The sequence below is a fragment of the Arvicanthis niloticus genome, chromosome 4 (genome assembly GCF_011762505.2).
Source record: "Arvicanthis niloticus isolate mArvNil1 chromosome 4, mArvNil1.pat.X, whole genome shotgun sequence".
NCBI lineage: Eukaryota > Metazoa > Chordata > Mammalia > Rodentia > Muridae > Arvicanthis > Arvicanthis niloticus.
The window spans coordinates 67,291,174-67,431,133 of NC_047661.1; the positions used below are offsets into that span (position 1 = coordinate 67,291,174).

The window sequence follows — 139,960 nt, forward strand, 5'->3', positions numbered from 1 at the left end:
TGGGCTACTTAGAAATACTCTCTAAAACAGAATAAAGCAAAACCAAAAGAGACTGGGCTCTCCCAGTCCTGGCTCCAAGTCACCTCACTAGAGAGGAGAATGATCTGCTTGTTTGCCCACCCCCGGCCCCCATAACCACTTTGTAGGTTCTTCTTAAAATACAGTTCAAACTTTTTTTGTATCTCTTTTTATGAGGACAAAAGCTCAATCGTTCCTACTAAGGACAAAGGATATTTTGTTACAATTTGTGATGTGTGGCCAAGATCATAAGCCATACAGTGTTCATGAATTGGCTGGAATTACAACTGTCCTCACATACATAGCTGAGAAATGGCTATGAGAGTCTTTAGTCGTTAGGCTGGTGTGTGTGTGTGTGTGTGTGTGTGTGTGTGTGTGTGTGTGTGTGTCAGAGCTTGGAGATCCCCCAGCACTGGGAACGGGGTCTTCAGCCCATTCCAGAATGCCACAGAACATGTGGGTCCAGATGCCTGTGGAACTCAGAGTTGGAACCTGTTGGATGTGGAACTGCCCCTCAGCCGCACCCAGGAGCCAGGTGTGACCCTAGCCCCCCTTAAGCCCTGGACACAGTATGCCGTGTTTGTGCGGGCCATCACACTGACCACCGCTGAGGACAGCCCCCACCAGGGAGCCCAGAGCCCGATTGTCTACCTGCGAACATTGCCTGCCGGTGAGCTGAAGGCTCTAGAATGAGATGCCTAAATCTTGTAGTGAGGAAGAGCACACAGCAAGGCGGGGCAACCTAGAGAACAGGGATTCTTTCACAATACAGAGTTGGGACATTTACTGAGCCTCGGGGGAGGCTGGGATTGAACTCAGAGGTCTATGAAGGATTTAGAATACTGAATGTTGAGCTTCTTATAATAATATTGTCTCCCCAGGTCCAGGCTCAGTTGAGAGAGTGTTGAGAGAGGGGGAGAGGGAAGGGGAGAGAGAGAGGGAGAGAGGGAGAGGGGGGGACAGGAGAGAGCGAGAGAGAGCGAGAGAGAGAGAGAGCTAGACAAAGAGACCTCATTATCACACCGTATTAGTAAGGGTTCCATCCCTGAGCGGTACCCTTTTCACAATCACAGCCCCCACGGTGCCCCAAGATGTCATCTCCACCTCCAACTCCTCTTCACACCTTCTGGTGCGCTGGAAGCCGCCGGTCCAGCGCAATGGAAACATCACCTACTACCTGGTGCTGTGGCAGCGGCTAGCGGAGGATGGTGACCTCTACATCAATGACTACTGCCACCGCGGTGGGCAGGGGGCGCCTCAGGCCGGAAGCGCTCAGTAGTGACGGGTGGAACACTGTTCTCACTTCTCTCCTCTGCACCATGGCCACAGGTCTGCGGCTGCCCACCAGCAGCCACGACACACGCTTCGACCGTGAAGACCAGACGCTGGAGGCTGAGCCGGAGCAAGGCTGCTGTCCTTGCCAACACACACCTCCTGGGCAGTCCCTGCCTGCACTGGAGGCGCAAGAGGTCACCTTCCAGAAAAAGTTTGAGAACTTCCTACACCATGCCATCACCATCCCCAAGTGCGACCTGGTTGGGAGGGCCTGAGGGGCGGTACCTTGGAGAGGGTGGGACTTGGTGGGAGGGGCCTATTATGGTATGTGCCTGGCCTTGGTGTGCTGGGCGAAGCGATAGAGCGCCCGGAAGCTAAGAGGGTCCCCTGGCCTCCACAGGGCCCCATGGAAAGTGACATCGATCAACAAGAACCCCCAAAGGTGAGCTGGGACAGGTGTGGGGATGGCGGGAGGGGCTCTGAGAACAGGCTTTGTGTCTTTGACCCATCCCATTTCCAGGGATTTGGAGAGGCACCGCAGGGAAGCTGGGCTTCTCAGACTAGGGAAAAACAACTCGGATTTTGAAATTCAAGAGGACAAGGTTCCCCGGGAGCGAGCGGTACTGAGCGGCTTGCGGCACTTCACAGAATACAGGATTGACATCCATGCCTGCAACCACGCGGCACACTCTGTGGGCTGCAGCGCTGCCACCTTCGTCTTTGCACGCACCATGCCACATAGTAGGTGCCCCTTCATGCCAGTCAGTGCTCTGTAACCAGCAGGTTTGTCCTCCCATTAGTCTCAGAGTCTTGCTCTGTTCACCCTTCCCGGTTCCCATGATTGTGGAACTTCTCCAGACTTCCCAGTTTGGCTCAGTTTAGCCTGGGTTTAAGCATGAACAAGAGAAACTGCTTGTGGCCTATTTGCCAGATGACCCCTCCTACAGGAGAGGCGGATGGCATCCCAGGGAAAGTGGCCTGGAAGGCAGCTGGCAAGAGCAGTGTCATCTTGCATTGGCTTGAGCCACCTGACCCCAATGGGCTCATCCTCAAGTATGAAATCAAGTACCGCCGCCTGGGAGAGGTAGGTACCCAGCCACCCCATCCCACACTGGGTCTGCACCTCCACCTACTTCCCAGCCTGCTGTCTGTGCCGCCCACAGGAGGCCACAGTACTTTGTGTGTCCCGTCTTCGATATGCCAAAGTTGGTGGGGTCCACCTGGCTCTGCTGCCCCCTGGAAACTATTCTGCTAAAGTTCGGGCCACCTCATTGGCTGGCAATGGTTCCTGGACTGACGGTGTTGCCTTCTACATCACCGGTCCAGGTGAGGCAGGCCTGCTTCCCAATCCAGTGTCCATTCAGCATCAGCCCCACCCATCACCACTCGCCAGTGTTGCCTGAGAAGCAGCTTCCATCCTGACCTGTCAATTCTCCCCACCCCCCACCACCAGAGGAAGAGGACACCGGGGGACTGCGCATCCTCCTCACTGTCACCCCCGTGGGGTTCATGCTGCTCGTGATGTTTGCTGCCCTCGCTTTCTTCTACAGCAAGAAGAGGTGATGACAAGTCCTACCCATTTCTGCCCCATTCTCTCCCTTAGCCATTTCATAGGGACAGCATAGTCAGAGGGTCATAGTTTAGACAACAGAAAGGACTTCCATAAAGACAGTAACTCTTTCCCTGGAAGGCATGAAGGAGACATACCTCTTAGGTGGGGTGACAACTCCTCTTTTTTAACATGGAAATGTCTTGTATCCTGAGAAACTCCTTGGTGTAGGCATGGGGGTGGGGGGACGACTATTGGTTCCTATCCCCTCAGCTCAAGCAAGCAGGTTCTGCTGTCACAAGAGGAAGATAGAAGCCCCAGATGCACTTGTACAGATGTCATCACATGCCCCTGGGATGAGCACAAGAAGGCCTAAAGAGAGAGAACCCCCTCTTTCCACCCCTGGCTTTACCTATTCCTGGCCTATTTGATCCCAAGTCTAGTATCATGGACAGCTTGGCAATGCTTGGGACTCCCCAGAGGTCATGCTGGCCAGAGCAGTTGTGGTCAACATCGTCCTGTGGGTTCATTTTTCCCGTGATCCATTGCCTCCTGTTGCAGAAACAGCATGCTGTACACATCCGTGAACCCGGAGTATTTCAGCGCATCCCATAGTAAGTCCAGGGGAACAGGGGGTGTGGGAAAGGTGGGAGCAGAAGAGCAGGGCTCCAGAGAGCCTTCTTGGAGAAGGTGACCATGGGATCAGAGCCCTTCAAACGAGAAGTCAAAGGGAGTCCTTGTTTGTGTAAAGTGCACCTGAAGAGACATTGTAGCCTTTGGTGAAGAAACAGCTCCCTAATGTGATAGTCTGGGCTGATGGCTAATGAGAGGGCTCAGGGAAAGTGTTCACTCTGCAAGCATGAGTACCTGAGTCTGAATACCAGCATCTACATAAACACTTGACACGGTTGTGCATGCCTGCAACCCCAGCACAGGTTGTTGAGACAGGCAAGGATCCCTCAGAGCTTGTTGCCCCCACCCTCCAGCCAAGTCAAAACATGGAGCTTCCAGGTCCATGGGAGATTTTGCATCAATGGAATAAGTCAGCAGGTGCACCTGCACACCTATGTACAACACACACTCCACCACCACCACCACCACCTCCAACAACAACAACAACAACAACACACACACACACACACACACACACACACACACACACACAAAGTACTGGCCTAATTTGAAACTAACAGTTCATTGTTTTCTGTACCAAGGAAGCCAACATAAAACTGGCAGAGACGCCTTTGTCCAGCCTTTGAGTGAACCTGTAGTTACCAAAATCTTAAGGGATGTAGGATCTTTAGTAAAGCACTCCATTTTTCACACTAAAGTTGGATAATGGCTTTAAGAAAGGGGAAAAAATCAAGAGGCAGATGAAGGCATGTGGAGAGATGCACCTCTGCCTCCCGACACACACCCTTTCTCAGTGTATGTCCCCGACGAGTGGGAGGTGCCTCGGGAGCAGATAGCCATCATCCGGGAGCTGGGCCAAGGCTCTTTTGGAATGGTGTATGAGGGACTGGCCCGAGGACTTGAGGCTGGAGAGGAGTCTACGCCTGTAGCCCTGAAGACAGTTAATGAGCTGGCCAGTGCGAGGGAACGCGTTGAATTCCTCAAGGAAGCATCTGTCATGAAGGCATTCAAGTGTCACCATGTGGTAAGAGGGAAAGGATCTGAAATGAGGTCAGGGCATTGTCCAGGTCAGGGTTGGACTGTGGTTAAAATCCTGGTAGGAACAGAGTCATCTCGAGAGCTGAGATACACATGATCAGGGTACAGCACTGGCTGTCCAGAGAGCTCTTAGTGTCTTGATTGGAATCAAGGTCAGAGGTGGGCCAAGTAGTGATTATGGTGGTATCAGATATGATCAGGGTTAAGAGTTAAGGTCAGTGGAGCTGTTAGGTCAGGGTTAGGATTACACTCGAGTGTGGGTCAGGGTGGGCATCTGAGTCGGGTTATAATCACAGCAGGCTGAGGTTTTGTCCCCATGAATCAAAGAGATTCGTGGGAGGAACTACAGCAGAGTTCTTTGTCATCCCAGGTTCGTCTCCTGGGTGTGGTGTCTCAGGGCCAGCCAACTCTGGTCATCATGGAGTTAATGACCCGTGGGGACCTCAAGAGCCATCTCCGATCTCTGAGACCTGAGGCAGAGGTTGGAATGAGAAAGACCCTGAGCCTTATGAGGCTGGGGAGTTGAGAAGAGTTGGCACAGTGTGGGTGCAGGGCAGTCCTTCACCAGCCCCTCTCTCGCCTGTAGAACAACCCTGGCCTTCCACAGCCTGCACTCAGTGACATGATTCAGATGGCTGGGGAGATTGCAGATGGCATGGCCTACCTTGCTGCTAAGAAGTTTGTGCACCGGGACCTGGCAGCCCGCAACTGCATGGTGTCCCAGGATTTCACCGTCAAAATTGGTGGTAAAATTGGTCAAAACCAGGTGGATGAGAGAAGGTAGAGAATCTCCCTAAGCTAGCCGTAGGAAACCAGGCCTGGCTCACAGGCTTGACAGGCAAGTCCCCAAGCCCAAGAAGGGATGACCTCTGAGCTCCTTTGAGCTCACACATTCCGGAATACTTAGAGACTAGAGGTAGAAAGGTTTGGGGACTGTCTTCCAGGGAAACTAACTTGTGACTCTCATGCCCTGAAATTCTTACTTTCTAGACTTTGGAATGACTCGGGATGTGTACGAGACAGACTATTACCGCAAGGGTGGAAAGGGGCTACTGCCAGTGCGCTGGATGGCCCCCGAGTCCCTCAAAGATGGAATCTTCACCACGCACTCAGATGTCTGGTAGGGGCTGGTGAGAGCAGAGGGCTGCAGGGATGTGTGGTGGCATCTGGGAAGGGCCTGGACTGCTTCTTCACGAGGGGTACAGAGTAGACTGAAGGGTGCTGGATTCAGGCCATCCTTCATGTGCTCCAGGTCCTTCGGTGTGGTGCTCTGGGAGATTGTGACCCTGGCTGAACAGCCATACCAGGGTCTATCAAATGAGCAGGTGCTGAAATTTGTCATGGATGGTGGAGTTCTAGAGGAGCTGGAGGGTTGTCCGATTCAGCTGTGAGTCATCTCACTGTCTGCCCTTCCCTCCTTCATCCCTGCACTGTGCTCACTACCCTCCTTCATCCCTGCACTGTGCTCACTACCCTCCTTCATCCCTGCACTGTGCTCACTACCCTCCTTCATCCCTGCACTGTGCTCACTACCCTCCTTCATCCCTGCACTGTGCTCACTACCCTCCTTCATCCCTGCACTGTGCTCACTACCCTCCTTCATCCCTGCACTGTGCTCACTACCCTCCTTCATCCCTGCACTGTGCTCACTACCCTCCTTCATCCCTGCACTGTGCTCACTACCCTCCTTCATCCCTGCACTGTGCTCACTACTCTCCTTCATCCCTGCACTGTGCTCACTACCCTCCTTCATCCCTGCACTGTGCTCACTACCCTCCTTCATCCCTGCACTGTGCTCACTACCCTCCTTCATCCCTGCACTGTGCTCACTACTCTCCTTCATCCCTGCACTGTGCTCACTACCCTCCTTCATCCCTGCACTGTGCTCACTACCCTCCTTCATCCCTGCACTGTGCTCACTACCCTCCTTCATCCCTGCACTGTGCTCACTACCCTCCTTCATCCCTGCACTGTGCTCACTACTCTCCTTCATCCCTGCACTGTGCTCACTACCCTCCTTCATCCCTGCACTGTGCTCACTACCCTCCTTCATCCCTGCACTGTGCTCACTACCCTCCTTCATCCCTGCACTGTGCTCACTACCCTCCTTCATCCCTGCACTGTGCTCACTACCCTCCTTCATCCCTGCACTGTGCTCACTACCCTCCTTCATCCCTGCACTGTGCTCACTACCCTCCTTCATCCCTGCACTGTGCTCACTACCCTCCTTCATCCCTGCACTGTGCTCACTACCCTCCTTCATCCCTGCACTGTGCTCACTACCCTCCTTCATCCCTGCACTGTGCTCACTACCCTCCTTCATCCCTGCACTGTGCTCACTACTCTCCTTCATCCCTGCACTGTGCTCACTACTCTCCTTCATCCCTGCACTGTGCTCACTACCCTCCTTCATCCCTGCACTGTGCTCACTACCCTCCTTCATCCCTGCACTGTGCTCACTACTCTCCTTCATCCCTGCACTGTGCTCACTACCCTTGGTTCTGACCTAACTCCTCCAAAGCATCTACATCACTGACTCCCAATTCTTTGTCTGTTTGGTTTGGGGTTGTTTGTTTTTGTCTTTTAACACAGGTTCTCTGTGTAACTCTGGCTGTTCTGGAACGCACTCTGTAAACCAGGCAGACCTTGAATTCACAGAGATCCACCTGCCTCTCCCTCCTGAGTCCTGGGATTAAATGCATATGCCATAGCCAAGCTACTCCTGGTTCTTAACTTACCTACTTTCCTCATTTCTCCCTCTCCGGCCCCTTCCTGCCACCAGCTGATACTGTGATGTAGGAGGCAGGGGTCTGTCTGGCATCCCTTTAACCCCACCTCACCCCACCAGACAGGAGCTGATGAGACGCTGCTGGCAGCACAGTCCACGCCTGCGCCCGACTTTCGTCCACATCCTGGACCGCATACAGGATGAGCTTCGGCCTTCTTTCCGGCTCTGCTCCTTCTACTACAGCCCAGAGTGCCAGCGGAGCCAGGCCTCCTTGCTGCCTGCTGAGGCAGAGCCTGACTCCCCACCAACCTTAAATAGAGCTTCAAACTATAGTCCCCCAAATGGGAACCCAGGACACTGAGGGGCCAACCTTTCCCCACTTGACTGGCCCCCCATGGGCAAAGAAGGCAGAACCCAACCTTTATGGCCAGCAGTCCCCTCTCACCTGAGTCCCTCTCAGATGGGTCAAGAATTAGCTCAGCACTAGGCATCTGAACTCACAAGTGATAGCCGCAGACTCACAGAGACAGCCTGTGGGAAAGCATGAGAGGCTGCAGCAGCGGGGACTCCAGGCCACAGGGCAGGAGAGAAACACTGGTCAGGCAGAGAAAGCTAGTCCCCTGGAGGCAGGATCCAGAGACACGCCCCCTCCAGAGACACGCCCCCTCCAACTTCCAGTGGTCAACAGCTTGAAAGCGAATGAGTGACCAGAGGCAGGCCTGGAGAACTCTCCACTCATGTTGGGGCCTGGAGAGAAGCATTCATAGAAAGTTCCTTCTTTCCCTGTGGTCGGCTCCTCCCCTCCGACCCACATACCAGGACAAAGCAGGAACCCTAGGACCCTGAGCAAGTGGGTCCCAAATATGGCCCTCACTTCTCTCCCCCTGCTCTACCCAGGGACCTCAAGCTTGGTGCTCCTCCTTCTTTTGCCTCAAGGGCATCCCTTACTGCACAGTCTCCCCTTTTCCAGCTGTCCCCTGGATTGCTTGCCCTGGATGCTAGGGCTGTGAGAGCCTTGTCTCCCTCTCTCCCATCTCCCACGCAGCCTCTCCGGGGAAGACTGGAGAAGACACAATAAATACCGAGGTCTGTTTGTATCTGGTCCCAGACTACCCATTATCTCTCCATCTACAGTGTTGAGACTGGATAGATTTCCTCTCTCTTTTCTAAAACAGCAATATAAAAAATAAAAACTATAAAATATTGCCTCCATAAGGACCCCCAGAAGCCAGAATTGCCATAACAGTGACACAGAGCAATCTTGTCATTATGGCACCAATGGCTGGAAGTGGCTGAGGCCCACAAGGGACCTCTGTATCTGGCCCCTCAACAGAACCAACCCATCATCCTCCATCCTTCACCTGTATTTTGTCCATTGCTGAAGTTGACCAGTGGATAGGCATTACCTTCCAGAAAATCACAGGACAGACTTTGAGTGGCCAGAACATGGAGTGGAGGAGGCCTTACTCCTCTCCTACTAGTGCCCTAGCCAAGGCAGGGGCACATGCCAGAGCAGGGTCTGTGTCAGAATCAGGGTCTATGTGTTTATTCTAGGAGACTGGGATCTCCACTTCTGTCTCATATGCCTTTGAAGGGCTCTGTGGTTGCACAGAGAGTCAGTCCAGGCTTTTATGTCAAAACCAGGGCCTCAAAGCTTTTTAGCACCCTGCACCCAGGCTGATGCTGCGGCACCACCATCCACTGTGCAGACTTACACACTGCACAGTCCTGCGGCAGCTGGGGAAGCCACAGAACCATCAGGACAAGACCTGAGTCGGGCAGGCGTTGAGCTGTGTGAAGCAATATTTAGTTCCAAAGCGATCCTGTTTCCCTGACTCTGGGTGGGCGGCAGGGTGCTGTCTCCCAAGTCTTGCCTGTCATTGTGACTAATGCAACCCTGACCCCTAATGGTTGCTACTAGAACTGCAGCTATGGAAGAGTGGGTTTGATGAGCTCCGGTCCAAGTTAATAGCCTGAACCTGGAACCTGACCACTCACACAACACAGTATTAAGATGAGCCCCTCCCACCCAACTCACAACCTCCTGTGCTGGACATCACATGCTCAGGATGCCATGGCAATTTGGAAGTGGGGAGCTACAGGAAAGGTTTAAGAGTTGAAAAACGGATGCTTATCTGCAATTTTGGGCTCCACCTCAGAGTTCTATTGCCATCGGCTTCCTGAAAAGCAGTGGATTTAAAGAGATAGGAAGAAAGCTGATGGTTGGATTCCAGTGGGGATTTTCCAATTTTACAGGAAGGTTTGTGGAGGGAAAATGTCTTTTTTTTTTTCCTCAGAGACAACAGATCTGATAGGTTGGCTTTGGAGGGAAGGATAGACATCTACCAGAGAAAGAGGAGTAAATGGGTCTAACGAGAATAAAAATGCAACTTCTTGGCCCTCTATACTAGCTTCCAAATTCAGACAACTCACAAATAAGTGGCCAACCACTAGCCAGCCAAAAGGTAGCAGACCTGGCGGAGATGACAGCATATGGCATGACAGCATGCTTAGTCATCCTCTCTGGACCATCTCCATTGCCTTGTCATGGGTCCCCAATCTGGCTGCAAGTGTGCTGGCCATATGTCTTTGTAGGGATAGGGAAAACAGACTAGAGTTCTCAAGGGATTAAACCCAGGGCCCCAAAGAAGCAGAAGAGGTGCTTGAGTGGTCCTCGGAGAATTGAACCTTGGTGGAAGGGGAAACAAGACGTTCCCTGGTGCAGGCAAGATGAGAGGTACCAGAGTGTTTAAGGAAGCAAGCTAGGTCATTAGGATACTTCTCAGTGTAGGTCTAGCCTTCAGTGCTGCCCGTTAGCAAGAACATGAGACTTTCTGTTTACTCATTTCCAGAAACAAAGCATTCCTTCCTAAGAGAGCCAGAGCCCATCCAGGCCTGTCCTCTCAGGTGTGTTAGATCTGTGTCCTCAAGCAAAACTGGAGCAGTGGAAGGTCAGTTAGAGCTGAAGGCAGAAAGAGAAGAGGGATGGCTGAGACTTAAAAGACTAGGGTGACAGGTGAGAAGAAATCAAGGAGCTCCAGGCTAGAGAGATAACTCCAGAGGGCCCAGGTTCAATTCCCAGCACCCACATCTGGCAACTCATAACCTGTAATTCTAGTGCTAGGGAATCCGACATCATCTTCTGGCTTTTAACTGAGAGAGTTTGCTTTTAACTTCAGGTACCTGCATACACATGGTGCACTTACACACACACACACACACACATCGTGTGCACTAAAGAAATAAAATCTCAAAAAAAAAAAAATACTTAGCTGGGCGGTGGTGGTGCACGCCTTTAATCCCAGCACTTGGAAGGCAGAGGCAGGCGGATTTCTGAGCTTGAAGCCAGCCTTGTATATAGAGTGAGTTCCAGGACAGCCAAGGATACACAGAGAAACCTTGTCTTAAAAAAAAAAAAAAATAAAGAAAGAAAGAAAGAAAGAAAGCAAGAAACACAGAAACAAAAGAAAAGAAAAAGAAAGAAAGTAAGAAAGAAAATCTTTTATTTTTTTCAAGTCCAGAAGCTATGAATAAAAGTCCAGAAAGGATTGAGACAAAAAGAAGAGCTGAGCACACACCGGGGTCAGTCAGGAAATGAAGTTGCTGAGCTGACCATTCATGGGGTCAGACAGGAAGTGAGGCTGGTATGGGTTTCAACCTCCAAAAGTCAATCTGAGAGGGCATCAGCTGCTCTGGAAACAGCAGGGCTGAGGCAGCACTGTGGAGATTTTACAGGGTGGGAAGCCCAGGCCTGAGATGAGACCATAGTGACACATGCTTTGTAAGCTCTGGGGCACTACTGTCACCATTCGTTAACTGTGGCGTCGTTTGAAAAGATGCTGCAGACGTGCACAGAGAGGCGTGAAGGATGGCCACAGTGAGCTGCAAAATCAGTTTTCTGCATTTATGGGTGCACGCTCAGAAAGCACTGTGCGTGTGAATGTGTGCCTGCATGACAGGACTATCCATGAATTACATCCTCCTTCTGCTCCCCTGCATTTTCTCTTTATTCTTAAAAGAATAGCCATCATTTATATAATGAAAAGCAGAGAGTTTGCTTTTAACCAAATAATCTCCAGAGGCTCACGTGGGCGACGGTAGGGCTGCTGGACCCGTTCTGTTCTTCACCTGCTTTCGTACTGTGGACCATAGGGTCTCTCACACACTTCCTCCAAGGACATTTTTCTTCCTACAATGTGGGAGAAGTGGATTCTCTTGGATTCAGGGGCAGCAGTGTGACTTTGTAACCCTCTGACATCTTCCAGCTGGGGAGAAAAAGACAGGCGGAGGCAGAGCAAAGCAGCCATTTGATAGGGGTTCCCAGCAGTGGCCAGATAGTTCCTTGCTTAAAGCATCTTTGAAGGTCACAGGTAGTGGGGGAGGGTGTCCCCAGTGCTATGGGATCAGCTTTTGTCTATAGTGGCAGCCAGAGTCTAGTCTTCTTTCCCATTCCTTCCATGGCCTCTGCTCACCTCTCCTCACATGTATGAAAGGACCTCTCCTCACAGGTATGAAAGGACCTCTCCTCACATGTATGAATGGACCTCTCCTCACATGTATGAAAGGATCTCTCCTCACATGTATGAAAGGACCTCTCACATGTATGAAAGGACCTCTCCTCACATGTATGAATGCACATTACATTTCTTGAAGCTTCAGTCCAAACTCTTCCCACTGTGATTCACTCAGAACCACAGCCCTAACTGCTCCTCTCTACCTACCCACAGTATCTTACACTAGCAAACAGCATTCTACATCCAAGGTGTATTTGTTTACACCTGTTTTCAGAAGGACTGCACCAATGGTCAGAACGTGCCTGAGGTCATACAGCAGATGATGGCCCAGCCCACCCTGCTGAGAACTGAGAGGTAGCAGCAATACCCTCCTGGCTCTCTCACTCCCCGGCCTTGCCTCTAACTTGTCGCTCCCTGGCTTCTAGGCAACAGCATTGAAGCCTCCCGGTTTACACCCCAATGGTCTCTTCCAGAGTAATGAGATACCCTGCTTCACACACATGCTGCCTTCAATCCAGCCAAGAGCTTCCCTGTCTCCATTTTGTACAGCGCTAGCCATCACCAGGCCTGGCTTGCATCCTGTGAGACTTCCTCCAGGTTGACCCTTCCCTCCCCAGGGTTGGTCTTCAATATAGCTCTGAAACAACCCCAGGGTCGTCCCTACTGCTATGCGGTGTCATGTTAATTGTGGGGTGTCCCCTTAGGCAAACAGAAGCCATTCCAGGTGTTTCCTCAGACTGCACTGACTATGAAGGATTGGCGTTACTCTGTGACAGCTGAAAGCAAAATGCTTAACCAGTCATAAACAGTGGCAGGAAGAAGCTTCTAGCCCAGGCTGGGTCTTGGGAGTAGAGGTGGGACTGTCAGGGAAGGGGAGGGGTAGCTCACAGGTGCTGGGACAGGAAGGAAGTAGCTGGAAGCAAGCCCTCGCCATCCTGCTACAGCCACCTTCTCATGTTGTTACCAACACTTTACAGATGGAAAACTGGGCCTTAGGGAAGTGAAACAAACTTGCTCAGAGACCCACAGCCGACATTAATAAGTGGCAGAGCTGAGGTTCAAAGTTAAGTCTGATGACACTTGTCCCACCCCATCACCCTGACTTTTAGGTGCCGGCAGGAAGCTGTGAGGACAGGGGTGGGGGGTTGACTTCCATCCCTCTAGTAACTTCATGCCTGGACAGAGGACCACTCCTTGGACCTTTTGACCTTCACCCAAGCTTCTAGCTCAGCTGTCAGCCTGAAGCTTCTGTATTTATTGACCTGTGTGCACATAGGTCCTTCGCCCTCATGTGTCTCCTGTATCTTTTATCCCTCATGACCAGGACATATAAGTACTCAGTGAATTTATGGGGGTGGGGAGGGGAACCAAACCATCCAAACAAATAAACTAACTAAAAAAATAGCTGGGGCCAGTTTCAGCCGACAGCAGAGTACAGAGCAGTTTGTGGTAACTTACTATACCGTTTACCACAACTTTCCATTGAAAGTCTACATCACAACTCACAGAGTGACATCAAGATGACCCAAGTCATCTTCAGGACTTCCTGGGGGCATTGTGAGGTAGTGCTCAAACTGGATCCAAAGACTTCAGCCCCTGGGCTGCAGCAAGGAATCTGCAGTGTGACTGTTAACAACAGCTTGAACCAAAGTCAACACCAGTGGTTCTCAACCTACCTATGGGTTGAGACCCCCCAGATGATCACATATCAGATATCTTGTTTATCAGATATTTACATTACAATTTATAACATAGCAAGATTACAGTTATGAGGTATCAATGAAATGATTTTATGGTTGGGGTCTACAATGTAAGGAACTATATTAAAGGGTCCCAGCCATGAGCAAAATTGAGAATTGCTGGTCTACACTGAGCCAGGCTAGACAAAAAGTAGTTGCCCTGGAGTCCCTCATCCTCCTGGCTTTCTAGCCTTATCTCCATCTCTCTAATACTGCCTGCTCTGACCCCGAGATCCTTCTGTGGACTTAGCATCACAGAGTCCCTCAAGGTATGTGGAAGTTCTTTGGATTCTCTGAGGAACCTGCCAGGATCTTCTATATGTCTCCACTGGTCCCCCATCACCTTCACCTCACACTCAAGTAACAAAGAATCCATTACTCTCTCCAAACTCAGAATCCTTGGATCTCTTATTGATCCCTCTCCACCTCTCCAGACACTCCTGGCTCCAGCACCATCCGACCTGGCTACCAGCCACAGGCGGGCTCCTGCCTCTTGCAGCAGCACCGCCCCACCCCCACCTCCAGCCCGACCCTGTTCCTACCTTCCTGTGGGCTTTCTGCAATTATCTCCAACAGCAAATCAGGTCTCTTGGAATTTCCAGAAGCAAAACATCTCGGAAGGGAAGGAAGAGAAGTCAGTGCTCGACAGATGGCTCAGCAGTTAGAAGCGCTGACTTCTCTTCCTTCCAGAGGACCTGTCTTCAATTCCCAGCACCCACATGGCAGCTCACAACTGTCTGTAGCTCCACTTTCAGGGGATATGACTCACACACAGAGACATACATGCAGTCAAAACACCAATTCACAAAAAATAAAAATAAGTATTTTTAAAAAAATACAAAAGGGAAAAGGAGCGGAAGGGCCCGTGTGCTCTGGTAGTAGAGGGAAGAGACCACCTGACTTCTGGTCACCAGGGCCCGTGCCATTACTGAGCCACGCCATTTCTGCCTATGGGTTCTTTGTTTCATTTTTCCAGACAGGTCTCACTGTGTAACCCTGGCTGACCTGGAATAGATTTTCCTGGACCCTGTGTTGATCCACCTGCATCAGCCTCCCTAGTACCAGGATGACAACCATGGCACTAATTGTGACTGCAAACTTGACTCCATCTGAAATCAGCTAAAGCAGAAGCAGCCGAGCAGTCCCAGGAGTGATTTTTCTTGGCGGAAACATTTGAGGCGGCAGATCCACCCTAATTCCAGATCATCTGAGGTGAGAAGACCCTCTCTGAATCTGGGCCATTCTTTCTGGTGGCAAGCTGTGTAAAGGACACGGAAGAAGGAAGGCTTTGTTTTTTGCTTGCTTGCTTATGCTCTTACCAGCCAACTCATCTAATCTGCTGCTGAGGCATCCCTATGCTGGCATTAGAACCCATTTCTTTCTTTGGGATTCTGTCGTATGCTGAAGACCAGCTGAGACATTCAGCCTTGTGGACTGAACAACTCTTGGTGTTTCTGTCAGGACAGCCATTGTCGGACTAGACGCATCACAGCCTGTGTACACCCACATCCCCACACCCTTCTTTGTGCAGACAGCCCTGTAGGTGAAAATTGGCCATTCTTAAAACTACGGGAGCCTTGGTAGCCATGCCCAGGCTTCCCAGAAAGAAAGGTTGTCATCTTTTTTAAAGGTAAAAGTACCCCAATTGTGTGCATGAGGTGGACGTTTCGAGAAGCAGGCTATGTAGTGCAGCACTCTAGCCTGTCCTCAGGGCAGAGCAGAGGCTGTGCCGGGGCTCCCTGCTGCCTGGTGAGGAATGTTTGGATTACTGGCTCCAGTGGTCACAACCAGACATCTGGAGTGTAAAAAGCAGACTTGCTCTTCTCTTTTTACAGATGGAAAACAACCGTGGGTTTGAGGGGTGAGTGGGAGGTGGATGCTGAAGACCGAGCAGTCTTAGTCCCAAGTCCTAACGTGAGGCAGGCCAGCTGGGGTTGTGGAGTTGCTGAGGCCCTGATCTACATCTCTCCCCTCCTCAGGCTTTCCCTGCCACAGTCCAGCTTGCCCTGTGCCTGGCTGCCTGCAGGAGGCTAAGAGAGAAACCAGGGCTGGCAGAGCCACTCGAGGCCCCAGGTGGCTCTCAGACTGGGGAGATGGAGGACTGCAGTGCTCTAGGCCATAGTTCCCAGAACCTTAGAGGCTAGCTGTCACTCACCTGGCCTCCTCCTCACCCTCCCCATCATTACTAATGCCATGAAAGTACCGTCCTGTTTCATTCCTAGATTTCCTCTATATCCCAGAAAGAAGGCTCACAGAGAGGATATTGCACACCTGACCTGAGATGGACACCCTGCCCCACCTATGCACTCATCCCCACCTGCCCCTCTCGGGGAAGGCCTACCTGTGCTGCATATTGGATGAGAGGCTGGCACAGGCTTCCATTTCTTAGTATATGCTGACATCATGATGTAAAGACAATACCAGCCCCACCCACTGGGAGTACTGCAGCCTCGGGGCGTAGCAGAGCCTTGCATTGAGTCATTCATGTTCAGCTCCTTCACATGCTGACTTATACAGCTTGTTCCCTTTTACAGAGGTGGACATTGTGACTCAGGGCCACAGCATGGGCCTAGGCCACAGGGCTATACTGATATACTAGTAGCAGTTCATCAGATCCCAACTCGTTATCTCTCTCTCTCTCTCTCTCTCTCTCTCTCTCTCTCTCTCACACACACACACACACACACACACATACACACACACAGAGTTCCTTCTTCCTTGCTATCTATGACTATGTGACATATGAAACCTCAGAGGTGGCCTCTGAAGGACAAACCTAAAGGGGAGGGTGGAAGTCACTATAAGTCCACTATTTATTAAAATTAACTCTTCTTTCTTTAGAATGTCAATGCGAAGTTGAGCATGTCCTATATGCCCGCAGTATGCCAATGCTGGGAATTCCAGAGAAATCAGAGAAAATTTTTACATCAAGCAGAACTCAGAAAGCTCAGGCAGGCAGATCTCAAGTGCTACCCATCTCCAAAATTAGTAAATAAATGACCTGACCCATGCGAGAAAGGGTTTTTTCCTTATTTATCAAAGAAGTTGAATGTTTAATGATGACAGACAGTTAATGCGGTCTTTCCCAACTCCTAAAAGCACTAAAACTGACTAATGAAAGAGCAGAACAGGACAGGAACCCAGGAGACACCTTCAGGGGTTCATTAACGGGTCATCTAATCATAGTTGCTGTCACTGCAGTGAGAAGGACCAGAGTCCCTTCTGTGATTCACTGGCTAAACAGCCCAGCTGAGATAACAATGATGCAGCAGGAAATCCCAAATGAGAGACATGCTACATTCAAATTTTTTTAAGACAAGGAGTCTGGGGTTAGAGACATGGCTCAGCAGTTAAGAGCACTGACTGCTCTTCCAGAAGTCCTGAGTTCAATTCCCAGCATCCACATGGTGTCTCACAACCATCTGTAATGGAATCCAATTCCCCCTTTTGGTTTGTCTGAAGACAGCAACAGTGTACTCAAATAAAATAAATAAATCTTTTTTGAAAATTAAGACAAGGAATCCAAAAAGACTGAGGAGTATTCCATTTCTTTCGAATTCTGAATGTCACATCGTCGTCATGTGGAAGGTTCCAACTTGCAGAAAATGTTAAAGCAATCAGAGATGACAGCATACGCTACCAACTTCAAGTGGATTAGAGGGGAAAGATTTTGTATTAGAGTTTGGAACTTGTCTATGACCTAAGAAAGACTGTTCTCTAAACGTTATAGGTGAAATTTTAAGAGAAAAAGAAAGAAATGAGACAATGTCTCAGGGGGTAAACTTGTCTGAGCTTGAGGATTCAAGTTCGATCCCCAGGACCCACAGAAAAAGCCAGGCCAGCACTGGGAAGTGGAGACAGAAGGATTCCAGGAACTTGCTGGCCAAACTAGTCATCAGTGTCATGTGAAGTCCAGGTTCAGTAAGAGATACTATCTTAAAAAATAAAGTGACAGAGGAGGACAGCTGGCGGTGATTTCTGGTCTCCACACAAGCACTTTCACTCACACACATGCAAATAAATATGCAAAAACCAAAACATTTTAAAAGCAGAAAAGTTGGGCTGGTTTGGTTGGAGACTCAGTTGTGTCATGTGATGTTTTTCTGGAACCTGTCTTATGAGAGGATGTTTTGCTGAAGCAGATACAGTGAGAGGATGTTTTGCTGAGAACAGACACGTGATGTTCTTCTGGAAGCTGTCTGGTAAAAGGGCATGTGGTGTTTTGCTGGAGCAGACACTTGAGAGGACAGGTGATATTTGAAAAGAGTATAAGTATAACCCAACAGATAGTAGATGATGCTCTGGCATTGGTTCACCTTGCTTTCTTCTCTGATCTTTGCTTGCTGTGATTTCATAGAAAGAAATGCACCAAAGAACTTAAGGAGGTGTTTCATCTCTTTCTTGCCATGCCAACAGACTCATGCCAATCAGTGGAGTTTCATGTTTTTTTGTTTGTTTGGTTGGTTTTTTCGAGACAAGGTTTCTCTGTGTAGTCCAGGCTATCCTGGAACTCACTCTGTAGACCAGGCTGGCCTCAAACTCAGAAATCCGCCTGCCTGTGCCTCCCAAGAGCTGGGATTAAAGGCGTGCGCCACCACTGCCCAGCGCCCCCTAGTCCTGTTAGCCATCTTCCTTTCTTACCTCTGGTGGATGGTAGGCTAGAAGGGAGGTTGAACATTAAGAACCTTCTTATCGTAGGTTTTGAAAAATCTAAACCTACAGGAGGTGGTGATGAACATCTTTAATCCCAGCACTTAGGAGGCAGAGGCAGGTGGATCTCTCCAAGTTTAGGGTCAGGATGATCTACTTAGTGAGTTCCAGCCAAGCCAGGGCTACATAGTAAGACCCTGTCTCAAGACAAAAACACCATAAAAAGAGAAAAAAATGGGGAATTTCTCTGTGAAGAAAGAACTACAAATTACACTTATAATTACAACTCTAAAGAAATAAAAATCTGTTTGATAGCACTATGACAATTGAAAGATAATGAAACACTGATGGTAGCTACAGAAGTAGCTAAAGTAGTATCTACCTACATTTTTCTGCACAGCCTTTATCTTTACATACTCATGGCAAAGGGATTGTGCATTGTGGCCAGCCTGGGCAACAATGTCTCAAAATAGTTAAATAGGTTTTGGAGAGATGGTTCATCAGTTAAAAGCACTTGTTCTTGCAGAGGACCTAGGTTAGATTCCCAGCATAAATGCCCGTAATTCCAGCACCAGGGTCAAGTCCTCTCTGACCACCTCGAGCATCGAACATACACACTGCACATACATACACACACAAGCAGGATACACACAAAATAAAATACATCTAGTCTTTAAATTTGTAATAAAATATATTTAGGTTCATATGGAGCAATAAAATTTGGAAAATATAAATAAAAAAAAATACCACAAAAGCAATACTTAGTACCACCGGACTATTAATGCCAATTCGGGTATTAGTTAAGCACCTGGAATTTGAAACCTTTGAAGAAATAAACTCTTAACACAGATTTCCATTTGCAAAAGCCACTTAAAACTAGTCCAGATGTTGAGAGAGACTCATTTTCTTCAGGGGTGTAGCCCACTGGTAAGCGCTCACAGTCTGCTGTTCATACCCAAGCCCATACAGGCAACCCTATTTAAACTTAGTGAGTCAAAAAATAGAGGTTATAAACTGGGCAGTGGTGGCACATGCCTTTAATCCCAGCACTTGGGAGGCAGAGGCAGGCAGATTTCTGAGTTCGAGGCCAGCCTGGTCTACAGAGTGAGTTTCAGGACAGCCAGGGCTATACAGAGAAACCCTGTCTCAAAAAAAAAAAAAAAAAAATAATAGAGATTATGGCTCAGTGATGGCACTTGCTACAAAGCCCAAAAACCTGAGTTCAAGCCCTGGAACCCACACAATGGTGGGAGGGGACCAACTCCCGCAAGTTGTCCACTGATCTCCACACACCCAACTGGGCAGAAGGGAGGCAGATAAGAGAGGTTAATAGAGGTTGAAAATGGCCAGAATACTTTATATTCCTACTTACAACTGTCAAAAATAAAAAAATATTAAAAGTCTGGATGCCACAAAATTTTATATGGACTTTTATCATTGCTGCAGAGTCTTTCACATAACACAAAATTATTTTCAGAGGCTGGGGAGATGGCTCAGTGGATACAGTTACTAGCTACACAAGTCTGACAGCCTAAGTTTGACCCTGGGACCCATGCAGAAAGTTAAAAATGGCAAGAATCCATAGGAGCAGGTACTCCTGCAGTGAGATGGGGTGGGATGGATTGCCTGACAGCTTGTAGGCCAGCTGGTCTGGAAGACACAGGACAGTAGAAGAAACAAAAAGAGAAACAGTGCATCAAGACCTTCTCCAACTTCTGAAAGCTGCTTCTCCCTCTCCCTCTCCCTCTCCCTCTCCCTCTCCCTCTCCCTCTCCCTCTCCCTCTCCCTCTCCCTCTCCCTCTCCCTCTCCCTCTCCCTCTCCCTCTCTGTCCTCTGCTCCCTTCCCTTCCCCTCCCCTCCCCCTCTCTCCGTGAATAGATAAATAAATAATTTAAAATTTTTTTCAATACAATTTTCAAGTCATAATAGGAAACAAAATAGCATAGTAACATTGTATTAGTTATTTCAGTTATTTCTGTGGCTCTGGTAAAAAAGTATCTTACAAAAAGAAAAAGGACTTTTTAAAATGTGTAGGTAGGGGTGTGTGTGTGTATGTGTGTGTGTGTCCTATGAACCCGCAGAAGGTGCTAATCCCCGGGAGCTTCAGTTCCGGGCAGTTGCAGCTGCCAGACACAGGTGCTGAGAACCAAACCTGGGTCCTTCAGAAGAGAAAAAAAGTGCTCTTACTTGCGGTCAATCTGTGCAGCTCCAGGAAGGCATGGGGTCAGGAGCAGGAGGAAGCTGGTTACATTGTTTCCACTCATGGGGGTGGAGGGGTTACTCCATTTCTTTCCTTTAGGACTCCAACCAGGATAATGAATGAGAGAGTAGTATTCACATTTAGGTTGGGATTTTCTGCTCAGTTAAACGTTTCTAGAAAACCATGGTGATCCTAAACCACACCCTATCAACAAACATTTGGATGAAGGCCTCTGGGTAGATGGGAAATGATTGCACATGACATAAACGAAGCAGTAGCAGGCCTGCACTGGGCTCTGCAAGGTGGGACTGTGTACATCAGTGGTGTGTGGGAATCAGTCAGCAGCTTGGCCTTGCCATGTTCACTGCGGGCACACATGCAAAATGGCGGCTGAAGGACTACGTGCCTTGGGTTCCGCTCATGGAGAGAGCCTAGAGTAAGGAAATGCTCTCACCTGAATGCAATGGGTGGACAGTGTCACCCTGCTGAGAGCGGGCTAAGCCCTACTCCAAGTTGCTGTATAAAACACTGACTTTTCAGCCTGTACTGTCCTAGGAGACTACAATCAGTTTTTGGCTCCCATTTTGAGGGAGAAGGATGACATCAGGCCTTGGGTGAGCCCAGAAATTCTACCATGCATCAGCTACCTCCTATCCAAAAGAGACAGACAGATGACTTATTTCCACGATTAGAAAAAGGGTCACCCTATAAATTTATTAGGGAGTGTAAGGGGAGGCGCTGATACTAAGGTCTAGTTCCCTAATTGGTTCTTGTCAATAAAGAAGGTCGGGGAGCCAATTACTAGACGAAAGGTCCCAAGAAGAAAAGGCACTGGGGAAAGGGAGAGGGGCTTTTCGGCCAGGCTTTGGAATGTGAAGCACCCTGTAAGATCTTGGGGCAGCCAGAGCCTGCAGCTCTGCTGCAGGTGGGTTGCTGGAGACGTTTGGCAGGGGCTGGTTGGAACAGCCCACTGAATTTGAGGTGGAAGTAGAGAAGGAGATGGTGGTTTTCCTAAGGGCACACGTTTCCAGGTGGGAAGTATCTGTGTCCAGCAATTGTGTCACGAAAGGCAAGCTGTAAAGTGAAAGGGGGGGTGGGGGGAGCGCGGAAGAGCCACTGTAAATCTGGGCCATACTTTCTGGAGTCAGGCTACGTAACAAGACACAGAAGAAACACACTTTTGCTTTCTGCCTGCTTGCTTTCACTCTCTCTGGCAAGCTCACCATCTGTCCTACCTGATGAATTCCTATGCTGGTGTCAGAACTTCAGGATTCCAACTCATACCTGTAAGAAATATCAAACATGCTGGCGAGTGATGGCGCACCCCTTTAATCCCAGCACTTGGGAGGCAGAGGCAGGCGGACTTCTGAGTTTGAGGCCAGCCTGGTCTACAGAGTGAGTTCCAGGACAGCCAGGGATACACAGAGAAACCCTGCCTCGAGAAGAAAAAAAAAAAAAAAAAAAAGGGAAAAGGGAAACAGAAAAAAAGAAGAAATATCAAACATGAGTCTTATCCTTTAAATAGTATAAAAGCTATGTTTAGGACAAGGAATTTTTTTTTTTTTTTTTTTTTTTTTTTTTTTTTTTTTTTTTTTTTTTTTTTTGGTTTTTAGAGACAGGGTGACCGATTCTTTACAGACTAGCCAACTGAATAAGACTGTGAAGAAGTGACCCAAGCCAATGGAAAAAAAGACAGGGCCACCACTTGAGTTAGATGCACTTCCTATTTGGAAGCTTTTCTGAACTCACCCTCCTGACCAAGAGAAAATTTGTTTTGTCCAGATACTTCAGTTAGAATGGCAGTCTCTTTCTTTGCAATCCTGAACTTATTTCTAACAAACCAAAGACCAGCTGAGACATCCAGCCTCCTGTACTGAACTACTCCTGGATTCTTGGCCTTTCCATTGGTCAACAGACATTGTTGGACTGGCTGGACCACAGCCTATGAGCCACTCTAACAAATCCTCTTTTAATATAGATCAATTCATCAGTTCTATTCCTCCAGAGAATCCTGACTAACACAGACTGTGTCCAAGGAGTGGTTCTAGAGAGACAGAAGTATAAGAATGGATTTTTTAAAAAAGTATCCGGAATAGGCTAATTTGCTGACACTCACAGTGACTGAAGCCTCTTCTAGAGAGCACTAAAATGCCATGGTGTGAATTATTTAATCAATTTATGAAATAAATGCATTTGATTATCCTGATTTACCTAGGGTGAGGAGTAAGGAATTCAGTGAAACAGTGAAGTGGCTGATTGCTCTTACCATCATCACTGGGTACACGGATAAAGGAAGATAATGACCTCCATGATGAAACTGACCAGCTCTAGATTCATATATACACTATAAAGGTTTCTGTGTCCTGGAAGAGAATTATCCCTCTACCAGCCATAGAGCTCAAGTCACAGAAAATCAAATAGAAGCCCTGACTTTAAGATCAGCTGAATTATGATGAACATTTCAGTCCCAGTGGTAGATAGTGTTGGCTGTTAGAGTAAGGGACTAGGAAACACTGGGACCCTGTAACTTGGGGTGGAAGTGTGTGCGAGTGTCCCAGTGAGGCTGAGGATTCTGAACACTTGAATTCTAGAGAAGTCTCTCCTCCCTTAGCAAAAGATGCCCCTCTAATCCCTACCTCCTGCAGGATGATCTTCTTCACCTTTGCCTGGGGGAGTTAATTCTTCACTGTTTACTGAACCAGAAATAACCTTCTCTGAAGGAGATGCCAGGCAAGACAATACTGGTGTCCCACAGGACCCACCAATAGTTGCCTCTAGACCTATAACCAGACTCAAGGCTCTAAGCAAGCTCCTGGAGGAGAGGTTTAAAGTGGAGACTACTGAAGTGGAAACTTCTGGTTTCTTTGTAAAGTCAGTGATGTCAAACGATGCTTTGCTGAGGCGCACAGGCGAGAGGATGTTTTGCTAGAGCAGACATGTGAAAAGGACACATGATGTTTAGAAGGAATATAAATATGACCCCACAGACAGTGGAAGCTTGAGCATTGGTTCACTTTGCTCCACCTCACTGGTCTTCACTGACAACACACATGTATTGGTTCACCTTACATTGCACTACTGAGCTTCACTTGCGGTGACTTCATAGAGAAAAACTTGACAAAAAACTTCTCGTGAAGTTCTTGCGGTTTCTTGCCGCTTCTGCAGACTCAGGCAGATTGGTTAATTTCTTCTGGATTGAACTGTCTTTGCTCATTCCTGTGTGGTGTCTGCTGAGTAGACCGGACTGCAGCTGCTGATTCATGTTTGGTGTTTGCTAGTGAACTGGACTGAAAACAACGAAGATTGGAATTGTCCCCAAGGAACTATTTCTAAACAGGTCCACTTCCCCTGTATCCTAATAACCTTTCTTTTCCACCATCTCTGTTGGCTAGAAGGGAGGCGGAACCCTTATTAAAGTAGGCTGAGTAAAATATATGCCTACACACTACCTACTAAATAGCTTAAAGAGTTTGCTAATTCACTCAAGCAGAAATCTGAGGAATATGTGTAGGGTAATGGTGGAAGAAACATAAACTGGGTCAGGCCGAGGTTATTGACATGGGCCCACTGAGGGGAAAGCCTAGTTTTAACATGAAAGCTCAAATAGTTCTTTTTTTTTTTTTTTTTTTTTTTTAAGTGTGTTAAAGAGTTTGAGGGCTGGAAAGATAGCTCATCAGTTAAAAGCACTGACTGCTCTTCCAGAGGACCTGAGTTCAATTCCCAGCACCCACATGGTGGCTCACAACCATCTGTAATGGGATCCGATGCCCTCTTCCGGTGTGTCTGATGACAGTGTCTGTGTACATACAAATAAAACAAATAAATAAATCTTTTTTTTAAAGTTTGTTTGAATGGTTGGTTGACTGAAGCATTTTTCAAAAGATGGCCTACAGAAAAGAATCTTGAGAAGCCTGATGGCCCTTGGCTTAGTGTTCATTTTGGGGGAAATTACAGTGTCAGAGTGAGTACGCTGTGTAAAACCTAATCCTCCACAATAGGAAGGCCCTGAAGACATGTCCTTCAGTAAAATCTCATAAGGTACAAAATGGTGATGGGGCACCAGCACATTTGAAAAGCTTTGTTGTTGTTGTTTCTTTGTGTCAGACCTTAGGATCAAAGCCACTCAGCTGGATTCATTAAACGTGGTAGGTTAACTGGGTCCAGAGTAGCAGGAGCCAGGTGGCAGCACTGAGTCATCAGAGGCAAGGTGATCGAGTTATAATGGGCGGCGTGAGAAAAAAAACCCCACCCATAATGCTCTGGTCCACAGTGGGAAGCAAAAGCAAAGTGACTTTTATCATGGCATGAGTCATATGGACCTTTGGGATTTACTAGCCAGTCATGGTATGTATTAGAGCTTTCTAGAGTAACAAAGCTTAGAGACAGAGAGAGAGACAGAGACAGAAAGAAAGAGAGAGTGATTGTGTGTGTGTGACAGAGAGAGAGAGAGAGAGAGAGAGAGAGAGAGAGAGGGAGAGAATGATTTACAGATAATCCAACAATGGCTAGCTATGAACAGAAAGTCCAAGAAAACAGTAATCATGAGGCTAGATGTCTCAGGTGTTCTTCAGTATATTCTAATACCCAAAGAAGTGGGCTCTAATGCCAGTGAAGGAATGGACTTGCTAGCAAGCAGAGAGCAAGAAAGCAAAGAGCCAACTTTCCTTCCCTGCTCCCAGCAGAAGGTATGGCCCAGTACAAAAACAAACAAACAACATATCTTGTGTTTCACGCATCAGTTAACAAGAACAGTTATCCAGAAGCAGAACTACAGACACCAAAAAGCAAGTTAGTCCACCTAAACGTACCTTCCCCAACTACGGACTCTGACCAACTAGTCCTTTGGTTTGTTTTCACAGGTGGTGCTGTCTACATGCTGATTTTAACAGCCCCAATGATACTGGGTAGGCAGAATGCTTTTGTGAACTATGTAAAGTGTATCCTTGTGTTATTCAAATACTGATTTCTGTGCCCTCCTGTCTTGTTTCAATCCTGACAGGTATTGTAATGCTTATGTCAAAAATCTCCTCTCTGGGGCTGGAGAGATGGCTCAGTGGTTAAGAGCACTGACTGCTTTTCTAGAGGTCCTGAGTTCAATTCCCAGCAACCACATGGTGGCTCAAAACCATCTGTATTGGGATCTGATGCCCTCTTCTGGTATGTCTGAAGATAGTTACAGTGTACTCATACATAAAATAAATAAATAATTTTTTTTAAAAAAAGAATCTTTTATCTCTGGGTTGGAGAGGTGGCTCAGCAGTTAATGGCACTGTCTGCTCTTCCAGAGTTCCTAAATTCAATCCGCAGCCAACCATAGTGGCTCACAACCATCTATAATGTGACCTGATGCCCTCTTCTGGCATGCAGGTATACATGCAGATAGAGCACTCACACATAAAATAAATAAATAAATAAATCTTAAAAACAAAAAATTTCTTGTCTCAAGTTTGTGTAAATAATGCTCTGCCTTGTCAATAAAAGCCGATCACCCAATAGATGGACAGAGAAGAGAACAGGGTGGGACTTCTGCCAGCAAGGGGTGGGAGAGAGAGACCATATGATCCAGAAGACCCGATGGTACTTGAAGTGGCAGTGGCAGTGCTATTTGGAGCTTTTAGCCTTTCTAAATGAATCATAGAGGAGACCTTTGGGATTTTGGAGCAAGGCTCTACCATCATCTATAGACAACTATTCTCACTCTGAAAGACAGCTCTTGGCCGGCTGTAGGGCCTCAGTGGAAACATTTGACAATGAACCATCATATTAAATGTATATGTCATTGGGCCAAAGCAGGTCCAGAAGGCACAAGCCTTCCCAAATGCCTAGAGTTTCTACTCCTGTTACAATACCATCTGCTACCAAGCATGCACATGTAGATTTATGGGGTGTTGCCTATGATTGGTTAACAGAGGAGAACAAGACTAGAGCCTGATTTACTTACAGTTCTGCACTTTACAGGCCTTACCCAGAAGTGGACAGTTGCAACATTATAACTCCTTTCTGGAACAACTCTGGAAGACACTAGAGAAAGAAAATCTTTACAGTGGGAAGAACTTCAGGCAATACACATGATACTACAATTTGTTTGAAGGAGAATTGGCCAGATGTGTATCTTAGTTAAGATTTCTAGGCTGCAATAAAATACCATGACCAAAAAGCAAGTTGGGAAAGAAAGGGTTTATTCGGCTTACACTTCCATATTGGTGTTCATCACCAAAGGAAGTCAGGACAGGCGCTCAAACAGGGCAGGAACCTGGAGGCAGGAGCTGATGCAGAGGCCATGGAGGGCTGCTGCTTACTGGCTTGCTCAGCCTGCTCTCTTATAGAATCCAGGACCACCAGCCCAGGGCTGGCTGTAGGCATAAATTTTTTGCAGCCTACTTTTAATGAAGGTTCAACCTCTCCTCTAGCCCACTACCCAGCAGAGGTAGTGGGAAAGTTACTAGGCTATGGGGTATGTGGACCTATTCAGCAATAGTTCTTTGGAGGTGAGCTCAATCTTCTTTGGCAGTAGTTCAGTCTAGTAGCAAACACCAAACATGATTCAGCAGCTGCAGAGCAGTCCTCTAAGCAGGCAGACACCAGGCACGAACCAGCAGCTACAATCCAATCCCTTCAGCAAGCAGACACCAGGCAGCTGTCTTTCAATCCTGAAGAAACCACCAGGCTCACCAACTGGCCTGAGGTGAGGTCACAGAATTGGCAAGTTGCCCCAGGAACCTCGAGAGCAGTTCCTGGGTGAGTTTCTCTCAAAGGCAGTGTTAATCACAAGTTGAGCTCATCAACACTATGTAAGGTGAACCAATACATGCATGTTGTTAGTCAAGAGTAGGGAGGCAGAGCAAACCAAACCAAAGCTCAGTGCTCGTCTCCCACTGTCTATGGGGTCATAGTTATACTCCTTCATCAAGAGTCCTTTCACGTGTTTGCTAGATCAGAACATCCTTTCACCTGTGTGCCCCAGCAAAACACTATTTGTCAGAACTAACTTTCCAAAAGCTAAAAGTTTCCACTTCAGATGGCACCACCTACAATGGACTGGGCCCTCCCCCATTGATCACCAATTGAGAAAATGCCTTAGAACTGGATCTCATGGAGGCATTTCCCCAACTGAGTTTCCCTTCTCTTTGATGACTCTAGCTTATGTCAAGTTGACACACACACACAAAAAAAAAAAAAATCACCCAGTCCACTCTGCCTGCAGTTGTTCACTGATCCTTGGGCCGTAGCCAGTGAATTGGCTGGGTGGTCAGGGACTTGGGAAGAGCATGATGGAAAAGCTGGTGACAAAGACACCAGGGGAAGAAGTGTGTACATCTCTCCAAATGGGCAAAAGAAGTGAAGGTACATGTGTCCCATGTAAATGCTCATCAAAAGATGGCGTCAGCAGGAGAGGAGTTCAGTAAGCAAATCGATTGTATGATTTGTTCTGCAGACAGCCTCTTTCCCTATCCATCCCTGTCATTGCCCAGTGGGTTCATGAACAAAGTGGCCATGGTTGCAGAGATGGGGTTATGCATGGACTAGACAATGGACTTCCACTCACCAAGGCTGGCCTGGCTACAGATGCTGCTGGGTGCCAGATCTGCCAACAGCAGAGACCATTACTGAGCCTCAGATATGGCACCATTCCCTAAGGTGACCAGCCAGCAACCTGGTGGCAGGTTGACTACATTGGACCACTTCCTTCATGGAAAGGACAATGTTTTGTTCTTACTGGAGTAGAAACTTACTCTGGTAATAGATTTTCCTTTCCTGCATGTAATGCTTCTGCCAAAACTACAGTCCATGGACTTACAGAATGCCTTACCCACCATCCTGGTATCCCACACAGTATTGCTTCTGACTAAGAAACTCACTTCACAGCCAGAAAAGTGTGACAGTGGGCCCACTGTCATGGAATCCACTGGCCTTACCATGTTCTCCACCATTCTAAAGCAGCTGGCCTAATAGAAAGATGGAATAGCCTTTTGAAGACATAGTTACAGCACCAATTAGGTGGCAACAGCCTGGAGGGCTGGGCTGGGTTCTCCAGAAGGCAGTATATGCTTTGAATCAGCATCTGATATATAATACAGTTTCTCCCAGAGCCAGGATCCACAGGTCCAAGGGGTGGAGAAGGAATCAAGTGGTTCTACTGCTGTAGTTACCACTACAATCCAGGTATAGAGAAGATACGTGGGAGAGGTAGTCTGCTTCGTTTGAAGACAGTGAGTCCACTTCTAGTCCTGACCTTTGAGGTAGGAAGTCATACCTCTGATCCAGATCTTGAGGCAGGAAGACACATCTTTAATCTGGGCTACACCTTATGCTGAAAGCCTATATAAGGACATGGTCTAAGGAAGGTTTAGCTCTTTTCCTGCTTGCCCTCGCCTTGCTAGCACATCCATTCCTTCACTGGCACTGAACCCTACTTCTTCAGGATCACAGCAGATACAGAAGACCAGCTGACACATCCAGCCTTGTGAGCCTGAGCAACTACTGGATTCTTGGACTTTCCCTTCACAGCCAGCCATTGTTGGGTTAGTTGGACTGAAGCCTATAAGTCATTCCAATAAATTCCACAGATAGATAGTTAGATAGATAGATAGATAGATAGATAGATAGACAGATAGACGATAGATGATAGATATTCATTCCATAACTTCAGTGACTTCAGAAAATCCTGACTAATACAGCCTGCTATTGGGTCTTAGTAGAAACTGAATGTTTGACAATGGGCCTCACCAAGTGTCCTGTGACCTGAGCTATTCATCATGAACTGGATATTATTTGTCTGAGTCATAAAGTAGGACATGCACAGCAGCAATCCATTATCAAATGGGAGATAGACAGACAGACGATAGATACATAGATAGATAGATAGATAGATAGATAGATAGATAGATAGATAGAAACAGATGTGTGTGTGTGTGTGTGTGTATTCATATGAATTATATGAGTGATATGAATGATCAGGGCCTGACTAATAATGAGTCCTTTGGCCTCTATCTATATGAACACAGACATAAACAAGAAGGCCTAGAACACAATAAGTAGAGATTAATAGGCAATTCTGGTGGCAACTCAGAAAACCAAAATGGCTGAAGGGTGCCTGTGGCTCCTCACAGGGACAAGGGCTCTATTGGGAATTGAATTAGAGCCCATTCATGTTACATTATAGCAGAAAGCAGGGTTATATTTTTTCAAAGCCCTGAAATTTTGTGCTAGGCTATTTAAAAGTGACATGTAGAGAGTCTCTTTATAAGCATCACCTGTCAATAAAAAAGCTTATGACCAATGGGCTGAGGTAGGAAATAGAAGGTGGGACATCCAGCAGGAATAAAGAGAATTCTGGGAATGGGTCAGAGACAGGCATAAAAAAAGACAAGGAGAAGAAACCAGCCACAGAGCTGAACCCAGGTTAAAATGAAAGGGATGATAAGTTAAGAGCAAGTCAGAGAACAAGCCAGAGCTTATGGCCCAGGCACTTATTAACAAATGATTAGTCTCAGAGTTGTTATTTAAGGGAATTAAGTGGATTGGAGGAAGAACTTGATTATTTTTACAGCGATAGAATAATTAATGTGGCAGAGACCATTTCAAGACACCCTGCATTCAGGAAGCAGGATGACTGTCCCTGGCTACTTTTAACAAAATTACAGTCAGCATAGAAGCCAGAAGCAAAGCAGAAAGGTTTGAAAACATTGCAATCTGGGCAGAAAAGCCCACGTAAGTTTGAGGCCAACGAATGCATGAAGAGATTATCAATGTTTAAAAGGAAACCAAGTGACAGGCACGTGCCATGCTTTAACCTTAGCACTCTTCAGGACGAAACGACAGCCAGATCTCCATAAGTTTGAGGCCAGCTTGATCTACAGAAATTCCAGGCCAGATAGAGCTACTCTGTCTCAAAAAAACAAATGAAAGAAAGAAAGAGAGAGAGAGAAAGAAAGGAAGAAAGAAAGAAAAGAGAAGTCAAGAACCATGAGCCAGAACAATAGGAAAGATGTCTTGAAGACATCTCAGAAATCATCAGACTCCAGAGAGTAAGGGATAAAGGTGTCAACTAAGACTTCCTCTTAAGGAGAGAGCCCTGCCCTGTGCTCCAGGGATTCATCTCTCAAGGATCAGCCATGCAGCTGAAAGGCAAGGGTGTCTGGCTACAGCGCCTCCTAGCGGTAGCGCTTTGTATTGTCCACAGGTGTTGATGGCATGCAGAATGCCAGGCAGTGGCCAGTGGCGGCGCATGCCTTTAGTCCCAGCACTTGGGAGGTAGAGGCAGGTGGATTTCTGAGTTCGAGGCCAGCCTGGTCTACTGGCCAGAGTGAGTTCCAGGACAGCCAGGGCTACACAGAGAAACCCTGTCTCTAAAAACAAAACAAAACAAAAAACAAAAAACAAAAAACAAAAAACAAAAACAAACAAACAAAAGAATTAAAAGATGATGGAGCTTCCAATTGGGAGGAAACCCTGGGATGCCAGACAGCGTATATAGAAGGAGCCGATTTTCTGGGAGCAGCCATGAGAAGGTCATATGTGAAGTGTAAGGGATTCCCTGCCAAACCAAGAAGGGTAGAAATGCCAGGAACCGGCTGCAGGCAGTGAGCAGAGCTAGCTTGAGAGAGGGGCCACCTGGATTGGAAACAGCAAGGCCACAGAAAGGATGCTATATGTCCAAATGTCAGACATGGAGTTACAGGGTTTTAAATGTTCTGTGTGGGTTTTTGGTCTTGCTTTGGTCACATTCCTCCATATCCCTGTTCTCCTTGGAAACGAGAAGGTTTGCTCTGTTATGTTTTGGAAGTGTGTGACTCTATTTTGCATCTACAGGGACCTGGAGCTAAGAGTTTGCCTTGCATCTCAGCAGACACTTTGAATTTGGACTTTTGAACAACGTTAGCCGACTGGATACTGCTGGAAATGGAGATGGACAGAATGCATCTTGCTGGGGGGAGGGGGGACACATGAATGCAGGTGTCAGGTTGCCAATGAATAGACTTGTGATTTTAATCATAATTGTCAACTTGATGGGATTGATAGAGGCATAGATTACTAAAGGACTCTTCAGGACTGGTCTGAGAGGGTGCTCTCAAAGAGAGCTAAATAAAGGACGAAGGCTTTCCCTGAACATGGATTACACCATAGAATAGACCAAGGCCCTGGAGAAATGGAAGAAAGCCAGCCAGCACAAGGGAGCTCTCTGCTTCCTGGCTGCTCTGCTGTGTCATGCCCTTCCCAGCACAATGGACTGAGATCCGAAACTTGAAGCTAAAATAAGTCTTTGTCCCCTTTGGATATTTTGAAGCAGAACTAGAGGGACATGGGTAGATTAGGGAAACTTAAGTCAGTTCCCTGAGATGAGTGCTTCCTGCTCTTAGAAAACATGGCAAGGAGAAGTGGGGAAGGACGGGGCTTGGATCCAAACGGGACAATCAGGACAAAGAGGAAAACCCAGAGCCTATAAAATACCCGAAGCCAGCAGCTATTTAATGGACTTCTGGACTTGGCTTCTCCTATCCCAGATGTACAAAACTGTTACTTTTCTTCTCTCTGCTATTGGGGTGGCTACTAAACAGTGAGCAGGAGGACAGTGTTCTACGGGCAAGGGACTCCCTGAGGCATCTGTTCATACTGCCACATCAACTGATGACTTAACAAATGACTCTGTTAAGCAACGGGGACAGGGCAGCTTTGGATGTAGACACTTGGGAAATAAAAGCTTCAGATTCTCTTACTGGAAACAGCTCAGACCTAAGTGCTGCTGGAGACGGGTGGTGAGAAGGAACAGGATGACCGTCAGTTACAGCTTCTGGACAAGTCACATCCAGGAGCCTGCAGCTTTGTTCACTAATTCTTCTGCATGACTCTCTAAGAAAACTTTCATAGCCATCCTTTGAAAGGGAACTTTGTTACTGCCCAGGTCTCTAGCTCTGAGAAGTGGGGTAAGGAGTAAGGATTATCTTTAAAAGCAAAAAAAAAAAAAAAAAAAAAAAGAAAAGAAAGAAAAGAAAACTAAGATATCATGGGTGCTAGCTAGGCACACTACCAACTGAGCCCACATCCACAGCCCCTCAATATAGTTTGACTCATCATTTCCAAAGAGAATACCTGGTCCTGGACTCTGCCAAACTGATCAGAGCCTCCCTCCTCACTCTGTTTTGTTTGGTTGATTTTGTAGCCACAACTTCACAAACGGAAGTCTTCAAAATGACAGTCTTCACACTCCATGTGTGAAGAAGCTGATTTCTGTGTCACCTTTTCTTTCTTTTTCTCTTTCTTTCTTTCTTTCTCTCTTTCTTTCTTTCTCTCTTTCTTTCTTTCTTTCTTTCCTTCTTTCTTTCTTTCTTTCTTTCTTTCTCTCTTTCCTCCTTCCTCCTCCTCCTCCTCGTCTTCCTTCTTCTTCTTCTTCTTCTTCTTCTTCTTCTTCTTCTTCTTCTTCTTCTTCTTCTTCTCTCTCTCTCTCTCTCTCTCTCTCTCTCTCTCTCTCTCTCTTTCTCTCTGTGTTTAGTGTGGTTTGGTTTAGTTTTGTCTTGGTGTTTGAGACAAGGTTTCTCTGTGTAGCACTGGCTGTCCTGGAATTTACTCTATGGAAGACCAGGCTGGCCTCAAATCAGAGATCTGCCTGTCTCTTCCTTCCAAATGCTGCGATTAAAGGCATGCATCACCATGCCTGGCTCAGTTTTCCTTTTTTTTTTTTTTTTTTTTTTTAATTAAAATCATTATATAGTAATGAACTCACAAACAAAAATATCACACTGCTAAATTAAAGTAACCACTCAAATAAACACTTGCCCAATCCCAAACGCTATAAACCAGGTATAAATTCCATCTCATGGAGTGAACCTTAAATCCAATCAGAAAGCAACTGGCTACTCCCGTAACACTTGTGGCATGAGTCCACCAGTATATCTTGCAGACGGGTTTCTATTGAGGTCCTGCAGATAGATCTTCTACGCAATTAGAATGGCCATTCTGAAACTGTGGAGCTTTGCTCATGATTTTAAACATTGGCTGTCAATTACACTTTTGTGTACTTAATCACTACAAAAAACACCAATATCTCTGCAGGCAGGTCACTACTGAAGGTCACAGGGTTTGTAGCTGGTTGATACTAATGACGGCCTTTTTCCTCCACTAGCATGCAGAGTATATTCTAGTATTGTGCCCGAAAGTCAATAGGGGTACAGTTTCTGCTTGGCATCCAATCAGCTTCTCCATGTTTAATGCCAGAGATAAGTGTTGTCTTCAGTTACAGAGCCTTACCATCAATTGGTAGAGAACAACCAATAGATTTACCAATAATCTGTGATGTTTGGGGGTGTCTTAGTTAGGGTTTTACTGCTATGAACAGGCACCATGACTAAAGCAATTCTTATAAGGGCAACATTTAATTGGGGCTGGCTTACAGGTTCAGAGGTTCAGTCCATTATCATCAAGGCAGGAACATGGCAGCATCCAGGCAGGCATGGTGCAGGAGGAGCTGAGAGTTCTATATCTTGTTTTGAAGGCAAACAGGAGAAGACTGACTGACTTCCAGGCAGCTAGGATGAGGGTATCAAAACCCATGCCCTCAGTGACACACCTACTCCAAGACCACACCTCCAAATAGTGCCACTCCCTGGGCCAAGCATATACAGGCCATCATAGGGGGTTTCCATGGGGCTCCATTGGGCAACATTTGTCACCTTTATAAATGCTACAGCGTACCCACAGTTGCAGCTGTTACTTACATATGTATGCATCATAGTCATATGAGAACATACTGATTTTCTTTCCTCACTTAACATTGTATATTCTAAGTCCATCTAACTTCCTAAAAATTCCTAAAAATTTCATCTTTCTTTGTCACTGAATAATATTACATTTTATATGCATAGAAGATTTTCATTACCCATTCATCTGCTGGTAGACAGCTTGGTCATCCCGTTTCCTTGCTACAGTGAAGAAAGCAGCAATAATCACGAGGACGCTAATCTCTTAATAGCAGGGTATGGCACCCTCTGGGTGTGTGCCCAGGAGTAAAATAACCAAGTCATATGGGAGTTCTGTTTTCAATTTTGTGAGGACTCTCCAAACTGATTCCCACAATGACTGTATTAATTTGTAGTCCTACCAACAGTGAGTAAGCGTTCCTTTCTCTTCACGCCCTCGCCAACATTTGTTGCCTGAGTTCTTGATGATGACCATTCTGACTAGGGCCAGGAGATATCTCAGAGTAGTTTTAAATTGCAATTCCCTGATGACTAGGGATGTTGAATACCTTTAAAAACAGTTATTGTCCATTGTATTTCTTCTGAAAACTCTCTAGTCAACTTACTGCCCATTTGTTGACTGGTAATTTTCTTTCCTTGATATTTAATTTCTGCACTTGATTGTGAATCTAGATATACAAGTCCCTTTGGGTTTTTTGTTTTGTTTTGTTTTGATTTTTGTTTTGAGTTTTTGAGACAAGGTCTCTAAATGTAAACCAGGATGGCCTTGAACTCATCGAGATCTGTGTGCTCCTCGAGGGCTGGGTTCGGCCATGCCCAGCTTCTGGTAATTCCTTTTACCGTATAGAAACTTGTATTTTTGTGTTGTGCCATCTTTAATACTCAGAACTAGTTCCTGTAACCTTGGTATTCTGTTCAGAAAGTTCTTGCCTACCCCAATGTCTTGCAGAGTATTCCTTCTGTTTTCTTCTAGAAGTTTCCATCTTTAAATTAAGGTCTTGGATCCAATTTGAATTGATTTTTGTTCAAAAGGAGAGACGTACATCTAATTTTATTATTTTGCACGTGGATATCTAATTTTGCCAGCACATTTGTTGCACAGGATTCTTTTCACTGCATGCTTTTAAAGTGGAAACTTCTGGTTTCTTTGGAAAGTCAGTGACGTCAAACAATGCTTTGCTCGGGCACAGAGGTGAAAGGATTTTTTGCTAAACAAACACGTGAAAGAATGTTTTGCTGAGGCAGACACAAGTGAAAGGATTTTTTTTGCTATAGCAGACACGTGAAAGGATGAGTGATGAAGGGATATAAATATGACCCCACACTCGGTAGTGGCTCGAGCATTGGCTCGCTTTGCTCTGCCTCGCTATTCTTTGCTGACAACATGCAGGGAGCTCTGCGATGGTGACTTCATAGAGAAAAGCTCGCCAAAGAGCTTGCTGTGAGGTTCCCACAGCTTCTTGCCGTTTCTTCAGCCTCAGGAAGTTTGGCGATCCTTACAAATCCTTCGGGATTGAACTTCAGTTGCTGATTCAGGAGTGGTGATGGCTGAGTGGACTGGACTGCAGCTGCTGATTCGTCTTTGGTGTTTGCTACTGGACTGGATTGCTGATATCCTCACAATGAAGACTGGAATCACCCACAAAGACCTATTTCTAAACAGGTCCACTTTCCCCCGCGTCCTAATAACTTTTCTTTTCTGTTACCTCTGGCGGGTGGTAGGCTACAGGGGAAGTTGAACGCTTATTAAAGTGGGTTGAGAAAAATTTATGCCTACATGCTTTTGTCACCTTTGTCAAAAATTAAGGGCACACAGCTCTGTGGGCTTGTATGCTCTCTTGCACTGGCCTAACCTCTCCTTTCATGCTAGCACCGGGATGTCTTTATCACCATGGCTATGCTCAACGTTAGCTATTGTGATATTCCAGCTGTGGTCTTGTTTGTTGTTTGTTCCTTTGTTTGTTTTCCCAAGAAATGTTTTTTTTCTTATGTAGCCCTACCTGTGCTAGAACTCGATCTGTATACCAGGCTGCCCTCAAACACAGAGATCCCTCTGCCTCTGCCTTCTGAGTGCTGGGCCTGGGATAAAAAGATATGCTGTATTTTACATTTCTAAGCAATGTTAAATACAATGACGTGGGTCATAGAATCTGGTTTCCTGGGTAGATGACAAAAGATGCAGCAGATGCCGCCTGCCCAGTGTACCCTGCCTCTGGCACACAAGCTCTACCTCTTACAAGCCCCACAGCCTCCCAAGACAGCAACTATTTGCTTGGAAGCACACAACAGACAAAGATGTAAGATGGCTCAGAATGGATCACAACAGGCAATCCTGCCATTTCTAGCAGTGACTTGGTTAGTTAGAGAATCCCCTAAGGTTGCTTAGTGTTGTCCTAATCTGACTCCATCATCTGCTGAAAAACAGACATCAGGCCCTTCCTCTCTAACTCGGGGTCCCATAGGTCCCACATAGCTAAAACAGTCCGCCAGCAGCTGGAGCAATGGCTCCATGGGCAAAGTTCATGCTGTACAAGCTGGGAGCCTTCGAATGCACCTAAAAACCAGGCACATGTCTGTGGCCCCAGCGCTGGCTTAAGAGGAGATAGGTGAATCCCGGGGTCAGCTGACCTGCCGGTCTAGCTGAAATTATAAGCCCAAGGCTCAGTGAAAGACCCTGTCTCAATAAGGAGGAGAATGGTGGGGGAAGCCACTCGTCTCAACCTTTAGTTTCCTTGTTAGACACATAGGCAAGTGCGCCTGCGGTATGACACATATGTTGAACAAGCACAGACACATATACATATATACACAAAAGCCCTTCCAGAGGTCTAACCCACATCCTTCCTGTTGCAGCTCCGCTCCACTCTTCCTCATGTATCTCCTCAAAGCAAACTTCTGAGTATGAGTCTCTGAGAATCCTTAAAACGCTTTTGGAGAGGGGACAAAGGTCAGATAACAAGAACACCTCACACCTAACAGAGTAACCCACCACCACTACCCCAGGTGCCTGGCTTCTAGAGGTGAGACTGTTGTCTTACTGTACTTTCCATGACGTGGGTCCTGATCGAGACAAAGGCGGTGGGTAAAGCGACATTTCCTGTCGCTGGGGGAAGGAGGGAGAGGAGAGATGAGCCGCTGCCAAGTGCACACATCTCTCGAGAGCACACACACCTGCTTCTATGGAGTTCTGCTTGGCCCAGACATGCCCTCAAGGTACGTGCAAAGTTCTCTCCCTACTCCCCTCCTGAGCCTGAGTTCCCACTTTGAAGTTAAGCAGTTGACTCAAGCCAGAGCTGCCATACTGTCCACTTCTCCATCTCTGGCGCTCTGCGTCTCTGCATCCCTGAGGGCAGGATCCCGAGAGCGAGAGGGTTGAAAGATGGCAGGTGAAAGAGTCCCGATTAAGGGGAGGCCTGGCCTGAGGGACATACCTCTCTATAGGGCTTCCAGGCCTCAGAGGTTCAGCCTAGTCCCCAGGGTTCTTGTTTTATTGACAACCCTTCTGTTGCCACCAGTCTCTTTGAAATGCCTTGACTCCTATTCCTATCCCTGGGATCCCCACCCGCTATCCCCTGGTCACACTTGCTGTCTCCCATCCTCATGACTGTCCCTGTTGAGACAGCTCCTTCAGAGATGTTTAAGAGCCTGAGGTCTAGAAGGGAGGGAGAAGGAAAGGGAGAAGAAGAGGTGATCTGTCTCTGGAAAACCCCAGCAACCTCCCTTGTGCCAACAGGGAATCATGAAGCCACCTCCTCAACCTTCAGCACCTTCCAACCCATGAACCTGACCCAAAGGAGATGCCAGGACTTGGGTTGTGGGGGCAAGCCCAGCATGCAGGCTCTGAAGGAACAGGAGGTTCAGCTCAGCCCCAGGGCCACCCACACAGTGGTGAGTAGAAACCTGGGTGGGAACAGCTGCCTCATCCACAGCCGTCCTCTTGAGGATGAGGGTATGCACATGAACCCATGTCAAAACGAAAGCCCGCAGGAATAAATGGCTAGCTAGGGACAGGAAGCAGGAAGTAGGGAGTGCCTTCCTCCCATGCACAGCTACCCACTTGCCCTCAGTTTCTCTGGCCCTGAAAATCTCAGGCCCAGACATTAGGGGACTGGGATACCATACACTGACACCAAATGCAGCTGTCTGCATGCAGTGTCAGCACCTCCATTTTCCCAGAGCATTCCAGATCTTATTTCAGTCCCTTTTCCTCCTACCCACTAGCTAGCTTAGTCTCCTTTACTAGAGAGGAAGCCACCCTACCTTGGCTTGGAGTGACTTCCTGTACCATCTCCTGCCCTCTTGGGCCAGTATAGAAGATACAGAAGGAATTTAAGACAGTGGCCTTGGAAAGGATTTTTCTGGACTCTCACCCAGAAGGGATGGGCTCAGGTGAAGATAAAAAGGAGGCAGCCTGGGGTCAGGAGAAGTCCTCTAATTATGGCTGCTTCTGTCCCTGACTTCTCTCATGCCCAGGCCTCTGCCTCAGCCCCAGGAGCTGCCTGGGTCCTAGGGAATGCGGACAGGGCAGAAGAAGTGCCTGGGAAAGGTGACCTGTCATTGCAAGCTGAGACCAGAGCATGGGTCCAGAAGACCCAGGCCCACTGGCTCTTGCTCAAGACTGCCCCTCTTTGGTTTCATGGCTTCATCACCAGAAGGTGAGTTGCAGAGGAAGAAGCCCCCAGGGGGTCCTGAGTAGGGGGTCCTGAGTCAGTCAGGGAAACCTTGACAGCTTCCCAGGCCTCATTAGGTTTATTTATTTAAACACACCAGAAGAGGGCATCAGATCCCATTGCAGATGGTTGTGATGCTGGGAATTGAACTCAGGACCTCTGGAAGAGCAATCAGTGCCCTTAACCGCTGAGCCATCTCTCCATCCGGATTTTCCATTTCTCAATCCTCTTCTCTTTCATTATCTCCAGCTTTCGACTTCTAAACTCTGTTACTATAACTACTATGTCTGTTGCTGCTGTGACTCCCCCTCCATGCTACCCAGTAGATGAAGCCCAGGGTCTTTTGAGCAGGATCCCTGTCCCCTCATCTCCTCTTAGTCTTGGTATGCTTGCTTGGGGTGGAGGTGAGGAAAGGAGACAGAAATGAGGTTACAAGAGTCAGAACCGGCTCCACACTTCTCTCCAGGGAAGCTGAGAGGCTGCTGCACCCCCAGCCTCTAGGATGCTATCTGGTGCGCTTCAGCGAGAGCACTGTGACCTTCGTGCTGTCTTACAGGTGAGGGGCGGTCGTCCTTGACCAGCTGGGGGCAGGGCTTCCTGCTAACTAAGGGGCAAGCCCCTGTGCTGACCGCTCTCTAGAAGGAGAGCTCAGGGTTCTTCCCTCAGCCTGGCGGGGGAAGAAATGGCAAGTCTGACTCAAAGTGGCCCCTCCAGGAGCCGAACCTGCTGCCGTCACTTCCTCCTTGCTCAGCTAGGAGACGGGCGCCATGTAGTGCTGGGTGAAGACAGTGCCCATGCTCAGCTTCAGGACCTGCTTCAACACTACACGGAGTGCCCCCTCAGCCCCTACGGGGAGATGCTCACCCAACCCCTTGCTCGCCAGGTGAGCCCTTACCCAAATCCCATAAGTGAATGTTGTCGCCACCGCCACCCCCAGCATCCACACCAGGTTACTGGCCTCTGCCTTTCTTATCCCAATCCATGACCAGCCACACTGGCTTACCCACACCTCTTCCAAAAAGGTGTCCTTTCACGACCAGACCAGCCACAAACAGCAGGCTAAGGAGAGGCAGAGAGGCAATCAAGTTAAATTAAGCAAAGTTTAACTGAGTCTCCAGAGCAGGGGTGAGAGGTCCTGCAAATAGACCTGTGGCCAAGACAGACGGGTATATCGCTCACAAACTTTACTACAGTAGCAATGACAGACAATCCAGTGGTGGCATCATGTGTGGTGGCTGTGATAGATGCCACTTAGCTTGTCAGAAGTTGTCAGGGAGCCCCCACCTTCGAAAAGTGCAGATGCTTCAGACCACTGTGTGTTGAGAGAGAGGTTAAACACCAAGGAAATAAACAGTGACAAATTATTTCTATCTCCTGGCCTTCATGAGGCATCTATCCTAGGACAAGGCAGATACCATAAGTGATACAGAGAACCCACTGATAACAAAAGGGATGAGTGCTAGGAAGAAAGCCAAGCAGAGATGGAGAGCAACAGGGTAGGCAATATATCACACTGGCACAGCAGAGAAGGTGGAGGACATCTGAACAGAAGCCTGAATGGTGTAAGAGGGAGCCGTGCAGGCAGCTGGAGGGAAAGCATTCGGGATGGAAGTAACAACGGAGCAAAGGCCCTGAAGCAGAGGATGTTTGATGTGTCTGAAGACTGAGCAGTGAAGAAGCAGCCTCACTGTGAGCAGAAGTGAGGATCAGGATGAGTGATGGATGGAGAGGTCGGAAGTGAGGTCAAAAGGGTAACGTAAGGGGGCCCTGTGGCTGTCACAAGGCTCTAAAGTTTTATTCTGAGTAAGATTTGATTACATTGGGAGCTAGAAAGGGTCAGACAAGACCACAGGAGGTGAAGACGGCTACAATGTTTCAGAGGGTGATGGGGCCGGCTAGGATCAAACAAGGCCACTGGAGATGGAGACTGCGGCTGCTTCAGTGTTGGGCAAGTTGATGAGGCTGCCTAGCACAGGGGAGGTTGAAGGAGTAAGAGAGGGCCTGCTGGCTGTTTAGAATGTGGAGCTGACAGTCTTTGCAGAACAAATGAAGACTGGGAAGATGTTTGGGTGAAGACCAGGGAAGGAGCCTGTCTGAGCCAGGTGTGGAGACATTTGTAGTCTGTCAAGTAGGAAGCTGGGGGCTCGGAAGTGTAGCTGGAGGGGCGTGTCTAGCTCTAGGGGCGTGTCTAGTTTCGGCCCCCAGATTCATAGGAGAAAATGGGAAAAGGCAACTGGAATTGACAGGACTGGATCTAGTCTAGAACAAAGGTCAGAACGGGAACTAGGACCAACACAATCAAGCTTGAAGGTCTGGATCCTTCTAGATCAGGAAGCCCTGGCATGAGCTAGAGAGACTGGGCAAAGAGGCTTCAGAATAGTGAGAGTGGGAACCTGTGGGGGGTTACGTGCACCTGAATGGTGGTGTGGGCTGTGTGTGGGCTTAGAGAAGATGTGAGACACTGGACAGGGCTTGTGTCGGGTTTGACGGAGGAGGGTGAGGTAGTGAAGCTGACCTTCCTGCTGTTTGGGCAGCAGGGTGAGCCTACTGCTTTCTCAAGGAAAGGTGGAGAAGTACAGGGCGGACACAGGAGGAAGAACTCTCACTTGGATCTGGGAAACCTTGAGTGGACTGTAGGCCTCCTACAGAGGGCACATGGAGCCCTGCTCGAGGCTAGTCTTAATGCTGAGCTAAAAACATAACTACCACGGGGTAGTTAGAAGGGAAGATTCATCACTCCTAAGGTGGTCTCTGGCCCTAAACATGTAGCTTCTATCTTCATATATTAAGCTTCTTGAGCCTGAAGAAATAAGGCCCAGCAGTCATGGAGGTTGGTCCCCAGACTGATTGCTTTAAGGGCAAAGACTCGTAAAGCCTAAAGCCTCCTAGGTTTGCAACTGTAAATACAAATGAGACTGAGTTGGCCCTGAATTCCAGATAGTTCATTGTTAGACACACCTGTGAACAGTGTTCATTTCTGCCCACAGTCCACAGGCCTCCTCAACACCTCCACCCCCTCCCCCTCTCACACAGAGAGCGTGGCCCATAGCACACTTCTCTCCCGGTCTCTCCCATGCTCTCAGACCTAATTGCTTCTCCTGGATCACCTGATGCCCCCACCCAGCCCCATCTCTTCAGACCTCCTCTTTTTCCTGTAGACAGCTGAGCCTGCTGGACTTTCCCTAAGGGCTGAATCAGACTCTGGAACCAAAAGACAGGACCCAGACACCCAGCACAGCCTGCTCATCCAACAGGGGCAGGCCCAGGCCCAGGCCCCAGTACACAAAGAGAAAGTGTGGGCCTCCCAACAGAAGGAGGTACTGTATTGGTCAAGTCAGCCTGGGGGATGGGGGTGTCAGGGCCTGGAGGGGACACAGGACAGAGGGAAAGGCCAGGAAAGAAGGGCTTTCTTGAGTAGAGGCTCAGGCTGAGATAGGCCTGGGCTTAGACCCTGTCTCCATGGTTCTCATTAATTCTCTTCCCTGGCCTTGCCTTTTTTTCCATAGACTTCCCAGGCATCCAGACCCAGGCCCCCCATCCCTGCCAAGCCTCAGCTTCCTCTTGAAGTCTATACAAGTCCTACTTCACGTCCTCATGAGGCCCTACCCATTAACCCCGTCTACCAGGAGCCTGATGAACCCATAGCCTTCTATGCCATGGGGCGGGGCAGCCCTGGAGACGCTCCTAGTAATATCTATGCTGAGGTGGATGGGCCATTGGGAATGGCACCTACTGGGCACCCCATCCTCCAGCAGTGTTGGTCCAGACCTATCTATCTCAGGAAGCCAGGTAAAGGGGATACAGGGAAAGAAAAGCTCAAGAAGGCCAGCAGGAAGAGGGAGCCCTCCTGAATAGTGGGCAAGGTGAAGGTCAGTGAGCTGAAGCAAGATGCAAAGTTCCATGCTGCTGAAAACCTTTGCCCAGCTCCAGGCCTGAGGCCGTTTCTAGACACCCACATGGACTTTGTCAAGCCCTACCTGCCTCCACTTCAGAGAAAAATTAAAGAGGACAAATTTCTTTCAACCTTTCTCCATCCCAGGCTGCCTCTTGTCGGACAGGCCTTCCTCAGACACATGTGGCACTGATCCCTGGAGAAGAGCACCTGGGAGCCTATGTGTCACCGCCTGTGGGCTCAGAGGAGGAGGCCACCGCTCTGTGCTCGCCCTCACAATTTCCCCTCAGAAAGTTTCAGTCATATCTGAATGTGGTATTACTATAAAATGAGTCAGACTCTTTCCCCTGTACCTGCCTCAGATCCTTCCTCAGGCTTCTTCTCTGCTGCCACCAAAGGTCCCTGCTCAGCCTTCACCAGCTCAGCTCACCTGTACCCTGCCAGCTACTGCCTTCTTAGCCCTGGGTCCATCCAGGCTCTGCCAGGGTTCCAAAGCCACTCCAACATCAATTGAACCAATCTCACTCCCACCCTACACACACACACACACACACACACACACACACACACACACGCACGCACACATGCACAATGTCTGTCTGTGTTCCACCCGCTGACTAACTCCCAGCACCCAGCTATCCAGCCTGAAATGTGGGGTCCCTAAACATCTTCACCCTCTTTGCTTCATTCTCTGTAAGTCAATAACGTCTACCCTCTCCCCCAACCACATTCTCCCTGCCATCTTCTCATCAAGACTTTTCTAAGAACTATGTTTTTTGTTGTTTTTGAGACAGGGTTTCACTGTGTGGCCCCGTTGTCCTACAAGTCACTATGATGTAGACAAGGCTGGTTTAGCACTTTATCTGCTTGTGTCGGCCTTCCAAAGAATGATGGAGAGCTGGGTATGCATCAACACACCCAGCTCTACGTTTCCCTTCAAGGCATGGTCTCTTGTAGCCCAGGCTGGCTCCCACCTTACTATGAAGCCGATGAACCTCTGGCCCTATTGCCTCTACCTCCTGAGTTCTGGGATTACAAGTAGGTACCCCCAGGCAGCTCATATAGTGTCTGGGATCAAACTTGGGACTTGGGACTTGCTAGGCAGGCAGTCTATTGTCTGAGCCACACCCCGATTTCACCAGGAGTGGCTTAACTGCTCTCCTAGTACCGGGCTTGTCAGTTCTGACCCATTCTTCTCCGAGGAAGCCAGAATGGGCTTTCTGAGGCAGCTGCCTGGCCCTCCTGCCCTTCCATACTGAGGTGAGGTCCCACTTCGTTATCCCCACTTCAAGCACCCCCATCACATTTCTCCAAACTCCTCAAGGGCTACCCAGCTTTTACTTTACTCACCTCAGTCCTGCCTACAGCAATCGCTACAAGCTCATCCCCTGCTGCCTGGCAACCCTTAACCCGCTCAAGACCACTTGTCCTTTCCTTGCAAAGCCTTCCTTCCCTGGCCTGACCTCCTGACACACCCTTGCCAGGCCACTGGTCAGCAGAGACTCCATTACTCCTTTTTCCTTCTGTCTCCCCTTCCTACTGAGTATGACTCACTGGAGGCAGCCCTGGGGGATACTCAGCTATCTCCGAAGTACTGGCCAATGCTTGGCATGAAGCAACTGCCTCAGGAAGGGAGGGGGAAGGGAGAAGATGAGAGGCAGAGGGATGGATGGGAGCCAAAGGGTTAAGACCATATACCTTCTCCTAGAGACCGTCGATCTTCCAAAGAGGCAGAGGGTATAACCCAGGGCTGTCCTTCTGTCTGCAGAGGACAGATGATCCAGAGCTGCATTCTGAGGAGTGTGTGGCAGAGTAAGGCCCTCTCCTTCCTCATCAGCCCCCTGCCCCTAGAGGCATGCCCTTCCTAGACAGGTGCTTCAGGACAGAGAATATGCATGGCTCCCCCTCGGGTCTCCTTAGGTGGTAAGTCTGATCTGGGAGGGTAGCTTGGGGCATTTTGTGTGCCGAGACCTTCACACACCCGTGGGTCCTTTCTTAGGGAAGGCAGGTGGGATAGGTGAGCAAAGCTCCTTCATTTGCTACACGGATGGCAAGGAGGTGTCATCCCGAATGCCAACTCCAATCCATTGGTCTCGGCTGCCTAGGGTGCAGCATTGGAAGGATATTAAGGTCAGATCTCAGCTCAGCAGAAAAGAGCAGGGTGACGGATGAGTGGCGGCGGCCGCTGTGGGTGCGGGAAGGACCAGCAGCATTTCTTCCTCCCCTATCAATTAAGTCCAGTTCTCTCATTATGCAAATAATGAAACAAGCCAGAGAAGGAGAATGTCTGGGCCAAGGTCAAGGATTAAAACCCCTGTTCGGTGTTCCCTATCCATATTCTGAATCCTCTCTTCTCCACAAGGGACAGAGAGATTTCTTCAGTTAAGATGCTGGTTGCTTTCCAGAATTCTGCTCTGGGACCTCCCTGCACCCCAGCTTTCCCTGTCCCCTTAACAAATCTGCCTTCCTTGCTCCAAAGCAGCCTGGAGGTCAGAGGAACAAATGTGGGATCTGCTTCCTCATAACAAAACACAAACAAACACACACACACACACACACACGCATACACACATACACACACACACACACACAATGCTTCCTTCTGAGAGTGGTTAGGAACCAAGGCAAGGAACTGCATGTACTGGGGAAGCCATCCTGCCTCCTGTGCCCTGGTTTTTCCTCCTAAAGAAACTGGACTTTAGGAAGCCTTGGCCCTCTGAGCCTTTGCATCTGGGCCCTGGTCCAACTGCTGCTGTTGTCTGAAGAATGGTTTGGTGAGAACAGATGTTAGAATTTGTTTGTTGGTTCTTGTCTGGCTAATAAATCATTAGCAACGACCTCCCTCCTCGGGAGTCTAAGTCCTTCCAGCTCCTCCCCAACCCTTTTCTCTCCCACTCTGGTTCATAGGGATCTAGAGGCTCAAAGACACTTAGGCAAAGTTATTGATCTTTTGGCTGAAAGTTGAAAAACATGAGGACAAGGACACGGGTTCCCTCTGCCAAGTGCTTCTCCTTCAGCTGGGGTAGCTGGATGGGCAGCCCAGGGCACAGGAGTGGGTACCTATAGAGACTGGCGATTCAGGACTCCGGAGAAGGGTGCCTTGGCGGTCTGCGAGCATTGGAGGACACACATTCCTGGAACAGCTCCATGTCTCTCGTGGGACTTCCTTACCTCACTCAGGAGCCCGTTCCCCCTCCCTGCCCCATCCTACAGAGTTTTCTCCCTTCTCTGCCCAGACTCACTTCTAGACTGGCTTCCTGCCCTAAACTCCTCTGGAGTCCTGGCTGGAGAGCAAGCTGAGCAATCTGCCCTAGGTCCCACTTTCATCTCACACTGGGGGCTCTCTGAGGCTGGCCATGCATGGTCCTACTGGCTCCAGACAAAGTCACCTGAGTCTCTGGAAGTAGCCTTTGCCACTGTTCCTCTCTCTGTGCAGCTCCCCACCCAGCTGTTACCCCAATTCTGCTAAGGCTCATTTAAGGTATCATGTGCTCTTTGGGTCCTGCCTTCTTCCAAGGGCTTCGGCCCCTAGCTGAGGCACAGCAGTCTGACAGGCTCTTCCCTTCAGTTTTGTTGCAGACAGCTGGGTACTGCCATGACTGCCCCTCCCCCAGCCTGGCACCAGCATCAACTCCAGTGACTAGCCAGTTCTTTCTTTTCCACTCCAGTGCTAATCAGCTGGAGAACCATTGGGTTCTGCATCAACAGTTCCATGTCTGCTGAAGAGCCCTCCTAAGCATGTGGGAGATGGGAGTGAGGAGCATGTGACACCCACCCACCCACCCCTGAATCAGAGGAAAGAGGCTGAAAACACAAGATGGATGTCATGGGAAACTTGGGTAGTCACTTCAGGGTAGGTTCTGGGCAGGCAAAAAGAGTGAATGTTGGAGCAGGAGATGAATGCAGGAAGTCCAGGCAGAACAGTGGGCACCCCAGCCTCCTTAGGGATCCTACTGTTGAACAGTGCCGACTTTAAACTTAGATCAAAGTAGGCCCCACAGAAAGTGGGACTGGAGCCTCACCTGCAGAGATGTGTTACACATGAGCAGCTTAGACTAGTATGACAACTGGGGCCAGCAGGGGCTGTGGAGATCTGTTGTGACACCTAAAGAGAGTCCGGGGTCAGAAAGGGAGGTGCCAGAAAGCTAGTAAGACAGTAAGACAGCAAGACAGAGCCCTGACCCTGTCATCCTAGCCCAGTCTTGATACTAAGAGACCCCCAGAAGGATAAGGTCCCTGACCTGCCAAAGCTTGAAAAAGTTAGCCCAGCCCTGAAGCTGAAGGAGTTGGAGTAGGAGTAACTCAGAAGTAGGCTACTTGCCTACATAAGGCCCTGGGCTCAGTTTCCAGAGCATACAGAACTAAAACTCAAGGTTGTGATCCTCCCAACCCTGCTCTGCCCTGCTGGCTTCACTACAGACCTCAGGCCAAGGCTACCGTGAGGCCTCAAGGTGATAAGTTGAATCATTTGAAGAGAGAAAGGGAGCCAGCTCCTCAACTTCCCAGCCATCCCCTTACATGGGGGGTGGGGATCAACTCAGACTTTTCCAGGCATTTCATTTGTGACGCCTGATGTCAACTGGACGGGATCTGAAAGCACCCAGAGGCAAGCCTCCTAGCACACCTGTGCTGTGGCAGCAGTATCCAGACTAAGGCTAGCTTCTGAGGATGCTTCTGAGGGACTCTGTTAATTAATGTGGGAAGATGCACCTTACTTATGGATGGAACCACTTTCGGGGCTAGGAGACCCTGGACTGTATCAGTGGAGAAAGCTAAGCAGCATTCATTCATTGCTGCTTCCTGGAAACGTTGAAGCAATCAGCTGCCTCAAGCTCCTTGTTATGGTTTGTAAATGCTAAGCCCAGGGAATGGCACTATTGTTGAGGTGTGGCCTGGTTGGAGTGGTTGTGTCACTGGGTGTGGGCTTTAAGACCCTCATCCTGCTGCCTGGAAGCCAATATTCTGCTAGCAGCCTTCACACAAAGATGTAGAACTCTCAGCTCTTCCTGCACCATGCCTGCCTAGATGCTGCCATGTTCCCACCTTGATGACAATGGCCTGACCCTCTGAACCTGTAAGCCAGCCCTAATTAAATGTTGTCCTTTTAACAGTTGCTTTGGTCATGGTGTCTGTTCATAGCAGTAAAACCCTAAGACACTCCTGTTGCCTTGACTTCCCTGCTGTGCATGACATGCTTAAAGTGTGAGCCAGAAAAAAAAAAAAACCTCTTCTCCCATCTGATGCTTTTGTCAGAATATTTTATCACATCACCAGGAAAAGAAATTGGCTGGGCAGTGGTGGCGCACGCCTTTAATCACAACGCTTGGGAGGCAGAGGCAGGCAGATTTCTGAGTTCGAGGCCAGCCTGGTCTACAGAGTGAGTTACAGGACAGCCAGGGCTACACAGAGAAACCGTCTCAAGAAAAAAAAGAAAAGAAAAAAGAAAAAACAGGAAAAGAAATTAAGATAGCACCCCTTTGCCTGGTCCAGGCACTCTGGTCTAGCCTGCTTTCATGTCTGCCAACAGTCAGGCAGTTCCCACTGCAGATCCAGCTGTCCTCCGGACCTAGCCTTTTGCCATAGTAACTGATCCTCATGACTGCCATTCCTGTTCCTTCAGCGAATATAGTAGAAAGTTTCAGTAATGCCACTTGTGGCTGTCTCAAGGACGAGATTGGAAAGCAGTGAGCCCTCCACAGATGTACTCAAGAGGGCTGATCATCCTATGCTACCTCTAGATAGTCCTCCCCAAATGCAAGCTAAAACCAAAATCCAACCACTTTCCAGGGCCCTGTGCCATGTCAGCCAACAGCAGCAAGCTGCACTGGGTAGATGAAAGCCCTCCCAGCAAGTTCTCGGTCTTTCTACAGTTTGAGTCAGATCTCCAAACACCTCCGTCTCCTCCACTCGTCCGGGCCAATGACAGTACACCTTTATCTTCGAGGATACTGATGGTTTGTTTTGAGGAAGGGTCTCCCTCTGAAACCCAAGCTGGCCTTAAACCCATAAACCTCCACCCTCTGCCTTCCAAGGGCTAAGACAGGGTACTTGTGTGGCCAAGGCTTCTTACCTTTTCTCCCTTGACCATTGCCGTTAGGCCAATTTTAGGCACACATCCTTTCTACTGCTTCTATCTCTCTGATCCATCTTCTGTCTTCTCTTCCTGTTAACCAGAGGAGGCCTATTTTCTTCTCTTTTCTTGACTCCCCCATACCTTTAAGAAAGGGTCTCACTATGTAGCCCTACACAGCCTAGAAATCAGCCATCCACCTGCCTTCCAGAGTGTTGAAATTAGAGTGTGCAACCATACCTGGCCTACCTCTCGAATTCTGAGACTAAGTCTCACACTGTAGGCCTTAAACTTATGGTAATCCTTCTGCCTCTACCTTTAAAGTTCAGAAATAATAGATGTGAACTAACACATATGCAGCATTTCTCTTGGTGACTAAGAAATTCCAACCACCAAATAAAATGTCATCTTTGGTAGGACTAAAGACTTTTTTTTTTTTTTTTTTTTTTTTTGGTTTTTCGAGACAGGGTTTCTCTGTATAGCCTTGGCTGTCCTGGAACTCACTCTGTAGACCAGGCTGGCCTCGAACTCAGAAATCCGCCTGCCTCTGCCTCCCAAGTGCTGGGATTAAAGGCGTGCGCCACCACTGCCCGGCTTAAGAGTGACTTTTAAAAATTGTGGCTGGGAGCTGGTGAGATGGCTTAGCAGATAAGATCACTTGCCCTTGCAGAGGACCTGGGGTTTGGTTCCTAGGACCCACACATGGTCCAGTTCCAGGGATCTTGATGCCCTATTCTGACTTCCGTGGGCACCTGGCATGCATGTGGTGCACATACACGCAGCCAGTGCTCTTTTAACCTCTGAGTCATCTCTACAGTCTGACAAATTTTAAAAAATGTTTTTTCTAGAGTGGGGCATAGTGGTACATACCTGTCATCCTAGCTCTTAGGATACAAGATTAAGGTTTGGTCAGCCTCAGCTAGATAGTGAATTCCAGACGGATTGCTGTAGTGACCATCTCTAAGAAAGGGAGATGTAGACCTCTTGAGAACTAAAAGTAAAAGCCCATCTCCTGCAGCCCAGCAACGTAGAGCTCTTCCTACTACATCACAGTACAGATTTGAAGAGAAGCTACTGAACGAAGGGTGGTAACAACACAGATGGGAGAGCTGCACCTCGAGTATGCCAGGCCTACAGAGCACTTGGCACAAAGGGATCTCGACTTCCTGGCCCTACTGAGCCCACCATTATCTAAGACCCCCACCAGGAGGCGGACCTCGGCCCTGAAGCTCAGTGGACAGCGGAGTACAGCTGGAGCTGTCGCTTCCTGCTGAGAATGGCTGGATGCACACATCCAAACAACTACAGTCCCTGTGGGACTCAGAGCCCTGTCTGGCTCCAACCCGAAGTAGGTCAGATTTCAGATAAGCTGGTAGTTTTCCTGTAAGTGATGAAACCCTACGATGTACTTAATGAGAAACAGACGCCTCAACTTACCTCCACACACAGAACCAGAAACTGAAATGTCTCAGTCTACTGGACCCTAGTCCCAGCATAACCTCTTCAAACTGTTCCTCTGGCCACAGGCTTGCCTGTTGAGGAACGCTGAACACTATTAAACCCCACTCAGCATTTCCCATTAGCAGTGGGGCAAAGCACGTGCCCTGCACAAGCATCTGCCTGGCACCGACAGGCTGAGTCTTTTTCACTCCGTTCCTGCAGAGCAGGTAGGGCTCTCAGATCCCTGGCCGCTGACTCATGCCTGCTGTGGCCTTTGTGAACATTCCTATTTGAGCACTGCCTGAGCTGAAAGGAAGATACTGCACTGCATGCTGTTCCTGGTGTGCACATAGTACCCTACAGCTCCTAAGTCTGTATTCCCTTCCATATCCCTTCCTCAAAACAGAGATTTTCAGGTCTCCATGGAGATCCCTCTAGCCTCCACCTCCAACTTCAATGCCTAGCTTGCAAATTAACCTAGAGTGTGCCATGTGGTAAACACAACTTACTCCAAACCAGTGCATGCCCTTGACCTCAGTGTAAATTTGATTCACCCTGGGAATGGGTATTTTTGCCACAACCTGCTGGGTGTCACTTTTTATCTACTGCTTCTTTTTCTTTGTATTTTAAAGGTACGGTCCGGTAACTCAGGTTGGCCTTGAACTCACAATTCTTTGACTTGAACATCCTGAATGTTGAGATCACAGGCATATCGCACCACACCCACAATGACAAGTCCATCTCGAGCCACCTGAGACCAGCAATACTCTCCACATTTGGGATCACTCGCCTGATAGTCATCCTGTCCCAGGTGAAACACCAAAGCTCCTGGGTGGTCCGTAGATAGGTGGGCAAAGGGGAAAGCATAACACTGAGAAGGCACGCAGGTGCGTGGCAGGGGCACTTTGCACAAGCTCAACTCTGAGGTCCAGACACAGTGTAGGCAGCATCTGTCACACTCAATGTTTTATTTCAACAGACATCCCTGTTTAAAAAAAAAAAAAAATGGTGGGAGTGTTCACATCTCATCACACCCGACAAGGAGCAGAGCTCCCAACCAAGGTCGTAGATCCTTGGGGGCAGCGCTCAAGTCTTTCCAGCCCCAGCACAGAAAGGAGCTGGATTTTCTAACTTGTTAAGAAAAATCTATCAAATATGTTCCTTTTCCCAGAGGTGAGGGCTGAGTCCTCGGGGTAGCGGTCCTGGACTTAGAGCAGCTGGGGTCCTGGAGGTAAAGCTGGGCTGGGCCAACTGTGCCAACAGGAGATCCTGGGCCCTCAGTTCCTGGGCCCTAGAATCCGTACTTGGCTTGGGTCTGCCGGCGACTGAGCTTGTTTTCTGACCAGGTGTTCTTCAACTCCAGCTCCCGCTCCTTAGCCTAGAACACAAAGAGGGGTTGGGAGAGTCACGGTGGGCAGACTGACTAGGAATCACACCCGCAGCCTTTGGACATGCTAAGCTCACACTGCACCACTGTACATCCCAGACCCAGCTTTTTTTTTTTTTTTTCTTTTACTTTATTTTTTTAAAAAAAAATAAAACAGATAAAGTTGCTATTGAAAAAGCCTTCTGGACTAGCAAGATGGCTCAGTGAGTCGAGTTGCCAGCCACCAAGCATGATAGCTGAGTTCAACCCCTGGAACCTGCATGATGAACAGAAACAACAACAATAAAACAGTGAAATTTGTCCTGACCTCTATACTCATATTGTGGCACACATCTAAGTAAATACAGACACACAAACAATAAATAAAACATACTAATCAACTTTAATAGAGAGGATGAAGCTCAGGTGGCAGAGTTCTTACAGGAAGCACTCAGTTCTATCCCCAGCACCTTAGAAACCAGAGAGGCACACACCCATAAATCTCAGCACTTAAGGGGCAGAACCAAGGGAATCAGAAGTTCAAAGTTGTCCTAGGCTATAGCCCGGAATGCTTGAAACCCTGCCTCAAAAAACCCAAAAGAACCCTATAATAAACTTCCCTCTTACATAGCATGTTTCACTAAGCACCTGAACCAGACTCCTGTGAACCAGAGACAAAGTGGAACCATATTAAGAACACGGGCTCCACCTAGTGGCCACATGGAGAACAGGTGCGTATGCCTACCAAAAGGGTACCTGGCACCCACTCCCATCCCCAAGTTTAATGAAATCCTGTGAGCCCTGAACATGCTCACCTGATGAATCAGATATGTGATCTGGTGTTTCCTCCGCTGCTGGCCAGTTGGCTGCTCACCTTTCTTCTACAAGAGAAAGCAAAACAAAAACCAAAAAGCGGTTCTTAATTCACAGATGGAAAGACATTTCTCATATGCCTGGACAGTGTAAAGCCGACAAACTGAGACATTAGACATACAGCCCAAATCTTTAGGGAGAACAAGTGAACTTGGAGTTGTTTTTGTGTCTGTATACTTATAAAGCTAACATTTTATTAGAGCCATTATGAAAAACAAATCTAAAGTGAGAATGCTTGCTAGAAGCAGCCTGTTAATCCCCAACAGACTGGCTATTCTTTGAGGTCAGGGCAGGAATTACTTTGTCTCTCCCTCTAGCCCAAGCTCCAGGCTCTGCCTATGGACACTGGCTTATAGTAAGTCTAGGACAGCTTTTATGCCATGGGCATGTGATCTGCTGACCTCCATCCAGATATCCTATCCACATGCCTCTTAAACCTTCTTCATTTCTGTTCCCTTCTCTCCAGCCTGGCCAGATGTCTGGTCTGGCTCCTACCTACCACTTACCAAACCCTTTGTCTATCACCTTTGGCTGAAACTGTCCTGTCCTGTCCTAGGACATGTCAACCACTTCCCTGGGACAACAAAGTTCACAAGCTCATTCTTCCTCGATCTATCTTCCGACCTCCACCCGTAACTACATTCAACTGCAAACCACACTTTGATGTAAACGATTTACTGTCAAGATCTATACTGGTCTGAGCTTTCACTGTGTGGTTTTTCTGTCCTCTGCCAGAGCTGTCTTGGGCTAGAAGCTTTCTTGCCAGCCCCACCCAACTCTCAGAACTCCTCCCCAGAGTCTCCTCAGCACTTATGTAATCAATTTGCACTGTAATCATTTACACTCAAGTGTCCTTAAATCTCTTCCCAACTCTGCTGTCAACTTCTTGGGGAGAGAGGGGACTCTATCCTTTCTTCTCTTAAAAAGCAAGCTCAACAAAATGAAATGGGACAACACCCTAGAGCTGGGAAAAGACCGGATTCTAGTGCTGCTTCTCAATGCACTACAACTGTAACTGTAGCGTTACAACTGAAGGTGATGCAGACGTTCAGTGCCTCCCACTGTAAGCACACACCAGCAGCTGCCTGTGACGAGGCCTCTCAAGCCCAAGCTAGCAAAAGCCCTTTCTCCTAAGTGGTTTTTCCAGTAAACAGCGATAGATCTATGCTGCTCTAACCACAATCCTTTGCTCTATCCTTTATGACCGCCAACATTCAGTTTAAAAAAAATGATGGAGGCCTGGAAGGCCATCTGTGACCAAAGAACAAAGAAAAACCAAATTGGGGGGGGGGGGGGGGAGTTTGACATAAAATCCTCGACCTTGGTGTTGCTGGCACACAGCTCATATAAGTATCCATACTACTCAGTCAGTGAAGAGACATTCAGCATACTGTCTGAAGAAAATGAGCACAGGAAAGGCCCTTGGTGTGGGAAACAAGAACAACCAGAGACAGCAGTTAGCTACAACTATGAAAACAACAGCAAAAGAAGAGCAGCATGCCTGGGAGCCAGAGCCTAGAACCTCTGAAGATCTGCTGTACCCACTCCCCAAAGATAGGCTGAGCCAGCTCCCAGATTAGTAGCATGGAGACTGGTGTGATTAGAGAGAGCAGCTGTAGATTCTGATCAGTAGGAAGAGACACACACACAGCAGCTGGGAAGCTGATCCAATCATTCATTCTCAACAACCAGACTGCAGCAGCAGCTGTTAAAATTCTGTACAGTTCTGAAAGGCAAGAGTTCCCATGAAGCTTGTGTATACTTCATTCCCATGGGCAACAGGATCTGCTAAATATACATAGGTATCTTTAGATAACAACAGGTCAGATGAGGTGCTGGTCAAGGACATCTTGTGGCCTTCCAAGTAGGCCACCCAAATGGTCTTTCACACTTACTTTGCTGAAGGACTTCATGGTTTTCTCTTCTGTCAGTGACTTGGTCATCCACTGCTGAGCCCCACTGAGTTGGTCATCACCTTTGATCTCCACAAAGTTGATTTCCTCTCTCCCTCGGTTCCTCTTGCCCTGCAGCCGCTTAAACTGAAAAAGAAATGACATGAAGACAGAAGTGCAGGTGTCTGGGAATCGGGCAAGGAGGGCAGGAGACACTGCTAAGACCCGCCTCTGTTCTAGAGCAGTGCTGGAGCTCTGTGTCCAGACACAGTACGCTTGGCTTCTCTTTATGAAATACTTCCCTTCACCCCAACGTCTACCAGCTTCCAGGGTGCCAGGTTAGAGGCTGTTTTTCAGAGTCAGAGCCAGAATGGCCAAGAGTATTTGTGGAGATCCATAAGTGCAAACCAGAAAACTGTGCCTGCCTGAAAGGTCTATTAAATGTTCTTCATTTTTGTTTTTGGACACAACCATGATGCCCTCAAACTCAAAATCTTCCTGCCTCAGTCTCCTGTAATTCTCAGGACTAGAATTACAATCTTCAAATTAAAAAATGAGGGTTTGGCAGGGGATGGTGGTTCATGCCTTTAACCAACAGAAGCAGATGGACCTCTGTGATTTTGAGGCCAGCCTGGTCTACAAAGCAAGTTCCAGGACATCCAGGGATATACACAGAGAATCTCTGTCTTGAAAACAAAACAAACTTATTGAGAGTAAGGGGCTAGAGACATGGCTCAGCAGTTAAAGAGCAATGGCTGCAGGCTCAATTCCCAGCACCCATGTGATGGCTTAGAACTATCTGACTCCAGTTCCAGGTAAACAAAGCCCTCTTCTGGTCTCCATGTACACTTGCCTGCATATGGTACACAGACATACAGGCAAAACACCTAAAACACATAAAATAAAAATAAAATCAACCCTGGGCAGTGGTGGCGCACGCCTTTAATCCCAGCACTTGGGAGGCAGAGGCAGGCGGATTTCTGAATTGGAGGCCAGCCTGGTCTACAGAGTGAGTTCCAGGACAGCCAGGGCTATACAGAGAAACCCTGTCTCAAAAAAACAAAAATAAATAAATAAATAAAAATAAAATAAAATCAAAAGTGTGTGTGTGGCCTTTTTTTTTTTTTTTTTTTAAAAAAGGAATTGAGGGTAAACTAAGTCTGATGACAAACACTGTAGTCCCAGCTACTTGGGAGGCAGAGACAGAAGTCCTTAAGTTCAGAAGTTTGTTTGTTTGTTTGTTTTCTGATTGATTTTGTTGTTGCTTGGTGTCACTTTTTCCTTTTTGCATTTTATTTGTGTGTGAGTGAGACAGACAGAGGGATTGAGAGAGACAGAGACAAAGACAATACACATTCAGATCAAGGCACACATGTAGAAATCAGAGAACAGCTTGGAGGATTGCTTCCCTTTTTTCACAATGTAAGACTCAGATCATGAGGCTTAGTGACAGGAGCCTTGTACCCACCTCCTAAGCCCTGAATGAAGCATGAAGAATCATAAGAAGACCCTGTCTCAAAAAATAAAGGGGGGAAAAACCTGTAAGATTTCTCCTCTAAAAATTCTTTCAGGACTGGGGATGTGATTCACTAAGTATTTACATTAAGTGTGTACTAAGCCCTCCCCAGCGGACGACCCTAATGGCAAACATGTGTAATCTCAGCATTCTGGAGGCAGAAAAGGGAGAAATCAAAGTGATCCTTGGCTACACAGGGAGTTCAAGGTCACCATCAAAGACAAAAACAGACAACCCAGCAGTTCTCTTTCCACCTTTTCTTTCTCACTGGATTGGTGATATCAGCCATCATCAGATTCCACTCCAAAGAATTCATGGAGAAAGAGAATGTGGGGTGGATAGTAAGGGAGGCTCAAAAGGCCAAAGAATTCTCTATAATATTCCTGTTCTCTTGTCCTCTGAAGAAAGAAAAAAAGGAGGGAGGGAAAAGTTAACAAAAGTTAGCAGAGGAGAGAGGAAAAGAGGGGAGGGGAGGGGAGGACAGGACAGGACAGGACAGGACAGGACAGGACAGGACAGGACAACAACCATCTGTGCATGGCAGGCACATACCTGAAATACCAACACTGAGGAGGACAAGGCAGGAGAACTGCCATGACTTAGAGACGAGAACCCCCATGGGAGGATAGGGAGGGAGAGAAAAAAGAAGAAAAAAAAAGGAGGGAAAAAGCCCAGATCACCTGAAACACTGGTCAGCTTCAGTGACACCCAGGACCTGGTGTGACCACTGGTACAAGAAACTAACCATGGCTACTGAGTAAATGTTTAAGCTGTGACACTGCACTTGCCTCAAAGGTAATACTCAAAGGAGTGGATGCACAAGCTACCAATCAGAACAAAGATTAGCAAAGGACAGAGACAGACAGACACCTTTCTGGAGGAAGTGAATAGAGAATTATTTTTCCTAAGAACTAAGCTGCAACTTTCCTGCAGACAGGACAGTTTTTTGTATCTTGATCTTCAGTTGAAGGCCACAGGAAATCTTTCAATTTGCCTGTCAGTCAAGTTAAACCCAGGGATACTGATTACAATTGGGTGTCTCTCAAAATACTTTCTCCCTTTCTTTGGTATAAATGAACCAGTAATTTAGCCAGATTATCAGTCAACTAAAAAACTATTTTATGAGCCTCACTGAAAACAGACCTGGCCATGAGAACAGACTCTTCCCTAGTCATAAGGGCAAGTACCCCTAGGGAGTTTTAGAAGTCCTCAAAAGAGAAAGGAAATGTCCCTCCTGTCTTTCTCCATCCTGCTGCAGCTCCCATGCAGATGTGATGACAAACATTCCAGCTGCTAGTGTGAGAATCAAGACAACAGTCTAGAGATAGGAGCACAACTCAGCAGAAACCATTTTGTGGAGCTGTGATACCAACATTGGCCTGTCCCAAACTTTCTTTCATAAAGAAAAACTTAACTGCCATTACACAAACTATTGTTGTTGGGGTTTTGTTTGTTTGCTAATTAGTTTTATATCAACTTAACACAAGCTAGAGTCATTTGGGAAGAGGAAACCTCAATTGAGAAGATACCCCCACTACATCGGTCTGTGGGCAAGCCTGTGGTACACTTTTTGAGTGATGACTGATGTGAGAGGGCCCAGCTCACTGTAGGTGTTGCCACCTATGGGCTGGTGGTCCTGGGCGCTACAAGAAGGCAGGCTACCCAAGCCACAAGAAGCATGCCAGTATGCAGTGCTTTTCCAAGGCCTCTGTGTCAGCTCCAATCTTCAGGTTCCTGCCTTGCTTTTCCTGGATAATAGAGGCCACAGCTGGAAAGATGAAATGAACCCTTTCCTTCCCAAGTTTTGGTTTGGTTTGGTCTTGATACATGGTATTTTAATCACAACAATAAAAAGGCTAAGACAATGTGTCTACACGTACAACAAAAAATTAAAATGTAATAAAATTCTTTTTAATTAAAAATAAACTTCCATCAGGTGAGGTGGTGGAGCACACCTTTTAGTCCCAGTACTTAAGAAGCAGAATTAAGTGGATCACTGAGTTCGAGGCCAGCCTGGTCTACACAGTGAGTTCCAGGACAGCTAGGACTACACAAAGAAACCCTGACTCAAAATAAATAAATAAATAAATAAATATTCCCCATAATCCCAGAAGTCAGAAGACGGAAAAGAAAACTTACCAGTTCAAAACCAGTCTGGCCACATAGTGACACCCTGTCTCAAACAAACAAAACAAAAGCAAAGCAAAACCTAAACAAAAGAATTTTTGCTTTAGCTTCAGATTTGAAACCTGGTGTCAAAAATGGTGACTGGTGAGCTGGAGAGATTTGCTGTCAAGAGTGAGTACTGCTCTCTCAGAGGACCTGAATTTAGTTTCTAGCACCCACAGCAGCTCACAACTGTGAAGAACCCAGCTCCAAGGGGCTTGACCCCACTGCACTTTGTGTAGTCCTAGCTGTCCTGGAACTCACTGCAGCTACCTACACTTATGTGCATTTACCCTGACAGATAAAGATACACATAACTAAAAGTAAAATAAATCTTAAATTAAAAAAAAAAAAAAAAAAAAAAAAAAAGGTCACTTGTGGGCTTAGGCTAGGGCTCTGTAGTCTACTACTTGACTAACACTAACAAACACAAGGCCTTGTGATTGATCCCTAGCACAGAAAATACAAAGTCATTTTGGCTTTGTGGTGCTTTAAATAAGAAACGTCTCCCATAGGCTCAGCTATTTGAACACAGTCCCTAGCTGGTGGTACTGTGAGGAGATGGTGCGGTCTTGCTGGAACACAGGTGGTGGCCTGTGAGAGTTTATAGCCTTGACCCACTTTCTCTAATCTCTGCTTCCTGTGTGTGAATGGAGATGTGAGCTCTCAACTTCCTACCTGTCCCTACTGCTGTGCAAGCTGCTTGACCCCATGCCTTCCCACCGTAATGGTCTCTCATCCCTTTGGAACTGTAAGCCCAAACATGCCTTCTATAGGTTGTTTTTGGTCATGGTATTGTCTCATAGCAACAGAGAAGTAAGTAATACATTTGTTAACTCACTGCTTCATCATCAATGAAGGAGGCATCAGGGGCAATTTCCTGGGGAGGGACCAGAGCCGGGTCAGGTGCAGGATAGTAGCCACCACTGTAATAATCCTATAGCCAGAAGAGAAAACATATAACTGAGAACATAATGAAGACAAAACAAAGCAAAGTGCATGGAAAAAGCAAATGCCCACACCAAAGTCCCTCAGACGAACCAGCCCAGATCCAAGGACCTACCCTCTGGTTCACCAACAGTCCCTGCAGCTTTCTCATCAGCACCATCCAGGCAGAGAGGTGTTGTTTTAGAAGATGACAAAGAATACACATTCTTTCCTGCTGTGCCCTGATCCCTTAGCTGCTTCACAATATAACTCCCACCTCACCTCTTCAGTGCCCTTAGCCAGACCTGACCGGTTCCTAAGACAACAATCTCTGTTGTGAGCAGGGAAGAAAGGCAGTGCTATTAGATCAGGAGCCATATCACCTCACAGATCAGGCCATCTTCTCCCCCGCTTCTCACCTTCCCCCACCCCTCTCCTTTCCCATCTCTACTGTACAGTTTCAGGGGGCTGCCTGACCATGTGCTATGATCCTGTAGTCAAAAAGGTAGGCTCCTTCCCTGGAACCCATACTCAGGAATCAGAGGCAGCCTGACTATAAACATGCACCAGGAGCTACTTGTTGCTAGACATGGTAGCATACACCTTTAATCCCAGGACTCAGAAGCTAGAGGCAGGTGAATCTCTATGGGTTCAAGGCCACCCTGGTCTATGTGGTAAGTTCCAGACAGCTAAAACTACACAGTGAGATGTTGTCTCATAAATAAATAAATAAATAAATAAATAAATAAATAAATAAAGTAAAGAAGATGCTACAAAACTGGGAATGAACTAGGTTTGTTAAGAGCTGTGAATGAAGATTCTAGAGGAATACAAGGTGGAAACCCGACCCTATGCCTACCCAACTGTTTCCTCCTTGCTGCCACTGCTTTTGAGACAGGGTCCTGATATTACATATCCCAAACTCCTCCTGCCTTAGCTATAGGGCATCAGTACATTCAAGCTTACTGTCTCTGCCTGAAAGACTACTAAGAACATGCATCTTATAAGTTAGGTGAAAAACATGCTTCATATTCATTAGACAAAAAAGCAGAACATAAAAACTCTGAGCAAAGCTGGGTGTAGTGGTGTGAGGCTAAAGCCAGAGAACAGAATTCAAATTTGAGGGAATAAGAAAGGAGGGGAGAAGGTAATCAAGAAAACAGGAAGGAAAAAATATATACCTATGGCAATTACAGTCTGGATTTTATTATAGTAGTAATCACAGTAACATATATATACCTTTCAGAGACCCCAGAATATTTAAAGTGCTTCTATCTGCAACTCTTGCCTCAATGGCATTTACACATAAGCATCACAGTGTTAGACTATTATCATCTTCCCCTGTCCTCCTAGTAGCCCTACAGGGAACATACATTTAGGAAAATCTAAAGATTTTATAATATTTTATTATAAGGAGTGGTGAGTCAGAAGTACAGAACACTGGCTGCTCTTCCAGAAGACCTAAGTCAAATCCCCAGTACCCACAAAGTGCATCGAAACCATCTGTACCTCCAGTTCTATGAGACCCAATACCCTCTTCCAGCCTCTGAGGCCACTAGGTGTGCATATAACATACAGAGGCAAAACACTCATATACATTAGAAGAAAGACTTAGAAAAACACTGTTTTCAAATTTTTGGCTAGTTTTCCTTCTCCACTTTGAAAACTTTATTTTCCCTATCAGCAGTAAGATAATCCAACAAGGACCCATAATCCCTGAACGCCACCTCTCTCTTCCCAGATTGTCAAATTGAGCTTCTACCAATGGGTTAAGATGCTAGTCACTACTCAAGTTAAGGATAAAAGGCAGAGGCCATCTTGGCATTGTATGCTAGCTAGCTGGTTCTAGGGTACCTATTTTGCAAAAAGAAGTTATCCTGACAAGCTGCTTTGACTTTATTCATGTACTCCCTTATGTGACACTACCTGCTATCCAGAAGCTCACACCAAACTTCCCCATTCCTCAATATCTAAGTTCAAAGAAGCAACTATTAGTTCTAGGATTAGAGACCATTCCTTTCCTACATTCTCCTTAAATCTCCCATTACCCCTACAATAAACTTCCATTTTCAAAATTCTCTATTTCAGTAAGTGTCTCTTGCTGATCCATGTGTTAAAGACTTGGACACAAGACATTGGAACTATTGGGAGATGGTGGGACTGTTAAAGAGGTGGAGTTTACTGGAAGGAAGAAAGGTCATTGGTGGTATAGTTCTATAGGATTCTAGACCTTTCCTTTTCTCTTAGCTCTTCCATAAATTGAGCAGCTTCCTCTGTTGCACAGTCTCATGACTACAGTACTGCCCAACAGTAATGTAGCAAATGTATGCTCACAGGCACAAAAGCAAAGCAACCGTGGACTAAAGCCTGAGACCCTGAGCCAAAATAAACCACTGTTCTCCAACAGATTGCCTCAGATAGCACAGTGACAGAAAGCTAACATGCAGAATGAAAGGGTTAACGACATGAACTGCCCTGTAATAAATACTCGGGCAATTTAGATCTGTTCAGAATAAAAGCAGTGTGTTTTGAAACCTAGTAGATATAAGAAAATCAAGCAAAGTGACCCACAGGCCATATCACTGGTTCAAACTCTCCTTCAGCACCATATTCTTGGGTGAATTCCAATATTCTTGGGCTTGCCCACTATGTCCTTACCTACCTGATAATAAGCACCAGCGGCATTGGCATCGCCATATGTGGAAAACTGATTATAGCTGTAGTCATCCCCAGGCTTCGGCATCCAGGGAGCCCCACTTGACCCTGCTGCCATCTTAAACTCAAGGGGGGCATTGGCTGCATCGTCCTGGAAAGCTGGTTCTGGTTCTGTGCCTGGAGGCAGCTCTTCAGGGACAGTGGGGACAGGGTAAGGGTATGGCTCAACTCCAGGTGGCTCAGCCTTGTCAGGGAGGGAGAAAAAGTTCTCAGGAGCAACTTCCTCATCACTGTCGTCATCCTCCTGTGTAATCTGCTTTGTCACCTGCAGGGCAGCACTCTTGGCAGCAGCCTTGATGGCAGAGGGTGATGGAGTGGTGGTTGTGGTACCCAAAACAGGAGCAAGTGAGGCGGGCTTGGTCTTAGAAGCCAGTCTAGAGGGCTTAGCATCTGAGGAGACATCTGAGGGTTTCCGGGAGAAGGCATGGGGCAGGAGCAACCTGTTAGTCTCTTTCACAGTCAGGTTTTTAGGTTGGGGGAGCAAGGCAGACAAACCAGTCCCCTCGCCGGATCCCTAGTGAGCCCAGGTTTGGAATGAGAGGGAAGAAAGACAAGTGAGACTTCATGTTATGCACTAACAATAATGACAAACAAGATCATAGTTCTGCACTTCTCTGAGGTCCTCAGCCCTTGATGCTCTGTTACATCCATGCACTCAGGCCCTCCTGCTCTAGGACTTATTGTAGATGTTCTTTCCACAATGAGAGGCCATCTTGTCTTAGCTCTGCCCAGTCTAGTTTCATGATTATCTGACACAGATCCTATCTGAACTCCGTGTCTTCAGTAAATACAGTCTCACATTAGCCCTTCTTAAAAACCTATGTCTTGAGTTCAGAGAAATTATTCAGTGATCAAGAACACTGTTCATCTTACAGGCAACCAAGATTTAGTTCCCAGCACATACACTGCAGCCCACAACCTCTGATAACTACAGCTCCAGGGGATCCAATACCCTTTTCTGACCTTGGCAGCCATCAGGCACACATGTGATGCATATATACATATATACATATATATGTATATATGTATACATCTATACATACATATTAATATATACAAAATAAAAATAAATCTTAAAAACAACTGAATATTCAACTTTTCCCTCCTTTGAAGTGGTAATTAGTCAAGCACAAGATTCTGCTTAAGATAACTGTACCTGTTTGTTAAAAGCTCCTTCTGCCAACCCACCCAAGGAAAGCCCTCTATATGTAGTACATCAACTGGCTAATGCCACAGTCAAGCACTTAGCTTATCAGTTTTTACACTAATTGGCCCCACCACTCCAGAGTTCTTCTTACTCATATGAATTGCCTAGATTCTGCTTCTGTATGCTAAAGGGCTGGTCTGTCCTAAGTGCAGAGAGGTATCAATAGGAAAAAAGACAGTAGAATAAGATTACTATGTCACTGTCCTGGAGCACCAGGTATCTTCTCAGCCAATAAATTCCCACAAAGAGTGAAACAGGATTTCCGAGGTAAGCAGGCCAGGCAGAGGAGAGGTGTTCACTCGGAGAAGGGCCTTCTCACTGCTCTTAAGTTTACAGGACAGAGTGAGGAGCTGGGTGTGAGGTCAGGAGCCCTGCTCAGCCACCTTAGAGTGTTCAACTTCTTTGCACCATCTGGGATCACAGCCACAGCCCTCTGCAGGGTCAGGTGTCCACTCTGCTTTCACAGGTCATCTCCCTGTGCTCATCTCTTTCACCATGAAAGATAGCTCTTCACTTGTGAAGTGCCTTTCAAAGAGTCTACCTACTCCAGGAAGCCCCATGAAGAGAGAATCACTGGCTCACTCGGTCTCACCATACTGGCTTCTTCAGTGCCTTTTCCTTCAGCTCTCACTGTCAACACACATGCCACACCACCTGCACTAATAGTCTTTTTGACTTCCACATGACCATGTCCTAAGACCTGCCAAAACTAGAAGTGACACTTTAACAAAGTAAAGAGAAGGGACAGCTTCAACGCTGAATATGTGAATTCCAAGACAAGCACTATATAAGGCAGGACCACTTTTCCCCAAGATAAAAGAGCAACATGAAACCAGAGAGTGGATAAAACATCAAGTGCACAGGCAACTGGAAGACATCCAAGAGAGCCAGAGTAAAGGTACTGAGACAGTGGTAATCAGCCAATCACAGAGAGGTCACTCGGTCGAGACTTCTGTTCTTACTTGCATCGAGGCAGCCAAGTACAAGAGCTGCTTGGACGCCCAGGACCAGACCTGGACTTCCGAGTCAGAACACCTGACACAAGTGTCCTCTCAGCTCCACCCACACTAGCTGCCTGACTTTGGGCAAAGTCTTCAGTTGCCTCATGTAAACTGTGGTCATAACCTAAGATGTAGGCCCTCCAGTGAAGAAGGAACTGGCTAGACACCGGTAAGGCATTTAAAATGAATGGTACCCAGTGCTGTCTGAGTATCTGTTTCCAGGTTAGAAACACAACAGGAAGAGCAGGCAATTTTACAACACAGACGTTCCCAATCATCATGTCACCAATATACTTAGACCCTCCCTGAACAATCCTTCTTCCTAAAATGTAATGGACTGAATTAAGTGACAGTCCCTGCTCCTGCCATTGCCTGTCCTTCCAGAGAGGTCAAGTCCATTGCTAATGCCAGGAAAGAATGAGAAAAAGAGGGGTGTATCAGACTCAAAGCAGCTACATTGGAAACCAGAGTCAGACCAAAACAGTCCTCAAATACCTACAAACATGCTAGCCCTCAATTAAAGACCTTTGGGCACTTTCAGTTTTATCTTTCTAAACAATACAGAAAGAGATGAAAGTGTTATGGTAATCAAGCTTACCTGCAGGACAACTTTCTTCTTTGCAGGTTCATCTTCCTCAGAATCTGACTAAGAGAAAAAGAACCAGAGTAAAGCATAATTGTTCCAGAACCATAGAAGAAACACACTCAACAAACATTATAAAAGGCTGAACATGCCAGGCAGTGGTGGCGCACGCCTTTGATCCCAGCACTTGGGAGGCAGAGGCAGGCGGATTTCTGAGTTCGAGGCCAGCCTGATCTACAGAGTGAGTTCCAGGACAGCCAGGGCTATACAGAGAAACCCTGTCTCGAAAACAAAAACAAAAACAAAACAAACAAACAAACACCAAAGGCTGAACAGAGAGGCCATTATGACTGTGAGCGCCTCTGCACAGCTGCAGCCACACCAGCCCTAGTCAAGTTAGTGCTGCCCTGGGCACTGCAGCAGCAGCCAAGACAGATGGACATGCCTTGACTGCCTCAGTTTCTGCTGTTACAGTAAGACTATTTCCTCCAGTTGATCCTTGGTGCAAAGCAACACTATACCTAGTCTTATAACTGCATCCACTAGATGAACAGAATCTGGTCCACAATCTCACCCAATCTCAGCCTCACTTTTTTTTGGAGGGGGGAGAGTGAGGGTGGGGGTAGTCAAGACAGGGTTTCTCTGTATAGCCCTGGCTGTTCTGGAACTCACTTTGTAGACCAGGCTGGCCTTCAACTCAGAAATCTGCCTGCCTCTGCCTCCCAAGTGCTGGGATTATTAGGCATGCGCCACCACTGCCCACCACAGCCTCACTTTTAAACCACTTACACAGACTGCATGACCACACAGCTGGGGTGATCCAGTGGGATTAACTGGTGTGTTAATTACTTCTCTATGGGGCATTAAAGGTCAAAGCGGTTGGAGAAAAATCATTCTCTCTCCAAGTCTGGTCTATTGTGTGCCAAACACCATCCTTCCTGGCTGGGGAAGACAGGAAAATGATGGTTCAAAAATCCTGACTGAAAAAGGAGGCCACTAGTATCATTAGTCTTTGGACTCAACAGGACTGGGCCACATTGAAAAGACCTGCCTGAGCTTTTTGCCAAATACAGTGGCTGCCTTCAATAGCAGCACAAGAGGCAGGTGGACCTCTGTGAACTTAAACTGTTTTTAGGCACACATATCCACACACACTCACACATATACATAATTAAAAAGAAAAAAAAATGTTTAAAAATTGTTTTAGCCGGGCATGGTGGTGCATGCCTTTAATCCCAGCACTTGGGAGGCAGAGACAGGTGGATTTCTGAGTTTGAGGCCAGCCTGGTCTACAGAGTGAGTTCCAGGACAGCCAGGACTACACAGAGAAACCCTGTCTCGAAAAACCAAAAAATAAATAAATAAATAAAAATTAAAAAAAAAAATGTTTTAAATAAGTACTTCCTAGAACCATGGAGGTGGCTCAGCAGGTAAAAGCACTGGGCATGCAAACCTGACAATCTAAGCTTATCCCCTGGAACCACACGAAAAGCCAAATACAACAGTGCACATTTGCAACCCCAGCATCCCTACACAAGAATGCAGACAGAAGAACTGGGCCAAAGTTCCCAGAGGAAGGACACCGTGCAACAGCAAAACAAGAGGCCCTTCTTCAACAAAATAGACAATTCCCAAAAGTTCTGACTCCAATGTGGTCCCATGGACACATATACATACAAATAAATCAAAAGTTTATTTATTGTTGTTGGGGGAGGGGCACACATGCCATAGTCAGTAGAGGTCAGAGAACAACTTTCAGGAGTTGGTTCCTTCTTTCTATCTTTAGATGGACTCAGCTAATGGTCAGGTTTGTACAGCAAGTATCTTACCTGCTAAGCCATCTCACCGGCCCCAAAGTAAAATTTAAAATAAAGGCCAGTGAAATGGCTCAGACAGTAAAGGTGCTTGTTACACAAACCCAGCAACCTAAGCTTGATCCCCAAAACCTTATGTAAAAGTGGAAAGAAGAGATTCCACAAAGTTGTCCTCTGATCTCCACACACCTACCATGGTGTGTGATTTACACACACACACACACACACACACACACACACACACACACACAGAGTAGGGGCACAATTCAATGGGAGGGAATCTGCCTGGCGTGGATAAATAAATTAGTTGAATACAAAACTAAGGGGCTGGAGAGATGACTCAGTGGTTAACAGTACTCCCTACTCTTAAAAAGCACGTGAGTTCAGTTTGTCCCACAACAGGTAGCTCACAGCTCACAACTACCTGTAACACTCTCTTCTGGCCTCTAAGGGCACTGTACTCACTGTTTATACCCCTCACAACAAACACACACACACACACACTTAAAATTAAAATACATCTTGAAATAAATAAAACTGCTGGGCAGTGGTGGCTCATGCCTTTGATCCCAGCACTTGGGAGGCAAAGGCAGGCGGATTTCTGAGTTCGAGGTCAGCCTGGTCTACAGAGTGAGTTCCAGGACAGCCAGGGCTACACAGAGAAACCCTGTCTCGAAAAACCAAAAAAAAAAAAAAAAAAAAAAAAAAAAATTCAGGGGCTGGAGAGATGGCTCAATAGTTAAGAGCACTGACTGCTCTTCCAGAGGTCCTGAGTTCAATTCCCAGCAACCACATGGTGGCTCATAAACATCTGTAATGAGATCTGATGCCCTCTTCTGGTGTGTCTGAAGACAGCTACAGTGTACTTATGTAAATAAAATAAATAAATCTTAAAAAAAAAAAAAAAAAAAAAAAAACAGATGTAGTTAAAGCTTCCCTTAGTGAGTATAACCATTATGAGTAGAGTACAATGTGTGTATGGATTTCGTGTGCTTTTTGAGGCAGCTCTTGCTATGTAACCTTGGCTGGCCTTGAACTTGTAATGATCCTCCTGCTCCTGCCTTCTGAGTGCTGATATTTTAATGAGGCACACCTCCACATGTGGTCACAGAGGCTTCTAATAAAACTGAACCCTCAGGGTGAGGGTGGAGCTCAATGATAGAGCACATGGTCAGGGTGTACAGGACCCTAATTATCAATCTACTGGGTGTCTACCCCCAAAGTAGAAAGCTGTGTACTGAAGAAAACATACCCATTTCACTATTTAGACAGTAACACCATACTGACAGTGTCTGAGCCTGAGGACCACACTAAAGTCACACTAGGTATTATATAGAACAGCACAAATCAGAACACAGGATTTTGTGGCAGCCATGTCACTTACTGGGTGGGAAATGCAGCTACTCATCCTACCCAAGGCTAGCTAGAATACTAGAGCCCTGTCCCAGTGGCGCTGACTGCACCGGCTACTGTCCAAGAAAAGGCATATAAACCAAGGTTCCTGGCAGAGCTCAGGGCTCTCATTCTCTCCCGCACCACGAGAAACACTCAACCAAGAACAAGGTGAGAGCACCACCGTCTGAGCATATTCAGCCCTTTCTCTCTTCAGTCCCCATTCCTTCCCACATCCCCACACACGCCCCTGCCTTCTGACCCTGGAGAAGAAACCCCAACACCTTGTCCCCTGGTTATCGTGGGTCCTGGGCACACCTAAACTAAATCATCTGCCATGATAGGCCTACAGGCAGCCCTGGGGCAACTGAAGACCATTCTTCTTATTTGTAGCATTTTCATTTTTTGTGTTTGTTTTTTGGAGACAATGTTTCGCTCTGCAGCCCAAGATGGCATTGAGCTCTCAGCAATCCTCCTGCTTCAGCTTTCCAAGTGCTGGGATTACAGGAATAACTAACTCATCATGCCTTGTAAAGTATGTCCTCTTTTCTTAGATCCTGTGAAACACAAGGGCCACTGTCACAGTGGAGACAAACTGTCCTACAGCTAATAGAAATGAAGACCAGATCAGCAGTGACAAGAAAATCAATTTCTCTTTAAATGTCAGACTGTTTTCAATATACTGCTGATAACCTGAGGTTTTTGTTTGTTTAGGGTTTTGTATATTTATTTAAAGGGGATCTCTATGTACCCCTGGCTCTCCTGGTACTCTCTATGTAGACCAGGCTGGCCTCAAACCCACAAAGATCTGCTACCTCTGTCTCCAAATGCTAGGATTAAAGGTGTGAACTACTCCCAACTGATGTTTATTATTTAAGCACATATATAATCATCCCTACTGACTGACCAGCTCAAATATGCCACTATTTCTGGTCTAACTACTCACATTCATCCTTCTACGACCTTCTACTGAGAGCCCTTTATAAATTATCCTGTGACACAAGAACACTATGACAGACTCCCAGACACATCAAGGAAATAAATAAATAAATAAATAAATAAATAAATAAAATGCTAAGTAAGGGACTAAGCAGATGCCTCAGTGGGTAAGAGTGTTTGCCGTGAAAGAGTTCATAACTCCAGTACCACGGACAAAGCCAGGTACAGCTACATGTGCTTGAAACCTTGTAACCCCAATATGGTAGGGAAGAAAAACAGTCAAATCCTGGGAGCTTGTACACTAACCCAGCTTAGCAGAAAAGCTAAGTGTCGGGTTCTGTGAGGCACCTTGTTATAAATAATAAGATGGAATGCTGGTGAGATGGCTTAACATGTAGAATCACCCAAATGCAGGCCTGATGAGCAACTCCAGATGTCACAAAGTGGCAAGAGAGACGGTTCAGAGACATCATAGCCACAAAGAATGACCAGGGCACCAGTAGATGAGGAAACAGAATATAGACACACTTCCTGGCTCTTTCACATACCTCACCAGCCTGACCCCAGGAGTAGCTGGAAACATGGAACTCTATTGTACACTATGCAGAGATGCTATGATGCCACTCAAAGCACTCCTGGGCACCAAGGAACCTGACCACAGACTAATGGGAAACAAAAGTACAGAAAGAAATTATTCCAACAATGCCCCCTCCAAAAAAAAGGAAAGAAAAGTCAGTGCTGCTGGGGCTGTAGCTCAGTAGCAAAGCCCTCACCCAGCACCCATGAGGCCCTGGGTTTGATGGCTGCGAGTTCATTAGAACACAGCTTTGCCGGGCAGTGGTGGCACACACCTTTGATCCCAGCACTTGGGAGGCAGAGGCAGGCGGATTTCTGAATTTGAGGCCAGCCTGGTCTACAGAGTGAGTTCCAGGACAGCCAGGGCTACATAGAGAAACCCTGTCTCAAAAAAAAAAAAAAAAAAGAAAAAAACAAAACAAAACAAAAAACACAGCTAGACTTCTTAAACATCTTCCTCCCTTTCAGCTGGGGAAATTTTTATGTGGCCTCCCAAGTATACAGGTATACAAAAAAATATCAATAAAATACTTTATAATAAGCCATGAAGAAATGTGGGGTTTTGTTGTTGTTGTTGTTGTTTGAGACAGAGTTTCTCTGTGTAGCCCTGGCTATCCTGGAACTCACTCTGTAGACCAGGCTGGCCCAAAACTCATCCACAGAGATCTGTCTACCTCTGCCTCTGCCTCTTTGGGGATTAAAAGTGAGAGCCACCCCACACAATCTTCTGACAGTAATAGAATGTAGGCATCTTGATCTTTTTCAGGGTCCTAGGCCTTGGGCACTAGGACATAAATTTAATTCTCAGCCTTGAATTTTAAAACTTGGCATGGTGGTACATGCAGGTTAGTAATCTCAGCACTCAGGAGGTAGAAAAAAGAAGAGTACAAGTTCACAGTCATCCCAGGCTACACAGCAGTTCTGAGGCCTGCTAGGGGCTACACGAGACCCTGCCTCAAAGAAGGGGGTGGGAGGGAAGATGCCATGAATATAGCTTCACATATTATGTAATATAAAATGGAAGACGTACGACTAGAGCTATTTCTGAAATTCTCGAGACCTAGAAAAGGCTCCGAAGTTAAGAGCATTTGCTACTCTTCCAAAGATTCCCAGCACAAACATGGTGGCTCACAAATCTCTTCCAGCCCTCATGGGCACTGCACACATGTGGTACACGACACACATGCAGGCAAAACACTCATATCCATAAATAAAGTGTAGAAAAAAAAAACAACAAACTTTGAAATTTAAAAAACGCTGAATATTCTATTCTAATCTCAAGCCAAAATTCATTTTTATTTCTTTTTCTTTTTTGAGGCAGAATCTCATGTCATCCAGGCTGGTCTTAAACATAGTATATAGCCAGGGATGTCCTTTAGCTCTTCCCAATCCTCCTTTGTCCACCTCCAAAGTACTGGGATTACAGGTATGCCTGCACCACCACATCCGGCATTCATGTAACAATCTTAAAAACATATTACACTTATTTGTATTTACTTGTACAAGCAGCAGGGGCTAAGGACATTAGGATGGCAGCCAGGGGATAACTTTCCAGAAGTGGTTCTCTCCTTCCACCCTGTGGGTCCTGGGGATCCAACTCAGCTTGTCATGCTAATGTCAAGTGCCTTTACCTGCTGAGCCCTTTGCTGGCCCTCATTTAATGATTTTTAATGAAACTCAAGTGGGTTTCACACTAAGTTTTAGGGGTGTGAATACAGCACACATGTGAGTACAAGTCAAAGGACCCCTTGCAACAGTCAAAACTTCTTCACCATGTGAAGCATACCAGCAGGCCAGCTTACAACATGTGATCCTATTATGAAGTAGAAACTTCTAGTTTCTTTGCAAAGTCAGTGATATCAAATGTTTTGCTGGGGCACACAGGCGAAAGAATGTTTTCCTATAGCAGACACGTGAAAGAACCCGTGGTGAAGGAACATAGATATGATCCCACAGACAATGGGAGACTGAACACTGAGCACTGGTTTGGTTTGTTCCACCTCCCTATTCCTAGCTAACAACATGAAAGTATTGGTTTGCCTTACATAGCCTTTGTTGAGTCCAGCTTCTGCTAACACTGCTATTGAAAGAAACTGACCTAAGAACTGCTAGTGAGGTTCCTGTAGCAGCTTTGCTTAACAGGTCCACTTCCCCCATATCCTATTAACTTTTATCTTCCACTGCTTCTGGTGAGTGGTGGGCAAGAGGAGAGGTTAAACACTTATTAAAGAAGGTTGTAAAAATTTCATGTCGCAGGGTGGTGGTGGCGCACACCTTTAATCCCAGCACTTGGGAGGCAGAGGCAGGTGGATATCTGAGTTCGAGGCCAGGCTGGTCTACAGAGTGAGTTCCAGGACAGCCAGGGCTACACAGAGAAACCCTGTCTCGAAAAACCAAAAAAAAAAAAAAAAATTCATGTCTACGCTGTTCCCACTTTCCCCTCAAAATACTATGATATGCTAATCTGATCCTTGCAGCATCTATCACTCAGACAAGAGAGATAGAAAACTATCAAAAGCTTTGTTTTCCATAATTAAGCCATATGCTCCTAAAGGATCAGAAAACTTTGTATAAAACAGTAAGAATATGCTGGGCAGCCGGGCGGTGGTGGCGCACGCCTTTAATCCCAGCACTTGGGAGGCAGAGGCAGGTGGATTTCTGAGTTCGAGGCCAGCCTGGTCTACAGAGTGAGCTCCAGGACAGCCAGGGCTACACAGAGAAACCCTGTCTCGAAAAAACCAAAAAAAAAAAAAAAAAAAAGAAAAAGAAAAGAATATGCTGGGCAGTGGTGGTGCACACCTTTAATCCCAGCACTTGGGAGTAGGAGGCAGGCAGATTGCTGAGTTTGAGGCCAGCCTGGTCTACAGGGTAAGTTCCAGGACAGCCAGGGCTATACAGAGAAACCCTGTCTCAAAAAGCAAAAAAAAAAAAAAAAAGAAAGAAAAAAAAAAAGAAAAAGAAAACAGTAAGAATATGAGGGCTGGAGAAATGGCTCAGAGGTTAAAAGTACTGTCTGTTCTTCAAGATGTCCTGAGTTCAATTCCCAGCAACCACATGGTGGCTCACAACCATGTATATAATGAGGTCGGGGTCTGGTTCTAGCCTGCAGGCATACATACAGGCAGAACGGTGTATACATAATAAATAAATTTAAAAAAAAAAAACAACAACAGTAAGAATACTATAATTCAGGTCTGAGGTAACTTTGTAGATAAAGTTACCACATGAGACTGAGGACCTGAGTTTAATATCTACAACCTAGATAAGGAAGGAAGGAAGGAAGGAAGGAAGGAAGGAAGGAAGGAAGGATACAGTGGTGACACACAACTGCCTGTACCTCCAGTTCCAGGAGAATCTGATGTCTTCTTCTGACATCTACACAAGGGTACAAACCCACACCCACACCACACTCAGCACTCAGACACACACATACACACATAAGATAGATAGACAGACTGACAGACAGACAGAGATATAGATAGATCTATATCTACATATAATTTTTTTTAATGGCATAGTCTCTCTACATAGCCTTGGCTTTTCTGGCACTTTAATCCCAGCACTTGGGAGGCAGAAGCAGGCAGATCTCTATGAGTTGAAGGCCAGCCTGGTCTACTAAGTTCCAAGACAAGCAGGGATACACAATGAAACCCTGTCTTGAAAACAACAACATTGCCGGGCAGTGGTGGCGCACACCTTTAATCCCAGCACTTGGGAGGCAGAGACAGGCGGATTTCTGAGTTCGACGCCAGCCTGGTCTACAGAGTGAGTTCCAGGACAGCCAGGGCTACACAGAGAAACCCTGTCTCGAAAAAACAAAAAACAAAAAACAAAAAAAAACAAAAAAAATCCACACTCAGAAAGTAAAACTCAAAAGTTTCAGGAAGTCTCTAAAATGTATGAAGTTCCAAGACCTCTCCCTTCCCGAGGTTATATAAGCAGTACAGACAGTGCAGATAGCTGCAGAGATACTCCCTCTAAACTACAGCGCTGCCTACATGTCCTGCAGAACTTTTGTGGGCAGTCACCAATGGTTCTTTGGTTGTGAATTCTGAGTTGCGAATACTTTTTAAATTATTTATTTATTTTATGTGCATTGGAATCTTGCCTGTGTGTATTATGTCTCTGTGAAGGTGTCAGACCCCTGGAGTTCGAGTTACAGAACAGTTGTGAGCTGCCATGTGGGTACTGGGAATAGAACCTGGGTCCTCTGAGAGAACAGACCCCAGTTGTGAATACTTACAACCCCAATAAACTCAGTGACTTCCAAGGAGGACTCTGGAGTATACTCTGGTCTGCTGCAGGTCCCGTTTGGGGTAAGGAGACATTTGTCCACAACTCCCCAGGAATAACATCACACAGCAGTGCTGTGTCTCTCAGCCTGGATTACTGAGTAAAACTGGGTGCGGGGGTGGTATTGTTATACTTCTTAGCCTCACAAAACCCTAAACCTCAGTGGCCACCACTGTCCTCTCTAGCTGCCAAGAGTGACAATATACACACCCAGAGACTGCTGAGCAAGAGCGGAAGCAGACATGTTCCATTAGCCAAAATCCAGCGGGATCTACGAGCCTATCAGTGCCTTATTCCCCATGGCAGCCTTCCTCTTATCTTCTCAGGCTCTGGTTTTGAGACTCTCCAAAAAGCAATCACTGGCTATCAGGGCCAGGAGCCAAGTAGGAAATCAAGGTTAAGAACAGATACTCTACCTCTCCAGACTCCAAACGAATTATATTATATCTCATTAGCTGATTCATCAACTTCTTTAACTCTTTGGTCTCATATCTGCTCTTTGGTTGGGATGTTTTCTCTACTTTGCTTCTTGTTTGTCTTCCTTTTTTTTTTTTTTTAAAGATTTCTTTATTTTATGTATATAAGTACAATTATAGCTGTCTTCAGACACACAAGAACAGGGTATCTGATCCCATTACAGATGGTTGTGAGCCACCATGTGGTTGCTGGGAATTGAACTCGGGACTTCTGGAAGAATAGTCAGTGCTCTTAACCCCTGAGCCACCTCTCCAACCCTTGTTTTCCTTTTTGATTTGTGCCTGCCCATGGGTCTTCTCCTTATCTTTTCAGTTAGTATCAAAACAGAGCCAAGCACTCATAGGTTCAAATCTAGCCTCTGCCTCTACTTCAAAACTTTGGCTTGAGGAAACTTGTCAGTGTTCTCTAAACCCATTTCCTTCTAGGTAAACTAGAGTTAAGAGCCTAGCACTAAAAGAAGTGGAAGTATGTGCATGCCACTAATCCTAGCACTTGGGAGGTGAAGGCAAAAGGATCAGATGTTAAAGTCACTCTGCACTACATACTGATACATGCTGATAGCCCAGGCTAGACCTTATTTTAAAAGGGAGAGAAAAGAGCTCAGTGCTGTGCCAACATCTTCAGAAAGTGCCCACAAACATTAGCAGGGCCCAAGCCCTGAATTTATTGTTTGAAATAGGGTCTTACTATGAAGAACAGTCTAGCCAGAAACTACAGGGTGTCGCCTGCTTTTACATCCTGAGTGCTGATAATTAAAGGTGTGTGCTGTGGCCCCACATTTCACAGGGAACCAACCCCAAAACTTCTTTTGTGTCAGAATACACTATGAAAATTCTTTTTGTTTTGTTTTTGTTGTTGTTGTTTTTGTTTTTTTGTTTTTCAAGACAGGGTTTCTCTGTATAGTCCTGGCTGTCCTGGAACTCACTCTGTAGACCAGGCTGGCCTCGAACTCAGAAATCTGCCTGCCTCTGCCTCCCAAGTGCTGGGATTAAAGGTGTGCGCCACCACCGCCCAGTCACTATGAAAATTCTAACATAAGACTTGCTATCCTAAGTCTGTCTTTTTCAGTATCTTCATCCTGTAGGCCTAGAAAATCAACCAATGATTTCTGTAAAGTTTCAGTAAGAACAAGAAGAGCAGGGGTTAGTGAGATGGCTTAGTGGTTCAGAGCACTGTCTGCTCTTCCAGAGGTCCTGAGTTCAATTTCCAGCAACCACAAGGTGACATACAATCATCTGTAATGTGATTTGGGGCCCTCTTCTGGCACGCAGGCATATACGCAGATACTCACACATTAAATAAATAATTTTTTTTGGAGTCATGGCCAGGAACTTCTGATGCTATGATCTCTTCAAAAACAAAACAAACAAACAATCCAACAAGAGCAACAAAGGGAAAAGAAAAAAACAGATAATCACCCACCCCACAGATCATTCTCAGTTAAGTCAGAAGCCGAGTGAAGCCAAGCTTGTGGCTCGTGCCTATAATCCCAGCATCAGGGAAGCTGAGGCAAAGGATCTGGACTTCATCTTGAATTGAGGTTAACTGGGAACTGGGCCATATACATGGTAAAACCCTGCCTGTCTCAAACACACACACACACACACACACACACACACACACACACACACACACACACACGATGGGGAAGGGGAGGAAATGATAATCATCAAGGAAAAGGAATTTGTCTGAGTTTGATTTTGGACACCTCTCCCCATGAACAACAGACAACTGGGTAACCTGGCCAATGTCAAATCAAGGGTTAGACTACAGTTTACACTGAGACAATGAATAAAAGGAAACTTAAAAAGCAAACAAACAAAAAAACCCAAGATGCTGTAGGTGACTTTTTCCTTTTTCCCCTGAAAGAAAACTAAGAAGTGCTAAAATTCTAAAAACAAAACAAAAAACTTTCTTTAAGGCAGTGAGCTTATACATGTGTTGTGGTTTGAAAGAAACTGCCCCCAGAGGCTCATAGGAAGTAACACTATTAGGAGATCTTGCCTTTCTGGAGTAGGCAACATCTTTGTTGGAGGAAGTGTCACTGGGGTTGGGATTTGAGGTCCCAGAAGCCAAGCTTGGCCTAGTATGTCTCAGCCTCTTCCTTGCTGCCAATGAATCTAGAAGTAGAACTCTCAGCTATAGTGGGGTATCTTCCCACTGAATTCGTATAAAGCTCAGCGATTGGGCTGTATGAGAGGTAGGTGGAGTGAGGAGTCAGAAGAAGGAAGAAGAGGAAGAGGAAGAGGAGGAGCTAGGAAGTGGACAGAGATGTAGGATCCATGGAGAGCCACACATGTATCGAGAGCAGTCCTGGGTGACAACTTATATCTAGGTTAGTTAACTGGTTAACATTTCCAACTGTGTGGGCATCTTGATATTTGAGCATTACCAAATATATAAAGTTATTGGTTAATCTTTAAACAATGGAGTCTCATTTCTACCTAGTAATGGCAGGATGGTCTGGGCTCAGCCCAGCCTTGTGGAGACAGTGTGGGAGATTGGCAGAGCCATCTCCCATGATGGTGTCTCGTGGGTGCCCGGGCAGGTGTTTCTGACTAGACGTTTCTAGCTGTGGCACACGTGTGGCCTCTGGCCACTTCCAGCTGTGGAGCCCTTGGCTTCAGGCCACAGAGCATGGCAGGCTGAGCTAAGCAGAGCCACCACCGCTTAATCGGCCCAAGAAATAGCCTTATTTATTATTAACTTTAACACTCAGCTATCACTCTAGCACCAAGTCTGCGTATGTGCCACCATGCTTCCTGTTACGACAGTAATGGACTGTAAGCCAACCCCAATTAAATGTTTTTCTTTATAGGAGTTGCTGTGGTCATGGTGTCTCTGCACAGCAATAGAAATCCTGTTCTGTAGACATGCACAGAGGACCCTCTCTTTGCACAACACAGTGCTCAGAACCAGAGCTATTAGAACCATAAGGAACACAGCTCTTTAAGGACCAGGTCATGAGGTTGGGAAGATGCCTCTGGAAGGCACTGGCTGTTCTTCCAGGGGACCTAGGTTCAACATTTGGTATCCACATCAACTAACAAGCAGCTCTATGTCCAGTTCTGGGGACTATACATCCTCTTCTGGCCTCATGGACACTGCATGCATGCAGTGTACAGACACACTCAGGCAAAGCACACATCCACATAAAATACTCAGACAGCCAAGCAGTGGTGGCTCCAGCCTTTAATCCCAGCACTCAGGAAGCACACACAGGTCATCTCTAAGATTAAGAAACTTTGTCTTGAGCTGGGCAGTGGTGGTGCACGCCTTTAGTCCCAGCACTTGGGAGGCAGAGGCAGGCGAATTTCTGAGTTCGAGGCCAGCCTGGTCTACAGGGTGAGTTCCAGGACAACCAGAATTATACAGAGAAACCCTGTCTCACAAAAAACAAAACAAAACAAAACAAAAAAAAGAAAGAAAGAAACTTTGTCTTGGGCTAGAGAGATGGCTCAGCGATTAAGAGCACTGATTGCTCTTCCAGAGGTCCTAAGTTCAATTCCCAGCAACCACATGGTGGCTCACAACCATCTGTAATAAGATGTGATGCTCTCTTCTGGTGTGTCTAAAGACAGCTACAGTGTACTCACATTAAATAAGTCTTTAAAAAAAAAAAAACTCGTCTTTTTTGGTTTTTGTTTTTCGAAACAGGGTTTTTCTGGAACTCTGTAGACCAGGTTGGCCTCAAACTCAAAGAAATCTGCTTGAGCGCTGGATTGAGACGCCCTGTCTAGAAAAAAGAGAGAGAGAAGCAAACAGACACCGGACCCCACAGACCTGAGAACCTTCAATATTCTTCAATATCCTTCAACTGCCTTTCCCTAAGAGTTCAAAGAACAAAATTACCAATGTGAATAAAACACAACCAGAAAACAAACAGCTAGGGCGTGGCACTCAGTGGACTACAACTCCTTCACACTTCAGAACTACACACTTCCACAACTACAACCTCCACAACTACAACCTCCACCACAAATCTTTTCTTTTTTGGATATTTGAGATGTGGTCTATGCAGCCCTGTTGGCTATGTAAATTCAAGGGGTCCCAAACTGAAGGCATTCCTCCTGCCTCTCAAAAGCTGGGATTACAAATGTATCCCAGCAAGTTGCTCCAATGCTACCTTCATGCAAGGAATGAGCCTTTCCACAGCTGTCACTGTGAAGACAAGCATTCCCCAAATATAGCAAACATAATAAAATAATTAAGTCTGGGGGGGAATGAGAGAAAAGGAAAGAAGCAGCAGGCAGACTGTGTTTCTCTTCCACTCATGGATGGGCTTTCTTTGGCCACAGTTAAATCAAGATCAAGGTTAGTTTCAATGGGAAACAGAAGGCTTTTGTAAAATCTTAGACCAAAAAATGACAAACTCAGGCAAGAATAAAGGACAGGTGATATGAAAGAAAGTTTTGAAGCAGACTGAAGACTTTAGGACCTCCGTCTAAAAAGAATCCATAGGGGGGTTGGAGAGATGGCTCAGTGGTTAAGAACACTGTCTGCTCTTCCAGAGGTCCTGAGTTCAATTCCCAGCAACCACGTGGTGGCTCACAATCATCTGTAATGAGATGTACTCATATACATGAGTACATATACATGTGACATATACATGTGACAGTGTACATGTGACAGTGTACTCATATACATAAAATAAACAATCTTAAAAAAAAAAGAAAGAAAAGAAAGAATCCATTTGAGTTTATTCATTCAGAAAAAAATTTAGAGTGCTCCCCATCATCAAGGACATTTTCTCTTCACAACAGAGAGAGACCACCATAGAAAACCACAGCAACCAATCAAAATGCCAAGTTGTGAAGCCCAGTCCCAATGGACATATGCATCTACCAGCAAACAACTCCTACACCCAAGGGTGAGGTAACTTTAAAGAAGAGGGGGCAGCCAGATGATCTGACAGTTTGCTATGACATTGTGTCTCCTAGTAACATCAGAAACTACACCCATAAAGTTTCACCAACACAACCGCCTAAACATGAACTGAACAAGAACAACAGTCTCAACCCTACATAAAGAACTACAGGCAACTAACAAATGCTTAAGTGGAAGAAACAGCCTTCCCCAGGGAAGAGCACACCAACTGGTTGTCCAATACCAAATGATCATCCCTGAAAACATACATACAGTACAACAGTCTGAGGTTACATATTTAGAAATACATTTATACATACATACAAACACATACACATGCATGTTAACAACAATAAATTTAAAAGGACATGAATTTGAAAGAAAACAAAGGTATATATATATGAAAGAATTTGAAAAAAAGAAAAGAAAAATGATATAATTATAAAATAATTATAATTTCAAAAGAGAAAAAAAAAAAAGTAGGATCCTAAGTAACTTCTGCCTTCATGAAGTTTCTATTCCAGAGAAAGGAGAAAAGCTAACTATGTAATGTAATGCAATAAGGTAGTTAAACTACAGAGAAAAACAAAGCAAGGCCAGGCATGCATGGTAGCTCACACCTTGATCCAATACTCACAATGCAGAGGCAGGAGAATCTTCATGAGTATGAGGCCAGACCTGGTCTATGTAGCAAGTTCCAGGCCAGCTAGGGCTCCAGAGTAAGACCTCATCTCCAAAAAATTAAAGCAGGGAGGGGTGGGTGACAGGAATGGGTAGTGTAACCAGGCAGGCCAGAAGTACTCACTGAGAACCTGCCTCTCAAGCCAAGACTTGACAGATCCGTGATGAAAAGACCAGAACAGCTACTGGGGGTAAACTGAGAGAATCAAAAAACTTTACATGCAAAAGATAAAGATGGTCCTTGGTAGCTTGGGAAAACTAAAGAAAAGCAGAGTTAACAAAAGGAGCCCAGGCAGCCAGGTGTGGTGGTGCACCCCTTTAATCCCAGCACTGGGATTAAATGGGAGGCAGAGGCAGGCTTATTTCTGAGTTCGAGGCCAGCCTGGTCTACAGAGTGAGTGCCAGGACAGCCAGGGCTACACAGAGAAACCCTGTCTCGAAAAACCAAAAACAAACAAACAAACAAAAAAAAGTAGCCCAGGATAGACCAATTCGTTTACTAAAAGATAGAAAGCAAAGAACTTTCTCATGCTGTAGGAGGAGTTAAGGTGGGAGGAGTAAAGAAAGGATGGGGAGGAGAAAGGAGAGGAAGAGGAAAAGAGGAGCTAAGGGAAGGAGAATGAGAGAGGTGGACATGGAGGCAGATGTTCCCTTGCCTGCAGCAGTCAAAGGTATTTTGTATATCTAGGTTGGGTATTGGGTCACACTTCTGATTGTATGAGCATCTTGTTATTGATCATTACCAAATAAAAGCCTTTGGATAATCTAAGCATTACAGTCTCATCTGTACTGAGCCCGTGTGGTTGGCGGGATAGTCTGGGCAATGCCCAGCCTTGCAGAGACAGCGTGGGAGACTGGCAGAGCCATCTCCCACACTGGAGTCTCATGGGTGGCAGGGCTGGTGTTTCTGGCTGGCCGTTTCTAGGTGTGGCACGCACGTGGCCTCTGGCCATATGGTTGAGCTAGGCAGAGGCGTGGCAGCTTAGCCACTTGGCTTAACCAGTGGCCGCTTTTTAAAATAATTCCAGCTACATCACGCTGCCTCCTTTATCATGGAAGTCCTCATGGAAGAGGCCTTGTCTTTTCCTGCTTAAACATCTAAAAAGAACATAAGTCAGGCATGGTAGCACAAGTCTTAAATCCCAGAACGCAAAAGGCAGAGGCAAGAGGATCTCTCTGAGTTCAAGGCCAGCCTGGTCTACAGAGCAAGTTGTAGGGCATCTAGGACTATATAGAGACCACAAGATCTCTATATAAACAAGAAAACAATATAATCTTAGCTGCCTCTTCTAGAAATTATACCCTAATGATCATCTAGTTTTGACAATATCTGGGTGGTGAAAATGAGATTTATACAGATTCAGTTGTCAATCTCCAATAAGATCTTGCATACTGGACTGTAAATAGCATGTTAGGGCTGAGGGTATAGCTCAGTTGATAAGAACGTTTGCCTGACATGCATAAAGCTCTAGACATGAAGGTAAACTGCATAAAGCAAGCATGGTAGTGTTCAGCTGTAATCCCAGCACTCAGGAAGTAGATGAAGAAGGATCTGGAGTTTAAGGCCAATCTTAGCTACTAGTATTGAAGTTTGAAGCCAGCCTGAGCTACCAAGCCCTGGTTGTGTAGGTTGCAATCCCAGCTACAGGGGAGACTGAAGCAGAACAATCTAAAATTCAAGTCAGCCTAGACAATCTTGAAAAACCATTTCTCAAGATAAACAATGGAAACAGGGCTGGGTTTTGTAGCTCAGTGGAAGAGCATTTACATAGTATGTGTGAGGCTACAGGTCCAACTCCCAGTGTGTGGGAGTGGGGAGGTGTCATACTCAATTTCTATACCAGGGATAGCGTAATACACTTTTTAATCCAGCACTAGGACTCTGAGGCAAGAGGAACACAAGCTGATGCCCAAGCTGGGCTACACAGTGATTCAAGGAAAGCTTGGGCTACAATACTAGAACTATCTCAAGATAAATAAACATTCCATTTCTTCTCCTTTACCTCCTCAGGCCTACTTATTTTAGAGATGGGGCAATGTATAAGGCTGGTCCTGGATGTTCAACAGGAGTACTTTAGTCCTACCAGCTGTCACTTCAGATGCCACTTTTAACCTGACCTCAATATGGGAAGAGAGGCCAACCGAGATGAAGATGCTAAAAGGGAAAGAAAGAAGTGTCTCTAGGCATGTGTCTTGACCTGTCAGTACCGAGGATACCATTGCATCCCTTTCTGCGAGCAAGTCCCAGGTTCCAGAATGCCTCATGGCCAATACCCTAACTCCCCAAAGCAGACAAGTTCAGCTGACTTTAACCGCCTTCTAAGAGGGTTCTAGCGGCCCTGAATCAACGGATGAGCTCCATTACGGCTATAAGTCCCTCCTACCCCTAAACTCAAACCCAATGGGACTTGAGGTGTCCCCTTCAGATACTCACATCGCCCTTATGCAGCTCCGGCGCCGCTATCCTAACCGGCTCGGTTCTCTTCTTTGGCTTGGGAAGCCCCAAGGGGGCTCCGACGCCGCCAACAGCTGGGGGCAGACTGAGAGCAGGACCTTGAGGCGATGGCAGCCCCAGCCCCTCCCCAACTCCCGCAGCTTCAGCAGGGCTCACTCCTGCAGGTGGCGGGAAGCCGCCCAGGCCAAAGGGCAAAGGTGGAGGCGGCTGCAGTCTGGGGTCTCCGGTGGGCGGGGGCAACAATAGCGGCGGGGGAAAGGCTGGGGCCAGCATCTGGGGGGGCGGGGGCAACAAGGCCGGACCTTTGGGTGCGGGAAGAGAAGCGAACAGGCCTCCTAAAGTGGGCCCGGGCATAGGGGCCGCCACATCCTCTTCCTCCGGCTCCGGCTCCGGCTCCGGCTCATCTGGCTCACTATCGTCGCTGCTGGCATAAGCAACCAGAGACATGGCGACTCCCGCCTTTGGGACGCCCTTGCTGGCAGAGTAGGCCTACTTGAGACCCGGGATGCCCCGGCGGCCTAGTAGGCCCTACCAGCGGGCAAGGCGGGGAACCAAAAAGCGCTCCCTGCTCCGTGCTCTAGAACTATCCCCGGCAGGAACCCATGACCAGGGTTGATTTCCACCGAGTAAGAATTCCCGCTACACTTAAGCTCCTAGCACCAAGCAACTACACACAGCTAATGGCCGCCGAGTCACTCCGCCTACTAGTTGCCTCACAGACTTAAGGACTACAATTCCCAGAGAACACTTTAGCAACAACCCCATGCTCTACCTAAGGGAACTCAGTGCAAAGCATGGCGGGAATTGCAGTCTGAAGGTGGAGTAAAGGGTCCGCAGAAAGACTTGAGAGAAAGCTTCCTCTGACGCAGGGATTTCTGGGATTCGTAGTTTGTTTGTTGTGCTGGAAGTCCTATATTACTACAAGCCCCATAGATCAGCGCGGTAGCACGGAAGCATTTAGAGCATTTCGGTACTTGAAGTTCCTCAGAGCACCTAAGGTTTATGGGAGCTGTGGTACCCTTAGAAACTGCAAGGGTTGTCGGGAAAGTGATGATGTCTGGGAAACTGGACGCGTAAATAGCTTAAAGGGAAAGTTATCTGTAAATAAAATAGTGATGCTTCCAAGTCGACTTGGGAGTTAGAACAAAGCACCCCAAGAAAAGCCAAAGCTCCAAGGGACGTGTATGAAATTAAAATTGCAAAACCAGAAAGAAAACGAGGCCGCGGGTGTCTGAAAGCAGGGCAGGGTAATGGCACACACCTTTAATCCCACCACTAGGAAGTCAGACGCAGGCGGAGCTCTGTGAGTTCGAGGTTAGCCTGGACTACGACGTGAGGTTCAAGACAGCCAAGTCTTCACAGAAAAACCCTCTCTCGAAGGAAAAAAAAGGGGGGGGGGAGGCTAGTGGGGGTGTGTGTGATCTCCTTAATCAATGCTCTTAACCACTGAGTACACCAGTATACATCTAGGACCAGTACACACCTCCCATGAAACCTACTTCCAATGTATGGGACTTGGGTTCTTTCCGCAGCAACAAGCGAGAAGCGCAGGAAGCTAGGGCGAGGTATCCGAGATTCATCACTTTACCTCGGTAAAGGAACAGACTATGGCCCAGTACATTTCAAAGTTCTGAGGAATCACTTGTGTGTCTTTGACATTCATTTAATGGCTGGGTATGCTGTCTGCTCTGCCTTTGTATACAGACGGCCCTCATATTGAGCCACTTTTACAGTAGGCTTTTTCACACTGTCTATGATGATGAGCTTTGTGTCCGCTCTTCCCTGTCTCCCTGTGATTCTGGATTACTTTCTGTCACCCTCTAACTGAACGCCCTCTACTTGTCATGTCCTTTCTATGTGAATCCATCACTCTGTGGGTACCCTCCTGCTCCTAAGAGCAGAAAACCTTTGAGGTCAGCCAACAATGAAAGGGCTGCTGCAGTTTGGCAGGTAGGCTAAAGAACATGGAAAGGGTGCTTTGAGAGAAGGATGAGGACAGTAAAGACAGAGTGAAAGGATGTGTCTCTTCCTCACCATATGTCTGAACATTTGGCTTCGTAGACAAATTTATACTACCTTCTCTAGACATCTGCTTAGATCTCCCAGAATAACTTTTGTGTACACCTGTGTTTAAACTATACTGAGTTTAGGCAGCTCAACATTAGAGTGCTTACCTAGCATGTGTGTGGTCCAGAATTTGATACCCCACTGCTACCTGTCCCAAAACAACAACAAGTTTTTTAAAGATTTATTTATTTTATGTGAGTACATTGTCACTTTCTTCAGACACACCAGAAGAGGGTATCAGATCTCATTACAGATGGTTGTGAGCCTCCATGTGGACTGAACTCAGGACCTCCAGAAGAGGAGTCGGTGCTTTTAACCACTGATCCATCTCTCCAGCCCAAAACAAATTTTAATGTGTATAAGGACAAAAAGTTAATGTGCCCTAGGAAAAATTCTGAAAACTACAAATCCTTGCTGGGCATAGTGGCACGTGCCTGTAATACCAACATTTTGGGAGGTTGTGGTAAGATCAGGATCAGAAGTTGTCTACATAGCAAATGTGAGGCAATCTGACCAAAATGAGACCTGTCTTATAAACAAACAGGAGCTTGAAAGACAGCTCAGTGGGTAAACTGCTTGCTGCTCAATCATGAAGACCTGAATTCAATCCCTAGCACCTATATTAAAAGGCCAAACAAAGTGCTTGTAATTCCAGCACAAGGGAGTGGAGACAAGAGAACCCCATGGCTTTATTAGCCAGACAGCCTAGCCTGTGTGAGAGACTCTGTCTCAAAAACCAAGGTAGAGAGTGGGAATGATGGCTCAGTTGTTTAAGAGCATTGATGCTCTTGTAGAGGTCCTGGATTTGGGATCCTTGAAATCATCTGTAATTCCAATCCCAGGGAACCCAAAACACCGGTCTTTCTGACCTTTTGGGCATCAGGTATATATGTGGTGTGTCACACACACAGACACACACAGAGCTGATTATGGCAGTTCATGCTGAAGGGTCATTTTTATTCCATTTTGTCTCCACTCAGAAACCATTTGTTACCCATCCTGAGTGTAAGGTATTTTGCTTCCAAAGCTGATTTGCCTCTCTGGGTTGCTCTGAGGCAAAGCTGAAGTCTCCAGTTTAGCACCTCATAGTAAAACAGAGGGAGGTTAGGTAAAGTAGCCTTTGTTCTATTTTGGGAGGAATTGCACAGCTCTAAGTTGAAGTCTCAGGAAGAAAAGGGGAGGGAGGCCTGTCTCTGCTCTTTGTTCTTTTTGTTTTGTTTTGTTTTGTTTTTGTTTTTGTTTTTCAAGACAGGGTTTCTCTGTGTAGCTCTGGCTGTCCTGGAACTCACTCTGTAGACCAGGCTAGCCTCGAACTCAGAAATCTGCCTGCTTCTGCCTCCCAAATGCTGGGAATAAAGGCCACCACCGCCCTGCATTCTGCTCTTTGTTCTTATCACTTGTATGACTTCCAGAGTGTGTGTGATCACATGATAAAAAGTTCACAATGAGTTTGCACATAAATTGAATAAGGTCATAAATTGAATAAGTCGTTTATAACAAAGAATATCTACATGCATATCCCCTAGGAGTAAATTATCTGGCTAAACATTCATCAATTGTTACTTGACCAGCTCAGTCAGTCAACAGGATCTCCAAGGCAAGAGAAAGGATTAAAAAGAAAAAAAGACAATTAGACAACATTGTAGCATGACCCTGTAAGACACCCCACCCCATGAAGGGAGGACCTCCTTCTAGCCTCAGAAATTCAAGGCCACCCCAATAACTCACAAGAAAGACACCATTCTTGATGCAACAGCAAGAGGTATATTTCGGTATCAGTCGACTGAGGCCGAGACTCATGACCCTCGTAGGGGCAGAGGAGTGTCGACCCAGTCAGCTGGGAGTGGAGGGCTTATAAAGGACAGAACCACAAACCAAGGGGGGGGGTGCGGGGGTTACCAATGAAACATAACATAAAAACAGTAGAAAGTCTTAAAAAGTCCCAACCCAAATTTAGTCAGGGTCATGTGGAAAACATCTTATACACTTATCTTTTGTAAGGATGTAACCTCTCCCAACCACTCATCTTGTGGTCAGCCAGTTCCTGGGACCACCCAGATGATTTGCATCTTTCTTTGTGGTCAGGAATGTGTCTTCCTGCTTTGGACCTTCCCCACCCACAGGTGGGTTCTCTTCCCTGAGGCTTGAGGAATGTTAATCCAGCAACTGTCCTCTGACTCAGGGATAAAGTACTCCTCCCAGAATGTATCCCGGGGCAGTGAAGGCTGGAAATCTTACATTCAGTTCTGCTTGCTTTCTTGGAACTACTGAACCTGCATTCTTTTGCTCAGGTCTAGGGGTCATAAAAACTTTCTATATTTTTCATAAGTTTTTAATGTCTTTCAACCCTAGCAAGTTCTGAGATTGAGGCAGGCTTATTTTTCCCAATCTGTTTTTAATACCATTTTAATTACATGCAGCTCTGGGTTAAGGAACAAGCAATACAATAGCTGCAAATAGTCAAGGAACAAGCAAGGCAGTAAACAAAGTCCCTGGATCAACGTTTCTAAGGGCTTATGGGGATGACCTAGATATCTGAGAGTACTTCCCTGTCCTAGCCCAAAGTCATATTCTTGCCTGAAGCCTACTTCTTTGTTCTAGACCAAAATCAGATTCCTGCCTGAGCTTACTTCCCTGTTCTGGGCCAATTTCAAATTCCTGCCTGAAACCTACTTCCTTGTCTTGGCTCAAAGTCAAATTCCCTGCCAAGCAGCCCAAAAAGCTCTCCACGGTTACTAGCTTACAGTTCATGGGGAGTTAAAAACCATAACTAAGTTTCCCTTGAGGTTTTGTATTCATAAACTCAGTCAATATTTTATCCCCTGCCCTTGCACCTGTGGTGTATATCCTTAGCTCTTTCTTTATGCCCTTCCATTAATGGTTTTTATAACCCCTTGGAATGTGCTCTAGGTTTTAGAAATCTGTTATTTCAGGAGCTATTAAGCAGTTCTGTTATAAAAAGGGGCTGAATGTCAAGCAAGCTTGTTGTTTCTACAGAATAAATGGTCTTTGTTCTTGCATACTATTTGAGTCTGGGGTCTTCAGTGATTTTTGAACCCTAACAATGCTTATAACACCAGCACTGGGGAGGCTGAATAAGAGGATCATTCATGAGTTAGAGACCAGCCTGGGCTACTAGGTTTCAGGTCTATGGAGTGAGACACTGGCAAAAGAAAGAAAGAAAGAAAGAAAGAAAGAAAGAAAGAAAGAAAGAAAGAAAGAAAAGAAAAGAAAAGAAAAGAAAAGAAAAGAAAAGAAAAGAAAAGAAAAGAAAAGAAAAGAAAAAAGTAAAAGAAAACAAAGAAAAGCACTGGGCTGACAAGATGAGTCAGTGGGTAAAGGGGTAAAGGCACTTGTTGAAGGAGCCTTATGACTTGAGTTCCATAGGTGGACCCCACAGAGTGAAAGGAAAACTAACTCCTACAAGTCTACACCTTATTTTCTGACTCTCACACTTGTGCCAAAACACACATATCCAGAGACAATAAGTAAATGCTTTTTTAAAAAGCAAATATTGCCGGGCAGTGGTGGCGCACGCCTTTAATCCCAGCACTTGGGAGGCAGAGGCAGGCAGATTTCTGAGTTCGAGGCCAGCCTGGTCTACAGAGTGAGTTCCAGGACAGCCAGGGCTACACAGAGAAATCCTGTCTCGAAAAACCAAAAAAAAAAAAAAAAAAAAACAAAAGCAAATATTTGTATTCTGACCTAGAAATTAGATGTGGGATCCACCCCACGGCTCTTTATGAGATCCCTCAGTTGATTGCAAAGCAGACATACAGAAGATTGTACTGAGAAACTAGACCAGCAAGTCCTACTTCTCAACTGATGTGGATTGCATAATGGTGACTTCTAAGCCCTGCTTTGGGATCCAGGCTCCTCAGCCTTCTCCCTGGGGACCTGGGGCCACCCTTCTCTTCTCTCAATCTCTTTTTTCTTCCTTTTGTTTTGTCTTGTTGATGGTGGGTTTGTCTGTTTTTTTGTTTCAAACCGGTCTCAGTGGGCAGTGTTGGCCAGTGCCTTTAATCCCAGCACTCCAGAAACAGAGGCAGTCAGTGCTACTAGGAGAAACCCTGTCTCAAAAAAAAAAAAAAAAAAAAAAAAAAACAGAAAGAAAAAAGAAAAGAAACAGGGTCTCACTATGTAGCCTAGGCTAGCTTTAAATTTTCAGTGATTCTCCTCCACTTCCTAAATGCTGGGATTACAGGCACGAACTACATTGACTCCAGAGCTTCATATATGCTAGACAAGCAGTTTACCAAGTGAACCATTAAGAATATGTCTTTAAAAAGGAAATTCAATTTGTTGGAATGTTTTAGTTTTGTTTGTTGCGGGGGGGGGGGGGGGGGGGGGGGATTTTTGTTTTGTTTTGTCTCTCTATGTAGCCCTGTCCCAGAACTCACTATGTAGACTAGGTTGACCTTGAACTCGCAGAGCTCTTTCTTCCTTTTCTGCTCAAGTGTTGGGATTAAAGGCACGTGGAACTATATCTGCTTCAACTTTTTTTTTTAAAATTTGTGTGTGTGCACAGAGATCAAAATTGTAGTGTTTATAAAAAGATAACGAGATAAAGAGAATATGTTCTGTGGGTGTGTGGAGAGGTATGGGGGAAGGGGATGTCTCAGCGGGCCCATGCTGAGGCATCTCTTCCCCATGAGGGACCAGTCACACAACGGGATAGTATAGAATAGAGTTTATTGAGGGCATGGAGAGGGGAGCCAGGAAGGTAGTAGAGGTAGAGAGAGAGAGAGAGAGAGAGAGAGAGAGAGAGAGAGAGAGAGAGAGAGAGAGGAAGAAGAAGAGGAGGAGGAAGAGGAGGAGGAGGAGGAGGAAGAAGATGAGGAAGAGGAGGAAGAGGAAGAGGAGGAAGAAGAAGAGGAGGAGGAGGAGGAGGAGGAGGAGGAGGAGGAGGAGGAGGAGGAGGAGGAGGAGGAGGAGGAGGCTGGCCATGACCTCGTGGAGAGAGAAGAAGAGAAGAGGGGGAGGGGACAGAGAGGCAAGAGAGTAAGAGGGTAAGAGTAAGATTAAGAGAGTAAGAGAGAGAGGAGGGGGGCAAGTAGCCCCTTTTATAGTGGACCAGGCCTACCTGACTGTTGCCAGGTAACTGTGGGGAGGAGCATACCTGGCTGTTGCCAGGTAACTGTGGAGGTGGAGTTTAGACTAATACTAACAAAAATGGTGTCAGGTTACCTTGAGCTGGCATTACAGCCAATTTCCAGCTGCCTGATGTGGGTGCTGGGACTTGAACTTGGTCCTCTGCAAGAATGATATGTCCTCTTAAATACTGAGCCATCTCTCCAGCATCTAAAAATAATTTTGAAGAGATTTAAACCTGCAAAGAGGCTTTCAGAAGAGGAGACATTCTGAAAAGCAAACACCGAGCAACGTCAGGATGTGCTGAGAGCTGACTGAGTGGGATATAGAGAAAGCCATGAGAGTTGCAGGGATTGCTATTGGGGACAACTGCAGTATTGAGGGGCGATTGAGGGGACCCACTAAAGGTTTAATAACAAAGATGCAGAGACATGTGCCGGGCAGTGGTGGCCCACGCCTTTAATCCCAGCACTTGGGAGGCAGAGGCAGGCGGATTTCTGAGTTCAAGGCCAACCTGGACTACAGAGTGAGTTCCAGGACAGCCAGGGTTATACAGAGAAACCCTGTCTTGAACCCCCGCCCCCCCCCCCCCAAAAAAAAAAAGTAAAAAAAGATGCAGAGACATTTGTATAGGATAGGCTGGTGGCCTTTTGCTGGGGCAGACTCTCAGTTACACTGTAACTTAACCGGACTTCCCCTCCAAAGAATGTCTCCTCTAGTCGTCATCCTCCCTCCCCCAGCTTAACCTCTAGCCCTTTCTTCTCCAAAGAGCCACATTCCAGTTTGAACCAATCAGAAGTAGGACAAAGCCCAATCTCTTTGGATTGCCCTTTGGCCCAGATGAAGGCTATGTGACCTCCTTCAGGGCAGCTTGGTTTTTTTTTTTTCCCCTAAAGATTTATTTTATGTGAGTACACTATAGCTGTCTTCAGACACACCAGAAGAGGGTGTCAGATCCCATTACAGATGGTTGTGAGCCACCATGTGGTTGCTGGGAGTTGAACTCAGGACCTTTGGAAGAGCAGTCAGTGCTCTTAACTGCTGAGCCACCTCTCTAGCCCCACCACACACCCTGCCCTTTAATGTGATAATCTCAGAGAATCATCTTTTGGGCAAGTGAGGAAGGACAAACATTTACATATAGAAAGCTGGTAATGGACAATACCAAATATTTTGCCCAAAGTCTGCCAGACACAGCAATTAAAAATTGAAAATACAGGGACATACCTACAAGCCATTTGATATAATGGGTGGGGAAAGATCACCCAACCACTGCAGAAACATCCAGATGCTCAGGAGTGGCAGCATCAAGTGGCTCTAATAGGGAATCAGAGGGGAACAAAAATGTTGCTTAAAAACTAAGAGAGAAGCAGGGTGGTGGTGGTGCAGGTCGTTAATCCCAGAGTTCAACAGGCAAAGGCAGGCGGATCTCTATGAATTTGAGGTCATCCTGGTCTGCAGAGTGAGTTCCGGGACAGCCAGAGCTACATAGAGAAACCCAATCTTGGAAACAAAACAAAGCTGAACCAATAAGGGCTGGGGAGATGGCTCAGTGGTAGGAGCACTAGTATTCTTCCAGAGGATCCAGGTTCAATTCCCAGCAACCACATGACAGTTCACAACTCCAGTTCCAGGGGATCTGACACCCTCACACAGATGACAAGCAGTCAAATCACCAATGTACATAAAATAAAATAAATGCGTTATTTTTTTTTTTTTTTTAAAGCTAAACAAGGTGAGATTCAGTCTCTGCATGTAGTAAGAGATCACTTCTAATCTCAGGAGAAACCCAGGACAGAATTTCTTCTCCAAATAGGCAATAAAAGTTCCTTCAATAGGGAAACCCAGGCACAATAAAGGGTAGGGTCATATGGCTAGCAAGGTAAAAGGAAGCAATACTCAAGGTCTGGGCTGGAGCCTTGGGATAAGTACCTGATATCGCCCCAGGTAACAGCACCAACAACTAACTAATTAAACAGCTATGAAGCCTTCTGCCTTATTTCTTCTGGAATACAAATTCCCAGGACTGTATCCTTCTGAGAAGGTGCTTTGAAAAATGTTGGGAAAATTGATCCCACCTAAGAGAAAAGAGTTTTGCCGGGCGGTGGTGGCGCACGCCTTTAATCCCTGTCTGAGGGGCAGGGGAAACACAGCCCAAAATATTACATTAGGACTACTGCTATGGATTAACTTCCCACTGTTGGGTGTTAAGAAGTAGGACCAAGTGACACCTTTTAAGATGTGATTAGTTCCAGCTGGAGAGATGGTTCAGTGGTTAAGAGCACCTGCTGCTCTTCCAGCAGTCCTGAGTTCAATTCCCAGAAATCACATGGTGGATCACAATGCCCTCTTTTGATGTGTCTGAAGACAGCAATAGTGTACTCATATATACAAAATAAATAATAAGTCTTTTTTAAAAATGTGATTAGTTCAAAAGTGTTCTGGCCCTCATAGATGATTCATGGATTATCTTGAGGGTGATTCTGTTGTAAAATGAGGAAAGGCCTCAGCAAGTAAAATTGCTGGCTATGACAGCAAGAGGACTTGGGTTCTACATGTCTACCCACAGGAAGAGCCAGGCATGGCTGCAAATGCCTGTAACTCCAACCTTACAGGTAGGTTTAAGACCCCTAAAGCCAGGTTCAGTGTAAACCCCTGTCTCAAAAAATTAAGCTGGAGAGCTGGAGACATGGCTCAACAGCTTTTAAAAAAAGGCACTGCCTTCTTTTCCAGAGAATCTGGGTCCAGCATCCACATTGCAAGTCATGACTGTCTCTAACCCTGCTTCCAGGAGATCTAAGGCAAGATATATAAACTCTAAATACTAAATAAAATAAACATTAAAAACTAGGCAGGTGGTAGTGGTGCTCACCTTTAATCCCAGCACTTGGGAGGCAGAGGAAGTTGGGTCTCTGTGAGTTCAAGGCCAGCCTGAACTACATAATGAGTTCCAGGACAGCCAAGGCTACACACAGAAACCCTATCTCAAAACAACAAACAAGCAAAGGTGGAGGAGGCTGGAGAGATGGTTCAGGAGGTAAGAGCACTGCTGCTCTTCAAGAGGATCCAGGCTAGAGTTCCAGCAGCCACACAGTTGTTCACAGCATCACCTAACGGCTCATAACCATCTGTAATTTCAGTTTCAGGAGATCTGATAGTCTCTTCTGACCTTCATGGGCACCAAACATGTGTGTGCTACACATGGCAACACCTTCACATATAAGATAAAATGACTAAATTTAATAATAAAAACAACACCTGGCAGTGGTGGCACACGCCTTTAATCCCAGCACTTGAAAGGCAGAGGCAGGCAGATTTCTGAGTTCGAGGCCAGCCTGGTCTACAGAGTGAGTTCCAGGACAGCCAGGGCTACACAGAGAAACCCTGTCTTGAAAAAACCAAAACAACAACAACAACAACAAAAAAAACAAAAAATAAAAAACAAAAACAAAAAGAAAGAAAGAAAGAAGCCCAAAAACCTATCAAGCAATAGAGGAAGAAGTCACCAGATATGTGTGCACTTACACACACACACACACACACACACACACACACTGTTTTAGAGTCAACTCTTGAATACTTTTTGAATACCTTATCTTGATACTCTCTAGAATCACCAGGAAGAAGGCCTTCACCAGCTCATGCCCCTTGACATTTAAGACTTAAGACCATGAGCTGAAAACCTTTATTCTTTATAAATTACCCAGCCTGAAGTATTCTGTTATAGCAACAGAAACTAGATGAAGGGAGAGCCAACTATCTGATAGGCCTGAGGATAAAACAGAGAAATCTCTAGACTTGTGAGTTCCTACAAACCTGTATGATGCTATGCATTCTTTTTTTTCCTTTCAGACTTTGTCTCATATAACCAGACCGGCCTCAGACTTGCTGCTATACAGTTGACTTTGAAGTTTCTTTTATAGTTATTTATTTTTATTTTATGTTTTTTTTCTTCCTGCGTGGCACCATGTCCATGCTAGGTGGCTGCAGAACACCAAAGAAGGTATTAGATCCCCTGGAATTACAAATGGTTGCAGGATGCCACGTGGGTACTGGGACTGAACTTGGATTCTCTGCAAGAACAGGAAGTGTTCTTTACCATTGAGCCATTTTTCCAGCACCAACTTTGAATATCTGGTCCTCCTGGCTCTACCCAGATCTGCCCACCTCTGCCACCCAGAGCTGGGATTAAAATCATGAGCTACGATGCCCAGCCCTCAACACCAGTTTTTTAAGAAGCAACTAATGGATGCAGTTAGAAAACAGCTAAATACCAGGATGCAGCTGAGCATCAGACCCACTGTCCAATCTAGGGGAGCCCCTGGGCTCTAGACCCAATAGTCAAAAAGAAAAAGGGTTGAATCATGAAAGAGAAATATTTAGGATTTAGAAAATACAGTAGTAGCACACAACTTTAATCCCAGCACTCATGAAGCAGAGGCAGGTGAATCTCTGATTTAGGGGCCAGCCTGGTCTATAGAGAAAATTCTAGGACAGCCACCAGGGTTACACAGAGAAACCCTATCTTGAAAAGAAAGAGACAAAGCAAAAGGAAAGGAAAGAAAGAGGAAAGAGAAGAAAAAGAAAAGAATCTGGCATGCTATAATGAGGTTAAAGGAAATTCCCAGGGCAATATGGAGGAAGACTGGAGGAGAGCTAGTTCAAATACAAAAGGTCACCAGTCATAATAGATCAGTGGCTTGGGAAGGATAGCTGAGAGAATTGAAGTAGGCGGGATACCTGGTCTGTCTAAGCACTTTTAGACTGAAACGGAAGTTCATGCCTCACAGATCACAGCCTGGGAAAGTGAGCCACAGAAAATGAAAGGTTCTGGGAAAACAAAATGTGTGTAAAAGGAAAATAAGACCAGGCATGGCAGCACCCTCGGGAGACTGAGACAGGAAAACCATGATTTCAAGACCAGGCTAGGCTCCCAAACTGACACCCTGTTCCCAAGGCAAAACAAAATACCATAACACTATTGGGAAATATGAGTTTGATGGTAGGAAGAGCTCACGATTCTAAGATAAATAGAAGGTTAGATTTCTTTCTTTATTAGAGTTTCTATTGTTGTGATAAAACACCATGACCAATAGAAACTTGGGGAGAAAATGGTTTATTTCAGCTTACAGTTCTACATTATAGTCCATTATCAATTGAATTCAAGGCAGGAAGCCAGGGCAGGAGCTCAAGGCAGGAACTGAAGCAGAGGCCATGGAGGAACACTGGTTACTGTTTTGCTCCCTGTGGCTTACTCATCCCACATCCAGGACCAAGAGCCCAGAGGAGGCACCACTCACAGTGAGCTGGCTCCTCCCACTTAGGTCATCAATCAAGATGATATAGACAGGTTTAGTTTAGCCACAGGCCAATTTGGTGGGAGCATTTTCTCAGCTGAGATGCCCTCTTCCCAAGTGACTCCAGCTTATGTCAAGTTGACATGAAGCCAGTCAGCAATCTCCCACAGGTTTAGCCCACTTTAGGCCACAGCTGATGCCTAGGATTGACCAACTCAAAGACTAGTCATAAAAGCACATTGTTTAGGGAAATGACGGTAAGTCACCAAAAAGATGTTTCTAATACTTTGAATGTTAAAGGGGAATGTTGTTTCTGAAGAGAGGAAATGGAGGAATTTGGATTACAGTTTCATGGAACTGTGCTTCCCAAAAGCACACAAAGCACACATGTCTCTGCCTTTATCTTTTACTGTTGCTGAGGAAAGGTCTTACTGTGTAGCCCATGCTGTTTATGAACTTGTGATCCTCCAGCCTCAGCCCCTAGAGTTGGCATTAGAGGTTTGGGACACTAGGCCTCACTGTGTGCATCCTCAGGATTAAAATGTCAGACTGAGCTACCTCGATGACAGACACATTTTCTCAACATTCTAAGGACCTGGGCTCTGGAGCTAGAGAGACGGCTCAGTAGCCAAGGGTACTGGCTGTTCTTTCAGAGAGGCCCAGGGTTTGATTCCCTGAATCCTCATGACCCCTAACAACTGTCCTGTCTGTAACTCCTGTTCCAGGGGATGTGATGCCCGTTTCTGAACGCCATGGACACTGCATGCATGTGGTACATAGAGACATACATGCAGGCAAAACACCCATAATATATCTAATACAAATAAATATCTTCATGTCTCTAACTACCTTCTTTACTGCCAGTTTTCCTATTTCTTCTTTCTTTCCTTCCTTCCTTCTTTTTGTTGTTTTTGTTTGTTTGTTTGTTTTTCAGGACAGCGTTTCTATTTGTATGTAGCCTTAGCTGTCCTGGAACTCACTCTGTAGACCAGGCTGGCCTGAAACTCAGAACTCAGAGATCTGCCTGCCTCTGCCTTTCCAGTTTCATATTTCTTTAAACAAAACCAAAAAACTAAAACCAAGCAAACTAAAAAAGAATCTAGTGGCATAATAAATAAATGCAACACGAAATAATGTAAGCTTCTGCACTGGCCCACTGGGGCAGGGCAAGGGCAGGACGTGCCCAGGTGACTAGGCCCACTGGGGCAGGGCAAGGACAGGGCGTGCCCAGGTGACTAGGAGCTGAAGAGCAGTCTCTTTATGCTGATTACAGTTCTGGCACCAACTGTCCCTTTCCTCCTGTTTGTTTGTTTGTTTGTTTGAGACAAAGGTCTCATTATGTAGCCCTAACTGGCCTAAAACTTGCATTACAGATTAGGCTGGCCTGGATTCACAAAGTTCTACCTTCTGCTGCCTCCGAAGTGGTGGTATTAAAGGTGTGCATTACCACACCCTGCAGTCCCTCTCAAGTCTCAGTGCTGATCCAAGCCAGGTCTGCCCTCCAGCAGCCAAGAAAGATCATGGGAGGAATGAATGCCCAAGCAAATGAACCAAGCCCTTGAGCCCACAGGCAAACTGTGGTAGCAGAAATGGCCTTTCAGTACCCACTACTGCCATCTGTTCTCAACAGAAACTACAATCAGCCTCCTGCAGCAGCGCCAGACTTTCAGCCTGACAGCAGAAGAGGTTATCATCCCTGAGGAGGAGGCAGAGAGCCCACTAGGGTTTAACAATCTTATCAGTCCAGAAGTGAAAGACACAGACCCCCCCTCATTTCCTGTCCCCAATATCTCTGTGGCAACACCTTTGGATGGAGAAGTGAAGGGTGTAACAAGATGTCAAAGCCAACTGACTGTCCTTCTATCTCTAGCTCCACACCTCAGTACTTTAATCTCCAGGGATTACAAGGGGAGCAGAGGAACTTGAGTTTCGTGACTTAGACAGGTGGCTTTCATGTATTCTGTGGTCTGTTGTTAGCAAGCTCCTGTGAGCAGCATTGCTGGCAAAGACTTCAAACCTTTTCTAGCTTCAAAGTAGAGAGAAAAGTGGCAGGGGTCTCACTCCTGTGGGAAAGGAGATGCTTGGTGTTAGACGTCTGCGTGCAGCTTAGACCACTCCAGACCAAACAGTTCCGGGGGGACGGGGAGGTTTATTCAGGAGATAGGGCAAAGGTGGGGGGAAGAGGATGGAAGAAGAGGGAAGAGAGAGAGGAAGAAGAGAAGTAGAGACGGGCCATGACCACGTGGAGAGAGAGGGAAGAGAAATGGGGGAGGGGACAGAGAAGCTAGAGGCAAGAGATTAAGAGAGTAAGAAGGTAAGAGGGTAAGAGAGAGAGGAGGGGGCAAGCAGCCCCTTTTATAGTGGGCCAGGCCTACCTGGCTGTTGCCAGGTAACTGTGGGGAGGAGCATACCTGGTTGTTGCCAAGTAACTGTGGAGGTGGAGTTTAGACAGAATACTAACACACGGTATTATTCATACCCACATTATTGATGTTAACCAAAGACAGTAAACCACTCAGTCCCAGTCAAGTGGAGTCAGGGAACAACCTACAACAGGGAATGGGCGGCCTTCATATCTTCAGAGGAAGGAATCTTATATGCATTGCTAAAAAGAAAAGAGGAATGTGATGAGTGTGCTGTAGTAAAAGTTCATGCAAAAGAAACACACACACACACACACACACATCTTTGCATTTTCTTGAAAATTTAGTAGCAAGGCTATCACAGAAGAATACTACGTGAAATCAGTAAGGATGACACCCCTGTGGTTGTAGCTCTGTTGGTAGAGTTCTGGTCCAGTGTGTCCAAGCACAAGGATTGAACTGGCACAGTCAGGCGGTACTTGTGCTTGTGGTACATGGTAAATCAGGGATATCAATAATGTTTCAATCGACCATTACAAACACTGCAAAAAATAGACATGTAATGTTATCTTGAAGATAATGAGCATTGCTTTTTGTTGTTTGTTTGTTTGTTTTAGTCTCATTATGTAGCTCTGTCTGTCCTATAGACCAGGCTGGCCTTGAACTAGAGATCTGCCTGCCTCTGCTTCCCTAGTACAGGGATTAAAGGCGTGCGCCACTATACCCAGTGTTTTGTTTTTTTGTTTTTTTTGATGTTATTCTTTTTGTTTTGTTTTATAATTATGTATCTCTGTATGTTCCTGTTTAGGTACATGTGGATGAGTGTACATACACATAGTGATCAGATGGGACTTGGAGAATATCTCCAGAAACACCATCCACCTCAATTGAGAGAGGGTCTCTTACTAGCCTGGTGTTTACAAAGTAACCTAGACCCCAGGAATCTGCCTGTCCCTGCTTCCCTAGCCTTGGGATTACAAGCACATGCCATCACATCTAGCTTTTTAATGTGGGTTCTGGAGATTGACCTCAGGTCCTCACATTTATAGATACATATAAACCAAATACACACATACACATAAGAATATGTATGTGTAAGAGTGTTGTTAAGTGGATAACATCATACAAACTGCCATCAAGACAGAATTCCACAGTGGCCAAAGCCATTTATTTATTTATTTATTTATTTATTTATTTAAGACAGGATCTCACAGCTTTGAGAGATCTGCTGAGCCATCTCTTCAGCCCTTTATTAGACTTTTATAGGGTTTATCTTCTTAGAGACATGAAATGGCTGGTGCACACTCTGAGAGCTCACTGAGAAGTGCACCTTCTTCCACCGAAGTATATGTATCTGTGTAAGAGTGTCAAGATCTTCTGGAACTCTTTACCGCTGAGTCATCTCTCTCGCCCTGTTTTTAGGATTTAGTTTTTATTTATATGTGTGTGCAGTGGGTATGTGTGAATGCATGTACACATGTATTTGCAGTATCTGCAGAAGTCAGAAGACAGCATGAGTGTTGGGAACTGAACTCCAGTCCTCTCCAAGAGCCAAGCAGGTTCATGATGGCTCAGCTCTATTTCCAGGCCTTATCTATTCTTTAAGTCAGGATGTTATGCATTTCAGGATGGCCTCAAACTTGCCATGTCTCCGAGGATGACCTGGAACTTCTGATTCTCTACCATGAGTATTCTACACTATTCCAGGATACTGAGGTGCTGGGAACCAAACCCAGGGCCTCAGGATGCTAGTTAGGCAAGCACTCTACCAACTGAACCACATCTCCAGACCTTTTTTTACTTTTATACAAAAAAATATCAAAAAAGGAGAATCACTAAAGTTTTATTACTTAGATAACTGTTCATTTTCCTTTTAAGTGATCACAAACTTGGGACATGCTGGCACTTTAAGGAGACTGTGACCAGGACACTGTATAGTTAGAAACTGTGAATAGGACACTATACAGTTAGAATTAGTGTGTGAGGATTTTTTTTTCAAACCTGTGATGGCCTTTGTCACAGGTTTGTTTATTTATAGCCTTCTTAACTGAAGGCTAGAGAAACAAAAAGGTCTGTCACTTGTTCTTAAGGCCTTACTGCTCCAACGGTGGCGGTTGGTTTGCAGGTGCTGTTCTTGTCTTACAGCTTGTTAGAAATGCATACCCCCCCAAGCCTGACAAATTAAAATCTGCTGTCTTTAAGAAAATTCCCACTCTCAAAGAACAAAGAGAATCCTGACTCCCCAAGGGTTCAGGCTTCTGCTCATGCTGTAACTGAACCTCTGAGGTTCTTGGCTTGGGTTAGGGCAGCTGGAGGAGTTGATGTAAGAACATGGATATTAAATTGCAACCAAAGCCAGGAAGGTTACAACAAAAGGAACACTGCTTGTGGCATGCTTTCTGCATGGGCCGTTGAAGGAGGAGCCATGAGGGCTGCTGCCAGCAGAAATTTCTCTCTCTCCCCATCCCTCCCTCCCCCTCTCTCCCTCCCTCTCTGCATGTGAAGCTGGGGATTAAACCCTAGGCCTCTTTCCTGCTCTACCATGGAGTTCCACTCTCAGGCCCATCAAGAATTTAGAAGCTGTTCTTGCTCTTCCTCTCTTTCCTTCTTCCCTCTCTGTCCCTTCCCTTCCTCTGCCCTCATTCATGGCTAGCCTCGCCGCCGCCTCCTCCTCCTCTTCCTCTCTCTCTGCCTTTCTCTGTCTCTACTCCTCCCTCAACTCACCTCTCCATAAACTCTTTTCTATACTAAAATAAATAATAATAATTTAGAAGTCTTATTGATACCTTTCAACCAAGTGGAGAAAAAGGTAGGACCCTCAGTTTTAACTAAATTGGAATGTGCATGATTTGAGTTTAAAAACATGTAAAACTTCATACTTATAGGACACAAGAAAACTCATGAAACTCCTTTAAGAACTTGTGATTATGGCTGGAAAGGTGGTCGGTTGCGTTACAGGAGACCTGAATCCATGTTAGAGGGCTCACAATGGCCTGCAACCCCAGCTTCAGGGGATCTGACACCCTCTTCTGCACACATGTAGCATACATTCACAAGCTTTTTCGAGACAGGGTTTCTCTGTGTAGCCCTGGCTGTCCTGGAACTCACTCTGTAGACCAGGCTGGCCTCAAACTCAGAAATCTGCCTGCTTCTGCCTCCTCCCAAGTGCTAGGATTAAAGGTGTGCGCCACCAGTCACCACCGCCCGGCTTCAAATCTCTTTAAAAGGAGAGTATGTGTGGAACTCAGTGAGTTCCAGGCCAACAAGGGCTACATAGTAAGACTGTCTCAAATAAATGAAAAAAAGCCAAATATATATATATAAACAAACAAACAAAACCTCGCTGCACAGAGATGTAATTACAACCAAATCTTGTTTTGAGATCTGAGATCAAGTTTTGGGCATATCATTCCTAAGAATATAACCCAGGCCAAATATGGTCTTCCAGAATTTGGCAAAGTCGCACACATTCTCAAAGACTCCACTTTGGTAAAGTCCTCTCAAATTAATAGGACTATAAAACTCCAAACTAGATTTAGTGGTATCCAACTATCTTTACCGCTTAGGAACCCTTATTCTAGTGAGGTTAATTGGTGGAAGTCCAGATACAGCTGCTAATTTCGAGTCTTTCCTCTATATAGTAGGTAGAAATAGTAGGACTCGAACTCTTACAACTCGCCAACAGAAGCACGTGGAAGCCCGGGTAGCGCGGGGGATGGGGGTGGGGAGGGAGCGCTACACCTCTCGCTTTGGCGGTCTAACTAGCTAGAAGTCAGGGGCGCAGAGCAGATACGTGGGTTGGGACAAGGCACGTGGTAGGGGGACAGAGCGCAAAGAAGGCCACAGTAGGCCCCGCCTGGCCAGGGCGCCCAGGGGAGCCAGGGGAGGGGCACGTGCAGCTTGTCCAGCAGGCGCCAGCTCCTTTTGGGCTGGCACCCACCACCCGCCCGCACACAAAGCCCGCTCGGCGCGCTCGGCGTTCGGCTCTTCAGGTCTGTGCTTTTGAGCTCCGCCTGGCGGCTTCCAGGTTGGGCGTGAGGCCGGGCCAGGCGCTAGGCGTCAAGGGGCTGCGCGCATCGAACCGCCGCGGGCGGGAGCGCGAGGGGAGGAGTGGGCCGCGGGGGGTGGAGGAAGAGGCCTTGCGCTGAGGAGGGAGCAATTGAATTTCAAACACAAACAACCGCACGAGCGCTCCCCGAGCCCAGCGTTGCCCACCGCGCCCGCCCTGTCCGAGCGGCGCGCGGGCGCAGACGCCGTGGCTGCTCCGGAGCTCGCGTCGGGGGCCAGCATCGAGGCGGGGGCCGCGCGAGGGCCGGAGCGCAGCGGCGCCGCAACCGCCGCACGCGCAAACTTGGGCTCGCGCTTCCCGGCTCGGCGCGGAGCCCGGGGCGCCCGCGGCCCCGCCATGTCGCGATCCAACCGGCAGAAAGAGTACAAGTGCGGGGACCTGGTGTTCGCGAAGATGAAGGGATACCCACATTGGCCGGCTCGGGTGAGTAGCGCGGCCGTCGCGGGCCCTGGTGCGGTTGCATAACGCTCGTGAGGGCACGGTCGCCGATAGTAGAGCGGGCGGAGGGGCAGGGGTGCCAGGCCTGCTCTCTTTGGCGGGAGCCCACCACCGCTTACATAACGGAGGCGACGGGGCCGGCACCTGGCGGGCAGCGCCGCGTGCTCAGTTCGCCCTCAGCCCTCCCTCATAGCGGCCGAGGCTTCGGGCTTACTGTTGGGGAGCGGCCCGGTGGCGTGTCGCTTCTTCCGCCGCGATTCCCAACCCCTTCGGGGAGCCCCGTTTAATCCCCGAGTCTCCATTGATAGTTGCCTCCAGTTCAGGTTTCTCTGGCTGGGCAAACAGTTGCGAAGGGTCCCAGTCCACTGAGGCTTAGGTGGATGTAGAGTTGGCGACTAACAAACTTTCTTTGAGCATTTTGTAGAAACTCTGAAGTTGGGAGGGTCGTGGAATGAATGCTTGGGGACGACTTACTTAAGAAATGGTCTCCCTGGCCGGGTAACTCTGCCATAACCAGTTTAGTCTTCAGCTCTACAAGAACATTCCTCCATATGCCGCCAGCTCAGACTTGGAACTGTAGGTAGCAGGACCCCCATGTGCTTGGGAAATCCAGTACAGACAACCTTAGTGAGGTGGGGGATTGTGGGAAGCTGGAGTTTCCTCCGCTTCCCACTTGTGAGCGTCTCCAGCCAGGGAGGTCGGTGTTAGCCATGTGGTTGTTTCAACCCGCCAAGAGAATGGCCTTCCCCATTCCAGCACCTGGCCAGGTGGGAGGGTGGGGCGGAAAGCCTGCTGTGTTTATCACCTTTCCTCCAAGGAAAAGGTTAAGAGTGTGTGTGTGTGTGTGTGTGTGTGTGTGTGTGTGTGTGTGTGTGCGCTCGCGCGCGCGTGCTTCTGGGAATTTTTCAAAGCGAGTGTAGAGGGGGCCCTTGGTACTGGGTGAGGGCATGACTCAGCCCCTTAGGGTGTGGAACTTGGGTAAAGTGAAATCCTAGGACAGAGAGGCCTGGAGGGAGGGGTCCAAACAGGATTGCCTTGTGGATTTTCCAGTATGGCTGACTGTTCATCCATCTAGCTCAATACTGTTCTGAGGCTCCATGCTGTCTTCATTTCTATTCAGGGTGTAAGGCCACCTTGATGTTTGAGAAAACTCAAGTGGCCCTCTATAGTCTCTCTCCCTCCCTCCCAAGGAGTTCCTGTGTTCAATCCTACTTGCCTGCACTCCTTTTGGTGAAACTTTAAAATGGGTCAAATAAGGCCTGGCTGTGGCCTGGGAGTGAAGTGTAGAGAGAAGCCAGACTCTTTCCAGAACCTTAGCAGGGCCTCAAGGGCCTGACTGAAGCTAGGCAGTGTATATATATGTCATGTAAACACTCACATACTTTACCTTGCACCCTCTGATCCATTGGCTTCTTGGCCCAGATGCCAATGCACTGGTGGGCAGGGCAAGAACTGGACCCAGGTCTCTACTGCTTCTCCTTTCTGGAGGTGAGACAAAGTTCAGAGGTAAGCTATGCCTGAGCAAGAAGTAGTTATGGAATGTCGATTTACAGAACCTTCTGGTATGTCTTATTCCCTGAGATTTGGGCCCTTGTGAACAAGCCCTCTGAATTTTGGTGGTCTTTGGATAGAGGACAGCCCTTGGAGTAGGTATATTGTCAATTTCTTTTCATTTTGAGTGTCTAGGACAAAAGGGCAGGTCAGAGGAAAATTTTCTATTGAAGCCTGGACCTTTGAGATGTTGTGAATGGGTCTCAAAGAGGCACCCCAACTCTTGGCTTGGTTTGGTTGTTAGACTTAAAAAAGAGGTACACCCAGGGCTGTCACCTCTAAGGCATTCCCCTTGATTCCCAAAAGGACAAAACTGAGTTGTGGTCTTTCCCACCCCCAGTTCCTTAGAACCTGTCTAGCTCTTCCTGAGTTGGAGGAAGCCTGATGGCTGGTTGGCTGGCTGCTCCAGGGTGTAACCAGAATCCCCAGCCACTATGCAGGCCACCACTTGTACCTAGCTACTGCTAGGGAACATGGGTGACAGGGAAAAAGACTCAAAGGGTCCACAGTTCGAGATTGAAGTCATAGGGCCTGGCTCGAAGAATGTATTATGATTCCATCTTCCCTCTTTTTCCTGCCTAACTTGTTGGAGGATCTCCAGACAATTAACAGTGAACAGCCCAAGCCCTGAGATTCCCCTCCCCCATGTCTCTCCCCTCTCTCAGTGTTCTCCCCTCCCCCCATCCTGGTGAAGTTCCTGAGTAGCCTAGAGCCTTCCTTTTCTCCCTCTGCTCCCTCACCTTTTCTGCCCATGGGCTTGCCACACTCCCTAGCCCAAATCTTTGAGCTGCCTGCTATCCTGAACGTTCCAGTTCCCCTAGGTCAAATCAGTCTGGCCCTAGTTAGGGTGGTCAGTATGTTCTTATCTTCCCTCACTCTTCTTAAATGCCTGATCTTAATTAGACCTGTTTGGGCTCAAGTGCTGTGGGCCTGGTGTTCAGTTCTCCCTGCTCTTCTGAACACTGCAAATGGCTTCAAAGGACTCTACCATTAACAGGATCAGATTTCTAGTTTGCTTGAATTGAGCCCAAATGGTTCCTCCAGTTGGCTAGAGGAGTGAGTGTGGTAGGGTCTCAGCACATCTGGCCCCACTCTGACTCACTTTCCTTTGACTCACTGAGTTTAGTAACAGTGTAAAAAGGGCACCACCTAGGAGACAGATTCAGGTACAGAGCTTCTTTGAGTCTTAATAGCCTCGCCTTAAAAGACGACACAGTGCCAGGAAAGAGTTCCTTTGTAGCTTGAGGGGTGGGGGTGCTGCCACAGAACTGACTTCTCCAGTTTTGTTGGGTAGGGGCTGAAAATGCTGTTGAGCAGAAAGCACTCCCATCCCTAACCCTACCTGATGCACCTACTGTAAGATGGTAGGGTTAGGGTAGTTGGAGAATGAGCCTCCAGCTCTTCAGGAGGAAGCCCATCTGCCCTCATTACTCCACACCCAGCCTTTCTGTAGCAGGAAGTTGGCAGGGCAGATGGAGTTGGTAAGTGTCATTACATCCAGTTTCTGGGACTGGGCAGCTAGAGGCTCCTGGGTCTCCTGCCACACGGTTTAGATTCTGCGTGTTGTTTTCTCTCCATGGGAAGCTGGGATATCCAGTTGTTGCAGCCTGTGTTCTTGGAGAGAACCTCAAGCTTTGCCCTTCCCCAACCCTTTTCTTTTAGAGTCACCTCTCCCTTTTCATTACACGTGTATTACCACCAGATTAAAAGTACAGTAATACCCTGGCTTGGTTATAGGCACTCCAACGCTTTAGCCTGAGGCCCCCCTTTCCGGGCATAGGTGTCAGGCCTTTCACCCCAGAGAAGCCTACAGTAGAGAGTCTTTTTAACCACCCTCTCTTGTGTTTTCTTAGGCTCTAGAGGTCCTCATTTTGTTTTTGCTAACGCCTTCTAAGAGGCTAGCTGATAACTGGAGCCAGGTATCTTGTCCAGCTCCTCCCTGTCCCCACCCCCACCCGCCTTCCTGTCCTAGCTTAGTTTCAAATACAGATCAGGACCTGCTTGCCAGACTACGGGCCTGGGGGGTGGGGTGCCGTGTTTTGTGTCCCCTCCTCCCCAATCCTGGATGGAAGACCTGGGGGAGGGGTGGTCACATTCCTAGTTGCTGAGTGGCCCTGGGGGCGGGGTTGAGTTGTCATAGTGATGGGGATCACGTTTGTGGGAGAACTGCGTGCCTTTCCACCAGGTTCCCACACCCCAGCATCTCCTGATTGTTGGGCTGGGCCTAGTTGAGTTGTGCCTTCTGAGGGGGCGGGGTTGGACCGAAGTCCCCAGAGGCCACGGGGCAAGGGGGAGGGGTCCAGAAGCCTAAAGACCTCCAAGTCTGGGGCAAGATGGCCTTTCGAGTCATGCCCACCTAGCCTATTCTACTCACTCATCCTCCCTGTCTCCCCAGTGCTCCCAGTTGCACCCTTTATCTCTCTAATCACTGCTTTGGTCTTTCTCTTAGGCTTGGGTCTGCAGCCTCAGTCAACATGGCTACTTGGCCTCTGGGAGGAGGGCGGGCATCTGGGGCTGTTGCAAGGATTGTTGGGAGTTGTAGTTCTCACCCCGACTGCTTGGCATGGCCTGGACTTCCAGGACTTAGTTGTTCTCTCTCTTGATTTCAAACTTGACCTTAGATCACAGTACTTGCTACCTTTACTAAAGAATTTCTCATGGGGCAAGGAATTGCCTCAAGAAGTTAGGCCTAGATTGAAAAGATGTCTCAGTGGTTAAGAGTACTGTCTGGTCTTGCAGAGGACCTGGGATTCTATTCCCAGCACCCAGATGGTAGCTCACAACCAGTTGTAACTCCAGTCCCAGGGGATCCAAGATCCTCTTTTGGCTTCCTTGGGCATTCATGAGGTGCACAGAAATAATGCTGGGAACATCTATACACATAAAAATAGCCCCCCTTTTCTTCCTTGAGAAAAATTAAGCCTGAAATCTGGTCCTTACTATAATCTGCCATGTTATCTTGGGAAAGGCATGACTTTTCAGGGCACAGTCTCCTCTGTAAAATGATTTGACTGATTTTAGTGGCATTCGTTTCAGTATTTCACAGAAGTCTTTTAGAGCCAACGAAGTAGGTTTTGTTTTGTCTTGTCACTTTAGTCAGAACACCCTTTTAGGGTCCATAGATTCAGTATTTGTTTTCTGTAAAATCTTGCTAAGTTAACCAGGTTGACTAAACTTGTGAGCCTCCTCCCTCAGCCTTTACATTGCTTAAGATTTCATATTTATTTATTTACTTGAGGAGGGGTGGTAATTTGAGAGTTTCAGATAGGGTCTCCTTTTGTAGTTCCCGATGTCCTGAAATTCTCTAAATATACCAGACTGACCTTGAACTCACAGGGATCTGCCTCCAAGTCTCAGCACTTGGAGAATAAAGGCGTGCATCCCACTGCCTGTTAAAATTTCAGACCTGTACCATCAGGCCTGGCTCATTCAGCAAATACTGTATTTCTACTGTGTGTTGGAGATGAAAGCAGATCTGAGTGGGTGTGGTGGGTACTTCTTTAGACCACAGAATGAGTTCTACCAGCCTGAACTATATGGTGAAGACCTCCCCACTACCACAAACACATACACACACACTAGTACAGATGATTTATCAAACAAGTAATATGTTATTTGTAAACTGTAGCCAGGCAGCAGTGGCACATGCCTTTAATCCCAGCATTCAGGCTGCAGAAAATGGAGTTCAAGGCCAGTTTAGTCTAAAGAGCTGGAGAGATGGCTCCGTTAAAAGCACTGACTACTTTTCCAGAGGTCCTGAGTTCAATTCCCAGCAAACTTGGTGGCTCAAGGCCATCTGTAATGAGTCTAATGCCTGATTATGGCATGCAGGTGTACATGCAGATAAAGCACTCATATACATAAACAAATCTTTGAAAAAAAAAAAAAAAAGAGCTAGCTCTAGGACAACCAGGACTACACAAAGAAATCCTGTCTCTAAAAAGGAAAAATCAGAACTGGAACTTACTCTGTAGTCCAGGCTGGTCTTGAAGCCTTGGCTGTCCTGGAACTCACCCTATAGATCAAGCTGGCCTTGAACTCAGAAATCCAGAAATCCAGCTGCCTCTGCCTCCCAAGTTCTGGGATTAAAGGCGTACGCCGCCATCTCTCAGCAAGAGATATTATCAATGTGTGTGCTGGGGAATGGGGGCAGGGGCAGCTGACAGGTCAAAGATTAAGCTTTCTGGGCAGCATGATGGTGAGATGACAGGGTTGAGGTTGACAAGCTGGTCATTGAGAAGGTGTTGAAAGAGCTGAAGTCCTCTGACATTTCACAGTTGGGGATGGGCATGTTGGCTGGGTCTGTAGTCAGGAGGCCGAGGCAGAAGGATCTTGAGTTGGAGGCCAGCCTGGACTTCCTAGCCAGGCAGTGTCTCAACATATAATGAAGTGACAGCTTTGGTCTTCTCGTGGCAGAGATACAGCACTTTGGCCAAGATTGGGCACTGAAGAAGATAGTTTCTGGTAAAAGGAAGGGAAATGTACTGGATTTGGGCCTTTTTTTTTTTTTTTTTTTTTTTTGGACAGGGTTTCTCTGTATAGCCCTGGCTGTCCTGGAACTCACTCTGTAGACCAGGCTGGCCTCGAACTCAGAAATCCCTCTGCCTCCCAAGTGCTGGGATTAAAGGCGTGCGCCACCACTGCCTGGCTGGGCTTTTCTATCTATTTAGTTTGGACAAAGTGTACTACTAGAAATATTTTACAAATTGGGTAGTCTCTAGAGCCTTGTTCTGGCTGGCTCTCTAAATGTCCATGTGGTCATCCTGCCCCAGACCAAAGAGCCAGGGACTCTAGCTCACGTTTGTTCTCCCTTTCTTGTCCCAGATTGATGAGATGCCTGAGGCTGCAGTGAAGTCAACAGCCAACAAATACCAAGTCTTTTTTTTTGGGACCCACGAGACGTGAGTGAGGGGCCAGTGGGGTGCAGGTGGGACACCATGGGAACACCAGGGTGGTGAAGGGTTGATGATATCACCTGTTTATATTTGGCTGTTTAGCTTGGGGGCATCTTGGGGCTTGAAAGCACAGTCTCCTATCTCTTACCAGGGCATTCCTGGGCCCCAAAGACCTCTTCCCTTACGAGGAATCCAAGGAGAAGTTTGGCAAGCCCAACAAGAGGAAAGGGTTCAGCGAGGGGCTGTGGGAGATCGAGAACAACCCTACAGTCAAGGCCTCTGGCTACCAGGTGAGCAATTAGTTGTCCCCTCAACCCCCTGGAAAGCAGGTGTGTTGTGGGCTCCAGGAGCCTTGCCCAGAGGCATTGCTTAGTCTTCAGAATATCAGGGCCTTTGGGGTGGTAAAGATGGGATTTCTGCAAGAGGGGCTAGGGGGTGTGGGGTGACTAACAGGGGCCACTGTCAATGGTTTTTGAGGGCAAGAACAGGATGGAGGCGGTAAGTGGGACAGGCCTTTGTTGGGGCCATTAGTAAGAGGACACAGCCTTCCAAGAGAAGGTTCTTGTGAGCCGGGCAGGACAAGGCGGGAGGGCAGGGGGAGCGGGGGTCGTGGGGGAACGGGTCCCAGATCCCTTTGGGAGAAGTTGACCCGAGGTTTTGCCTCCTGCTCCAGCCCTCCCCCCTCCTGCACAGAGCCCTGCCTGCCCGGCCTGTGGGTTAACCCCAGGGCTAATCCAACAGAGGTGGGTCTCAAATCACTTGTGAGACTGGGCACCTGGGTGGGGGTGGGGGAGAGGTGGGCAAAAGAAGGAGTGAGTGTCGGAGGGGGTGGTTGGGAGGGGCTAGCCTCTGGTACCGCTCAGCCTCTGATGTCTCCACCACAGTCCTCCCAGAAAAAGAGCTGCACTGAAGAGCCGGAAGTGGAGCCTGAAGCCCATGAGGGTGACGGTGACAAGAAGGGCAATGCAGAGGGCAGCAGTGACGAGGAAGGGAAGCTGGTCATCGATGAGCCAGCCAAGGAGAAGAATGAGAAGGGCACGCTGAAGAGGAGAGCAGGGGACATGCTGGAGGTAACTGCCAGCATGTGCTCTTTGGCACTTTTTGTGGCCTTTGTCTTGCAGCCCAGAGTCTGAGGTATAAATCCAGCTCCCTGTCTCTGGGAATTGAACTGAGAGTGGAGAAGAAAAGAGGGAGCAGGACACTGAATCACTCAGAGACCCAGAGGAGGCCCAGGGAGATGCACTATTGACTTTTGCTGTCTCTTTCCTCAGTTCATGTCCTCTGATATCTACCTAGGACTCCCCTAAACGTCCCAAGGAGTCAGGAGACCATGCAGAGGAAGACAAGGAGATAGCTGCCTTAGAGGGCGAGAGGCCGCTCCCTGTAGAGATGGAGAAGAACAGCACCCCTTCTGAGCCAGACTCTGGCCAGGGACCTCCTCCAGAGGAAGAAGAGGGGGAGGAAGAGGCTGCCAAGGAAGAGGCTGAAGCCCAGGGTGTCAGAGATCATGAGAGGTGAGGGAGCTACCCTTGCAGTGGGCTTGGGGGTTGGGGGGGAGCGGCCAGCCACTTAGGAGGAGGTGGAGGAGAGGACATAGAGAATGACCTGCAGTGGTCAGCCTTATTGGAGGCTGGGTGGGCTCTCCCTAGAGACCTGCACTGGCTGGGGTAAGGCCAGGCCAGGGTAACACCATTAACCCTTCTCCCCTCCCACCCTCCCCTGCAGCCTGTAGCCACCAATGTTTCAAGAGGAGCCCTTGCCCCGTTCCTGCTGCTGTCTGGGTGCTACTGGGGGAAACTGGCCATGGCCTGCAAACTGGGAACCCTTTTTCCACCCAACTCACCCTTTCCTTCACTCACTCTCTCCTCTTTAAGCCCACTCCTGGAGATTGTCTTGGCCCTCACCTCCAGCTCCCTTCCGAATATACCCTGTGACCTGAGTCAGGCAGGGCCTTGTGCCCCAGGATGAAATGAGGCCTTTGTATCTCCTTACATTTGTTTCCTAGGGTTTCTGTTGTGGTCTGGGCTGCTGTTTCCACCTCTTGACACCTCTGCCCTGCTGCAGGCATTCTAGACCTTTGGGGTGGGCTGGGGCAGGAGTAGAGGTGAAGGAATGTAAGTGTGGGTTCATGCGTGGCATCCTCTACCTGAGCTCCTGTTTCTAGCCCCCACCTATTTTCACATCTGCCTACATTCAAGAAATAGGACACTGGGAGAGGGGCTCCCATCCGTACATAAGTCCTTGCTGATTTGTGGGAACACTTTTCCCTGACACCGGGGTTCAAGGAATTATAGTTAATTGTAACATCTAGACTTTGGATTTTCCAAGGCCTAGGACCTGGAGAGAGCTGAGAGCTGAAGGATCAACTGATTTGCATTGAGGAAATGTCTCTTTAGATCTCAGGGCAGAGGTGATAGCCTGGGGAGACCTTCTTCCCACTTCCCAATGTTCAAGGCCAGCCTGTAGTCAGATATTTCACCCAGACAAAGGAAACGACACATTTTTTTAGGAAATGTTTTTAATAAAAGAAAATTACCAAAAAAAAAAAAACCCCACAAAAAAATAAAAAGAAAAAAAGTGAACCCGCCCTGTGTGTGCTCCCCTTTCTGTTCCTTTCTTCCCACAGCTGACCCATTTTTGAGGTGCACCAGAGGTTCACCTTCTGATGGGGGTTGGCTTTCTCTTTGGAGCTGGTGTTTTCACACACCCAGTTTGTAGCCCACTGAGAAGACAGGGAAAGTGTCCTCCAGCCTCTTCTCGTGGTTTCTTATGCCCCTTCTCTTGTCTTTTACTCCTATCCCTCCTCTGGGCTCTGAAGAAAAATTGCTGACTGTAGCTTTGGAAGTGTAGCTCTGAGAACAATAGACAATTTGAGTTCTAGGAAAATAAAGCCGTTGATTACTATCCTGATTCCGACTAATTCTTTTTAAGTGTTGGGGTTAATTGAAGAAAAGGAAAGAGACAATCTCTAGAAGGCTTCTTCAGATTGGGGAGGGGGAGGGGAGGCAGGCTTCAGCCTCCATTGCCACACCAGACCTACAAACCCACATCATCCAGTCTACCCTTGCAAGCATCTTGGGGGTTCTAAAACATACATTTTAAGGTATATTTTATTTTATGGGTTTTGCCCACATATATGTGCATCACATGAAGAGGCCATTAGTACCCCTGGAACTGAAGAATGGTTGTGAGTCCCTTTGTGGGTTTTAGCAGTCAAACCCAAGCCCTACAAGAACAGCAATTGCTCTAACTATTGAGCCTTTTCAGCAAATAGTCTTAACATTTTAAGCCAGGTGGGAAGGCAGGGGCATCACAAGCTCAGCGCCTGCTTGGGCTATAGAAAAAGACCATGTTTGAACAACCTACCCTCACCCCAGCCATGGACACACACACAAAAACTTGCATAAGAAATAGGATATAAGGGGCTAGGGATATATACATAAACACACACCCCTCAGTTGGTAGTGATTGTCCAGTGTGCACAAATCAGAAGCCCTGGATTTGATCCATCCAGCACAGCATAAAATTGGGTGTGATGCATACATGCTTAGAATCCCCAACACTTGGGAAATGGAAGCAGGAGGATCAGAAGTGCATGGTTGCCACACAAGTCAGATTACCTGAGTTCTATTCCAGAGACCAAAAATAGCTGGGTGAAGTGCTTGGCTAGTTAGAGTGCAGACAGAGGACTCGTCTGGTGTGTATCATTTGCCTCTAGAGTGTGGGAGAAACCGATTCCTGGAAGATACCTTCTAACCTCCATTGGTGTGTGGTGGCACAGGCATCTGCACTCAAGCATATATAGAAAGATATTTCAGAGCTGAGGACTAAAACCAGGGCCTTATGTTGAGCTAAATTCCTAATTCCAGCAAGTAAAAAGGCGTTTAAAACGACTTATAATAAAAGTAACAAGTTCAGACTATATACTAGTTGGAGAGTTGGTGCGACAGGTAGGAGCACCTGTCCTTGCAGAGGACCTGGGTTCAGTTGCCAATACAGTGGCTCATAGGCATCCACAACTTCAGTTCTAAGGACATCATTTTCTGGGCATATATGTAATACACATTATATGCAAGCAAAATACAAATCTAAAGCTTTATTATATTTTACTTTGTGAAAGTGTGCCAAGAACAATTAGCAGGAATCAGTTTCTCTTTTCACCATGTGCAAATCCAGGATTGAACCCAGGCCAGGCAGGTAGGAGCCTCTACTGACCTGTCTGAGCATCCCAAGAAACTTTTTAAAAAATCCTGTAAAGTCATATGCAGATATGCAGCAAGCTCTGGAGCAGCCTGGGATATACATGGGACAGGGTATATATATCTCAGGGATGGTACTTCACAAAAGAGAGATGGAGCAGAGTCATGGAAAGTACATGTCTAAGGCAGGGTCACATGTAGCCCAGGACACATACTAACTGTAGCTGAGGATAACCTTAAACGCTTCTAAGTGCTGAGATTTCAGTTGTAGCCTTTCCTGGTAGGTTTTTGTTGTTTTGTTTTTTTAAGTAGGGTCTTCTTATTGGTCTCAGACTTACAAGCCTTTCGCCTCAGCCAAGCTCTCTCTTTTTTTTTTTTAACTCTTAAATTTCTTTCTTCTCTTTTCTTTTTTTCTTTTTTCTTTTTTCTTTTTTTTTTTTTTTTTTTAAAGATTTATAGCCTGGCAGTGGTGGCGCACGCCTTTAACCCCAGCACTTGGGAGGCAGAGGCAGGCGGATTTCTGAGTTCGAGGCTAGCCTGGTCTACAGAGTGAGTTCCAGGACAGCCAGAGCTACACAGAGAAAGCCTGTCTCGAAGAAAAAAAAAAAAAAAAAAAAAAAACGTAATTTTTCCCTAAAAGCCTTTTAAGACAGGCTCTATGTAAACTCTGGCTCTTCTGGAACTCAATATGTAGGTCGGTTTGGCCTAGAGCTCAGATTCCCCACCTGCCTCCAATGCTGGAATTGAAGATGTGCACCGTTGTGCCTGGCTAAAACCTTGTCTTTGGATTAAGAAGTCTTTGAACTTAGAAGCTGACATGTGGCCACCAAGCTAACTAGCATTAAATGGTAGCCACTCCTCCACTTCTTCCCAACACTTAGAGATTGAGGCGGGGCTGGTAAAATGGCTCAGCAGTTAAGACTGCGCTTCCAGAGGTCCTAAATTCAATCCCCAGCAACCACATGGTGGCTCACAGCCATCTATAATGAGATCTGATGCCCTCTTCTAGTGTGTCTGAGGACAGCTACGGTGGACTTATATACATAAAATAAATACATACATTTTATTTTATTTTGTTTTTGTTTTTCGAGACAGGGTTTCTACGTGTAGCCCTGGCTGTCCTGGAACTCACTCTGTAGACCAGGCTGGCCTCGAACTCAGAAATCTGCCTCTGCCTCCCAAGTGCTGGGATTAAAGTGCTGGGATAGCCATACACATCCCAAGAACAAAGGTAGTTTCTTCAGGCTCTTCTAGTCACTGGTTAGTTTGCCCACTAATGAAGTTTCTTTCTTTTCTTTTCTTTCCTTTCTTTTCTTTCTTTTCTTTTCTTCTCTTCTCTTTTCCTCTCTCTCTCTCTCTCTCTCTCTCTCTCTCTCTCTCTCTCTCTCTCTCTCTCTCTCTCTCTCTCTCTTTCTTTCTTTCTTTCTTTTTTGGTTTTTCGAGACAGGGTTTCTCCATGTAGTCCTGGCTGTCCTGGAACTCACTCTGTAGACCAGGCTGGCCTCGAACTCAGAAATCCACCTGCCTCTGCCTCCCAAGTGCTGGGATTAAAGGCGTGCGCCGCCACCGCCTGGCTGAAGTTTCTAACATTACAAAATGGAAGAGTTATAGGGGAAAGCCGCTTCAAAGTTCTTAGTCATGAGCACTCAGGAACGAAAGGAAACATACTTAATCTAATCAGAGCAGGAAGGTGAGTGGAGTCAAATAGCGAGCTGATAAAAGAGATCTGGTCTCCGCTAAATTTTGCTAAGGATGCCTGCCAGTCCACGGATGGTGAGAGGACAGGTGGGCGGGGGACATGGTCGAAATCTCTCGGTACACTCTCCACACAGAGATTAGATTGCTAATCTAAAATTGGAAGGACCGATAATCGTTCTTTTCTCTGCAAAGGCGGGGCAGTTTTTTAATATGCCGCGTCCTGGTTCCTCAAGCAGAGAAAAGCCCAGGACATAAAGGTTGCAACTCACCTAGAAATGGATACCCTTTGCTTTGAATAGGAAGCCATAACTACCAAGAAAATGGAGCCATGTTCTCTGCGAACTACAACTCCCAGTCGCCTCTACGAAGAGCACGTACAAACGTGCAGCAAATTAGCATAGCTTTCGCCTTCAATTCCCGACATGCCTCTCCCAGTCTGGGTTTCCTACCGTTGACTAAATTTCCTGTTTCCAGCTCATTTTGTAGCGACGGACTACAGTTCCCAGAGGCTGGGAGGCTCGCTTCGGTTTGGTTTTGTTTTGAGCCTTCCTTTTCGCAATTAGACTACATCTCCCAGAAATCCGGTGGGTGGGGGCTGCCCCGGTAGAGAACGCACAACGGAAAGTTGGGGGAAGGTGAGGCTGCTCGGCGACGGGAAACGTCGGAAGGTGGATAAGCGAGGGGGCTTCCTTTTCCTAGTCTTAAACTGGGGCTTGGATTTCTCTTTACTAAGAGGTTGTTGGAGCTACCCTCATATCTGGGTGAGTCTGACAAGAGAATTGCTTGAGGCGGTGACTTGAGGACTTGTACTGAGAAGAAAGCCAGCCCCACCATGGAAGTGACACTAGCATCTAGGTTGTATAGGGGACCAAAGGGAAAGATGGAGTGGGGGCGTTTCCGGGGCCTAAAGGAGTTTTTAAAACAAGTAAGCAAGCAAGACAGCCCCCACACCCACACCCCCACACTTGTGAAGCTGCATGAACTAGGAGAGGGCAACGTTTTCTTGGATATTGATGTTTGCATCCCTTCCTGGGTTCTCAGTTTTCGACTTGTCAGGTAGTAGTTAGTAGTCATGTATTTGATCTAAATAGAAATAGTCCCTGTGTTTCTCTAGCATCATGGTAACACAGGACTTTGCCCCCATCTCCTTTTTAAAAAGGAGGAGTAATTCACTTATACAAAATGCTTGCCTGTTGTATGTGAATCCCCAAGTTTGATCGCCACCACTACACACAAATACAAAGCACAAAAAAGTGACGAGATTATGGGTAACTTTTCATCGCTTTTGTTAGACTCCTGTGAGATGCTATTTAGCATGGTACCACGCCAGTAGCAACTGTTTAGAAAGCCTACTGCGTGCTAGGCTAGCATTCTACATTGAGCCTTCTTTGTTGTTTTCATTCAGATGGGTCTCACATTGTAGCTCAGACTGATATGTTTTTATAAAAACCAAGGATATGTTTCGAATAGCGCTGTAGGTGTGGTGGGAGGTGGTATCTCAGTGGGCCCATGCTAAGTCATTCCTCCCTGCTGAATTACCTTCCATACTACGGGTCTATTATAGAAAGAATAGTTAGCCGGGCGGTGGTGCCGCACGCCTTTAACCCCAGCACTTGGGAGGCAGAGGCAGGCGGATTTCTGAGTTCGAGGCCAGCCTGGTCTACAGAGTGAGTTCCAGACAGCCAGGGCTACACAGAGAAACCCTGTCTCGAAAAACCAAAAAAAAAAAAAAGAAAAGAAAAAAGAAAAAAAAGAAATAATAGAGTTTATTAGGGGGCATGGGTAGAAGCGGAGAAAGAGAAAAGAAGAGGTTGGCCAGGAACACGTGGAGGGGATATGTTGAGAAAGATTGTCAGAGAGTCTGAGAGGCCAAACAGTCCCTTTTATAGCAAGCCAGGCCTACCTGGCTGTTGCTAGGTTACTGTTGGGCGGAGTATAGAAGAAATGGCAACACAGACTACTCTATAGGTTATTGTGTAGGCCACATTGGCCTTAAACTCACATGCTTCTGACTTACAAGGACTGATCCGGCACATTTAGCATTTTATTTTACTTTTGTTACTGGGTTTTGTAGGTGTGTGTGTGTGTGTTGAGACAGGGTCTCACTATGTAGTCTTGAATGGCCCAGAGCTCATAATGTAGACCAGGTTGGCCTTGAACTCACTGAGATATGTCATACAAGTGCTAGACTAAAAGGCATGTCCTACTAAGCTCATCATTGGTCCTTTTTTATTTTATGTGTAGGAGTGTTTGTCTGCATGTTTATGTGTACACCATGTATGTTCCTGTTACCCATAAAGGTCAAACTAGGGCAAGGAATTGGAGTAATGGATGGGCCTCTGCAAGAGCAGCAAGTGCTCTTAACTGCAGAGCCTCTCTCCCTCTTTCCCCATTAAAACTTTTTTTTTAATGAGTTTTTTCTGTGTTGCTAAGCCTCAAGCCTCCAACTTAGGAGGGTGTTTTGTTCTTACTTACTTACATTACCACATCTGGCTTGTTTTACCTTTTTAAAAAATTAGATTATCCATTTAAAAGTTTTTAAATGTGTGCTTTGCCTACATGTATGTATGTACATTATATGTATTCCTTGATGCCTGTGGAGGCCAGAAGATGATGTTGGATCCCTTAGAACTTGGAGTTACAGATGGTTGTGTGTGCTGGGATTCAAATCCAGGTCCTCTGAAAAGGAACAAGAAGTGCTCTTAAGTACTGCGCCATCTTTATGGCTCTACTTTTTTTTTTTCCCAAAATTTATTGTTTCTTTTTCTTTCTTTTTTTTTTAGATTTATTTATTTAAATGACTACACTGTAGCTATCTTCAGACACACCAGAAGAGGCCATCAGATGGTTGTGAGCCACCATGTGGTTGCTGGGAATTGAACTCAGGACCTCTGGAAGAGCAGTCAGTGCTATTAACCACTGAGCCATTTCTCCAGCCCCTATTTTTGTTTTTCAAGACAGTGTTTCTCTGTATAGCCCTAGCTGTCCTGGAACTCACTCTGTAGACCAGGCTGGCCTTGAACTCAGAAATCTGCCTGCCTCTGCCTCCCAAGTGCGCCACCACTGCCCAGCCACACTTTACTTTGAGACAGGTTCTCACAAAGTTGTCCAAGCAGGTCTTGAACTTGTGATCCTTCTACCCCTTGTGATCCCTCCACCCCAACCTACCAAGTAGCTGGAAGGCCTGGCTTAAAGCACTTCTTTTTCTTTTTTTAATACCAATTATTTGAGTAATCCATTAATTTAGTCCACTATCCAAATTTTGGAGTCTGTTAGCATATGCTTAGATAGAAAACATAGGAGTCAACAACCTTTGAGTATATAGGCTCTGAATCCTTAAGTCTTAAAGAAAAAGCTGTGCTTAGAGAGTATGCTTAGATTTTCCCTGCCTTAGGGTAGAAGTGGGATATGTGTTGTGGGGTATCCACCAGAGAAGACTGCTCCAACAGGGCTTCAAGCTGATAGTAATAGCTGGGTGGTGACTACATTGAGTGCTTGGGATCCCAGTGTAGTTCCAAGCATCCCTCAAGGTGAGCTTTTAAGCATAAAAATCATATCTTGGTTGACATACTTCAATTAACAATAATAGTGAGAACCAAACTACAGAAGCCAAAAAGCAAGGTTAGTATATTTAGAGACGTTCCCAGATTTGTGGACTTTGTTGGATTAGGTCTTTGTTTTCATTTTGGATGGTGGTGCTGTGTACATGCTGAGTCAGTCGTGCTAAGATCTGGGCCTATTACATAGGGACATTCTAGGCTGTTTTTTTTACCCCTATTCTCACCTGTTCACTTGTCTTGTGACTGCTTGCCCTCAAGCTGTCCTAACACTCTTCCATTACCTGTTCTCCTCCTGCTCTAATGTTCATGTATTCACGTGATAACTGTCTCAAGTATCTTCAGTGCCAAGCTTTCCTGAGATAGCAATCCAAGAAGCTAGATAGTGTAGCCCCTGGTCCCATGAATGTTTTACTTGGAAGTCAGACACATGAGGGGTTGAATACTGACATCCCCATGGATGAAAGTTACATTACCTCTTTGTTTTCTTATTTGTAAAGATAGCCTGTGAGGAGTGTCAGTGAGATGAACTAAGCAAGAGAGTCAGTGCTTTAGTCACGGTCCTGGGGCTCATGTGGTGCTACACACCTTTAGTCCTGGCACTAGGGAAGGAGACAGAAGATAGATTCAGGAGTTCTAGGTCAGCCAAAGATATATAGTGAGACCTTGTCTCAAAAAGCAAAAGTTCCTTGTTCAAATCTTCATTCTGTTTTTCTTGACTTAGCTGGCAAAGAAAGTTTTTGAGTCTTTCCCTGGTGAGATTTCTTGCATCTAGCTATGAGGCTTTCGGCGCTGCTGGCCTTGGCATCTAAAGCCCCTCTCTCCCCCAACTACCGCTATGGAATGAGCCGCCCAGGTTCCATATCAGACAAAAGGAAGAATCCTCCATGGAGCAGGCGGCGCCCAGTAGTGGTAGAACCTATCTCTGATGAAGACTGGTACCTATTCTGTGGAGACAAGGTAAGGACCTCAAGACAGAGGGACTAGAAGGCTAGTGGGCAACAATTTCCTGCCCTTCTCCTCGCCTCTTCCTACAGGTGGAAATCTTAGAAGGCAAGGATGCTGGGAAGCAGGGCAAAGTAGTACAAGTCATTCGGCAGCGAAACTGGGTTGTCCTGGAGGGGTTGAACACGGTGAGTCTTGAGAAATCTTCCCCATCTGTCCCTTTTTCTTTAAGAGCAGCATGGGGAGACAGGAAATTGACTGAGGGGCAGGTTGTACAACTGGACTTGGGCTGTACATGCTAAGCAATAGCAGGGAAACCCCCATCACACTTGTTTTCATCTGCCTTCTCTTGACAGCATTACCGATACATTGGCAGAACCAAGGATCACCGAGGAACCTTGATCCCTAGTGAAGCACCCTTGCTTCATCACCAGGTCAAGCTAGTGGATCCTGTGGACAGGCAAGCACGGGGGCGAGGGTCAAGGGGCTTCTAATTCTTGAGCTCACACAGGTGTTGGGCATGCCCATTTATCACATGAGAATAGTGTATTGGAGATGCCGGAACTTGGGTCTGTTTCTTGTACACAATTCTGTCAGTAACTCTAACAGACAAAAACAAAGGTGGTAACCCAGAGGTTCTCAACCACTGCCTTCACTTTGGGGTTGGGGGGTAACACAGGCTCCAAGCTAGATTCATTTCTTTTTTTCTACCAACCAGGAAACCCACTGAGATCCAGTGGAGATTTACTGAGGCAGGAGAGCGTGTTCGAGTCTCTACAAGATCTGGGAGAATTATCCCCAAACCTGAATTTCCTAGAGCAGATGGCATTGTCCCTGAAACGTGGACTGGTAAGTTGACAATGGGCAGGAAGAGTAGGGATGTGAAGTTTGAGAGGAAAATCAGTTGCTGGGGCTAGGAATGTACCTAGAGCATGTACCTGGGTGGTAGAACACTCGCCTAGCATGTGTAAGGCCCAATACTCCAAGGAATAGACTTGGCAAACTTTTCTTCTGACTCAACAGATGGCCCCAAGGACACATCAGTGGAAGATGCTCTAGAAAAAACCTATGTACCTCGGTTAAAGACATTAGAAGAAGATGTGATGGAGGCCATGGGGATCCAGGAGACTCGAAGATTCAAGAAAATTTATTGGTACTGAGCTTCAGAGTGCTGCTTCTGCCTGTGCAGCCTTCACCCTAAGGGTGGAGGCCTTTCTTTCTAAAACACCAATAAAGAGCCTTGAGTGCAGCTGGTGTCTACACCACCCCTCTTCCTCTCCCAAGTGCTTGCATTTTAGGGAGCTCAGGCATGGTGCAGCTTTGTGTTAGGGACAGGTCCTGCATGTTTGGGGATGGAAGCAAGAAGGCCCTGTGTTCTTTTCCCTGTTTAAGGAGTTATGTTTTAATAAATAAAATTTACATGATATTTATAGAGAAAGGAGTTGAGTCTTAAGTTACAAGCATTACTTTACATGTGAAGGGAAAGAAAGGGTACAAATCTGAAGTTTGCAAAGAGCCAGAATCCCAGCAGGATGCAGGGCACTCTAAATGGTGACAAGTTATGGTATCTAGCCATACTGGCACTGGTGGTTTTAGACTGTCAGCTGTCTTCAGTCTCAAGAGTGGAGAAGGCCTGACCCAGAGGTGTCTTGGTGGCCACCAGAACCAGATTTCTCGGAGAGAGTTCAGGGCTGAAGATCGGCAAAAGCTCAGCATAGAAGCCTAGGAGAAAGAACATGAGGGCTAACTAGAAAGGACTCGGGAGTCTGGCCCCGGCTCTCCCCACCCGTCCTGTAACACAGTTCCTTATTGCAAACTGGGAAGACTTCAAACCACTAGCTTGAGAGGCAGTCCATATGCTTTCTCAGTACCTGGGATGCTTGTTTAAAATTCACCTCACCTCGTTGGTGCTGAAGAGGGCTCAGGGGTTAAGAACACTTGCTCTTTCAGCATCCTCAAGTTTGGTTCCTAAAACCTACATCAGGTGGCTCATAACTACTTGCAACACCAGTTCCAGGGGATAGGACATCCAAAAGCATGGGGTATATCTATACACGTTTTACCACCAAAACCAGTCTCAAATGCCTCACCCATCAGGTAGTAGCCATGCCCAGCAGACTCCAAGGACCCAAGGGAGCTCCAAAGCCTCATAACCTCACCTTGCTCCTGAAGATAGAGCATCCGGTCCAGCAGAATCAGTGTCTCTACCAGTGGGGCCAGCAGGAGGGCCAAGCTGAAGAAGGCCACCACACGATTCTCTTGGGCCTGGTGGGCCTGGAGGGCAGCCAGATCCAAAGGTAGCTGGGGGTCCAGACCCACTCGCTGCAACCCTTGTTGCACATATCTGTGGGACCAGCCGTAAATCAGTTAGCTCTAGAACCTTCCACCTCCCACTTAAATTCCTGTCTAGAAGCTGATTCCCACCTTTGATTTGCTTAGTCATTTTAAAGGGTCATTTGTGCCCAGGCTTGCCCCACAACGAGTACAAGTAGTCTTCCTAGCTCAGCCTCCCCAGGCAGACCACAGTACCTAGTCTAACATTTCTGGTTTCTGTGAGTGTTTGAGATAGAGTATCTCTATGTAGTCCTGAAATTCGTTTTATAGTCCAGGCTGACCTCTGACTCCCAGGTGCTGGGATCAAAGGCATAAACTACTAGATCCGCCTGCTTTGTGTTTTTGAGACAATCTCACGTAGCCCACTCTGCCCTCAACATAAAATGCCCATTCCTCTGGTACACATTTTCTTTGGCTATGGTTACAAGTGGAGATGGGTGGGGAACCTCCCCAGACCTCACTCTTCAATCTTGAGTTCATGGACCCTGGGGATTCCTTGCACTCCAGGCCTCCGAAGCTCAGGGCAGACTTGTCGGATGACTGTTTCCAGTGCTGCACGGAAGCAGTGTGTTTGCAGGTCAGGCCCTGCTTTCTGTAATCTCTCCGCATAGTCCTCCAGAGCATGGCAGGCACCCTCCCGGAGCCTGTAGGGTAGTTCATGGCCAGGCAGCCCAGCTATCCACTGACTCAGTGGGTAGCTGCCAGGATCACTGAGTTTCATGTAGCAGCAGCCCACTGAAGCCAGGGCCACCACTTCAGGACAGCAGCAGAAGTGTCTCAGCAAGGCAACACTAAGATCCCCACAAGCATGAAGGCCTGTGAGTAGCAGACGGGTACTACTTTGGCCTGGTATCTCCAGAGGAAGCAGAAGCTCCTCACACAGAGTTGTGGGGCTGACCCACTGAACCACATGATGAGGGCGATGGCGAGTGCTACTTTGCACCACCTATGGGGAGAGGAAAAACAAAGGCAGATGCAAAACTGGATGGCTATCCTCAAGCTGCAGTGGGTCCTCTGAGTTATATGGGTGAGAAACTGGGCACAAGAGTTAGACTCTGAACAGGGGATGAGATCCTTGTTACAGACCGCAGACCTTTTCATTTTTCATGTCATTTTTCTTTTTCTTTTGGGTAGCATCGGGTATGAGACAAGGTCTTTGTAGCCTTTTCTGACCTGGAGCTCAATATGTTGACCAAACAGGCAAATCTGCACAGATCCTGTCTATGCCTCCCCAGTGCTGGAATTATGGGCCCGTGCTACTGTATTTAACTCAGTTTCCCTTTTTCTTTTGGTGGTGCTAAGGATGGAACCCAGGGCTTCATGAATGCTTCAGCAAGTGCCCTACCACTGAACTATATCCCAGTTCTTTCGGTTTCCGTGTAGGTAGTGAATGAGTCCACCACTTGGCTGTGGATTAGGGATATAGCTCAGTGGTGATAGGTTTCATCCCTAGCACAACAAATAATATTACCCATCAGGCCATAGCAGTTTACTATGAGAACATATTGGTATGGAAATACACAAACTAGAAAGTGCTTTTGAGCTGTGTGGATGCTTTGGGAAAGGAACAAAAAACCCAGCAAAAATAAACAGAAATTTGGAAGTAGAAAATGAGTCTTAATACAGAGTTCCAGCCAAGCACCCTGCTTCTATAGTGCAGGCTGCAAGAAGGGCAACTTACCTTTGGGTTCCTCTTCTCCATTTTGTCCAGAGCCTGCATGAGCTCCTGGTCTAGACGCTGAGCTCTCTTCACCAGCCTCTGATTCCCTTCAAGGCTCTTCACCATCAGCCCCAGCCCCAGAGACATGAAGCGCGAGAGATGGCCCTGGAGTCATGAGGGAGGACAGCATTGACAGCGTTGACTGTCACCCTATCAATGGTGTAGTCTTGGGCTTCACTAAAGGCTTAATTATTCCACACTCCCCCACCATCCCTCCCCCTTCCCACTTCTTAGCACCTGCTTCTATGGGCATTCCACCTGCTTATCTGCCTTCCCTGGAGTCTGACTCACCTGGCCTGAACCCACATCCACAACTTGGGTGCAGCCAGTGAGATCACTAAGCTTCTTCACCAACTGAAAGAAACAGGTTTCTTCTTGGTATTGGCTCCTGACTCCTGATGCAAATACTCAGAAGGATGGTAGGAGCCTAGATTGAGGGTAAGACTGAGGGTACCACATTGATAAGAGATGTCAAACTAGAATTGAGGAAAATGGTAGGTGTCTAGCCTCACCTGCTTGCCCTTTAAGTGAATGACTCAAAAGCAAAAGCCCGGTAGGCTGTAAAAACCAAAAATTGACTGCAGTGAACAGGAATAAAAGTCACCCATGCACAGCTACCGATCAACCCAGAAATGGACAGGAAAGCCTCCCAGCACCAACAGACAGGGTTCTAGCATGTTTGCTACGGAAGGGGGCTTCTTAACTCGCTGGTTCCTGTACCTGCAGTAAGGGCCAAACGTCTTCCTAACATAGGCTTTAGGAGTACTAGGCTCTCACAGTTTAACCTCCAGCAGTCTCCTCACCTCTCCCAGCCTCCGGATCTCATGCTGCTTCTTGGGCTTGACATGTTTCCGAAAAGGAGCTGTCAGTCGGGAGCTCTGGCTGGGGTTCTCCAGGAACTCTGATGGGGTGTGAAAGCGAGGTGTCCGGGTAAAGGCGAGGGCACAAGCTGTGGACTTCAGGGCCAGCAGGGTGAGTGGCCACACAGACCTGTACCTGAGATAGTCCAGCCCAGGCTGCTAGTGAATAGCCCACAATCACATCCTGAGTGTACTAGCTTATGACCTGGCTGGCAGGAAGGTCCAATGAGACTATCTACACAAGACTCAACACAAGGATTAGTGCTCATTCCCCAGCACAGGGCTCCTCTGGCGTACACATACCTGATCTCCTCCCCTTCCCTGGGCATTCCCAGCAGCAGGGTGGCCAGCTGCGGTGGGTTCAGTCCATCCAGCGCTTCTTGCCATGAGTGGGGAAGTGTGCCCCACAGGCTGTCTGTGAAAAATTCCTGCAGGAGCCAAGCAGTTAGTAGGACTCTACGACTTTTCCCACGTTTTCAGCCCCATCTCAACTCTCCACCACATCACCTGCCCTTTTTTAGCATTACTGCCTAAGATGACAAGATGCCTGTATCGCCTGTTCATTTTTATCAGTTCTCAAGTCTGCCCCCACCTCTACTAGCGCCAATGTGGTACAGACTGCATTCTATACACACCTCTTATTATTAATGCCCCATGTATTTGTGTCTTTCTCCATTTAGTTTCTTATTTGTTTTGTTGGTTGTTTTTTCAAGACAAGGTTTCTCTGTGTAGCCCTGGGTGTCCTGAAACTTGCTCTGTGGACCAGGTTGGCCTATGCCTCTGTCTCTGGAATTACAGTTGTGTGCCATCATGGCTTGTTTTGTTTTGAGACAGGGTCTCTCTATGTAGCCTTGGCTGTCCTGAAACTCACCGTGTAAAAGGCTGGCCTGGAACCCACAGAGATCTATCTGCCTCTGCCCTAAGGCACACACCAGAATGCCTGGCTTGACCAAGTTTTTAAAATTTATTTACTTTTATTTTATATACACTGGTGTTTTGACAGCATGTTATGTCTGGGTTAGGGTTGTCAGATCCCTTGGTGCAGAAGTTAAAGACAGTTATGAACTGCCATTTGGGTGCCGGGAGTTGAACCTGGGTCCTCTGGAAGAGAAGCCAGTGCTCTTAACTGCTGAGCCATCTCTCCAACCAGACCAATTTTTTTTTTTTTAAACCATGCATTGCTAGCATGATCAATGACTGACCACAGCATTAACAGGTATCCATTTAGTAACTTGTTATTTTATGGTCCAGATAGCTGTGTATTTTAGTTCATTCATTTGTTTTTTTAAGATTCTGGGTGCCACCGGGCGGTGGTGGCGCACGCCTTTAATCCCAGCACTTGGGAGGCAGAGGCAGGCGGATTTCTGAGTTCGAGGCCAGCCTGGTCTACCGAGTGAGTTCCAGGTCAGCCAAGGCTATACAGAGAAACCCTGTCTCAAAAAACAAACAAACAAACAAAAAACCAAACCAAAACAACAACAAACAAACAAACAAACAAGAATGTAACAATGGAGGCATGAATCAGTGTTAATCAGTGCTTGATGAGCATGCACAAGCTTGGGTTCCGTCTCCAGCACTGCAAGCTAATGCAACTAATGATTTTAACACAAATATCACATTGGAAAAAACACTCTTGAAAACTAACAGAGCTTAGTGGAGAACTACTTTAAACTCCATAGAGAAAAAAATATGAGCTGATACCAGCTCAGAGTTGTCATGTAGAGAAAATTCAATCAGAAGTAAACATACACATATATTTTCACTATTCTGAAAGCACTTAAAACAAGTTTTTGGGATTTTTGAGACAGGGTCTTATCTTAATATGTAGCTGTTGCTGGCTTAGAATTCAGGAGACTGCCTGTCTCTGCAATCCAGGTGCTGGGATTAAAGTGATACACCACCACATCCCACTTCAACTTTTTCAAATATTTTGGCAATACTTAGAGATTTAACCCAAAACCACATACAAGCTAGACAAAACTTTTTAAAAGTATTCTTATTATGTGTTTCATCTGTGGATTTGTATGTGCATTTGAAGGCAGGTGGAAGTCAGAGGAGCTGGAGTTACAGAAGGCTGTGAGTCACCAGTTGTGTGGGTGCTGGGGACAGAACTGGTCCTCCAAAAAAGCAAGAAATGCTTTTAACCACATAGCCATCTTGCTAGTCCCACACAAGCATTTGCTCTAGAATAGCGGTTCTCAACCTGTAGGTTAGGACCGCTTTGGAGGGTTCACATTTCAGATATCCTGCATATCAGGTATTTGATTCATAACAGCAGCAAAATGAGTTATAAAGTAGCAACAAAAACAGTCTTATAGCTGGAGATCATCACAACATGAGGAACTGTAATAAAGGGTTGCAGGATTATGAAGATTGAGACTCAGCCCACCCCCAAGCCTTGTAGGTCCTTTTCTATGTGTGCGTATGGGGGGTTGGGGGAAATGAGACAGTCTCAACATTCATTTGAGCTGGCTGCAAATCAAGACAAATTCTTCTGTCTCAGTCTTCTGAGGGGCAAGATTACAGGAAGGTAACTTAATGTATGTCTGCTCTGTTTTAGTTTTGTTTTAAAGTAACATCATCTAGTCCAAGCTGCTCTAGAACTTGTTTTGTAGCCTAGGTGAACCCTGAACTCCTGATTCTCCTGCATCTAGTTGTCATGTGCCAGAATTACAAGTGTACTCCACATCTGGCCAAGTACTTCTTCACCAACCCACTCTTTTGCCTTTTAGTGGAGGATAAGCTCTGGAACATCTCGTTTCTCTATGTTTCTATGTAACTTCAGACCGGCCCAAATGGTGGTTGTGGGGTTATAAAAAAACAAACAAAAACAAACAAACAAAAAACAGAAAAAGAGCCGGGCGGTGGTGGCGCACGCCTTTAATCCTAGCACTTGGGAGGCAGAAGCAGGTGGATTTCTGAGTTCGAGGCCAGCCTGGTCTACAAAGTGAGTTCCAGGACAGCCAGGACTACATAGAGAAACCCTGTCTCGAAAAAACAAAAAACAAAACAAAAACAAACAAACAAACAAAAAACCAAAAAACAGAAAAAGAGCTGGAGAGATGGCTCAGCAGTTAAGAGCACTGACTGCTCTTCCAGAGGTCCTGAGTTCAGTTCCCAGCAACCACATGGTGGCTCACAACCATCTGTAATGGAATCCAATGCCCTCTTCTGGTGTGTCTGAAGACAGCAACAGTGTACTCATACACATAAAAAATATATCTTTGAAAAAAAAAAAAAAACAAAAACCACCACCCAAAACCCCGACCAAACCAAACTTAACTATTAGAGACAGAAAACTGGGTAGGAATTATTCTAGTCTTCAGCTTTCCTTATAAGCAAGAGATAAAAGCTGTTTCCAAATTTTCTCTTCAGTGGGCTCCTAATTACCCCCACCATAAGAAGTAACCCGCCCTCAGCCCAGTGGCCTCACGATGATGTAGGCGTCCAGGATAGAACGGTAGAGAGCTAGGACGCGGGTGAGGTCCACAGCCAGTTGCCTTCTCTCCTCACGCGAGAGGCCATGGGCTGAGACGCCCGGCATCCTGTGGCGTGACTGTCGGTGCAAAGAGGGAGGAGGTAAGGAGACACAAGATCGGTACCACGAAAACATGCAACCCAAGCCGGGCTCAATTCTGCAGGCCCAACGCAAAGCAATAACTCCGAACCCTCCGGACAACACCTCTACAATCGCGTCCAATTACAAGTCTAAATAACAAGGCGCACTTGGCAAACGTCACGGCTTCCCCTGGGCAAAGCCATTTGCGCAGACGCAGGGTCTCTCGGTGACGTCACAAAAGCGCGCCCAACACCAGCTTACTGCGAGGCGGTCAGCTGCAGGTCCCGCCCTCCCTCCCGGAAGTGGGACCACGGTTCCGGCGCGCTCTGTTCCGCTTCCCGCGGCCCACCACCTTCGAGTTGTACCTCCACGGGGCCCGAGGGGCCGGGGAGCGCATCCCGCCCCCGCCCCCACCCACGCCGCCGCCGCCGCCACCACCGTTGCCGCTGCTCACGCACTCCGAGTCGCTGGCCTCGCTGCCTGAGGTGGGGGCGCTGCGGGCGCGTGTGCGCCGGCCGCCTTCCCGTTGCCGCCCGCGTTCTTGCCGTCCGGGCATACGTCGGCGCGCGCCCGCGCCTGCATCCGGCTCCGGACGCCTGCGATCTTAGTGGGACCCAACTTGGAGGTAGGTATATAGGGTGTTCGGGGATGGTTCGTGGACTGTCAAGAGTGTAGTGGCCGAGGTGGCCCGTCTGTATTTTCCTCCAGTTAGATCTTCTGCTGTGTAATGTCACAGGTCTTTACTGTGTGGGACAAGGAAGGTACGTGAGGAGATCGCCCCCACGTGGATCCAAGGGAGAGATACCTGGATTTTCTCTTCGTTTTGTAGCACACTGAGAATTCCTGGTTGATCCTCATCTATGGTGTTTCATCTTACCACTGACAAACTTACTTTGAAGTACTCTTTGCTGTTTCAGTACGCACTTGTCTCGACTTCGTAGACATGATAAAGTTCGGTCTCAGTGGGCCCCACATCTTTTTATCGCCAGCCTTTGCACCCTCACTTTATGCTATCAGGTATATTATTTTTGTGTTTTATTAGTATTTATATATGTGTATCGTTTAATTGCCTGGGGCCTGCAGAGATCAGAAGGCATCTAATTTTTCTGAAACTGGAGGTTCAGATGCTGTGAACTACTACCACTTGGGTGCTGGGAACTGAACTTCACATCTCTGCAAAAGCAACAAGTTATAGCTACTAAGTCATCTCTCCAGCCCCAGCATCTTTAGTTTTTAAAATAACACAAGATTTGAAGAGGAGAAACAACCCTTTTAAGACCAACCTAAAGGTGGGGACTTCTTTAGTTTTCCAGGCTTTGGGCTTTCGGAAGTAATCACTTAGGTTTTCCAGAATTGGTCTTCTTTTTCTCTCAGGCCTATGGTGCAGGTGTCAGGATTGCTTTTGTCCCCAAGGCTAATTGCAGACCTCCACATGTTGAACTATGGGATTCCACAGAGAATGAGACTCTCATCCTTTTGCTGTCAGTGAGCTATTCTTCCCAGCTTTCTCCCACCATCCACTGACCTCATGTCTACCATACTCCTGAATTTGGACTTTGGGGAACCTTCGAAAAAGGCATTTGGAGGAAATGCCAAACATCAACGTTTTGTCAAGAAGCGACGGTTCTTGGAACAGAAAGGATTTCTGAATAAAAAGAACCAACCCCCTAGCAAGGTATCTAAGTTGAACTCAGAACCTCCAAAGAAAAGGGAAACTTCAAGAGTAGATGGCATTTTGAAGATCCTTCCATGTCCAAAGAAGAAGAAAGAGGCAGCTGCCTCCAAGAGGGACTCAGAGCATTCCAAAGACAAGAAAGCGTCATTGTCTTGGCTGACCCCTGCTCCTTCAAAGAAGACTGATTCTGTTGTTGCTAAAATAGATTTGCTAGGGGAGTTTCAGAGTGCCCTTCCAAAGATTAAGAGCCACCCATCTCGCACCCAGAAGAAGGGCTCCAAGAAGAAGCCCTTGAAAAAGAAAATTGCTACAGAGAACTCCACCCAAGCTCAGTCAAAGGATAAAAGCTCCAAGAAGAAGCCCTTGAAGAAAAATGCTGTACAGAATTCCACCCAAGCTCATTCTGAGGATAAGTGCCCTAAAGTTCCCCAAAACTTGCCAGGGAAGATGGTGGCGATAGACTGTGAGATGGTGGGCACAGGACCCAAGGGGCGTGTCAGCTCCTTGGCTCGCTGCAGCATTGTGAATTACCATGGAGACGTGCTCTATGACGAGTACGTCCTCCCCCCCTGCTACATTGTGGACTACCGCACCAGATGGAGTGGCATCCGGAAGTGCCACATGGTTAATGCTACACCCTTTAAGACTGCTCGGAGTCAGGTGAGGAGCGTGGGACAGGACAAGAGAGAGAGGTCTGGAGAGGACTTTCAGCAAGTGATGTTCTGGGGAGGTGTCAAAGGATGGTAAAGGGAGGGAGAATACCATCACGTGATTAAGAAGGCTTCCTATTGGAATAAGGAATTATTTTTGTGGCTGCTGTGACAAAATACTTGAGCAAAAGAATGAATTTATTTGGGCTCAGAGTTTAAGGATTTCTTCCATTACAGTACAGAGATTGTGGCAGCAAGAGCAGGATGTAACTACTGAATTGCCAGGAAGCAGAGAGAAGTGAATACTGGCTATTCTCTTCTTTTTTTATTCAGCCCAGGACTCCAGCCAATGGAATGAATAGGTTATTTTGTTTTAGTTAGTTTTTTTTTTTACATGGATCTTCCCACCTCAGTTAACCCAATCTGAAGGCTCACAGACATGCTCAAATTTGTCTTCTAGTTTAATTCTATTAATTCTATTAAACTGAGTTCTATCACAAGTCCATCCCTGTCAACTTATGACCAAACATCATACATTTTAGCCAAACCTTCCATCCTTGGTCATCACAAGCTCATAGGTATCCCATAATACAAACTGGGTTTAGTTCAATTTCAAAAGTTTCCATGGTTTCTAACAGTCTAAACAAAGTCTCTGAAACCTAGGCAGACTCTTAACTGTGAGCCCCATCACATCAGAAACAAAGGCTGAGGTCATGGAGCTCACTTTTAAACCCAGTACTTGGGAGGCAGAGATAGGTGGATCTCTGAGTTCCAGGTCACCTAGAGTTACATGGTGAGACGCTGTCTCAAAAACAAGTTTAGAGATGCCTTATTGTGTAAAGTGCTTGCTGCACAAGCATAATGACTGAATCCAGAATTTGTAGAGCCCAGCTGTCTTAGTCAGGGTTTCTATTGCTATGATAAAACACCATGACCAAAAGCAACCTTACAAGGAAAGAGGGTTTATTTCAGTGATAGCCCAGCATGAGGGAAGTTAGAGTGGGTACTCAAGGTGGAGGCTATGGAGGAATGCTTGCTCCTTCCTGGCTTGTTTAGCTTGCTTTCTTGTAATACCTGCCTGTGGGTGGCACCACCCACATCACATCACTCACCATAAAGAAAAGGCCAGTCTGATCTGCAGAGTGAGTTCCAGGACAGCCAGGGCTATACAGAAAAACCCTGTCTCAAAAAATAAAAATAAAACATACTCCAAACTTTAATAAAAGTCCCATGATCTTTAAAAATTCAAACACTTAAAAAGTTTAAAGTCTTTTAAATACCTAAAGTCTTTAGAATTCCAAGTTTCTCTAACTGTGGGCTTTTGTAAAATCAAAATCAGGTTAAATATTTTATTTCAAGAGGAAAAAGCCAGGGTACAGTCACAGTCAAAGGAAAACAAAACTGAAGCCCAACATTATAAAGCTCAGTGTCGTATTCTGAGACTCTCGGTCTTTTTGGCTCTGAGGGGCTTGCACAGCGCACACAGCTTTTCTCCTAGGCTCAGGCTGGCTCCTCTCCAAAGTTGCTGCCGTTCTTGGTGGTCATCCAGTGGTGCTGGGGTCTCCACTGCAACAGGGCACCTTTACCAATAGCTTCTTCTGCACTTTCTTCAGGGACTGTGACCCTGCCAGATGGTGCCAGGCTATAATTCCTTCAGTCTTGGGCCTTCTACTGCAACTGAGGCTGCACCATCACCAATGCCTCTCCATGATTCTATCATGACTTCAAAAGCAGTACCACATTGGTGACTCTTACATGTTAGCAATTTTGGCTGCCAGCATAAGATGCAGCCTAGGCCCACTCTGGAATAGAGCTTCTTTGTTCTGACCCTGGAGAAGCACTTGCTAGAAGATTTCACCTGAGTGATGATGTCTTTTGGGTTTGTTTTGTTTTGCTTTGTTTTGTTCCAGACAAGATCTTATGTAGTTCTGGCTGTCCTGTAACTCACCATTTTAACCAGGCTGGCTGTGAACTCACAGAGACTCTCCTGCCTCTGCTTCCCCAAGCACTGAGAATGAAGGTGTGCACTGCTGTGCCTGCCCTTAATAGAATCTTTAAGGAACTTTCAGCCTTCCCTCTGAAAGTTTACAAGCCAGGCAGGCCTTCATCCTCTGCACTGCTCTCAGCATTATCCTCTGACTTCTCACAGCAGCTTGGTAAGCTCTGAACAACACTTAATGGTTGTTCCATAGCAAATCCCGAAGTCCTTTCTCAATACTTCCCAAAGCGCATGGTTAGTGTTACATCAGCAATACCTGACAACCTAGTACCAATTTCTCTCATAGTTTCTACTGCTATGATAAAACACCTTGACTAAAAGCAATTTGGGGAGGAAAGGGTTTATTTTATCTTTTAGTTGTAGTCCAAGAAGGGAAATCAGAGCAGGAATTCAAGGCAGAAACCTGGAGGCAGGACCTGAAGAGGCCATGGAATTGCTTACTGCCTTGCTCCCTCCTGGTCTGCTGATAGCATCTAGGACCATAGGCCTTGTGGCATAGCTGTCAATGGGCATAGTAGGGAAAGAGCAGTGCAAACACAGAGCCTCCAGTTCCATGTCCAGCATCCTGCACTTGTCATCATATTATCTGGACTGCCAGGTCCATAGGTAGGCTGGCCCTTGCAGCTCTACTGCCTGTAGCACACAGCCCCTCTGTTGGGCTAGCTTTGCTTCATGCCTGTAGTTTTCTTGACAAATGTACTATGGTCCTGACATTTCCAAAATCCCAGATTCTCCATTGTAACTTAGGTTTCACCTTAACAGCTTTTTGCAGGAGCCTCCTTGAAAGGGCACCAACCCTGTCACACGCCCTGGCTCTTAATGGCCTCATGCAAGCCCTCATGACCCCCTTATGTTTGCATTTTTTGTGCCCTAAAAATCAGTGCCATGTGATGCAAAGTTTTGCTTTCAGTTCAAAATGTAACCTGGTCCATTTAAACCAAAGTTGTACAGACCTCTGTTTACTTTGATTAAAGATTAATTGAAAACTTTTCTAGCTGGGCAGTAGTGGTGCACGCCTTTAATCCCAGCACTTGGGAGGCAGAGGCAGGCGGATTTCTGAGTTCGAGGCCAGCCTGGTCTACAGAGTGAGTTCCAGGACAGCCAGGACTATACAAAGAAACCTGTCTTGAAAAACAAACAAACAAAAACAAAAAACAAAAAAAAACCCTTTTTTCTAAGTGCTATTTGGCTTTCTCCATTTAAATGAAATGAATCTTTCTGTGGGTGGGATCTTGCTTTTTATGCACTTTTCCCCCTGTCCCAATGGCGGTATCACTTTTCATAGCCTGTAACTTTGAATGTATGGCATTTAGTCCTTTCCCCCATACATAAAATTGTATTTTCCCCCATATTTTAATTTCCTCCCCCTCACTGTATATTTTCGCTCATATTTAATTTGCTCCCCCTCACTGTAGATGTGCATACAGTGTGCAGTCTCCTTTACATAGTGTTGAATAGTTTCCCTGTGTAAAAATATCTTCTGCCAGACAAATTAGTCCATTACTCTAGTTCTTCTCTAATCCACAGCTCTAAACTCCTACATTCCCTCCCCAAAACCAGTTCCAAAGGCCTAAGCACCGCATGATCAGTGTCTAACTGTTCTCAGGAGTGCTATGAAGAGACCATGGCTAAGGCAACTCTGATAAGGAAAGCTCTTAGTTGGGCTTGTTTACAGTCTTAGAGGGTTAGTCTGTGATCATCATGGCAGGAAGTAGAGCAGTACGGCACTGGAGCAGTAACTGAGAACTTCACGTCCTGATCCACAGACAGCAAGCAAAGACATTGGATTTGGCGTGGGCTTCTGAAACCTCAAAGCCCAAGCTCACCCCCAGTAACATATCTGTACCAAGACAGATATAATAATTCTTATAATTCCTAAATAAACCACCCACTGGGGACTGAACACTTATATACATGAGCAAATGTTGGCCATAGTCAGGTTTATCACAGCAATAACCTCACCCCTCATTACTATCTTTCTGTATTACTTATTGTTGTGATAAAATTAGTTTAAGGAATAAACGGTTTATTCTAATAGCTTGATGGTTCAGTACACCATGGTAGCCGGAGTATGAGGTTGGTTACCATCAACACTTAGGGTGGGTCTTCTACGTTATTAACTCAGTCTAGACACTCCCCCACAGACACTTCTTTATGTATCTTCACCTGATTCTAGATCTTGCCAAGTTGACAAGATTAGCCATTATAGGAATGCTAAAGTCAGGAAGTTAGAACCTGGTGGTAGAAGTAATTTTACTAGTTGAGATCCACAGTGTCTAGTGGAATTGACTTCAAGAATGAGTAGCCAGTGGTGATAGACGTGATCATGTAAACAAAAGAACAACAGGTGTGAAAGAAGCGGCCTGAAAGTGTTTGTAGCAATAGGCAGAACTTTTACAAAAACAAAATAAAAAATAAAGCACCCTGGAAAAATGGCTCTGCAGTTAGACGCCCCTGCTGCTTCTGAGAGGACTTGAGTTCAGTTCGGTTCCAGTACTTCTGTGGAGACTCATCCTCAACCATCTGTAACTCCAGTTCTGGGGCTGCTCTTCTGGCCTCCTTGGACATCAATCACACATTGATACACATGTATAGAAAGTCAGACTTTGTTTTGAAGCTGTATTGAAGCATAGTTGTATTGTTGGTGAGCATCTGGGTGGCATGTAGTAAGACAAAAGACACGGTTTGTAAGGGGTTCTCTTCACAACTAATAATAAACAAGAGTGGAGGTAGGGTGAGAATAGAGGACACGAGAGCCTGCTAGTCCTGGGAGGCCACCAGAGGGCACCATTGGTCTGCTTTGCAATTGAGGAACTTGCTCTTTGCTTTCTCTAGACATACTTCGAGTGATTCTTTTTCTATGACAGGGTTTTATGTAGCCCAGGCTGGCCTCAGACTGGCTTTGTAGCTAAGGGTGATTTTGATCTTCTGATTCTCTTGTATCTGTCTCCTGAGTGCTATGATTATAGGCATGTGCCACTGTACCTAGTTTACACAGAGTTAGGGGATACAACACAAGGCTGTACAGGCAAGCACTATACCAGCTGAGCCACATCCTCATTCCCTCCAAAGATTCTTTTAATGTTAGACACACCACTGAAGGAGGTTTATCAGGTGTTTTTAAAAAGACAGGAAGTAACAGGCATGGTGGTGCACACCTTTAATCCCAGCACTGAGGAAGCAGGGGCAGATGGAGCTTTAAACTTGAGGCCAGCCAGAGCTACACAGTGAGGTTTTTCAAAAACAAAAGGAAAGAAATGCCAAGGCACATCCTCTCTACAGGGCACAGTTGAACAGATGTGTGGGAGAGGTCCTAGCTTCAGTAAGGACAGCTAAGGGGCAGATGAGGTGAAGATGGTGCTAGGTAGGAGACTGGGCATAGCACATACAGCAGATGCTTATTGACTGAACCTACCTAGGCAAAGACAAACTGGTTTTCATCAGGAAGTTTTTCACCTTGCTTAAGCTGGGGTTATGAATCTGAGATGAGACCAGATGCATCACTAAGTGGGTCCCCTGAAAGCTGTGCAGGACTCTTGCTGTTTTCACTATCCCATTTTGAGTATAGCTTGCAGAATCTGTAAGACTTTAAGTGCTGAGACGTTAGTTGGTTTCAAGAAACCAACAAGTATCCAGAAAACCCTAGCTGCAGCTTTACTCTTTAGATGTCTGTTGTTTGTTTTCTTTGATTTCTTCTGTGAAGATGGAGTGTGTCGTGACCTGAGTATAAAGGTTAGAGGGTAACTTGTGAAAGTTGGTTCTCTCCTCTCATGTGGGTCTCAGGGATCAAATGTAGATCATCGAACATGGTGACAAGAGTCTTCACCTTCAGAGTCCATCTCATTGGCCCTTTTCCCCCTTGAGGCAGACTCTCATATATCCCAGGCTAGCCTCGTGTATCCCAGTCTAGTCTCAGACTTTCTGTGGAGCCAAAAATGACATTTAACTTTAGTTCTTCCTACTTTCAACTCCCAAGTATAGGGATTACGGGCCTGTGCCAATGTGCCCAGTTATTGCAGTGCTGCAACCCAGGGTTTAATGCATGCTAGGCAAGCACTCTGAGCCATATTCCCAGATCCAACCCTGTTTGTTTTGGTTTGTTTGTTTGTTTGTTTGTTTGTTTAAAGGTTTATTTGCCAGAAGAGGGCATCAGACCCCATTACAGATGGTTGTGAGCCACTATGTGGTTTCTGGCGATTGAACTCATGATCTTTGGAATAGCAGACGGTGCTCTTAACTACTGAACTATCTGTCGAACCCCACCAACCCTGTTTTTTGAGACAAGGTCTCATGTAGCTCAGGCTATACTGTAACTTGCAGTCTGCCTGCCTCAGCTTTCTTTGTTCTGGGATTGTAGGTTTATATAACCTTGCCTAGATTAATTTTTTTGTAAAGATTTATTTTTAATTGTGTGTATGTGTTTTTTACATGTGTGTGTAGTATCTTAAGAGACCTGAAGAGGGTGTCATATCCTCTCAAACTGGGGTCACAGGCAGTTGTGTCACCCTACATAGGTGCCAAGAGCTGAACTCTAGTGCTCCTGCAGAGTACACACTCCTACCTGCCGAGTCATCCCTTCAGCCCCATGATCAGCATCTTTATGTTCCATTGGAGACTGAAGGAAGCAGCTAGGGATAGTGGGCTGTGGTAGAGCATTTATTTGGCATATACAGGGCCTCGGTTCTTTGGGGATGGCGGGCCAGGGGAGAATACTGATAACCATTGTTGGGGTGGAAACTAATAAACATGTAAGGGACCTCTGGTGGTGTAGATCCAAATAGGATCACACAGCAGTTCTCTAGGGAAAGGAGAGATGGCGTTCTGAAGGAGGAACAGTTGTGGGAGAGGGCATTTCAAGAGTGGTGAGGGTAGAGGTGATGGATGGTATGTTGGTGATGGCTATTTGGGCCTTCAGGATATAAGGAGCTCCACCTTTGAGTATGGCTTCTCATTACCTCCTTTTGTGTCTATTTCAGATCTTGAAGATACTCTCAGGGAAGGTAGTAGTAGGGCATGCCATTCACAATGACTACAAAGCCCTACAGTACTTTCATCCCAAGTCCCTCACCCGAGACACTTCCCAGATACCACTCCTCAACCGAAAGGCTGACTGCCCAGAAAATGTCACTTTGTCATTGAAGCATCTCACCAAGAAGCTGCTGAATCGGGACATCCAGGTAACTTCTCTCCAAGTGCCCCCACCAAACATGACCCAGTAGTCTCCCTGTCTGTAAGGAGAAATAATAATTCCTGGGCACCGTACAGACTGTAGCTGATGATACAGTGGGAAAAGAAGACACTCAGACATTGCACATGTTCAGGAGTCTAGGACAGTGGCCACAGAATATTGAGCTGTGGGTACACGCCATACAGAGAACATGTAAGAAAGAAGACCCAGACGGTCTGTTTGATCTGAAATGTCCTGCTCTGTAGAGCTTAATAATCTGATGCATACATATTGTCATAGAGATGAACAGGCTTTCTGGGAGTTGAAACTCAGAGATGTGCTAGGGAGGAGGGCCCCTGTAGACTTCTGACTACAGTTCATAAACTATAGAAGATAAAGTATAGATGACTAGCAGGTTGCAGGGAGTCTAGAGTTGTCTGGGAAAAGAAACAGTTGTTGTCTTATGTTCTTTTCCCTTTTAGGCTGGAAAAAGTGGACATTCCTCGGTGGAAGATGCCCAGGCCACAATGGAGCTGTACAAGTTGGTTGAAGTCGAATGGGAACAGCACCTGGCCCAGAATCCCCCAGAAAATTAGCATTCCCAGGAAGAAACATGCAGTAGACCAACCCACAGTTCTGTAGCTTCTCGCCTATAGAAGCTAGAATCATTGGGGAGAGGGGTTTGACCAGAGACATAATACCCATTGAAATTTCATCTCAGCTATTGTGGTCACTGTGTGGTTAAGTGTCTCATGGAAGAGGAAAACCTTCATGTTAAAACCCACCTCTAGGTCAGGCAGATTGCCTACTTGTAATCCCAGATACTTGGGATGCTGAGACAGGTTATAGATTTAAGGTCTGCCTAGACTACAGAATTAGTTCTAGGCCAGTGAGACCCTGTCCTAACATAAAAAGAGGGCCAGGAGTAAAGCCCAGTGCTAGAACACTTAACTAGCATGCATACACCACTAGGTACAGTCTCTAGGAGTGGGGTGGGGGAGGGTAGAAGGAATGGAACACATGATGAACCATAACTGTTTACTTCTTTAGTAGTGCTAACCACATCACAGGGTGCTTGTGCCAGTCAGCCTTGACTTTGAGGAAGCAAGGCACACCAGGGAATACAGTTTCCCACACTACTTTATCTATGGAACACATATCAAAGATGTGTCTCCTTTTGGTGGAGAGTGGGATAAAGGAGTAGCTGTGTTGCCAAGGCTGGCCTCAAACACTTGGTCTCAAATGACTTCCTCAACCTCATGAGTAGCTGGGACTGCAAGTGTGTGTTCACCGCTGTGCCTGGTCCTTTTAATTTTATAGTTTTTGATGTTGTTGTTGTTGTTGTTGTTCTAAAGTAATTAACAGTATCTTTTCACTTTCAGAGTCCTGATTGGAGCTAGGCATGATGGTCTGTAATCTCAGAACTCTGGAGGTCAAGGCAGGAAGATCAAAAGTTTAAGGGCAGTCTGAGTACATAGAAAAGCTCTGGCCCATAGAAGTTGAAAAGAGAAGGAAAGGCTTGTGTGGTTGCTTGCTGAATTTTATAGCCACATTACATAGCACTGAATGACAGAGAGTTTACTTAATTTAGGTTCCACTTAGTTTAAAAAGAATTTATGTAGTTTTAATAGTCTTTCAGTCTTTCACCTTGCAAATGTAGCCTCTTAATTCATGATTCTTTTTATGAATTTTTATAATAGAAAACTGATGGGTTTTTTTTACATATAAAGATGTATTTTATTTTATTTATGTGTATGTGTATGCTTTCAGGGTCCAGGAGAGGGTGTCAGCTCCTTCAGAACTACAGTTATGGCCATTGTGAGTTTCTGGAAAGTGAGTGCTAGAAGTAAAGCTGAGAGCCTCTGGACACAGTCGTCTCTCCAGCTCAGAGAGTGGGTTCGTTTTGGGTTCTATTAAATGATATCTCAGGTGTGGAGGGCTGTGTAGTCCTGTAGGAGGGTTTCTAGGCTTTCGGGATGAGTAGTCACTGGAGCCCTTATTTGCTGGATGATTTGAAGCTCTGGTAAGTCTTTGTCACACAAAAAGTGCCTTATCTTTCCTATCATACCTGAAGTGACACCCTAAGCCATGCAGGCACATATAGAGGGCGTGTGACCCAGGGAGTGCGGTTGAGTGGATCCATGGTCATAAGTGAGAGACACAGAGAGGAAGGGTGCTTGGTGACCAAGCCTGGCAGCTCTTCCTCAGTGGTGCACACCCTTGTCTCCTGAAGATGAGTCATGGACTGCAGCATGGAGGTCCTTACTCTGTAGAGCTATATCTGGATCCTTTCACGCTTTCATTTTGTCATTCAGTTCTTGAAGTTTTAATACCAAATCCTGAGTTCTAACCTAGGTTTTTATGCGGTAGTATTTGTCGGGGGTTGAGAGGATGGTAAGACTGCCATCTTCCATGAGATGGTACTGATCCTTTGAGGTGCACCATGTCACTCTAAGCTGGGTGGGTTTTTTTTGCTTATGTGTATGGGTGTTTTGCCTACTTGTATGATTGCACTATTTGTGTGCCTGGTGCCCATGGAGGCCACTGGAGTGTAACAGATCCCCTGGAACTGGTTTTACAGACAGTTGCAAGTTTTCACATGGGTGCTGGGAATCAAACCCAGGTCCTCTTGCAAAAGCAGCTAGTGCTCTTAACCACTGAGCCACTTAACAGTTGAGATTGAGATTAACCAAAAAGTAAGGAGTCTTTCCCAGGCCAAGGAGATAGAGGTTTTACTGGCACTTGATAAGTAGGCCTGAAGTCCCTGCCTTGCTGTTAGCATCTGAGTAGTATCTGGCCGGATATGGGGTTCTACATCCAGCCTCTGTTCTGTACTGGGCAGTGTGCTAGACACTGGAAATGGTATTGTCTTTGGCCCTAAAGAAGAAAAGTTAGGAAAATCACTGAGCAACGCATTTGCTATCTAGAGCCAAGATTTAATGCTGGTTATAAGATGAGCAGGTGTGTATTTCTGAAAGACAATGCTGTCTGCTGTAGGGAACCTGCATTGGGGAAGGGCCAAAAGGTGAGCCATCTCTGGAGTGGGAGGAGAATGTAAGTATCACAGTAGGTGACATTAGCAGGACCAGGAGGTTAGGGCAAGAGAAGGACAGATGTGTTGAGTACTTCTGAACAAAGTGCAGTGGAGTATTCACCAACAAAGAGGGTTGAGAAAGATAAGGTGGGTAGTTCCTGGCTTCCTGAGCAACTGTAGATAGCTAGCTGGATAGTTGAGATTAGCAGATTTAAAGAGACCGGATCCTGCTAGGCAGTGGTGGTGCATGGCTTTAATCCCAGCACTTGGGAGGCAGAGGCAGGCAGATTTCTGAGTTCGAGGCCAGCCTGGTCTAAAGAGTGAGTTCCAAGATAGCCAGGGCTACACAGAGAAACCCTGTCTCGGAAAAAAAACAGAGAGAGACAGAGGGGGTGGGGGGGAGAGAGAGACAGACCTGAGCCTAAAAACTAAGGTTTTGAGTCAACATTGTAAGGCTGGCTTTTGGTGGCTCATATCTGTAATCTTGGCCCTCGTGAGGTAGAGATGAGAAGATCACAAGGTTTGGGATTTTAAAATGGTCTCACTTTGTAGTCCTGGCTCCACCAGAACTCACTGTGTAGATGTAGCTGGCCTCAAACCAAGCAAGAGTCTTCCTCTGGCTCTACTAGGGTTAAAGGCTCTTGGCTTTCTAAAAGTAAATCTTTTTCTTGAGTTTTTTGAGACAAGGTTTCTCTGTGTAACAGCTCTGGCTGTCCTGAAACTCACTTTGTAGACCAGGCTTGCCTTGATCTCTACCTGCCTCTACCTTCCAAGTGGTACCAGCCCAAAAGTGAATCTATTTTTAAAAAGAGAGCTAGATACAGAAACACATGTCTTGCTTCTTAAACATACAGGCACAGATCTATTCCAGGGCCTCTGCCTCATCAGTTATCTGGCAGCCTTCCTCTGGTTATTTACGTAACTTGCTTCCTCATCTCTTGCA

General features: G+C 46.6%; 7 protein-coding genes and 1 long non-coding RNA gene across 22 annotated transcripts in view; 5 read left to right on the top strand and 3 right to left on the bottom strand.

Moving 5' to 3' along the window:
- Insrr (insulin receptor related receptor) overlaps positions 1-8,338 on the top strand; it is a 19,267-nt gene extending 10,929 nt beyond the window's left edge. The window contains exons 8-22 of one of the 5 annotated variants that reach the window (XM_076932647.1): positions 450-688; positions 1,092-1,259; positions 1,348-1,543; positions 1,694-1,735; positions 1,814-2,034; positions 2,241-2,377; positions 2,457-2,619; positions 2,747-2,852; positions 3,404-3,456; positions 4,270-4,499; positions 4,884-4,994; positions 5,100-5,259; positions 5,504-5,633; positions 5,766-5,900; positions 7,366-7,508. In XM_076932647.1, the coding sequence (XP_076788762.1) occupies positions 450-688; positions 1,092-1,259; positions 1,348-1,543; positions 1,694-1,735; positions 1,814-2,034; positions 2,241-2,377; positions 2,457-2,619; positions 2,747-2,852; positions 3,404-3,456; positions 4,270-4,499; positions 4,884-4,994; positions 5,100-5,259; positions 5,504-5,633; positions 5,766-5,900; positions 7,366-7,372 (2,098 nt within the window). In that variant the 3' untranslated portion in view covers positions 7,373-7,508. Of the gene's footprint in view, positions 1-449; positions 689-1,091; positions 1,260-1,347; positions 1,544-1,693; positions 1,736-1,813; positions 2,035-2,240; positions 2,378-2,456; positions 2,620-2,746; positions 2,853-3,403; positions 3,457-4,269; positions 4,500-4,883; positions 4,995-5,099; positions 5,260-5,503; positions 5,644-5,765; positions 5,901-7,361 lie in introns of those variants that run through there. The other 4 variants (XM_034500667.2, XM_076932651.1, XM_076932650.1 and 1 more) reach the window with 4 other exon arrangements.
- Positions 8,339-37,092: 28,754 nt separating this feature from the next.
- Positions 37,093-46,377, top strand: Sh2d2a (SH2 domain containing 2A). Its single transcript, XM_034500938.2, is given in 8 exon segments — positions 37,093-37,251; positions 37,772-37,926; positions 38,512-38,693; positions 39,175-39,264; positions 39,423-39,591; positions 41,867-42,025; positions 42,215-42,478; positions 42,480-46,377. Coding segments are annotated over 8 exon segments (1,137 nt in total). The 5' UTR covers positions 37,093-37,217; the 3' UTR covers positions 42,564-46,377.
- Positions 46,378-51,061: 4,684 nt separating this feature from the next.
- Prcc (proline rich mitotic checkpoint control factor) lies at positions 51,062-82,570 on the bottom strand. The gene is made up of 7 exons (XM_034500936.2): positions 81,829-82,570; positions 64,372-64,419; positions 61,513-62,079; positions 58,765-58,860; positions 54,245-54,388; positions 52,292-52,357; positions 51,062-51,488 (listed from the first exon to the last, which is right to left on the bottom strand). The coding sequence occupies exons 1-7, from the start codon at positions 82,294-82,296 to the stop codon at positions 51,402-51,404; spliced, it is 1,476 nt and encodes a 491-aa protein (XP_034356827.1). The 5' UTR covers positions 82,297-82,570; the 3' UTR covers positions 51,062-51,401.
- An 18,150-nt stretch (positions 82,571-100,720) lies between these two features.
- Hdgf (heparin binding growth factor) lies at positions 100,721-110,530 on the top strand. 2 transcript variants are annotated; one of them, XM_034500694.2, is made up of 6 exons: positions 100,721-101,159; positions 107,550-107,626; positions 107,772-107,910; positions 108,505-108,690; positions 108,917-109,134; positions 109,346-110,530. In XM_034500694.2, exons 1-6 carry the CDS (start codon positions 101,073-101,075, stop codon positions 109,350-109,352), a joined length of 714 nt encoding a protein of 237 aa, XP_034356585.1. In that variant the 5' UTR covers positions 100,721-101,072; the 3' UTR covers positions 109,353-110,530. The 2 variants fall into 2 exon arrangements, with proteins under 2 accessions (XP_034356585.1, XP_076788774.1); XM_076932659.1 differs by lacking the exon at positions 100,721-101,159 and adding an exon at positions 101,216-101,750.
- Positions 109,460-113,944, bottom strand: LOC143442025 (uncharacterized). The gene is made up of 2 exons (XR_013109902.1): positions 113,787-113,944; positions 109,460-111,405 (listed from the first exon to the last, which is right to left on the bottom strand). It is a non-coding gene; the product is annotated as an uncharacterized LOC143442025 (long non-coding RNA).
- Positions 113,945-114,006: 62 nt separating this feature from the next.
- On the top strand, positions 114,007-119,268 carry Mrpl24 (mitochondrial ribosomal protein L24). 2 transcript variants are annotated; one of them, XM_034499518.2, is made up of 6 exons: positions 114,007-114,152; positions 117,799-118,034; positions 118,112-118,207; positions 118,376-118,479; positions 118,738-118,868; positions 119,043-119,268. In XM_034499518.2, the coding sequence occupies exons 2-6, from the start codon at positions 117,852-117,854 to the stop codon at positions 119,177-119,179; spliced, it is 651 nt and encodes a 216-aa protein (XP_034355409.1). In that variant the 5' UTR covers positions 114,007-114,152; positions 117,799-117,851; the 3' UTR covers positions 119,180-119,268. The 2 variants fall into 2 exon arrangements, with proteins under 2 accessions (XP_034355409.1, XP_034355408.1); XM_034499517.2 differs by having other exon boundaries at positions 114,105-114,278.
- Positions 119,269-119,393: 125 nt separating this feature from the next.
- Mettl25b (methyltransferase like 25B) lies at positions 119,394-126,690 on the bottom strand. 7 transcript variants are annotated; one of them, XM_034499511.2, is made up of 8 exons: positions 126,367-126,690; positions 123,237-123,361; positions 122,877-123,069; positions 122,365-122,427; positions 122,035-122,178; positions 120,815-121,299; positions 120,179-120,363; positions 119,394-119,741 (listed from the first exon to the last, which is right to left on the bottom strand). In XM_034499511.2, the coding sequence occupies exons 1-8, from the start codon at positions 126,544-126,546 to the stop codon at positions 119,620-119,622; spliced, it is 1,497 nt and encodes a 498-aa protein (XP_034355402.1). In that variant the 5' UTR covers positions 126,547-126,690; the 3' UTR covers positions 119,394-119,619. The 7 variants fall into 7 exon arrangements, with proteins under 7 accessions (XP_034355402.1, XP_034355405.1, XP_076788770.1 ...); XM_034499514.2 differs by having other exon boundaries at positions 122,877-123,029; positions 126,217-126,514; XM_076932655.1 differs by having other exon boundaries at positions 126,217-126,514.
- Positions 126,691-126,739: 49 nt separating this feature from the next.
- Positions 126,740-137,728, top strand: Isg20l2 (interferon stimulated exonuclease gene 20 like 2). 3 transcript variants are annotated; one of them, XM_034499516.2, is made up of 5 exons: positions 126,811-127,117; positions 127,229-127,509; positions 127,867-128,827; positions 135,793-135,993; positions 136,466-137,728. In XM_034499516.2, the coding sequence occupies exons 3-5, from the start codon at positions 128,021-128,023 to the stop codon at positions 136,577-136,579; spliced, it is 1,122 nt and encodes a 373-aa protein (XP_034355407.1). In that variant the 5' UTR covers positions 126,811-127,117; positions 127,229-127,509; positions 127,867-128,020; the 3' UTR covers positions 136,580-137,728. The 3 variants fall into 3 exon arrangements, with proteins under 3 accessions (XP_034355406.1, XP_034355407.1, XP_076788772.1); XM_076932657.1 differs by having other exon boundaries at positions 127,410-127,509; XM_034499515.2 differs by lacking the exon at positions 127,229-127,509 and having other exon boundaries at positions 126,740-127,117.
- Positions 137,729-139,960: the final 2,232 nt, after the last annotated feature.

Excerpts from the sequence above, each read along its gene's own strand:
- Mettl25b (XM_034499511.2), bottom strand. The coding sequence starts at position 126,546 with ATGTTTTCGTGGTACCGATCTTGTGTCTCCTTACCTCCTCCCTCTTTG. Across the intron at positions 120,364-120,814 it reads CATGAACTCAAGATTGAAGA|ATATGTGCAACAAGGGTTGC; the intron begins GTGAGGTCTGGG and ends CTGGTCCCACAG. Across the intron at positions 119,742-120,178 it reads GCTCTATCTTCAGGAGCAAG|GCTTCTATGCTGAGCTTTTG; the intron begins GTGAGGTTATGA and ends TCTTTCTCCTAG.
- Mrpl24 (XM_034499518.2), top strand. The coding sequence starts at position 117,852 with ATGAGGCTTTCGGCGCTGCTGGCCTTGGCATCTAAAGCCCCTCTCTCC. Across the intron at positions 118,208-118,375 it reads TCCTGGAGGGGTTGAACACG|CATTACCGATACATTGGCAG; the intron begins GTGAGTCTTGAG and ends TTCTCTTGACAG. Across the intron at positions 118,480-118,737 it reads CTAGTGGATCCTGTGGACAG|GAAACCCACTGAGATCCAGT; the intron begins GCAAGCACGGGG and ends TCTACCAACCAG.
- Hdgf (XM_034500694.2), top strand. The coding sequence starts at position 101,073 with ATGTCGCGATCCAACCGGCAGAAAGAGTACAAGTGCGGGGACCTGGTG. Across the intron at positions 107,911-108,504 it reads TCAAGGCCTCTGGCTACCAG|TCCTCCCAGAAAAAGAGCTG; the intron begins GTGAGCAATTAG and ends TCTCCACCACAG. Across the intron at positions 108,691-108,916 it reads GAGCAGGGGACATGCTGGAG|GACTCCCCTAAACGTCCCAA; the intron begins GTAACTGCCAGC and ends ATATCTACCTAG.
- Isg20l2 (XM_034499515.2), top strand. The coding sequence starts at position 128,021 with ATGTCTACCATACTCCTGAATTTGGACTTTGGGGAACCTTCGAAAAAG. Across the intron at positions 128,828-135,792 it reads TTAAGACTGCTCGGAGTCAG|ATCTTGAAGATACTCTCAGG; the intron begins GTGAGGAGCGTG and ends TGTCTATTTCAG. Across the intron at positions 135,994-136,465 it reads TGCTGAATCGGGACATCCAG|GCTGGAAAAAGTGGACATTC; the intron begins GTAACTTCTCTC and ends TTTCCCTTTTAG.
- Prcc (XM_034500936.2), bottom strand. The coding sequence starts at position 82,296 with ATGTCTCTGGTTGCTTATGCCAGCAGCGACGATAGTGAGCCAGATGAG. Across the intron at positions 64,420-81,828 it reads CGGAGCTGCATAAGGGCGAT|TCAGATTCTGAGGAAGATGA; the intron begins GTGAGTATCTGA and ends TTTTTCTCTTAG. Across the intron at positions 54,389-58,764 it reads CCTTCATTGATGATGAAGCA|TTTAAGCGGCTGCAGGGCAA; the intron begins GTGAGTTAACAA and ends TTTCTTTTTCAG.